Below are 144,179 nucleotides of genomic sequence, written 5' to 3' on the forward strand. Positions count from 1 at the left end.
TCTTTGCCAACTCGACATGAATCTCTCTGTTATCAGCCATGCATATGCATACGTCATTCCCAGGAAATCATTTCTACAATAAGAATAGAAGCTATTAGTTTTATATTCATTAACTATTAACATAATCCATGTGCATATACTCATTTGCATACATACATACACATAGATTATTTCATCATCTCTATATTGATTCACACTGATTAGGTACTCTATTAAAAGAAACTAATTGATTTTCTATAATATATATATTTTACCTTGACACTGCAATTGAAAAGCTAGAGGTTCTTACATTAAATATTTATTTCATATTATCCACCATCCTGGGACGAGCCTTAGTAATGGAAACCTTTTAAATTTAGGAGTGGTTTATTGCCCAGACTTCAAAATCTCCAACATATTTTTTTAAACCCAAACTGCTTGGTGAAATCTGTAATAAGGTGCATTAAAAAAAAATCATACGTTTTTCTATCGTGCCAAGCTGTCCTGCTAGAAAAAAATGTTTTCAAAAATTCAGAAACACCAACCCTCCATCATCAAGAGGGTATCTAATAAATTACAGATAAGTGGGCACCACCTGCTTGTGTTAAGTAGTATATTTATCTCACTCCATCTCTGCAAGAGGTCGACATACTGTTAATTTTGAAACAAGGAAAAGTCCCAAAAGTGTTTGATTCTTATCAGCCTATTTCAGTACTAAATTTTGATGTAAAGATTCTTGCTCGTATACTAGCTAATAGATTATCAAAAACAATTATTAAAATTGTTCATGCAAATCAATATAGTTTTATGCCAAATAAATCATCCAGACTAAATATTATGAGATTATTTGCTAATACCCAGTTTTCTTTGTCAATCTGGGCCATAGAGTGTGTTATCTTTAGATGCCTCCAAGGCCTTTGATAGCGTTGAATTGGAATTTATGTAGCAAATTTTAGAAAACTTATTTGGGCCAAATTTTAGAAAATGGGTAAAAATATTTTATCATACTTCATGAGCAAGAATCAGTTTAAATAGACAGTTCTCCAAATTTTTCCAATTTCAAAAGGAAAACAGAAAGGGCTGTCCTTTATCTCCCCTCCTGTCCTCACTGATAATGGAACCACTCGCTTGTGTTACTCAATCGGATAAATGATAGGTTTTATGTATCCAGAGAGAGCGGAGAAGAATAGTCTACAAGTGGATGATATCTTACTCTCTCTCGTATATAGTCCTTAGAGAAGGTAATGGACCTCATTGATAAATTTGGTTATTTTTCAGTGATAAAAATCAAATGGGATAAATAAATACCTTTTTCTTCCATAGCTCCAATATATTCTTGATAATGAATTGAGGACACTTTTTCAGATTGCTTGAGCAGATAATAAATGATTTGATCTAGAGTGAGAACCACCCAAAATCACACATAAATTTATTAGATTCCCTCTTGATGATGGAATTTTTCCTGTTTTCCCAAACATTACATGATAAAATGGATGGTGTCATTCAAAAATAGTTGTCCTGCACAAAAAAACAAGCCCTCAAACGCTTATGTCATAATAAAAAAATAAAAAAGTTATGGCTCTTGGAAAATCAGGGAAAAACAGAAAATCTCCTTGTTGAGAATGGGTTAACAGATTGGTTGTATTCTACAGTGAATGTGTCTCTACCAGATAGACAATAGCTGGTAAATAATTATTTAGTGCATTAAATGTTGCTACATTTTTATGTTTATCTTTAGTACCTTAAACAGTACAAAACCTGATTTCTATCATATTAAATCACCCCCTTGACATCCCCGCCAACTTCTAAGCCCATCCTGAAACAACAGATTCATCTTTGCAGAAGTATAAATTATCTGAGACAGGGAGTGTTTTAGCAGAGCCCCAGGGGGATTGTGGGGAACTTGTTTTTGTAGTCTGGCTGAAGCGGAAGAGAAAGGTGGTGTGTTATCTGGATCTGACGGAAGGCAAATGAACAGGATTCAGATCAAAAAAGAAACTAAACACAGGTCAGTTAAACTCACCGAACTAACAGTGCAGAGTATTATCGGGCAGGAAGATAAGGATTGGAAGGAATTGTGTCACAGGGATCTTCTCCCTCATCAACCCCCCCCTCCATCTCCATACAGGATAAAGAATGATGTGTGCACTATTGTGTCCTTGTGATGGAAAAACCTGTAGTTGTGTGTGCATAGAAGTGTGCTGCAAAGAAATCAAATCTATGCTGAATTATGCTACTGAAGAGACTGACGTTACTGTGCCTGCTTTAGTACACTGTACTGTTGTGAAGCCTGTTGCTTCAAAGAGTTAAATGGTACTGGTCGTACTTGATTAAACTCCACTGTCCAACTGTTAATGAAGACTCTTGTCAGATGTGTCTGGTCAGCAATTGAATCTATCGTGTGCCTGAGAGAAGCTGCAGCCTATGGTCGCCCTGGGTAACAGTTCCCCCAAGATTCCAACGAATTCATGAAACCCGTCTCGCCCTACCTGAACCTAGCGGCGTGCGTTTAACAACTGCCATTATGTTCACAGCATCACCAGCAGGAGGAGGATGGTGGTAATAAACAGCTGCACTCCTGCAACTGCCGAGATCGGAGAAAATTCTGATCCAGGCAGAGACCGTCTTGTACACGTGATCACCAGCCTCAGTGAAATTACCGGGACTGGCGTCACTATACAGGTAGCATGAGACCAAATAAAAGGCTCTGATCTGTCCCTTGGAAAAGCATTTTTAACATTATTTACTCCACAAAAGTGGTGAAAATACAACAGAAATGTCAGCCAGTCACTGACTGCAGGGCATTTCTTGTGATGGCGCATGGAAGCTGAAAAATGTGGCAAATTCATTAGGAGGCACACGCTGTTTTACACACTGTATTGTGCCTCATGTACATGTGCATGAGGCTGGAGTATGAACCGGTAACATGTCTACGTAGAGTAGCAGTAGCGTGGGCCCTGTGGAATCAATTCCCCCTGTGGGCACTAGGTATTCCAGTCCGACCCTGAGAAGCATTATGTAGGGGCAGAGACCCTGATTCCAGCAGTGTGTCACTTCCTAGACTGTGTTTTTTTACAGTTTCAATAAAATCATTGTTTTATCAGTAGGAAATTATCACTTCAGAGGCCTACGTATGTAATGACTCCTGCTCCAACATAGCCCCCACCTCTGATTAGCAGCTTTCTATCAATATACACTGTGCACAGGAAGCTGCCAATCAGTTGAGTGGGAGGGGTTAAACAGGGTTCAGCATTCCAAGCTCTGCTAGATCTGCAGAAGAGAAAACTGATTCTATCACAACTGGTGCACCACGTAAACTAAGTGATACATCGCTGGAATCAGAGTTTCTGTCCCTACATCATACTGCTGTCAGATTACATAGTAAAAACCTGCTGATGGATTCCCTTTAATGAATTTACTGCATCATACTCCAGTGGACCCTGGATCAAGAATGGCATATAAGATATTAGTCTAGATGAATCTGCCTCTAACTGTATGTGTGCATTCAAGAATCTAGTATGTGTTCTTGATGACAATCTTGTAGGCAGCTCAAATGTATGTGTGTGGTTAGTGTGTGTGTCGTGCCCCGGTGGGCCTGACTGTTTGGGGACAGTATATATCTATCACGGTAGCTGGCCCAGGGCGGACAGTGCACAAAAGGGGTAGCGATTACTAATAAAGTTCGGAGAAATTCGTGACGCCACCTGTGGTGTCTGGTGAAGGTCACCAGCACTGCAGCAGTCCTCTGAGGCAGGTGACAAGGCAGCTAAAGATGGTACAGCTCCACACAGGTGGAGTGGGCCTCAAGGCAGTGTAGATAGATAGATGGTGGGTGCGCTGGGCGTTGTTGTGCAGGTAGAGAACGCAGCAGGAGTAACGGACAGAGACCGGGGGTTTTGCTTCGTTACCTTTACTGGTACAGCTGATAGATACGGTCCAGGGTACTCTAGGCGAAGGGCGCACTTTTGGACTTCTCACCAGGGAGCGGGTATAAGGCCTCCTGATCCGTGTCTGTCTCTGTGTAAGCTTCTGGCCAGCCTGCAACTGTGCCTAGATTATGTGTCTTGCTTTTTCTACTCCACCTGTTGCTCTGAAGTAGGACCTCCGGATGGTAACCACTTTCCCTTGACGTCGGGGCCTTTGTGGTTCCTGTTCCTGTATGTGTCTAGCTTCAGGTTTGCCAGGGGCTTGTAGTCCTCCTGGGATTCTGGTTATCCCTACTGGGTGTAAAGGCTCCCTGTAGGCTCGGACCCGGTGTCCGGTATATATACTGGGGTGAGCCTGGTATGCTCCTCTGCACCCTTTATCACTCCTTTCTTCCACTCGCCTTCGGCCACGATCAGGGCCCTCACTAGGCTTCAGTACTGCTGGAGGCCTAGCGTGCCTCACACAGCAGCCTGCGTGCTCCTCTCTGAACACTCACTGTAAACTAACTGAGCTGCCTGGCTCCACTTTCCCTTTATACATGCCTATCAGGGCTCCCTCTGCTGGTATGAGGTGGAAGGTGGAGGTGTTTGCATGTAGTGAGGGCCTCTTGTGGATAAATCCGTCCGTGCACCTTTCCGGGTTCTGTGGCACCTTGCGCAGCAGGGCGCCACATGTGCATGCCTGTAAGTACTGAGTGTACATATGTTGGTGCATCATGTGTGCATTTGGGTTAAATCTGAGCTATTTCACTCTTAATACAAGGGATGTATGAACTATAAATATAGTCTTGCATACATTGACCATGCAGTACGGTGGCTCAGTGGTTAGCTGGGGTCCTGGATTCAAATCCCACCAAGGACAACATCTGCAAGGAGTTTGTATGTTCTCCCCGTGTTTGTGTGGGTTTCCTCCAGGTTCTCTGGTTTCCTCCCACACTCCAGAAACATACTGATAGGAAATTTAGATTGTGAGCCCCAATGGGGACAGCGATGATAATGTCTGTAAAGCGCTGTGGAATTAATGGCGCTAAATAAGTGAGTAAAATAAATAAATGCTAAAAGCATGCAGTAGCCATAGAATACAGTGCTTGATTAACAGTACCATAAGTCATCCATTCATATAGTATTGACAAATAGTATCTGCATTGTAACAAACAGACATATATTCAACCCCTGCACGCTTTCCACTATGCAGCTATATATATACAGTACTGTAAATACTAAAAAAAAAATGAAGGCTGCTGCACTTCTAAAAGGATGTGATCCTTAGTGTTACAAATATTCTGCTCCAATATTGCAAAAATATTACTAAGGAGGACTCGTACGTGTGATTTCCGTGGCTGTCATTAGTATCTGCTGCATTATAGTATCTATTGAGCATTGCACGCTGTTCGCTTATGATCAGAAATCTGACAATATGGATCTCCCAGACCAATTTTCTTTATTTCCCCAGTGATCATGGATTACACTTATCTCCCCTTGCTCTTTAGAATGAACATGTACAGTATACACAGGTAATGTTTATATATCTAGAGAAATGCACTGGTAAAGTGGCCACATTATAGGCCAACTGTATCGGCATTTCTTTAAAGTTGTCTTATTTAATGCTTTTCTTTAACATAACGCCTGCTAAGTCCTCGAAGATTATTTATGAAATTCATACATTTTCCCACTGTCCAAAAAAATAGACTGGGCATTTTTTCAACTTTTTTTGTACCAAACATCCTCTTTGGCACATAATGAGAATTGTAATAATCACAGTAATATAATATTACTATATAACAAATGAGCAGATTGTGGGGGACAGACACAATAAATCCCAAAACACGCCTGGCGAGGATAGATTGTTCCCAGATCTGATACGTATATCCTTATTCTTGGAGGAAAACCTGCATAAATAGCCGCCTGTCACAATTAGAAACCGTTACATCCAGTAAATAAAAAGAACCAAAATATTCTACATAGCTGATATCCAACATGACTGATGCGTGCTCACTGTCATACCCCGAATTAACCTTCCCTATGTGTCATTACACCGTATGTGGTTATTTTTAGATATTTTCATTTCCAGATACTCGACAAGCCATTCTTAAACCGTGCTGTGTAAAATGATGAGAGGAGAGCAGAGATTGGGGAGAAACGCGGACCACTATTGTCAGTTTACTGTGTTCAGTTGCTACCTAGCAGTTTATGACATGGTTTGTAGTGGGAGGTCTGTAAGACTGAACCCAGGCTCTCTGGAAGAAATGCTATTCCTGGTGAAATCACTATGTAATCTCATTGTGGAGACTGCTCTTTCTGGTGACAGGGAGCTGCTGCCATGTGAGTTTTAATTAAAAACAAAAGTGTATATTTTTTCAGCTTTTCTGGATTCTCATCTGTGAGCTTTTTCCTACAATGTGGTGTTGGAAAGTCAACAAGCTGAGCAAATCTGTAATAGGGAAAGAGGATTCCTATGGCACGGACTGCCTTCAATCCAACAGGGACATGTGAGAGGCATAAAATCCGGCTGGAAATAATCATACTGTACATTTAAAGAGTACGGAAAAGGCAAGGAAAGCACAGGCTGAGATGGAATTCACATTGTACAACTCTTGTAAGTCACTTTCCTAAATGTGTGCACTGTTGTGTTGTTGGTGTGTGTTTCTTGTTCTTTTTATTACTTGTACTGCTTCCATTAATGAACCTTTTCTTCTTATATATGTTAAATAAACATTCTTAATCCCAATTAATTTTAAAAGCCAGCGCAAATCTTTTACGGAGCTGCAAAGTGAGTTACTGGCACCAAGCTACTGTAATGACTACAGTTATTATTGATCAGACGTCAAATATAGAGATTCACCTTAGGATAATTATATTAGCAGGGACATTTTTTTCGACTTCTGGGACGGGTATATTCTCTGGGTGGCACTTACAGATGTATTAGTATTGTGATTGTTTTCCTCAGATTCCTCAGGAGGTGAAGGACTTAAACACTGGGAGAAAGATTACAGTTTAGGATGATTGTCGCTTGCTGAAAACTTCCTAATGCAACATCCGTTCAGACTGGATTAAATGCATTTGTTATCTGATGCCGGAGTATAAAAGGAACCGCAGAAAATTGCTCTCCTGACCTGCAGTTATGCTAAGGAACCTATGGATCTTACAGCACATAGACTTATGGTGGACACCCAAGTGAGCTTCTCAGTAGGATGCTGGACCAACTCTTATAAACCTCTCCATTGTGGATTAAAAGCAGACCAATGCTTGAAAACAGTTACTCCCTTCTGTTCTTTCATATCATTTCTCTGCAAAACTCAGGATTAAATATGGATATTCTTGAAAAGGAGAACTTTCTGAATATCTCCAAGAGCTCTCTCTTCCATCTAAAGTCAGACAAGGTATCTTATGACAGTGAACCCACCACTGGAGGGGATAATACAACTGATATTTTCAACTGGACCTTGAACTCGGAAAACGCAACACGTCTCAATCCAGAAGGAAGTTCTTTTTCTCTAGAAAAGAATTGGCCAGCCCTTCTGACAGTCACAGTCATTGTGTTGACCATTGCTGGGAATATACTAGTGATTCTGGCTGTGTCTCTGGAGAAAAAGCTTCAGAATGCCACTAATTATTTTCTTATGTCCCTTGCCATAGCTGACATGCTTATAGGATTCCTTGTTATGCCCATCTCTATGCTAAATATTCTGTATGGTAAGTACAATATGGCAAACACTATCTGTAATTATAAGTGTTCATGAATGTTTGTGAATAACCAGCAATGTCCTAGATACTATGTAGGAAAGAAGCGTATAAATAGTCAAATACTCAGTTTTTTTTTTATTTAATATGACCTGAATGTGGAATTCTTCATAAATTGGTTTGATACTACTCAAAATGAAACTTGTTGCTGATAAATTAGATGCTGTTTTCTGCTAACTTGACTAAGCTGGTCTCCTTTTGGTCTCTATGGCACTGACGTACCTTTGTTTTGCAGTAAGAAATAGTGTAGTAAATCACTCTTTTCCATATGGTACTCAGTAAAAAAAAAAAATATTTATTTATTTTACAATGGTAGCCTGCTGTTTTAGTAACATATCACAGTATATCCCTATACAATGGGACACGTTGTAGCCTTCGGACAGGAGATCCTCCTGACCCCTACAGTACATACTTGTAGTGTCCACTAAACGTGATGTGAACCTTGCACAAGTAAAATATTTATTACAGACCAAGTTCATAAATTATACATAGCACATCAAGAAGACTATACGGATTAAATGGCTTGCGTGGTGCTCCATTCAAGAGTTTCAGTTAGATATCCACTATATGAATACTAATTGCTAATTAAGACCTGAAGTTGCATCGCAAACATAATATATAGGGTATTTTATTATACAAAATTAAAACGTAGTCTAGTGACAACAGCATCATAATAGTAATGCATTTTATTGAACTGTTGTTTTCCTCTATAAAGCTAGATTAATGGCTAAATATTAGGAAGATCAATTATAGTTTTAATTTAGAAACACATAGCATAGTAACCACATATAGATAATATGTGCCTTCATTTCAGGCAAGCAGCTGTTTGTGTATTGAATTTCTGTAGGACTACATCTCCCCCTGCTGGTGACAAGTAATTTACATTACTACAGGCAACAGAGATGAGTTATAATATTGACATATCATGCATTCTATTTGACAACAATGGAAGCAGTAGGATAGAGACACATACTGTACCTTTAAATCAGCAGCAGAGTCATAAAATGACGAAAATATGTAAAAAAAAAAACAAACTAACAACTCATAATGTAAAATTCTTACCTGAGTAATAAGCACTGAATAACATTTTGTTACTACACGTTTACAAACCCTTACAGTATATCTGAATATATTGGGACCTTACATTTTTACTGAAGGCACATCCAGTACAGGAGACAGATATGAAGATCTAAACACAATAGGGTTATCAGTCTCGGTTGGACACAAGTGTAATATAAGAATGAATCTTCAGACCATATAGTAATTTATTCAATCATAGACAGTAACAGCTCCAGACTTCAATAACATTAGTTTATAGTATTACAAGAAAATGCAAGGAAATAGACATCATTCCGAAAGAATGTGTAAGTGGTTCAAGAGACTGAAAAACAAGCAAGAGTGGTGTTCCAAGTGGTTGTCACTATCCTTCACTGATGTTGTGGACTCACACAAGGGTTTCATATCTGTTCAGTCTCCGTTGACAAGTGGGCTGTTAATGGGGTCCTCAGGAAATTAAATAAATACATTGAAGGAAATGTCATTATGAATAAATACTAATTAATTAGAAAATCAAATTTGTTTGGTCTAGAGAGGTAATCACTATAAACATCAAAATGGCCGCGATTTTGTTACACTGATAGAAACCTGTCCTGGAATGTTAATAGGTTCTGCCCTCTCAATTCATGTGTAGGAAGATGTGGTTCTAATATTTATTCTAATCTAATAGTGGAAATACCAGGGGTGGTGAGGTAACGAGAGGCTGCTCACACTGCTGTCCACCCTGTCTATCTGATCTAATACTGGAGATATCAGGGGTACTGAAATAAGAAGAGGTTGCTCACACTGTTGTCCATAATGCCTATCTGATTTAATTCTGGAGATACCAGCGTTGCTGAGGTAAGAAGAGACTGCTCACACTGCTGTTCACTTTAGCTTATCTAATCATGGAGATACTAGGATTGCAGAGGTAAGAAGGTGCTGCTTCATCTACAACCACTGTGTCTTTCTGGTCTAATGCTGGAGATACCAGAAGACCAGAGGTAAAAAGAGGATGCTCACACTGCTGTCCACCCTATCGGACCTAATACTGGAGATACCAGGGGTGCTGAGGTAAGAAGATGCTGCTCACTCTGCAACGACTCTGTCTTTCTGGTCTAATGCTGGAGATACAAGGGGTGCTGAGGTAAGAAGAAGCTGCTCACTCTGCTGTCCACTTTGTCTTCTGATCTAATACTTGAGGTACCAAGTGTGCAGAAGTAAAAAGCTGCTCACAATGCTGTCCACCTGTTATTCTGAATACTAGATAGCTGCTGTGACCTGGAGATGGGATACAGCACATAATTTAGGTTATCTCCATGTTGCAACTGTGGAGCTTTATATGGCACATGCTCAGAGGCACATGACCTATTAATATTCTAGGACAGGTTTTTGTCAATGTAATAAGACAGCAGCAATTTTGATGTACAAAAGTGGCTAGCACCTTAGACAAAACAAATATGATTTGTGAATTAAAGATTGTAGTATTTCAATCATAATGACATTTTCTTTCCTTTTCTTCTATTCCCAGAAAAATCACTTAACCCCTTAGTGATGCAGCCAATTTTAACCTTAATGACCAGACCAAATTCATGAATTCTGACCAGTGTCACTTCCTGTGGTAATAACTCTGAACCGCTTCAAAGTATCCCAGTGGTTTTGAGATTGCTTTTTCGTGACACATTTGTACTTCATGATAGTGGTAAATTTAGGTCGATATGTTTTGCGTTTGTGAACATATCGGAATTTTGGCAAAAATGTTGACAAATTTGCAATTTTCAAACTTTCAATTTTGATTTCCTTAAACCAGTTAGTTATGCTGTACAAAATAATTAATAAACAACATTTCCCATATGTCAACTTTACATCCGGATCATTTTTCACACGTCATTTTATTTTGTTAGGATGTTAGAGGGGTTAAAAGTTTAGCAGCAATTTATCATTTTTTCAAGAAATTTATACAACTTGTTTCTTTAGGGACCTATTCAAATTTAAGCGGACTATATGTTGGAAACTTCCCAAGAGTGATAGCATGTTAAAAACCGCACCCCTCAAACACTTCAAAATTGCTGTCAGGAAATGTTTTATCCCTTCAGGTGCTACACAGGAATTAATGGAAAGTGGAATGAAAAACAAATTTAAATTTTACCTCTAAAATGTTGCTTTAGCCTCAGTTTTGGACAAATGGCAAGGCTCGGAAGGGAAGGAGCACCATTTGAATTTTGGAACTCAAATTTGACTGAAATAGATTGCCAGCGCTATGTCGCATTTGCAGAGCCACTGATGTGCCTGAACAGCAGAAACCCCCCACAAGTGACCCCATTTTGGAAACTACACCCCTCAAGGAATTTAAACTGTGATGTACTGAGCATTTAACCTACAGGTGATTCATATTTGAAACTTCACTACTTATGGATTTCATCTGGGGGTGTAAGTTGGTATTTTGAACCCACAGGTGCCTCACAGAGGTTTCTAACATTTGGATGTGGAAATATAACTTTAGTGGTTAAAATGTTTTTTTTTTTTGTGTGTGTCAGTTACACAAGGGTTAACCCCACAATTTATTGCACAATTTCTCCTGGACGTGGTGATGTCCTATATGTCATTGAAAACTATTGTTAGGCCAAACGTCAGGGCTGAGAAGGAAGGAGCATTATTGGCTTCTAGAGAACAGATTTTGCTAGAATAGTTTGCAGGCAACATTTGCGGAGCTCGAAGGTTGCCAGAACAGCAGAAAAAAAAACTAAAGTGACCTCATTGTAGAAATTGCACCTCTCAATGAATTCATCTACGGCTGCAGTGACTATTTTGTAATATCCATGCCATGCTTTATTCTGGAGAATTGCAAATATGCCAGTTTATTGCCCATACATTGTGCCCCTATATACATTGCACCCCTATACAGTATAGTGCCCCCATACATTGTGCCTAGCTTGTGCTTCTGGAGAATTGTTATGTGCTCTCTCCCCACTACAATAATGCCAAACATGTGCCCACTTACTGGGGTTTAGGCACAGTGGGGCTCAGAAGCAGAGTGGCATTTGGATTTGGGAGCACAGATTTAACAGGATTTTATTTGAGGGAGCGGGAACCATGTCGCTTTTCTTTGTTCTACCAGTAACATGGGAACCCCCTATATTTCCAGTGACAGATGACTGAACTGAGTGGGGGCTGGTTTTGTGTGGAATAAGGTAGGGTCTTTGTTGGTAACATTTTGGGGTACATAACATTTTTTGATCGAGAATTATGTAATAAGGTAATTTTGATCACAAAATGAACACTGTAAAAATAAAACCCAACAAAAATGGCTGAATCGGGTTTTTTTTTACAATTTTACCAAAAATTACCAACTGAAACTCATTCAACCAAAAAACTGTAATGCTGGTGGTTATGGATCCACGGCGCCACAGGCCAGGCTTACCCTGGAGGGGTGTAAATTCTTGTAGGATGTGGCCGCGCCTACCTATAGCCAGGTGCAGATTCTCTAGGAGCAGAGACAGCAGTGAGCACAAGGAAGCACAGGAAGATGGTCTGATGCTGGGGAAGCAAAGTGGTAAATGTAGTAAGTTAGGCAGAACTGAGAAGGTGTGCGAGATGCCAGCATGACAATACCCCCTTACGCCCCTACCTTTTTAAGCCAGGCCACCAAGGAAACCACTCAGAAATGGTAGGGGTGCAGATGTTTTCGTCAGGCTTGTTCCTGGTGAGCTTATTGTTACTAGCGCATGGTGGACAAGCGGTTACAAAGTCCCGAACATCCTTGGCCAGGTTGGATTCATGTCTCCAGGACAGGATTCTCCTCCTCCTAACTGAAGCAATGGTATTGTCTGGAGGGACATCTTTTACAAGAACAGGAGCCGGTTCAACAATCTTAGCCAGGTTAATGTGATGAGATTCAGCCTCAGGCAAGACCTTGGCAAGGCAGTTGGTAGAACACAATTGAAGCACCTGACCGGTGGACCAGTCAACCAGTGACGCGTGTAAACGAAACCATGGAAGACACAGAAAAAGAGAGTTAACAGAGCTAGTTAGCACATAAAAAGAGATTGTTTCAGAGTGCTGGGTTCCAATTTGTAGGGTGACATGATGTATAGGCTCCGATAGGGGTTGTCCGTCTGATAAGGAATAACTTCTCAGTCTCCCAAGGATGGCAACACAAGCTTTCTCTAGGGATTAAAGAAAGTTTTATTGTAGCCACAAGAGCTCTGATCAATGATAGAACAAAATTGCCTCCATTATGTCGGGGTGCAATTCTTATAGTAAATTACAGAAGGACAAGTAGGAGGGACATAGGGAGGTTTTCAAACAACCAATCATATTACAGTGCAAACAATTAACCAATCATTACTAATCAGGCGGTTACCTATGTATTATGTTAATAAAAAGATGTGATGCGCTTGGTTGTTGTTCAAGGTTCCTACCCCAGACCACACTGACCCTAATGGTTAGCGTGACCAAGATAAATGGCTTCTGCAAATACTGCAGTAGCTTCAGTAAACGGTACTTCTTTACTGAGTAATTATTAATCCTGAAATGATAAGGTTGCTGAGCAGCATGTTTTTTTATTCTGATTTAGTTTCTAAATGGAGTGTTACAGGGATACGAGGTAGATTAGTTAAAGGGATCTGATTGATATATACAGTTGTACTCAAAAGTTTACATACCCCGGCAGAATTTTTCCTTTCTTGGCCTTGTTTCAGAGAATATGAATGATAACAAAAAAACTTTTTCTACACTCATGGTTATTGGTTGGGTGAAGCCATTTAATGTCAAACTACTGTGTTTTCTCTTTTTAAATCTTAATGACAACCATAAACATGGAGAACTAACTTTATGATCCAGAGTCATCTCTCCAACTGTCCAGGGCGCTGGAGGCCTCCAAGCTTCACTGGAAACTGACGAACATAATGTCCCCCACTTCCACAGTACATGCACACGTTGTCACGATACCTTCACTGTTGCTCTTGTACAGAGAGTTTGGCTTGCTCTACCTGCATCGGCTCTACAGCAGGAGGTTGAGCTTGTGGCAGAAATGGGTACTGAAAAAGTTTGAGCCGACCTGGGTGGTTCCACTTGAGCCTGTTCCAGAGCTTGCTCATGGAAATGGGGAGCAATACTAGTAGCGAGGTGTATAAGGGCATCCAGAGAGGATGGTAGCTCTTTGCCTGCAAACTCATCCTTGATATGACCAGATAGGTTCTGCTAGAAGGTTGCCACCAGGGTTTCTTCACGGTATCCTTGTCCTGTCTTAGGGTCAGTAGATACAAGGCAGCCAGGTTCCTCAAATACTGCCTGGAACATCTCCAAGAATCTCCAAACATCGCGAGTCTCGGCACCACCATGCTCCAAAATGAGGTTTGCCCAAGCCAGGGCTCATCAGGACAGCAGAGTGATCATGAATGCAATCTTGGTCTGGTCTGAAGGAAAAAGATGAGCGTGGAGAGTGAAGTGGATCTGGCACTAATTTATAGAACCGCGGCTCTCCTTGGAATCTTCATCAAAGCGGGGCGGAAGTGAAAGCTGACGCTTAACTGCTCCACCAGACGCTGGAACTCTAGGTGGCTAACCTGGATATGATGGCAATGCCTAGGAAGGCGGACCTGTCGTGGTTGAAGCGTGGGACAGGGTGGACACACAAGTGGACAAATCCTGTACCTGAGTTGCGATCACATTAATCAGCTGTTCTTGACGGTCCCATTGAGAACTTACCTCCTCATACAAGTCTTGTACTAGAGACTTGGGGTCACTAGGTCTCGACTTGTCAGCGGGTTCATGGCCAAATCGTAATGTAACGCTGGTGGATTTGGACCCACTGTACCACTGACCGCTCTTACCCTGGAGGGACATGACTAAGTACCAGGTCTTCACTAGGGCCTCTGATGTTGAGGATAGGCTGGGATGCCAGTAGACACCAGGTACCACTCCAGGGCAATCCCCAGGACTGCAGCAGCTGGAGGGTGATGTACAGGAGGGCAGTCATATGGTCCTAGGTAGGCAGCACCGAATCAGAGTACAAAGCTGAGGTCAGGAGCAATGATAAAAGAGCAGGGTCAATAGCAGGAGAAACAGAACAAAAATGCACCCACAGGATCCAGAGACAAGCAACTCAGAACCAACAATTAGGCAAGGGCAAGGAGTGGTGGGAGGACCTGCTTAAACCCACTGCTGCCTAGGTATAGGCTGGGGAACACAAGCCCTGCAGGACACAGCAGGGTAATATTGCAGTAGGATATGTCTGTGCTTCCCTATAGCCAGGTTAGCCAGATGGAGATTCTCTAGGAGCTGAGCTTGCAGTGAGCACAAGGCAGCACAGGAAAATGTTCTGATACTGGAGAAGCAAAATGGTGAACACAGTGAGCGGGGTGGCGCTGAGAAGGTGTGTGAGACGCCATCATAACAAAAATAAGCCCTCATATGGCTCATAAGTTATGGCTCTTGGAAAACAGGTGGAAAAAATGAAAAAAACAAAAATGAAAAATTGCTTGGTTATTAAGGGGTTAAGGAAATGTGAAGGTGCACCCATACACACAGGCGTAACATAATCTTTTTTAAATAAACCATGAAAGAGTACCTTTGCTAAAGAGAACCACTTAGCTCAGAAATATTGTATTTGGATTATAATCTAGTTTAAGTCTTTTTTTGTCATATGATAAATTAAAAAAGTTTGCATGGCAGTTACATAATGTTTTAGTTTACCGAAATTTAACAGCAACCAATTTTACACTGTATCTTAGAGATCAGAGTAGCAATCTACCATAGACTAGCCGCTACATCAGAAATGTCTCTCATTCATCACAAGACTAGGAGTTTTATATCATAACCTCATAACCTATCCAATATACATTGGTGCTGATAATATAGGTTTGATTTATGCCGTTAATAAAACAGCTTTGCCTTGATCATTACCCTTCAGCGAGGCACATGTTCCGTACATTGGAATATATCCACTAAAACCATTCAATCATTCAAGAATTACATTAAAGGATAACGGGCAAAACTGCCCTAATAATGTTTCTTCCAAGAATGGAAACATCATTCACAAATATCTATCAGAGAAAAATACACTTATAGCGGGTGAAATGAGTATTGGACATGTCACCAATTTTCTAAGTAAATATGTTTCTAAAGGTGCTATTGACATTAAATTCTCACCAGATGTTGGTAACAATCAATCCAATCCACTCAGTCAAAGAAATGAAACCATAGATGTCCATAAATTAAGTTATGTGTAATAATGAGAAATTACACAGGGAAAAAGTATTGAACACAGAAAGAGAGGTGCAAAAATCCATGGAAAGTCATGACACCAGCTGAAATCTATCAGCAATTAGAAACTTTCCTGCCAGTTAGTAAAAAATAATATCAGCTGATTCAACTGATGGCCTTTAAAAAGGTATCTCATTATCAAAGTGCAACACAAGAAACATCTTGTGATGAGAAAAAACAGTGAGCTGTCTCAAGACCTTCGCAACCTTATTGTTTTTGTTTCAAAACATACTGATGGCATTAGTTACAGAAGAATTTCTAAACTACTGCAGGTTCCAGTGAACACTGTTGGGGTCATACTCCCGAATTGGAAAGAACATCATTTCACCATAAACCGGCCATGATCGGGTGCTTTCCGCAAGATTTCAGATAGAGGATTGAAAATAATTATCAGAAAAGTTGTCCAAGAACCAAGGACCACCTGTGGAAAGCTACAGAAAGACCTGAAATAAGCAGGTACAATAATTTTAAAGAAAACTACAAGTAATGCACTCAACCTCCATGGCCTGTATGCACGCTCACCATACAAGACTCCATTGCTGAACAAAAAGCATGTTCAAATGTGTTTAAAGTTTGCTCTAAAACATTTAGACAAGCCTCAGATGAGACCAAAATTGAACTCTTTGGATACCATGTTTGGAGGCCAAAAGGTACTGCATATCACCCCAAAAACACCATACCAAAAGTGAAGTTTGGAGGTACAAACATCATGGTGTGGGGCTGTTTTCATCATATGGCACTGACAAACTTCATATAACTGAAGGCAGGATGAATGGACAAATGTACATTCTTGAAAAAAAATTCCCGCCATCTACCAGGATGATAAAGATGAAACAAGGGTGGACATTTCTGCTAGACAATCATCCCAAACACACAGCCAAGGAAACTCTCAATTAGTTTCAGAGAAAAAAAATAAAGCTGCTAGAATGGCCCAGCCAATCAACTAACCTGAATCCAGTAGAACGTTATGGAAAGAACTAAAGCACAGAGTTCATAGAAGGAGCCCATGGGACCTTCAGGATTTGAAGAGAGTTTGTGTGGAAGAATGGGCCAAAATCACACCTGAGCAATGCATGCGACTAGCTTCTCCATATAGGAGGCGTCTTAAAGCTGACATCACCAACAAAGGCTTTTATACAGTTTTAAATACATTTTAGTAAGCGTATTCAATACTTTTTCCTTGTGTCATTTCTCATTATTACACATAACTTAATTTATGGACATCTATAGTTTGATCTCTTTGCCTGTGTGGATTGGATGGGTTGTTACCAACATCTGGTGATAATTTCATGTCAATAGCACCTTTAGAAATATATTTACTTAGAAAATTGGTGACATGTCGAATGCTTATTTTACCCGCTGTATATGGTGTTAATTTGATTCTTATATGCACTATTATCAATCATGTCCACACACAGAAAACCTCTGAGCAAGTGGAATTATATAGGTGAAAAGTCAACATGTTACATACTAATAGCATTACATTTCGTAAATTAAGGGGTAACTAAATATTAACGCTTTTCTGACGTGGTCAGTGATACTGACCGGAAGAATAAAGCTACCTTATCAATTTTACTACACGCGGAACAGCATAACAAAAGAAAAAAAACAATTCCTGAATTGTTGGTTTTTGTTTATTCTGCCTCCTAAAAATCAGAATAGAAAGCAATTAAAAAATGTAACATGCCCGAAAATGGTGCCAAGAAAAATGTCAACTGGTCCTTCAAAAAACAAGCCCTTACATGACTCTCTCGACCGAAATCTGGAAAAATGATTGCAAAAACTAGTCTTTGCAAAAAAAAATGTCTTTTAGTGTGTAACAGCTACCAAACCCGATAAAAACCCGATATGATTCTGGTATTGCTGTAATCGCATCGACCCGAAGAATAAAGTCGTCTAATCACTTATACCGCACGAGGAACGGCGTAAAAAATAAACTCTAGGGTTAGGGTTGTACTAGGGCTAGGGTTTGGGTTATGTTAGGGTTGTGCTAGGGTTAGGGTTGTGCTAGGGTTATGGTTAGGGTTGTGCTAGGGTTAGGGTTAGGGTTGTGCTAGGGTTAGGGTTAGGGTTGTGCTAGGGTTAGGGTTGTGCTATGATTAGGGTTAGGGTTGTGCTAGGTTTAGGGTTGTGCTAGGGTTAGGGTTGTGCTAGGGATAGGGTTGTGATAGGGTTAGGGTTGTGCTAGGGTTAGGGATGGGCTAGGGTTAGGGTTGTGCTAGGGTTAGGATTGTGCTAGGGTGAGGGTTGTACTAGGGTTAGGGTTGTGCTAGGGTTCTGTTAGGGATGGGGTTAGGTCTGTGCTAGGGTTAGGACTGTGCTAGGGTTAGGGTTGTGCTAGGGTTAGGGTTGTGCTAGGATTAGGGATAGGCTAGGGTTAGGGTTGTGCTAGGGTTAGGGTTGTGCTAGGGTGAGGGTTGTGCTAGGGTTAGGGTTGTGCTAGGGTTCTGTTAGGGATGGGGTTGTATTACGGTTGGGGTTAGGGTTGTGTTGGGGTTGGGATTTTTTCAAAAGTAAGAAAAAAAATGATGAAGATATGGCGACTAGTGTTGAGCACAAGTGCTTGCTACTTGAGTTTGCATCGGGTACTCTGGTATGCATCGAGTATCTCAAGTGTTTGAGTAACATGCTCAAGTCTCCACCACATATGTTTCACGAACAAAAAAACCTTGCGGGGATTGCCTGCCATGCACAAGCGATCCCCGCATGTTTTATTGGGGTGTCTAACAAGCGCGAAACATGCAGGGCCAATTTTGCATTCAAAACGTCACACAGTGCTCCTTCTCTTCTGAACCCTGCTGTGCACCCAAACAGTGTATTTTCCCCACAAATGGGGTATCAGCGTACTCAGGAGAAATTGCACAACAGTTTTTGGGGTCCATTTTCTCTTCTTACCTTGTGAAAATAAAAAATTTGGGGCTAAAAGATCATTTTGGTGTAAAAAGTTAGATTTTTTTTATTTTCACAGCTCAATATTATAAACTTCTGTGAAACACCTGGGGGTTCAAGGTGCTCACCACACACCTAGATAAGTTCCCTGATGGGTCTAGTTTCCAAAATGGTGTTACTTGTGGGGGGTTTCCACTGTTTAGGCACATCAGGGGCTCCCCAAACGCAACATGGCGTCCGCTAATTATTCAAGCAAATTTTACATTCATAAAGTCAAATGGCACTCCTTCCTTTCCGAACCCTGCCATGCGCACTAACAGTGGTTTTCCCCCACATATGGGGTATCGGCGTGCTCAGGAGGAATTGCACAACAAATTTTTAATTCTATTTTTTCCTGATACCCTTGCGAAAATAAAAAAAATGGGGTCTAAAGTAACATTTTTGTGAAAAAAGTTAAATGTTCATTTTTTTCTTCCATTCTTCCACATTCCAAAAATTACTGTGAAGCACCTGAAGGGTTAATAAACTTCTTGAATGTGGTTTTGAGCACCTTGAGTGGTGCAGTTTTTAGAATGGTGTCACTTTTGGGTATTTTCTGTCATAAAGGCCCCTCAAAGTCACTTCAAATGTGATGTGGTCCCTAAAAAAATGGTTTTGTAAATTTTGTTGGAAAAATGAGAAATCGCTGGTCAATTTTAAACCCTTATAACTTCCTAACAAAAATAAATGTTGGTTCCAAAATTGTGCTGATGTAAAGTAGACATGTGATAAATGTTATTTATTAAATATTTTGTGTGACATATCTCTCTGATTTAAGGGCATGAACATTCAAATTTTGAAAATTTAAACATTTTCAAAATTTTTGCCAAATTTCCAATTTTTTCACAAATAAATGCAAGACATATCGAATAAATGTTACCACTGTCATGAAGTACGATATGTCATGAAAAAACAGTCTCAGAATCACCAGGATCCGTTGAAGCGTTCCAGAGTTATTCCCTCATAAAGTGACAGTGGTCAAAATTGTAAAAATTGGCCTGGTCATTAACGTGCAAACCACTCTCGGGGGTAAAGAGGTTGTCCACTACTTTATCATTGATGACCTATCCTTAGGATAGGTCAACAATTTCTGATTGGTTGGGGTGTGACACCCCCGCTGATCAGCTGTTCTTGGTGTTGGCGGCTGCCGTCTGGAGATGCTCAATTGCGGAGCAGCTCCGTCTTCTGATAGTGGGCACGGCCATGTACTGCACATTCGCCTGCTATTGATTTGAATAGGAGATGGATGTGCAGTTCTCAGCGGTGGCCACTATCTGAAGATGAAGCTGCAGCTTTGCAATTGAGTATTTCCGGCCGGCAGCCACCGCCGCTGACACTGAGAACAGCTGATCGACGGGCTTGCCAGGTGTCGGACCCCGACTGATCAGATATTGGTGACCTATCCTAGGGATAGGTTATCAATATCAAAGTAGTGGACAACCTCTTTAAGAAGTTTTTTTTATTTTTTATAGACCCTTAAAGCACCTTATAGGAGACATTGCCCTAATGAAAAGTGTGCCTTTCATGTCCATATGAGTTGTTGCATTTGCCAGACATTATACTCTATTCAAATATGTTAATAAGGAGCTCAGTGCTGCCAGTCAAGGAAGAGTGGGTAGTGATAGATGATAAAGTAGCTGGGAAGATGCACCAAATACCTCATTAGCATATTTGAATAAAGAACAATTTCTGGCAAATAGAGCAGTACATTTGGACACTAAAGGTACGATTTGAAAAAGGGCAATAGCCCCTCCAATGTGCTGTGCTTAGTTCGAACAGTCATTTTTTCTGAGAAACTCCTTACAAATGCACTGTAGACTGGTGGAGGACAGGGTCTAGTGATACAACTGCTTGCTCAAACAACCGTGCAGAATCACTTAGCTCTTGCCTGAGCGCTCATATAGCACTTTGTCTGCCAGTGAAGTGAGCGCTTCTCAAGTCTTTTCAGCAACAGTGGTGGCAGATCTCTTAGGCAAGGAATGAAGTTCTTACAAGCCCTTTCCAATCCGTTTTAACCATAACTGCATACATATAGTCATCAGAATATAAGGCAATGGCTCATTTTAATTAAAGAGTTCTTTCCATTGAAATTACGTTTTGAATGTTATGCTTAATTATGAATGGACCATGGCAATTATTTGAAGTATTTTGTTGCAGTTAGATATTTGCCAATTGAAAGTAAAATATTCCAGTGCACATAGCAGTAGCCAGTGTTTTGATGCAATACACGTCCTGAAGTCCTAAGTCAATGATGTCGTTGAACCATTGGATCAAATTGACAGAAATGTTCTGCAGCGCTCATTGGCAATCAGTGTTCCCTCTTTCACCTATAATGAAGAATTTTAACCCCTTCATGACCAGAGCATTTTCCGTTTTTGCATTTTCATTTTTTGCTCCCCTTCTTTCCAGAGCCAGAACTTTTTTATTTTTTGTTCAATATGGCCATTTGAGGGATTATTTTTTGAGGGACGAGTTGTACTTTTAAACGCCTGGTTTCACCATATTGTGTACTGGAAAACGGGAAAAAAATTCCAAGTACGGTGAAATTGCAAAACAAATGCAATTCCACATTTGTTTTTGTTTTTTTACCATGTCCACTGAATGCTAAATCTGACCTGCCATTATTATTCTCCAGGTCATTACGAGTTCGTAGACACCAAACAGGTATAGGTTCTTTTTTATTTAAGTGGTGAAAAAAAATTCCAAAGTTTGCTAAAAAAATGGCACCATTTTCCGAGACCCATAGTGTCTCCATTTTTCAGGATCTGGGGCCGGGTAAGGGCTTATTTTTTGACGTTTTTATTGATACCATTTTGGGGTAGATCCAATGTTTTGATCGTCCATTATTGCATTTTATGGCAATGTTGCGGCGACCAAAAAAACTTAATTTTGGTGTTTGGAATTTTTTTCTCATTACGCCGTTTACCGATTGGATTAATTCTTTTTTTATATTGATAGATCGGGCGATTCTGAACGCGGCGATACCAAATATGTGTATGTGGGGTTTATTTTTTATTATTTAATTTTGAATGGGGCAAAAGGGGGGGTTGATTTAAACTTTTATATTTTTTTAATTTTTTAAATATTTTTAAAAACATTTTTTTACACTTTTTGCATGCTTCAATAGTCTCCGCGCTGAACAGGGGGTGCCGACGTGGTGCGGACTATTACGTACCACGTCGGAAAGGGGTTAAAGGTAAAAGAAGAAAATACAGGCAATCATCAATTGTGTTTCAACAATGAATTATTTTATTGTAATTGATGCCTAAATGCTGACATTGGCTAGCACTCATATATATCACCAGCCAGAAATTACCGGGTGCTCAGAAACTACATAAAACCACTTCTGTTAGGCCACGTTCACAACTTCAGTATTTGGTCAGTATTTTACATCAGTATTTGTGAGCTAAAACCAGGAGTGGGTGATAAATACTGAAGTCGTGACGTGTTTCTATTATACTTTTCCTTTGATTGTTCCACTCCTGATTTTGGCGTACAAATACCGATGTAAAATACTGACCAAATACTGAACGTGTGAACGTGGCCTTAATGTGAGCAAATTAGGAATGAGTATCTCAATGGTTGCGTGTTCACAAAGGAAGGGGAGAAGATAACTTTTGGAATCACAGTGCAGTGCCACTTAATTAGTGATTGTACTGTAATTCTCACTTGTATAATCGCCCTATTATCAGTGGACGCAGTTCACCGGAGAAATATGCTATTGAGGAGCAGCTGGTTGTTCACTTACAGGGCTGTGGCGGTTGGTTTTGGTACAGCGGCCCTGAACACAAATGAAGGCAGCCCGTGTTAATGCGCTTAGCGCTCCTATCCACACCCACAGTTCTTCCATAACAAACCTGTCCGAGCATACTAAAATTTGTACTGTCAGAAGCTGTCAGCATTGCTTCCACTTCTGCTTACAGGTTCTGGCCGGCAAAGATTTAAGCAGCATTTACACTGAAAGAAAAACGTGAATGAGTGCTCACAAGAATGCTAGTTTCAAGATAATCTTTCAGTTTAAACAAACCATTGATCACCTGATGAATGAGCAAGACGCTAGTGCAGTGTAAAGATCATAGTCCTTGGCGGTGCATCGTCCTGTTTAAACATGACTCTTACTGTTGGGAACTATGGAGCACCAAACAATCTATTACAGATCACTCAGTGAGCATAGTTTACTCCTGTCGTTTACTCCTGTTTGTCCATGTAACAGGCTATTAAAAGACCGGCAATCAGTTGTGGTAATGGTTTTTATGCCGCTGGTTAATCCGTGTAAACTTACCCTTAGTGGAATCTTGCTGCATTTGAAAACCATTGTGGCAGGTGCACTGCGCATGACAGAGAGCATACAAAGTGCACACCTGATATGGCCGCAGCACAGGAGACAGAGTCAGACTGTTCCTACTCTTCTTTGTCCTGGCTGTGCCGTATTTGCTGTGTGTAACTGTCATGTGTTTGTTGCACAGCTTCTGGACACCCACACTTGTAGTAGAAACTTCACAGAGCAGATTACATGGGATAACAAGCTTTTACTTCTCAAAACATGAGGTAAAGGAAAAAACGCACAGTCACACAGTACTGCACCAGGAAATAAGAACAAAACAGAAAGTACAAGAGAGACTTTTTTTCTTTTACAATACAGTAAACAAGGAAACTTTATGCATCATCGCCATCTACTGTCAGATCAGCATAAAGTCCTCCTTCACACAAACAAAGAAGTCCACAACTGTTGCATAAACCAACACCATTTCTCAACAGTAAGGACTTATTCAGTCAAACCTAATTTCTTCATTAGTCTCTGATGTTTTTCAGCATTCAATGCCTTTGTGAAAATGTCTGCTGTCATATCTTCAGTTGGACAATATTCTAATTTCAGGATTCCTTGTTCCTGATGGTCCCTCAAGAAATGATACTTCACATCAATGTGCTTGGTTCTTGGGTTAACTCTTTTCATCTGAGCAAGAACAAGACATCCCTGATTTATTTTTGTTGGTTCCAACAGTGCTTGTCCTAGGTCTGTTAGCAATTGTCTTAACCATAGAACTTCTTGACTCGCATGAGCTGCTGCAACATATTCTGCTTCTTTTAACGACAGCGTTACTATTGATTGTTTTTTGCTAGTCCAACTAATTGGTCCACATGAGAGAAAGAAAAGATAGCCACTGGTAGATTTTCTGTCAGTTGGATCTCCAGCCCAATTTGCATCAACGTATCCAGTTAAAATGCATTTATCACTTGTAGGCAGTTTCAGTTTAACATTTCTGGTTCCTTTCAAATAACGTATTACTCGCTTCACAGCATTCCAATTTGCTTTATTTGGCTTGGACACTTTTCTACTCAGAATTCCTACTGCTGCTGCAATGTCTGGCCTTGTAACAGTCGCTAGATACAGTTATTTTCTTATCGCCATTCTGTACTCTTCATTATTTGGTAACACATTTTTCTCACTACTCACCTCTTTAAGATAATTAGTTTCCATTGGAGACTTTGCTGGTTTTGCATCCTTCAATCCAAATGTTTCGGTTATGTCTTGAATCATGTGATTTTGATTAAGTAGGAAACTTCCATCTTCTTCTCTTTCTATCTGTATTCCTAAGTACTGTTTCACATTTCCCAAGTCTTTGATCTCGAAATGTTGATTCAGGATTTTTAGTATGTCTTCTTTATCCCTTTCTTTTTCAAAACAAACAAAAATGTCATCAACATATATGAGTACATTGATCCATCTGTCCATTAGTCCTTTTGTGTACAGGCAAGGACCAGCTTTGCTTCTTTTAAATTTTTAATTTGTGAGCACCTCCGTAATTTTATCATTCCACGCTTTAGCAGCTTGTTTTAAACCGTATATACTTTTCTGTAATTTGCAAACCATGTTTGGGTTACTTTCATCTTTGAATCCTGGAGGTTGTTCCATGTAAATATCTTCTGTTAAACTTCCATTCAAAAAAAAAAATCCATTTACATCCAGATGTTTCAGTTCCATTTGTTTCATTGCTGCAACTGCAAACAAAGTTCTTATCGTAGTATGTTTGACAACTGGAGCAAATATTTCATCATAGTCTTCTCCATATTTTTGAAAATAACCTTTAGCTACGAGTCTTGCTCGGTATCGTTCAGCTGTGCCATCTGTTCGGTACTTTACTTTAAAAACCCATTTACATCCTATAGCTTTTCTTCCTTATGGTAATTCTGTTAGTGTGCATGTTTTTGAGTCATGCATGGATTTTATTTCTATTTCTGTTGCCTCTATCCATTTATTGGCTTCTTCTTCAGGAAGTCGAGATATGTCTTCCCCAGAGGTAGGCTCATAAATTTTACTTGTACTTGCCTTGTATGAAAGGCGTATTGGTGGTTTTCCTTTGTTTTCTCTTATTGAACATCTTGGTTCTGTGTCTGTTTGTAGTTGTATCTCTTCACTTTCAGTATTCTGTTTTTTATTAATTTCAACTTCTTTTTCATCAGATATTCCTTCAGCTATATCATTGCTGTTTTTCTCATTTTTTGTTTCCAGTGAAATCATAGTGTCTTCATTTAGATCCTCAATGAATGTCACAGTGTTACTCACCATAACTCTGTCTATTTTGGGATCTAGGATTCTATATCCTTTGCAATTTTCACTATATACAACAGATATTCCTTCCATGGACCTATTTTGAAGTTTGGAACATTTTTCTGTTGAAATGAATACAAAAACCTTACAACCAAAAACTCTTAAATGATTTACACTTGGTTTCGTACCTAGCCACAATTCATATGTTTTTTTTTCAGTTTTCTAGAAAAAAGTCGGTTCTGTAGATATATAGCTGTCATTGCTGCTTCACCCCAATATTTCTCTGATAGTTTGGAATCTGTCAGCATACACGTTATCATTTCAGTCAGCGTTCTATTTTTCCTTTCTGCTACTCCATTTTGTTCAGGTGTGTATGGAACAGTCTTTTGATGCTCTGCACCATTTTTTCTTAAGTGGTTTTCTATTTGGTGTCCTGTGAATTCACCTCCATTATCACTTCTAATGACAATTGGCTTCCTCTGAAACTTCTTATTCGACTTTGTCACGTAGTCTACTAGTTTATTGAAAACTTTGCTTTTGTTCTTGATCAAGTATGTGACTGTGTATCTTGAATAGTCATCTATAAAAGTCACCATATATCTATTGCCTCCTGATGTAGTCACTTTCATGGGTCCACATACGTCAGTATGCACCAAATCAATGGGTCTTGTGCTTTTCGTTTCACTTTCTTTAGGAATAGATATCCTTGTGGCTTTGGATTTTATATAACATTCACATCTTATGGTAATTGAGCAATCAGATATCAATAGATCCTTTGTCAATTCTTTCCTTTGTAGCTCCATTATACTTTCAGGATGTCTGTGTCCTAGACGTCTATGCCACATGTGAATACAATTCTTGTGATCATGTGTACACAACTTTATCTGTCCCTTTAATGTGTCTAGATGATATAATTGTTCATCTGCCTTGACATTAGTTATTACCTTGTTTCCTGCTAGGATTGTACACTCATCATCTTTGAATTTTACAGTAAGTCCTTTAGCTGTTAGACGTTTTACAATCCTCCTTCTAATCCTGGAACATATAACATATCCTGTACAAGTATTTTTGAATCATGCCCAAGCTTGTTAGAACAGTTTAGCATTCCTTGTTCAACACCTTCTGCAGTTATTTTGCTTCCATCTGCAAGATAAATGGCTTCTTTCTTATTTAAATTAAGTTCAGTAAAGAAATTTTTATTACTTGTCATGTGACTTGTTGCTCCTGAGTCAATAAACCAACCCAATGATGATTTCTTATCAGTCACTTTAAATGTGCCATTCCAATTATTTTCACATGAATCAGAAATTGTGTTATTCATCTTCTGTGTATTCTCTTTATGATGTAATGTCTGTTGTTCTGCTTTCCATATAGTACAGTCTTTCTTTAAATGTCCTTTTTTCTTACATCTGAAACATTCTCTTGTCTCTTTATTATAGGGTCTTTTTGATTCTGTAGCTTTAAGAGCATTCCCATTATCTTTTTCAGTAGAAGAATCATTTGTTTGTTCTTTCCTTCTTTGATATTCATCTATGAGTCTGGTCTTCACAAACTCTAATGTAATGTCTGTTTCAGGTCTTGTCTCTAGTGCATTTATCAAAGCAGTATATGAATCCGGTAAACTGCACAATAATATTGCTGCTACATGGCTTTCCTTAATATCTTCACCAATTGATCTCAGCTGTGATATCACTTCCATAATAGAGAATATATGTTTCTGCATGTCATTGTCTGCACTTAGTCTCATACTGCAAAACTGTCTTAGCAGAAATAACTTGTGATTTAAGCTGGGTCTTTCATGTAGCTTTCTTAGAGCTTCCCACATTCCCTTTGCTGTATCCTCATTCCTTATGTGGATTAATTGAGCATCATCCACTAATAGGCTGATGGTAGCTCTTGCTTGTCTATTTTTCTTATCCCATGTCTGATTATCCTCATCAGGTCTTTCTGTAGTGATTACTTCCCATAAATCATCTTTAGACAATAACATTTCTACTTTGAACTTCCATAACTGATAATCCTCATTATTCAGCTTAGCTACTGTGAGTTTTAGCTCTGTGCTACTTGTCATCTTTAACTTGTCTTACTTGTTTGGAGAGAATTGTACTGAAGAATTCTTCTGCATTCACCAGGGTCTTGCTGAGAGTTCTGGTGTCCTGGGTGTCTGGGGACCTCGGTGCCAGGGGTCCTCGGTGCATGGGCCCATAACCTGTTGCACAGCTTCTGGACACCTACACTTGCGGTAGAAACTTCACAGAGCAGATTACATGGGATAACAAGTTTTTACGTCTCAGAACATGAGTTAAAGGAAAAAACGCACTGTCACACAGTACTGCACCAGGAAATAAGAACAAAACAGAAAGTACAAGAGAGACTTTTTTTTCTTTTACAATACAGTAAACAAGGAAACTTTACACAACATCGCCATCTACTGTCAGATCAGCATAAAGTCCTCCTTCACACAAACAAAGAAGTCCACAACTGTTGCATATACCAACAGTGTTGACTCACTTACACAGACGCAAATACAAATTGCTGGAGAAAAAAATCTAAATAATAATTCAAAACTGTTAACGTAATTATTTATTAAAAAGAAAAACATTAAATCATAAATACTTTTTATTAATAAAAAATGAGACACGTTCCCTTTAAAAAGAAAGAAGGGTAAAAACCCTCTGCAGTTTTCCCAAAAATATTTTTTTTTTTATTTTGAAAAAAGAGTTTAAAAATTACTCAGATTTGGCATTGTCACTTCCATAATAAGCTATGCTATAAAAATATACTATTTGTATCCCACACGGTGAATTGTTGCCACAAAAACAAAAATAAATACGCATAGCTAAAAAAAATTATTTAAAAAGATGTATGTATCCCAAATTAATACCAATAAAAACTATAGCTTGTTATGCAAAAAATAAGCACTCATACTGTTCCGTAAGCGAAAAGGTTCAGGCTCTCGGATGCAAAAATATATATATCAATGCTCCATTTATGATGGGGCAAAAGAACCCAGTTCCCAGAATCTCTCTGGAGCACTGTGGGTCCCAATGGTCAGATCCCCAGCAGACAGCAAGTTATTCCTTATCCTGTTTATGGGGGTAACCTGTTTTTTTGGGAATAACCATTTATACTAAAGAGTGAATGCTTTAAAAAAAAATGATTGCTATGTTCTTTGTTTAATCCACTTCCCAAAAAGTGTAATAAAAAGTGATCAAAAATCGTTGTATGTTCCAGAAAATAGTACTAGTGAAAAATATACTGTATTTTGTCATGTAAAAAAAAAGCTATCATGCAGTTCCGCTGATGGAATAATGTAAAATTTATGGCTCTTAGAATATGCTGACACAAATGCAAGTGATTTTTTTTTAAGTGTATTAATTCTACAAAAGTAATAAAACATAATTAAAACCAATAGATTTGGTATCTCCATAATTGTACTAAACTACAGAATAAATGTAACATGTTGCCATGAGAATAACATAATATTTAAAACGTTAAAAAACAACAGTAGAATTGGTGTTTTTTTCTATTTTTCCCTATAAAGTATTAGGGGATAGTAAGTTACATGTAATTCAAAATGGTGCGATGTACAAATAAAACTTGTCCCGCAAAAAAGCAAATGCTCAAACAGCTACGTTGGCAAGAAACAAAGTTTATGTAACTCCTGGAATGCTATGATGATATGATAATTAAAGAAAGAAAAAAAAAAACAAGGATTAAACGTTTGGACATTTTCGCCCGATTTAAGCCCTATGCCTTAAGGGTTCATATGACCTCCATTAATCATAGAAATATTGTTGATCGTAAAATGTCCGTAAATGTGATATTCAAAAATCGTTGGCCTTGCCCCTTTCTGCACTCAGCTCACAGTTACTTCTAGTTGTATTTCCCAGACATGACTTACACGTGTTGCTCAAATCTAGACCAGCAGCAGTCATACTCTGCCAGTCCGCATTTCAATCTGTGACTTGTTTGTAAGCATGTATTGCAATAAACTTAAAGGGGTTTTCCTACAAAAGAAAGTTCATTTTAATCAACAGATCTTGGAATGATAATAACTTCCACAATTGGATGTGTTTAAATAAAAAGTTCCTGTGCTGAGATAATCTTATAAATGTGCCCCTGCTGTGTACTGTGTAATGGCTGTGTCTGACCGTACAGGGACATGGTCTGATCATACCACAGCTCCTGGGCAGGGGAGGAAGCAAAAGAGTATATAGATATTACAGCATCGGATCACAGCTGATTCTTTTTGTGAGGTAAAACACTCCCCTGCCTGTTTTTAAATAATGTTTTACCTCAAAGAAAGAATCTGCTGCGATTCCCTGCTGTAATGTCTGTATACACTCTTGCTTCCTCCCCTGCCCAGGAGATGTGGTATGATCAGACCATGTTCCGTACACGGTGAGACACAGCCATTACACAGTACACAGCAGGGGCACATTTATAAGATTATCTCAGCACAGGAACATTTTATTTAAATACATTCAACTGTGGATCTTATTATTATTCTAACATCTATTAATTAAAATGAACTTTTGTTTGTGGGAAAACATTTGATCCTGGAAATAAGCACCTATACACATTAGTCTAATGAGGACCAACTCGCTGATATCATTGGCTTCAGCCGACAGTCAATTGACATGTATAATTTCAGAGTGACAATCACATTGTTCTCCTGGAGATAAGCTGATGTGTCAGCCAGTGGCTTTCTCATAGAGAACACAGGAGCACTCAGCCGAGCGAGCTCTCCTGTGTATGGAAGAGTTGGCAAAGATGGCTGTCAGACGAAGGATCGGCTACAGCATTGTTCGGCCGACAACCAAGTAATGTGTATGTGGGGCTTTACTGATCTATGAGAGTCCTGAGAATGGGCTCTGGTTCCCAGGAAGCAGTCAGACTTTGCAAAGCCCAGTTTAGAATAGACTGGAGGTCAATCATTAGACTGACGGAAAAAGCTGAGTATCGTGATGGGTTATTTCTGGTAGTCCCATAGACAATAAATGGAGTGAAGGTCAAGTATGTACACTTCTGATCCATTCAAGAATTGAAGCTGGAGCTTTGAAGCAGCCATTTCTCTGAGGCCATGGGGACCCCTGTGGTCAGACCCTCATCGATCTGTAAGTTATCCTCTATTATTTTATAGATGGGGAATAACTTTGGATTGTGGGAATAACCATTTACGATGAATTTCTTCTTTTTATAGTCTTTTATTTTAAGATCTGAAATTCTGTACTAATTAACTTATATATTTTGTACAGCATAGACATGAAGTGTAACATGCTAGGTGACTGCAGCCTTGAAAAGATGAAGCTTGGCAGCTTACTTCATATAACAAGATACAGTAAGCTTCTGAGATCCCTTTAGTGGTAACTGCAGGCAGTTAGAAAATGATCTTGTAAATCTATGTATATGCAAGTGATTGGTAGGTCTGCATCATGATAACCAAGGATTAATCTAAAAGGGAACCTATCAGCAGGTTTTTGTTATGTAATCTGAGAGCAGCATAATGTAGGGGCTGAGAGCCTCATTCCAGTAATGTGTCACTTACTAGGCTATGTGTGCTTTATCAGCAGGAAGTTATCACTACAGGACTAGGAGTCTTGTGCCTCCTAGTTAACTACCCTGTAACCACGTGCCCACCACTTATTAGCATTCTTCTGTCAATGTACAGTGTACACAGAAAGCTGCCAATCAGTGGTGTGGGTGGAGTTAATCAGGGCTCAGCATTTGGAGCACTGCTAGATCTGCAGCAGAGAAAACAATGATTGTATCAAAATGACAGCATGCAGCCCAGCAAGTGACACATTGTTGGAATCAGGGTCTCAGCACCTACATCATCCTGCTCTTATATTACATAGCAAAAACCTGGTGAAAGATTCTCTTGAATCAGTACAGGATTTTTAACGGGGGAAATTTACTGTAAGGCAAATTGACTGAATCTTTTTAATGTAGTTTGTAGAATTTAGAGAACTGTATGAAGTGACAAAAGATGAGGTCACTTTTCTCCATATTTGCAGCAAAGATGTATATGATATGTTCAAGTATTATATAAAAGAGAATTTCCACCCTAGATCTGAAATTAGAAATATTCCTTAGAGGCGTAATCTCATGTAATTAAGTTAGTTACCATGAAAATAAGCAAGTTTGCAAGTGACTTGCTTTTTTTTCCTGCTGTCATTCTCCTACTGTGAGAGCTTTTATCTTACATAGTGTTAGAGTTTGCAAAGTAGCTACATTCCAGGACAGTAGTTGACTCCTAACATCCCAGCCACCTCTCTCCAGCCCTCTGATTTCTATACAGCAGTTAGCTTCTCACCTCTCTCCCTCTCCTTCTATGCTCCTGAGCTGTATCTGTCCTGAAAAATCACAATACCCCAATTTCCACCCCGAACATCAACAGCTTCCAGAGCAGTTCTCCAAATCACAGCTCTCACTTTCCCGAGCTGTGTGCTTTTTCAAATGCTCTGTTATCTGTATATGGAAATATAGTGATGACAGTCAAAACTGCGTCAAAACTGTCATTCAAGGACGTGTGCCTGCCCCCAAATAGTATCCAAAAAGTAAGGAGACTGCAGAGCTGTGTGCTGCTCAAGTCACAACTTGAGAATACCCCCTTAATAAATAAGAAATTACCTCTTTACTAAAGTTTGGTAATTCCCTTTTATTGTTATAAAAATATCAACATTTTGTAAAATTGAGAACAGTCATACTGGTCGTAACAGCTTATAGTTGATATTTTCGCGCTGATAGTTTTGGCTATTGGAGGGAGTTTGGTCCCATTTGAATGTTAGGATCGTTTTAATGGAAATATCCATCAGATATTCAGCCAAAATCATGGTCCATAAACCATTAGTAAAAAAAACTAAGCTCATTACCTACAACAGATTCTACATTATAAGTTGTACACGGGATCTTACCTAATTTATGTAGTCATGTACTAAAATATTAAGTGTATAGTCATACATTATTTATTGCCTATTATTTAAATAGCCAAAATAGTAAAATGTTTAGCATATATTATATATTATTCATTGTATTTTATTTTTAAAGTCAATATAATAAAATATTCACTATATATTTATATATATTTAATGTTATTTTATTTAGTTAATAGAGTAACATTTCCATGATTTAATCTATATTATTAATTAATCTTAGTACAAGTAATACATTCTATTGTATAAAAGTTTGATTGCAATAAATGTTTATCATTAATCTTTTTTATTATTACTTGCATAAAATAAATAAAACTGGTTGTAAATGTTGCAATACTTTCATAATGTTATTCTAAAAATATTACTGTTTCTTATCTCATAGATTATGAATGGCCGTTACATAGAAAGCTATGTCCTGTCTGGATATATTTGGATGTACTTTTCTCTACTGCTTCTATTATGCACCTCTGTGCAATTTCACTGGATCGGTATATTGCAATACGAAATCCTATCCATCACAGCCGCTTCAACTCAAGAACCAAGGCTTTCACTAAAATAATTGCTGTATGGACTATATCTGTGGGTAAGTGCGGTAATATTTCAGGCATAGGAAGCTAATTATAACGACAAACTAAGACAGAATAATAGCCACCTTACAGATACCAGAGACGTGACAAATAGCTAGTTGTAGAACTTTACTTTTTATTAACATCTATAATACTTCTACTTTATTTTGCCAATAGAAAATGTGGAAAAGAGCCACCGCATCCCAGTTGTAATAGCAAAGTAATAATTCAATAGTAACTCCCGTCATTTGATCAAATAACACCAAAAAAATTATGGGAAAAAGCTATAAAGCAGGCAGTGACCTAGATGGAGTCAACGAGAAAAAGTTTCAAGCAAAGAGTAAAATATTTAGATTTAAGAGTCCTCAGTGGTTGATACCTTTTAATGGCTAACTGAAAAGATGGTAACAAATTGCAAGCTTTCGAGACTACTCAGGTCTCTTCATCAGGGATAGTACTGCAATTTGTTACCATCTTTTCAGTTAGCCATTAAAAGGTATCAACCACTGAGGACTCTCAAATCTAAATATTTTTCTATCTACTGGCTAACACGGTACAAGAATATATATTTTCCTTAAAGCAAATAGTAATGTAATAAAGGGGCTATGTGGGACTAACAAAAAGGTTAATGGTTACGCAGCCCCCTTAAGTGTAATTTCGGGGCTGAGAGCCACTTCAGCAGCCCTTCTGCAGCTTTTTACTTGTGCTTTAGAAAAGGAGTCCTTTAATCTATTGTAGTCTTTGAAATATATTACGTGTAGAGATTGAATCCATGAGAGCAGATGTTGAAGACCATTGCTAAAAGCAATCTGTTGTTTAGACTGAAATGGACAAGGAAGATAAGAACTGTATGTAAGCATTTTTCATCCAGGGACAAACTCCTTGTAGAATAGCTACATTATAACATGTCAGTACATTTGTTAACAATAGGTTTTCTATTTCAATTGTGTAGAATAAAAAACGGTTGTCCAAAGAACAGGATTCAGAGGGTCAAGATAGCAGCATCTGCTTGGAGTCAGAAGTAAAAAGAAGTACTTAGAATGTGCCATGTGCTATCAAACACAAAAAAGGGGTTTGGTACGGTATTAGCCAGTTGAAAAAAGATTGCTCTCATGTGGGAGAAACAGGACAGAAACTGAGGTCTCATCGTCACATGATTACAGATAAAAAAAAAAACATGTACCGGTGGCCAAACATTTCTGTGTGTGTTTCTTCGTATATCTTTTTATACCATGCCTGAGGAAGGGACCTAAGTTGTCTGGAAAGCTTGCCTTGTAACTAGTGTTGAGCCACCCCCGTAGTGTTCGAGTTCGGTTCGGTTCGTCGAACACCCGTGTGTTCGCCGAACTGTTCGTCGAACTGTTCGTCGAACACCTTCGAACACCGTTAAAACCAATGGCAGGCAAACAAAAACACATAGAAACACATAGAAAACACCTTCAAAGGTGTCCAAAAGCTGACAAACTGCTCAGAAGACATAACTAACACATGGAAAAGTGACAAGTACATATAGTCATGCGAAAATAAAAGAGGTGGAGGAGTAAAAGGAGGGGGAGACACAGATATAGGCATGTCATGCCCTTCTAAAATCCAAAAAGTGAGAAGCCGACACGGCCAGTCCGCTCCTGCCCGTGCCACCTCCGTGTCGCCGGGTTTGTGCCAGAGCCGCGGTGAACCCTGATGGCCAGCCCCCCTCTCCCAATACTGGTGCCTGTCCGCTGGTGGGTCGAGAGAGCCCCCCTGTGGTGGAGGCAGCTCTAAGCTTTTTAATTTAAATTGTCCCTCTAATTTGAATGAATACACTTTAAATCCATTTACAAGGATCTATTGGAGGGCAAGTCTCATGCCAGCAGCCGCGTAATTCCAGCTCCAGTAGCGTCCACTAAAGCTGCTGCAGTTAAAAAGCTTTTATAAGGATCGAGCTCGGCTGTCCACCGCAAGGCATCCTAGTGCCAGTCCCAGCCCCTATGCCTTGGGGTGCCTCCTGATGCTCTTCACTAAGTATCCCGTGGTCCCGAAGCATTTCCTTTGAAAAAATTAAGTGTCCAAACTACAGGTGGTGTAGCTTGCTTAACAGCCGGGATAATCCGCTGACTAGCAGACACTGCTACTAGGCACAAAGTATTTCCTGGGCTAGATGCAGTTAAAAATTTGTAAGTAGATACTCTCGTTGGATGCTGAGAAAGCATTCCATAGAGTCTCCTGGCACGCCATATATGATTCTCTTAAAAAGCTTGGGGTAGGGGTCTAGGGGACCCTTTTATAGCCAAAATCACGGCCCTGTATCACAATACGTCACCTAGGCTGAAGATAAATGGAACTGTAGCACCGAGGGCTCGGTTGCTACAGACGTATTGCACCTCACCCAGAGGTGTGATATCTCACTCTCAGATAAGGATGGAGTGTGGATCAGGACCCGACACCTGCATGCATTACACCACATTGCCGTGGGGCAGGGCGACCAATATGCCCCTGAGATGGGCACGACAGTCCCTGTCCCTGGCTGGAGTGGGGGGAGGGAACACTGAGGAAGGGGAACCCTGCAGTGCAGGAGCAGGGAGGAAGCAGTTCCTGGGTGCATTGAGAAGGGAGTATAAAAGGTGGGCACCATCTTAGTTCAGTGCAGAGAAGTCTGAGCAGAAGTGGCAGGGAGCAGGGGCTCTGCATGAGCTCTGCTCTGGAGGCGGGCCTAGTAACAGAGGCCCAGGCCTGCAAGAGGGAGAAGGAAGGAAGAGGAGCGGAGAAGGCTCCAGGAACGAGGAATGAAGGGATCCCAGGGGTGCGGACGGGCGAGTCGCCACCGCACGCCCGAATCCACCTGCGTGGAGGGGTCAGGCCAAAGGGGGAGACCGGTCCCCGAACTAGTGGAGGCAGGAAACGACCCTTAGCTAGAAACCGGAGGCTCTGACATTTTATGTGGCGCAGCCCCTTGCTCCACCCGCTAGGAAGGCACCACATAGGGTCAGGGAAACTGGCGCCAAGTTTACCAAGAGGAGGCCCGAGGCAGCCGGACAGAAGTGTTGGTAAGAAAGGCCAGACAAAGGACACACAAAGGGGGTCCTGTGAAGCGCTCCAAAGTTATCTGGGAGTTGTCTGAGCCCCTCACCTGGTGAGCACAGTACGACGTGGGCAGCCGTTACCTGCAGACGTGGTCTGGATAATAAGAACTGTGAGTAAAGGCCCTGAACTGCATCACTGACTCCGTGTCATTACTGCTGCTGCCCTGCACCATCACCCCCATCCTCCGCATACACTGCCCTGAGGCTATACTCCTCACGTGGGGAGTTATGCTACGCTCTGCTGCACCCACAACACCAGCCTTAGCGGTCTGCCCTGTAGCGGCGGTTCAGTCTGACCGCAATCCACGGGTGGCGTAGTCGGACATTTAAACATCAAAACCACATAAATAGTTCCGCCACTGGTTTGACCGCCCTGAGCCACGGAACCGGATCGCCGCCACGAAGACTACAACCACCAGCATCCACCAAAAAGGGTCCGGCTCCGGGTGTCCCAAGGCCCAGGGGGTGCGTCAGAACATTTTCATCACCTTTCACAATCACCAATGGGACAAGGCAGGGATGTCCTCTGTCCCCTCTCTTATACATCCTAGTGACGGAGCACCTGCTCTCATCAATTCGCCATAACCCCAATATTAGGTGGATTGAGGTGGGAGGCACCGAGTACAAGTGCTCTCTATTTGCTGATGATGTCCTAGTATATATCACTCAATCACATATATCCATCCCTGCTGTTATGGCTGAAATAGATCACTTTGTTACATGGTAAAATTTTAAAATCAATGCAGCGAAGTCTGAGGCCCTCGATGTCTCCCTCCCTAAATCCATATAGGATTCCATCCAGTCCAACTTTCCCTTTGCCTGGCCCTCACAGGGTATCAAATACTTAGGAATTCCTATTCATAGAGACCTCTCCCATCTATGTTATCTTAATTTTGGGCCCTTTATTGAACAATTCCATACAGACCACGGTTGGCAAGTTAGAACTGTAAGATTCACTACGTGAACCACTGGTGTTTTGTGGAAAAGCACATGTACACCACGTTCCAAATTATTATGCAAAAAGTGTTTAGGAGTGATAAGGGAAGAATTTGTTTGTCAGTTAAACTCATTGATGGTGATGTGTGTCAGGGCTCTTTATATCACTGTAAGCAATTGCAGACACCTGTGCTAATTAGTTTGGCAGGTGTGTTCAATGAAAGGCAAGACTACTTAAGAAGGCTCTCTCACATTATTAAGCAGCCTACATTTTCTGCCAAAATGGGAAAGAAAAAGGATGTGTCGGCTGCTGAGAAGCAACAAATTGTGGAGTGTTTAGGTCAAGGCATGACTACAATCAACATTGTGCGATGATCAGGATGAAGTGTCTTGGCAATCAAGAAGTATGTAGCTGATTCACAGTACACACGTGTGCGTGCTGATAAGGGCAAATTGAGGACTCTTTCCTACAGGCAATTACGTCAGGTTGAAACAGCAGCGGCAAAAAAGCCTTGTCATAGCAGCAGACAAGTTTTTGAAGCTGCTTGTGCCTCCAACGTCCCCCGAACAACAAGATGCAGGGTCCTTCAGAGGTTTGCAGCTGTGCATATGCCATCCTGTCGACCTCCTCTATCCACTTCACACAAGCAGAAACGGCTCCAGTGGGCCAAACATTACATGAAGACTGATTTCAAAACTGTTTTGTTCACGGATGAGTGCCGTGCAGCGCTCGATGGTCCAGATGAATGGAGTGGAGGATGGCTGGTTGATGGACACCCCACGCAAACACGGCTACAGCGCCAACAAGGAGGAGGTGGAGTAATGTTTTGGGCTGGAATCATGGGGAGAGAGATTGTCGGCCCCTTTAGGATCCCTGAAGGCGCTAAAGATGAACTCCATAATGTATGTGGATTTTCTCAAACAGCACTTCCTGCCATGGTTCAAGAAGAAGAACCGTGTATTTCACAGCAAGATCATTTTTCTGCATGATAATGCACCATCTCATGCTGCACATAAAACATCTGCATCTCTGGCTGATATGGGCATAAAAGGGGACAAACTTATGGTGTGACCCCCATGCTCCCCTGACCTCTACCCCATTCAGAACCTTTGGAGCATCATTAAAAGGAGTGTCTATGATGGCGGGAGGCAGTTCACATCTAAGCAACAGCTCTGGGAGGGTATTCTGTCCTCATGCAAAACAATTGAAGCAGAAACCATCCAAAACCTGACAAATTCAATGGACGAGAGAGTTCAGAAGCTCCTTTCGAACAAGGGGTCCTATGTGAAAATGTAACATCACCTAGAATAAAGTTTTGAGTTGAAAACTGTTTGATTTCAGTTTCTAACAACCTGCTAATGCTTATAATTTCAAAAATGACCATTTTTTTGGTCTTTATTAAAATGAAAAGGTTGATCGAAAAGTTTGGGGGATCTAAGAGTGTGGCAACCCAGTAGTCATGATTACTTCGAATTCTGACAATATGAGGGTCATGCTGCAGGTAGTGCAGCAAGAAGGCACTTATGTGTCTTGCGCATCTCGGAGCCCCAAAATTATTTTCCGGGCTAGATGCAGCTAAAAATTATTTTTAATTTTAAATCTGGTGAAGCTTATTATAGATGGCCTAATAGGATCAGTGCTGCACACTGCTACAAAGCCCAAATTATTTTCCAGTCAAGATACAGATAAACATGATTAGTAATTTGAAAGCTTAAAACGGTTGGTAGGGTGATTTTAACCAATCATCAAGCTTTTACTCTCCCCAGGATGACACAGGGGTAGAAAAGTCGTTTCGGATCCATGATTTGTTCATCTTTATGAACGTGAGTCTGTCTACATTATCAGTGGAGAGCCGCGTGCGCTTATCTGTCAGCACACCACCAGCAGCGCTGAACACACGTTCAGACAGAACGCTGGCTGCGGGGCATGACAAGATCTCCAAGGCGTAAGTGGCTAGCTCCGGCCATTTATCCAGATTGGAAGCCCAAAAAGAGCAAGGGTCCAGTGACACAGTCGTGGCTTCAATGTTTACTTGGAGATACTCCTGTACCATCGTCTCTAGGCGTTGACTATGTGTCAGACTTCTTGTCTCCTGTGGCCTTGCAAAGGATGGGCTAAAAAAGTGGTGAAATGATTCCGCAAAATTGATGTTACCAGCAGATACTGTGGTTCTGTTACGGTTTGAGTGCTGAACACTTGACGGTCCCACGGTTGGCAAGTTGGAACTGTGAGATTCACTACGTGCACCACTGGTATTTTGTGGAAAAGCACATGTAAGATTCTGCAACAGTCTCTGCTGATACTCCTGCATGCGTGCATCCCTTTCTATGGCAGGAATAATTTCTGCAAATTTACTTTTGTACCGGGGATCTAACAGTGTGGCAACCCAGTAGTCAGGATTATTTCTAATTCTCACAATTCGAGGGTCATGTTGCAGGTAGTGCAGCAAGAAGGCACTCATGTGTGTTGCGCATCCAGGAGCACCAAGTCCCTGTTGTGTTGGTGGCGAGGTAGCAATCATGCTTCCTTCCTCTGTCCTCTCCCCCCAACCTCGCACAACAGAAATGTGATCAAGGTCTCCCTCATCTGATGAGTCTTCCATCAGTTCGTCCTCCACTTCTTCCTGGGCTCCTGCACCTTCCTCACTAGTTTGGCTGCTACCATGCGCCCTGGTAAAATCATCTCCCCCACCCTCACATGCCTGCCGCCTTGGTGCTGCCGACCGTCTGGACCTTGCAGATGTTAGCCCTTCCGCATACAACTCCTCCTCCTCTACTTCCTCCACCTCCTCTTGTGCCACCACCTGACTCCGAATTCTGTTTAACATGTGCTCCAGCATGTAAATCACCGGAATAGTCATGCTGATAATGGCATCGTCAGCACTAAACATCTTCGTCGCCATTTCAAAACTGTGCAGAAGGGTGCATAGGTCCCTGATCTGAGACCACTCCTCCAGCGTGATTTGCCCCACCTCTGAATCTTGTTGGCCCAGGCTATACGTCAGAACGTATTGCACCAGGGCTTGTCGGTGCTGCCACAGTCGCTGCAACATGTGCAGAGTTGAATTCCACCGGGTAGGCACATCGCATTTTAGCCGGTGAAGTGGCAGGCCCAACGACTTCTGTAGAGATGTAAGTCGCTGAGCTGCGGGATGCGAACGGCGGAAGTGAGCACACAGCGACCGTGCCCTCTGCAGAAGGCCATCTAGTCTGGGATAGTGGGCTAAAAATTGCTGGACAACCAGGTTCAACACGTGAGCCATACAAGGCACGTGTGTGACATTGCCCCGGCGAAGGGCCGCACCCAGGTTTGCAGCATTGTCGCACACGGCCTTCCCTGGTTTCAGGTCCAGTGGAGACAACCATTCATGAAATTGGTTCTCCAGAGCTGACCACAACTCCTCAGCTGTGTGACTCACATTTCCCAGACATTTCAATGTAAAAACCGCCTGATGACGTTGAGCCCTACTGCCAGCATAGTAAGGAGGTGTGCAGGATCCCTTCTGCGCAGTTAGAAAGCTTGTGGCATGACCAGACAGGCTTTGGGTGCAGGTGGAAGACCGAGAGGAGGTTGAGGAGGCAGAAGCAGTGGAGGAAAAATGACATAAAGAGGATTGACGCACAACTCGTGGGGACGGCAAGACTTGGACAGCAGCCCCTTGTCCTGCTGTCACCATAGTTACCCAGTGCCCAGTCAGCGACATGTAACGCCCCTGTCCATGCCTACTCGTCCAAGTGTCTGTGGTGAAATGCACCCTGTCACACACAGAGTTTCTCAAAGAAGCGGTGATGTTGTGTGCGACATGCTGGTGGAGCGCAGGCACACCTTTCTTTGAGAAGTAGTGCCGACTGGGCATCTGGTACTGGGGCACTGCGACGGACATAAGGTCTCGAAAATCCTCTGTGTCCACCAGGCGGAAAGGCAGCATTTCTGTAGCCAAGAGCTTGCAGATGGTGAAATTCAACCTCTTAGCTTTCTCATGGCTAGGAGGAAATGGTCTTTTACTTGTCCACATCTGAGGGACCGAGGGCTGGCTATTGTGCTTAGACGGGGTTGATAAGGGTGTCCCCGGCAAACTGCCGGTCTGTGAGGAAGATGCAGGCGGACATGTTAGGTTGCCTTGATCCAAAGGTGGTGCTATCGATGTCGGACAGCGCTCAAGACCAGCTGGTGTTACCACCTCCAAAGAAAATGATGACCTGCCAATCACGCTGGCTGTTGCGGGTAAAGAGGTGGCAGGTCTGCGCCCCAAAACAGGTGTGACTGCTGTCCCCCCAGTCACAGAGGATGAAGAGGCCGCGGATGCACAAGATATGGCAGACGGTGGTTGGCCCGGCCGGCTAGACCGCATTGTAGCACACTGAGCTTCCCACTGCAACTTATGCTTCATGTCCATGTGCCGGTTCATGCATGAAGTACTCAAACTATGTATTTTTTGGCCTCTACTTAGCTTTTGCTGACAAATGTTACAGATAACACGAGTTGGGTCATCTTTATCGATCTGAAAAAATGCCCAGGCTATGCAAGGCTTAGCACCCATGCGACCTGAAGAGCCACCACGACTTGTGGTGAGAGGCAGAGTTGTGTTTGAGGATGCAGTTGTTGACGTGCTTCCAGTACTACGTCTCTGTCCAGGAAGGCGCAACCTGACCTCGTCGTCACTAGCATCTTCCTCCACCTCCTCTGCTGACCTCATCTCTTGGCTGACTGTGGGTTGACAGTAAGTGGGATCTCCGACCTCATCATCATCACCCTGTGCGTTATCACACCCGTCGTCCTCAGAGCCAACCTGTTCCTGCCCTGACAAAAAACTAAAGTTGTCGCTCCAATCAGGTATTTGAGTCTTATCATCGTCTTCCTCATTGTCTCCACCAACAGGAGTTACAGTTTGGGAATGAGGGTCTACATTATGGTCAGAACCTTCTGCGTCTGGTCCTGGATCCGACTCATAAAGATTCTGGGCATCAGTGCAGATCATTTCCTCGTCTGGATTCACAGAAGCGCTGGAGTCGACCTCTGATTCCCAGGCTATAGTATGAGTAAACAGCTCTGCAGACTCAACCATCTGTTCTACCTCATACTCAGACGGGCAGCTGGAGATTTGGGAGCTGTGAGGAAGCAAGTGCGATTTGGGTGACACCTTTGAGGACTGGAGTATTTGTGATGTTGAAGTTGATGTGGAGGAGAGCCCACTTAAAGGAGCACTTGATATCCGTTGAAGCACCTGCTGTTTTTGTGCCTCATCTGGAATTTGTAGCGATTGGCGTGGCCGTAAGAAAGGGATCTTATCACATTGTCCGCTAAAAGAAGTAGACATTTTAGTTTGGCTGGAAGATGGTCTTTCTTCTGCACCTACCCCACGGACACAACCTTTTTTCCCCTTCCCAACACGCCTATTCCCCTTTCCACCAGCAGCAGGCCTTTTTCCACTCATTTTGGTGGTTAACTAATTCACAACTCTGGAGTTGTTTGCACAAAAAAACAATGGATGGTAACCGAGCAGAGCTGAGTGGCCAAACTGTGGTATTAGGCCAAAACTATTGGCTGGGTTAGATGCAGAAAAAAATTATTTTTAATTTGCAACCTGATGGAGGTCAGTATAGATGGACTAATAGACCAAGTCCCACACACCGCTAGAAGCCCAAATATTTTTTCAGAGCTAGATGCAGAAATTTTTTTTATTCAATTTGCAACCTGATGGAGGTCAGTATAGATGGACTAATAGACCAAGTCCCACACACTGCTAGAAGCCCAAATATTTTTTCAGAGCTAGATGCAGAAAAAAATTATTTTTAATTTGCAACCTGATGGAGGTCAGTATAGATGGACTAATAGACCAAGTCCCACACACTGCTAGAAGCCCAAATATTTTTTCAGAGCTAGATGCAGAAAAAAATTATTTTTAATTTGCAACCTGATGGAGGTCAGTATAGATGGACTAATAGACCAAGTCCCACACACCGCTAGAAGCCCAAATATTTTTTCAGAGCTAGATGCAGAAAAAAATTATATTCAATTTGCAACCTGCTGGACGTCAGTATAGAAGGACTAATAGAACAAGTCCCACACACTGCTAGAAGCCCAAATATTTTTTCAGAGCTAAATGAAGAAAAAAATTATTTTTAATTTGCAACCTGATGGAGGTCAGTATAGATGGACTAATAGACCAAGTCCCACACACTGCTAGAAGCCCAAATATTTTTTCAGAGCTAGATGCAGAAAAAAATTATTTTTAATTTGCAACCTGATAGAGGTCAGTATAGATGGACTAATAGACCAAGTCCCACACACCGCTAGAAGCCCAAATATTTTTTCAGAGCTAGATGCAGAAAATTTTTTTATTCAATTTGCAACCTGATGGAGGTCAGTATAGATGGACTAATAGACCAAGTCCCACACACTGCTAGAAGCCCAAATATTTTTTCAGAGCTAGATGCAGAAAAAAATTATTTTTAATTTGCAACCTGATGGAGGTCAGTATAGATGGACTAATAGACCAAGTCCCACACACTGCTAGAAGCCCAAATATTTTTTCAGAGCTAGATGCAGAAAAAAAATATTTTTAATTTGCAACCTGATGGAGGTCAGTATAGATGGACTAATAGAACAAGTCCCACACGCTGCTAGAAGCCCAAATATTTTTTCAGAGATAAATGAAGAAAAAAATTATTTTTAATTTGCAACCTGATGGAGGTCAGTATAGATGGACTAATAGACCAAGTCCCACACACTGCTAGAAGCCCAAATATTTTTTCTGAGCTAGATGCAGAAAAAAATTATTTTTAATTTGCAACCTGATGGAGGTCAGTATAGATGGACTAATAGACCAAGTCCCACACACCGCTAGAAGCCCAAATATTTTTTCAGAGCTAGATGCAGAAAAAAATTATATTCAATTTGCAACCTGCTGGAGGTCAGTATAGAAGGACTAATAGAACAAGTCCCACACACTGCTAGAAGCCCAAATATTTTTTCAGAGCTAAATGAAGAAAAAAATTATTTTTAATTTGCAACCTGATGGAGGTCAGTATAGATGGACTAATAGACCAAGTCCCACACACTGCTAGAAGCCCAAATATTTTTTCAGAGCTAGATGCAGAAAAAAATTATATTCAGTTTGCAACCTGATGGAGGTCAGTATAGATGGACTAATAGAATGATGCTATGCCCAAAAGATTTTACTTCACTAGGTGCAGTAAAAAAATTGGTATTCTATACACAGGTGGTATATCTTGCAACACAGATAGGCTACTCCACTGACTAACACACTCTGCAATAGGCCAAAAAGGATTAGCTTTGCTAGATTCAGCCAAATGCTGTGAAAAAAACTTGCACAGCACTGGCACAGACCTGCCTGGCAAAAACTGATAGGAACTGATGTAACCTAGTCCTGAAAAGGACTCCAATTACAATTAGTCTTTACTCCCACAATCTATCTATTTAAGAGCACAGACCTGCCTGATAAAAGTCGTAGGAAATGCTGTAACCTAGTCCTTAAAAGGACTGCAATCACAACTATTCCCTACTCCCAAGCTATCTGTATATTTGTGCGAAAATTGGCTTGAAATTAACAAGGTATAGCGCACACAGCAACAGCGGTGCCGTCTAACACGCAGCTGCAGCAGTGAGAAAATGGTGGCGACGGGGAAAATGGCTTGGTCTTATAGGGCAAGGACATGTGACATACACTGCCAATCACACATGCCCTTGCTTGTGTGAAAAAAAGCACTTCGCTCCGTGTGTGCGCTGCTGATAGGCTGACAGATTGCACCTCCCCACTGCAAATGCGGGAAAGAGAAAAAAAAATGGAGATCTTCATTGTTCCTGCAGAGATCCATCCCCTGCCCCTCCCCCCGCCCCGCTGTACACTCAAACTGCGTATTAACATTAATTTTCATCATTACTGAGAAAAAATCCAGTTATGATTTTAGTGCACGAACAGTTATCGAACATAACCTCGAACAGCCGAATTTTTCTCAAATTGTTCGTGTTCGCCGACCGGCTCGAACACCGCCCAAAACAGCTCGAATTTGAGATTGGCGAACAGTTCGAGTAGAACAACGGTCATCTCTACTTGTAACATCATTTATTTTATTTTTATTAGCCATTAAAAAGTATCATAACTACAAGATTATCTTGTTTTTCCCGCTGAGAGCAATCTTCTATCATACACACATACATTACGATGTATTAAGAAATAGAGCAGTTCCATATATGATCTTTAGAAGGATGAAGTAAGCGTTGGTGAATCATAACGTGAAAGATAAGAAAGTAAAGAAAACTTGAACTTTAGTGCCATCTATTGGAAGTAGCAATCCTAAAAGTCAATATCGACCTTTTAACGAGTCTTGTCATATGACTTAGTTAGGATAAAGATTCTGGTTTGGCTTTTATCCTAAGTCATATGTCAAGACTCAATAAAGGGTCGATATTGACTTTTAGGATTGCTACTTCCAAAAGGTGGCACTACAGTTCTAGTACTCTTCCTCTCTGAAGAGGCAATTCGCATATTTAATTTCCCAGAGAAGCATTGCAGGGCTTGTAAGCCTCCTCACACTGGCATGTCACTCTCAACAAGGAGAAACGTTACTCTTTAGATCCAAGAAAGCAGAGAGTAATTTTAGCTTATGCAAAAGGCTCAATCATACTGGGAGCCTTGAAATGGTCACAAATTTTAGGCTCATAGGAAAGGAAACATTTAAAGAGGATTGGGCTTTGAATAGGCTACACTAGTGACTGAATCCGATAATATTTGTTATATTATTAATGGCTTTGTCCATATAATCACCAAATCTGGCATACCTAAGGAAATGTTTGTGAAAGATTTCCCTTCTGTCTGCTTATTGGGGTAAACCATGTTATTGGAACAAAATATAGAGCTTATACTCAATGAATCTGGGATGTTTGAGAGCAGCATAAGGTCTTATAGAGTACCAGATGGCTGCGCCTCAGTACATAGTCACCAAGTCACATTTGCCGCTCCGAAGATATTCTCAATGTAAAGGGATTGAAGTGGACTGGTCTTATTCTTTAATAAATTTGAAGCTTTCACTTTGTAGCTTGTCAATCACGATATGTCAAGAGAAATTGAGATTATGGATCATAAACATTATAATATCCTTCCATACCAAACCTGAAAGAAAATAGCAACAGATATTTGCTGAGCCATATAGGCGCAGTTTACAGAGTTTTATCCTTACAGCTCACCTGTAGATTCACGTGACTATCAGAATAAGCTGTCATGCATGTACAAGATTTATAACACTATTTTTGGCTACTACACGACTTGTGTCTTGTATTTTCAATAGGTTTCCCCTATGTAATATCTATCTCTAATTTTACATACTTTCTGAGCTAGTGGGTAGAAACTAGCTAACATGATGTTTCCAATACATAGCTTAAAGGGACATGAGGGATTCCTGCTCCCCTATATATCTCTCTGTATCAAAAGTTTTTATATTTGAATTGATTTATGCAATGTTTATGCTGTAAAATGGCAAAAGTTGCAAAATTTTTGCACAACTTCGCAATGCACAAAAATGTCACAACCTTTCAATGACTTTTATGCCACATTTTTGGCGTAAAAACTTTGAAATGTATGTCAAGTTATCTGCAAACACTAAGGCTTCAATTCATCAAAGACTTTAGAATATTGTTAAAATACATTTACTTGTTCTGAGCTAGAAAAATTTGCTGTGTAGCCATGGGTATAGTACAGAAATAGGTTCTTGTAAAGAATTCAAGTAAATTTCTTCCCTTGAGAACCCCTTTTCAATGGGCAGATAAAAAGCCAGTGATGAGCACCAATCAGTAATATTGCAAGGCCACCAGTGATCATTTTCTTCCATAGCGCAATCATTTGCAACATGTACTGACAAACAATCATTCGTACATTCATTCGTAAGCAACAGGTTTCATTATTGTTTATTCAAGGACGTGCTGCTGACAAAGATTATTTTTATGTCGGCATAGAACATGCAATCAAATAACAAATGTCAGTTGCTCAGAAGACATTTTATTATGGTAAAATGATTAGGAACCAACATTTGTACAATCGATCGGTGGGACAATTTTTGTTCTGTACAATCGACTTCAAATTGATTTTTCACGAATAAGTTTCTTCAGCCTATTTGCTTGCTCTAGAATAAAATAAGAAACTTAACTCACAGATAAGATTTAACCATTTCACCTGTGCTGCAATTTATTGAGATGATTTGTTTGACAAGATTAAAGATCTTTGAAACTGCAATTAGATTTATTGCGGAATTCATAGAACAAAGGCCCAATCTATTTTTCCCTAATATCTATAGTGGATGGACGAAGAATAGGTTTGGTTACATTTTCATTAACGTAGATGACCCACTTAAGAATACATTTTTTTGTCCTTCAAAGATCAGACCTTGTCACTAGAATATGAACCTCCATAACCAGCCCAGAACCTCTACATATAAACACTTTGGCCTTAAGTCATCAAAACTTTTACGCCAGAAAACTGGTGTTAAAAGCTTTGAAAAGTTGCAACATTTTTGCGCAATGTGAGGTTGTGCAAATTTATTTTTTTTTTGATGCTTTCATGACTTTTTTTATCCAGCTACAACAAAATTGGTGGAGCTGGGGAGAAAAGTGGGTGTGATAGGACAAAGCGACCCCTGATTGTCACATTCATGATGAGCACACATTGTGCCTTCACCTGATTCACCAGCACCTCTTAATCAATCAGACACCTCACAGTCCACCCTGCCCCCTCATAAAGACCAGCATGAAAAACACCAGTTTTGATGAATCAGGGTTTTTATCTGCAGGTAGAAGCTCAGTTCACATGTCCAGTAGTTGTTTCCATTTTTGGATCTGTTTTGGAATCATAAAAATGGAAATAAAACCTTGAAGTACAGGAGGCATTCATTAGCCTGGAAACATAAGTGTCAAAAAATGGCTTCTGTTTGCCCCCATTCCAGCTGCTATCCGTTTTTGAGCTGCAACAAAAACAGTAGTCTGTACAACATTTTTGCCTGGCCAGAAAAACAGATACGAAAAAGTATATGGTTTATATATCACTGAAGTCTATAGGAAATGAATCTGTTTCATGATTATCTGTTATGCTATCCATTAATAGATTCAGTTTTTAACATTGCGCATGCTCAGAACACTAGAGGTGTTCAGAGATATCCCTAGTAAAAACGAATCAGATTTAAAAAAAAAATGGATACAAATGAATGGGTAGAAAATAGAGTTTTGACTTTCTAAAGTGATCTTTTTTTATTTTTCAAAAATCGATCCATTGAAAAATGAAAACTTTGATTTCAACTTTGAATCTGTTATAATCCAATTTTTTCTATTACAGTATCCAATACAAGTAAAAGATAACTAGGCATGTGAATAGAGCTTTAGAGTACCCCTGTACATGCCTAGTTGTCTTTAAGGTTCTTAATTTAATTTCATAGAGCCTAAACAACCGAGAAATTAGGCATAAAATGCTACGTATGCATACGTTCAAAATTAGCAGCAGTAATAACATATTCATACAGGGCTGAATTTACTTTTAGGCTATGAAGACCTTTCCCTATATGAGACCCGGGAATAGGGGATTTTCTGAAGTGAAAGCTTTCACATGAATACACCAAGAGAGGTATATTGATATGTAAATTATGATTACGTTATTAAAGGGCTGGTCGGAAGTCTGAAGTAATTTTCCTCCTAAATCCCTATTTATTTAGTGCCATAATCTAAACTATTTTCTAATATACTTACAGTAAAATTTCCCTATCCTTCTCTCACTACACTATCTGCTTTCCTATTTTTTTCTTTTCACTGCCTTTTTGATGACGCTTCCTTTATGAATCCCAGCGCTTGCTGGGATACTCAAACGAAGCATCATCAGCCCCCTCCCTGAAAGCAAGTGTAATCAATGATGGTCGTTTCAGGGGCTGGGCTAGTCCCTGTGTGCTGTGCACTGTGTGATGTGCACAATGACAGCGCACTCTCTGTTGCCAGCTTAGATCAGCAGTAATGAGCTGGCAATGGAGTGTGGTGTCAGAATACTCGGTGTGCAGACACCAGCGCGCAGACGTCACTTGTCTTTGCATGACAGGTATTCTGACACCAGGCTCTGTTGCCAGCTCATTACTGCTGATCTGAGCCAGCAACAGAGAGTGCGCTGTCATTTCGCACATTGCACAGTGCACAGCACTCAGGGACTAGCCCAGCCCCTGAAACGACCATCAATAATTACACTTCCTCTCAGGGAGGGGGCTGATGATGCTTTGTTTGAGTATCCCAGGAACCACTGGGATTCTCAAACAAAGCATCATCAGAAAGGCAGTGAAAAAAAATAGAAAAGCAGTTAGATAGTGTAATGAGGGAAGGTTAGGGAATTTTTAAAGCATGTATATTAGAAAATAGTTTAGATTATGGCACTAAATAGATAGGGATTTAGGCGGAAAATGAGTTTGGACTTCGGACCAGCCCTTTAATAATGTAAGCATAATTTACATATCAATATACCTTGCACAGTGCACAGCACTCAGGGTCTAGCCCAGCCCCTGAAATGGATGTTAATGTTTCAGGGAGGGGGCAGAGGCAGGAGCAGTGACTGCTGCCCGCTGATGACGCTTCGTTTGAGTATCCTAGCATGCACTAGGATTCTCAAATGAAACGTCATCAAAAAGTAAGTGAAAAAAATAAAAAATGATAAGCAGTTAGAACGGTAAGGAATTTTTAATTCAAGTATATTAGAAAATAGACTAGATTATGGCACTAAATAGATAGGGATTTAGGAGGAAAATTACCTTGGCCTGTGGACCACCCCTTTAAGGCGCTCACAATACTGTGGGAGAGATAGGACTAAATGACTTATGCAAAGTCAGAGATTAAGAATAAGACTATAATGTGATCAACATAGCAAATATTACTGCATAAACTGGGCTAAAAAAGTTACAAAAGAAAACTACACTTTTCATGTTGTTTTGCCTTCATTCATGCAGTAAGTACATAACGATCTTTGGAACACTTATGGGAGATTTTCATCTTGGAAACATCATTACTGCCACGGTCCTTTGATCATCAAAATAATCCAGAGCATTAAAATTTCATTCATCACACTTAACGAGTTTTCAAAAAGATCTAAGGGAAATGTATCTTTTCTAAGTAGTTAAGGGCACCATTTTAGCAATGTGTTTAAAAGATAATCTGGTTTAGCGTGCACACCGACACATGCTGGATGGGCCTCATGCTGTGCTACAATAGACATTTAATGCTTGGTACGCGGATAAGAGTCCACAATTGTATTAATAGTCATTTTAGATTTCATTGCCATATGGGTTTATGAGTGGAAAAAATAATATATTCTTTGTACTCTTTTGACAAAGAATCTGTTGTCCAAACTTCTTTTGTAGCAATTTGTAGCTACAAAGATTTATAAAGTTGCTTTCATGTCTAAAGAATAGTAACCCCTTCCAGACCGGGCAATTTTCCATTTTTCTTTGTATTTTCGTTTTTTCCTTCCCTTACTGCCATACATTTTTTAATTTTTTTGTGTATGTATCCATATGAAGGATTGTTTTTTTGTTGCAGTTTTGAATTACACCATTCATTTTACCATTGAAATCACTGAAAATGGGGGAAAAATCCATATGCGGTGAAATTGCACAAAAAATGAAATTTTGCAAGGGTTTTTTTTGGGTTTTGTTTTTACGACCTGGATTCTCCAAGTCTGTATGATTACGAGCATCATACTAAACATTTTTATTTTTTTTTATTTAATGGGTAAATTTGGAGGAAAAAAAATGGTTATTTCGCCATGTTCTGAGACTTGTAACATTTTATATTTTTCAGTCGATGTGGCTATGTGAAGGCTTGTGTTTTGCGTGGCAAGCTAATGTTTTTATCAATACCAATTTAGGATATATAATTGCTTCCTAATTGCTTCTCATTGCATTTTTTTTGCAGTGGTGCGGCAACCAGACAAATGCTGTTCTGACATTTAAATTTTTTTTCCTTTTATTTATCTTTTATCTTTTATTTATTTTACTGATCCCAGTAAATTAATTTTATATTTTGACAAATCAAACTTTTACAGTGGCAGTGATACCAAAAATATATTTATTAAAATATATATATTTATTAATTTATGTTCAATGGATGAAAGGGGAGGTGATTCAAATTTTTCCAGATTTTTTAAAAAAAAAATTTTTAGTCTTTTTACTCCCCTTAGGAGACATGGACCTGCGATTGTCTGATCGCTTGTACAATTGTAGCATATCGTAATAATTATGGGTTCCTATGTACGTCAGTCACAGGCTGGTCTTCAGAGAAGTACCAAAATAGCAGGCACTGGATATTCAGTAGACCACCAGCTGCCATGTCAATTCATTGGCACCGCACAGTCCTATATCGCAGGGAGCCGATAGATGTGTGGAACATCGCTTCATCCAGATTGCGCACATTATATGCTGCAGTCACTGATATACAGTGGCATTTAAAGAGTCAACAGCAGCGGGCGTAGCTCAGCTCCACTTGCTGGCATTAAAGGCAGATGATGGCTGTGTAACACAGCCATGATCTGCTAACAATGATGGAAGCTTAGCTCTTGAGAATGCAAGACATGGATCCAATATATAGTGCATCCAATGTTGGGAAGGGGTTAAAGGTGTTGCTTCCCATTTTTCTCTGATATGCCTTGCTAGTAATAGTGGGCTATAGAGCTTATGTTCAATGATTATTCCCACAACACTTTTCATATTATGCTAGTCATGGTACACCCCATTTTTCATATATACAGCGGGTGAAATATATATTTCAAAAGGAGCTATTATGATATTAACATGAAATTATCATCAGATGTTGGTAACAACTAGTGTTGAACGAGTATGTTCTGTCCGAGTATGCTCGGGCCGAGCTCCGAGTATTTATAGCTGCTCGGTGATATGGTTGAATCGCTCCTGTGTGCATGATTTGCGACTGTCTGACAGCTTTATTACATGTGAGGAATGTGTAAGAAATAGACATTCCTCACATGTAATAAAACTGTCAAACAGTCGCAAATCATGCACACGGGAGCGATTCAACCATATCACCGAGCAGCTGTAAATACTCGGAGCTCGGCCCGAGCATACTCGGCGAAAGGGTTAACAGAACATACTCGCTCAACACTAGTAACAACCCATCCACTCCACACAAAGAAATCAAACTATAGATGTCCATAAATTAAGTTATGAGAAATGACACAGGGAAAAAGTATTAAACACATGAAAAGAGGTTCAAAAAGCTATGGAAAGTCATGACATCAAGTGAAATCTTTCAAGAATTAGAAAGCAATCCTGCCACTTAGTGAAATATAATATCAGCTGGTTACACTGATGGCCTATAAAAAGATGTATCACTATCAAGGTGCCACACAAGAAACATCTCATGATGAGTAAAACCAGTGAGCTGTCTTAAGGCCTTTGCAACCTTATTGTTGCAAAACATACTGATGGCATTGGTTACAGAAAAATTTCTAAACTACTGAAGTGAGCACTGTTAGAGCCATAATCCGGAAGCAAAAAATTACATCTATGGTTTGATTTCTTTTACCTGCATGGATTGGATGGGTTGTTATTGACATCTGGGGAGAATTTAATGTCAATAGCACCTTTAGAGATATATTTACTTAGAAAATTGGTGATGTGTTCAATACTTATTTCACCCGCTGTATATATATTAAAATTGCATTAAAAAGTGGTCACCTAAAGGGTAGTCTTCTCAAAGAAGATAGTCAGTATAGATAACATATAAAAAGCTTGAAAATCTTTCACAGGTGATTTGGCCTGGAAAGGGTGTGGTTTTCTTAAAAAGATGATCTTTTGGAGAGGTTTCACTATATTATTTGTACAACTGCCTTTAGCAGCTCTTGTTACTCAAACTGGATAATCCAATTATGGTGAAGCATGGGTGAAGTGCCTGTTACAGGACCTGCAGGTTCAATAGTCTACTTCTCCCAGGGTTAACCTGTTTCACTCTTTAGAGAGATGAAAAATATTACTCTTTTTTATACCTTGTATCAAAGAGAGTGCACTGTGATGGCTTGTAATGGGAGAGTTTCTGTTCACACTTAAAATACAGCTTTATAGGGTTCGATTTACAGTAGGAAGATAAGCAGTTGCCCCTGCCACAAGCTGACAAAAGATGCTATAGATACATATGAAAAGACTGTAAATGGCCTTGGAAAAGTTCTGAAAAGGTAAAAAATAACGCAGATACTTTTACATTAAGGCTATGTGCCCACGATGCAGAAATGCTCCGGATTTTTCCTGAGCGTTTCTGCATCTCCCTGGCAGAAAAAACGCATGCGGATTGTACATGCGTTTTCCTGCCAGGGACATGCGGAAGTGAAGCCTTCTTCACATGCATTTCCGCATGCGGGTTGACAAGCGCTTTCCAAGTGATTTTTGCATCACTTGGAAAGTGCTTGACAACTTGGTCACACTATATAAATCCATGCAACCGGCATGGATTTATATAGTGTGACCGTAAAAGAATGGTAAAAAATAAATATTATACTTACCTTCTGATGGCCCCCGGTGTCCTTAGCGATCCGTCTTGGCTTGCCGGCAGCTCGCAGTGGACTTATAGGACCTGCCATGACGTCATTTAGTCATGTGACGGGTCACGCGACCGCCGACGTCAGCGGTCGCGTGACCCGTCACATGACTGAATGACGTCATAGCAGGTCCTTTTTAGACCATCGCGAGCTGCCGGCAAGCCAGGACGGATCGCTATGGAGACTGGGGGCCATCAGAAGGTAAGTATAATGTATTTTTTTTATTTTATTCTTTTTTTTACAGGTACTATGGTACCCGGGTCCGGAGGAGAGTCTCCTCTTCTCCAAACCCGGGTACCATCCGCACATTGAACCGCATGGTATCCGCATCTGCAGATGCAGTGATGCGGATGTCATGCGGTCTAATGCAAGTCAATGGCGGTGAAAACGCCGCAATTCCGCAAAATAATTGGTAGTGCTGCGGATTTTTCCACAATGATAATCCGCAGTGGAAATTTCCGCAGCATGTGCACAGCACATGCGGATTATCATTGGGGAACATGGCAGGCCTTCTACCAAGCTTTTTTTAAGTGTTTCTGCAGCGGAATTGCCACTGCGGAAACGCTTAAAAATGCATAGTGGGCACACAGCCTTACAGAGATGCTAAAAAGGGTTGTCCAATACTTTTTGTTAGGTCATTAATATTAAATCAGTGGAGCTCCGACACCAAACACCCCTACTGATCACCTGTTATCAGCTATGGCGCCGGCTGGATGTGTATGATGCCAGAACAGCACTGCTCCATGTAATGTGTAGTAGCCATTCATGGATCTTATAGCTCAGATCATAGTGAAGTGAATAGGAACTTAACTGCAGTAACAATAGTCACAATGGTAAATTGGAAAATGGCTGATAGTTTTGGACAGAAAAGGGAATCTATCAGCAGGTTTTTCCCTTGTAATCTGAGAGCAACATGATGTAGGGGCAAGGACCCTCTTTCCAGCAATGTATTATTTACTGGGCTACTTGCTGCAGTTTTGATAAAATCACAATTTTATCTGTTGAAGTTCTACCAGTTCTCTGAATGCTGAGCTCTATATAAGGCTATGTTCACATGTCCAGTAGTGATCAGTTAGAACGGATCCTGCAGTAATCCGTTGGCAAAAAAGTTGTGCAGAGTCAACTTTTTAGTCCGTTTTTAAATAAAATGGATCCAGCAGAGATCAGTTATTAACACTGAAGTTTAGGAAAAACAAATCCGTTAATCAGACATCCGTTTTTCTTTCATTTGTAACAGGTCCGTTTTTTGTTTACTGGATCTAGTAATGGATCCGTTTTTTCCTTACTGGATCCAGTAAGCAAACTATGGATCCGTTACAAATTAAAGAAAAACAGGTGGCTAATTAACAGATCTGTTTTCCATAGACTTCAATGTTAAAAAAAAACAGATACAGATTAATTTTTGAGAAACAGACTAAACAGTTGTGTCAGCTCAACTTTTTGGCCTACAGGTTTCTGCTGGATCCATTCTAACTGATCACTACTGGACATGTGAACATAGCCTTACCCTGCCCACATCACTGATTGAGCTTTCTGTGTATGCTGTACATGGGTAGAAAACTGCCAATTATTTGTGGGGGCCGGGTGACACAAAGCAGGAGGACTACATGGCACGAGACAACTAGTCCTGTAGTGATAATCTTTTTTCAATAAAACACTAAGTTTAATGAAACAACAACACACAGCCCAGTAAGTAACACATCGCAGTAATCAGGCTCTTTGCCCCAATCTCATGCTGCTCTGAGATTATATAGCAAAAACCTGCTGACGGATTTTCTTCAATTCTTAAACTGCAAAGATTTAAGAGAAATATTAATTCATCAAAGCGGGCAATAAATGCCTTTCTTTTTTTTTTTTATTCATCCGGCTTTAATGCATTACATGAATTAGATGTATACGTGTAATCATGCATTGAAAAATAATAAATTTGCGTTAAAAATAAAAGCAAAAACTATAGAATATAAATCCCTATAAATACTTATGACATTAGACACAGTTTTCAATTCATTCAAAACTCCTGTATTATTATAAAGGTGGCTGCTTAAAAACGGCATTTATGTATCTGGACTATATTCGTGTAGTTCATTCAAGTCCTGTAGAAATACAGCTATTAAGAGTGATTATAGCTCTCCGTGTAACGAGTATTTGAAATAACATTGTATCCTATGGAGAAGCTGTGCACATGAGTGCTTTTTCCATCATCCCCAGACACTGTAACCAGCATTTAAGGCGATGTAATATTGTTGTTCTGCTTCACAGCGGCTCTACATAAAAAGTATCTCCAGCCAAAGGACATAGTTCCACAATTACTTGTTACTTTATCCCCAGTTTACCTGTGCAGCTATTTTACAATTTCATCGTCTTTCACACACAGACAATTGTTTAAAATGTGTTGTATTTTTGGGCTAAAATATGGTTTGTAGGTGCAGTTTTTTTATATTAAGTTTTAAACTATTACACATAGAACAGACGGCGATCCTGCTGAATAACAACTGCAAAAGCAGCAAAAGATCTGTCATTAATATGCCTAGTGGGAATCTGAGCGTTTAAAAAAGTGAGCGACCATTCTTCAGGCATTTTCACACCCTGAAGTCGCTCTATACTGTACAAGTCAATGGGAAAGCTGGATGTCTTTTGGAGAGTCTTTCCAACATATTGCTTATAAAAATGCTAGCAATGTTGAATGGCTTGAAAAAAATGACCTGTAAAGGATAGTAAGATGTCACAAAAAAAACATTGGGAAAATCTTCCAAAAAACTTCTTTAGCCCAAAACCATAGGAAAAAGATTCAAGAACCGTCCAAAAAAAACAACATAAATGAGGTGTCAGAAAAAAACATGAAGTGTTTTCTGCTTAAAGAACTCGGCAGGTTCACCTGAGTTTTAAAGATGTCGTGTGCACTTATCCTTACATCAAAGGGGTTATACTAGAAAAGAAGGTAAGCTGTTTTTTTCCAAGTACAGCCCCCCTGATCTGTCTATAGGCTATTGCTCATCCACATTGTAAAACTACATAATATCTGAACCACCATGTAAATTGGTGTGTAAGAATGTGACTTCCCAAATCAATGAAAATAGGTGAAATCTGCTTTCCAGTGTTAAACATACAGATGCACAGGGAGAATAATAGAGGAGGGAGCTAATGGCTCCCTGTTCCATCATTGCTTTCAACTGTATATGCATCTAGGATTCAGATACAGTTGAAAGTTGTTATGACAGGCAGGGAGGGCCCGGTACCGGCACTTGAGCCCCCGACTCACGGGTCCCATAGCAGCCGCATGGTCTGCCACTATTAGTTGTACGTAAAAGAACAAGAGAGATTATACAATACACTCTAGAGAGGAGAAGTACATGCACATAAAGTAAGTCAGTTAAACACAGCACCATCTGCAGTCAGCTTAACATAGTTCCTCCACAGCATGCATTTCAGTTGTATACTTCAATGTAAATACTTTTATGCCCAAAAATGACAAAAGTATTCTTGGAGTGGTACCACAATATAACTTTGTATTGTTCAGTTGTATACTTCAAAATTAGTTACACATTTTAAATGGTGTGATAAAGTATCATCTGTGTGATCAAATATCATTTATATGTTTGGGTTCCCTTTATACAGTGGTAATCCTGCCTCAAATGATAATGAGATCTTAACTGATACTGATATATACAAAACTGGAAGTGTCAAGAAAATGTTAAAAAAAATCATAAAATTAAAAAATATTTCTAACATGAAGATTTCATTCAAACTATAGATACACCCAATACCTTTTAGGCACTGTATAGCCAACCTTTTGGTCACTTTCTTGATTTTCACACGTACGTGTGAATTGTAAAACACTGTTGTTGGGTATTGTATCATGGAATCAAGGCGCATATTTTGTGGCGCTGTTGTTGGGATAATTTTATTGCGGTTTCTCAGTTAAATGCTTTCTACTGAAAAAAAGGAAATGGACTACTGTGCAATGTTTACCCATTCATCTTTACATACCTTGCTTGGGCTCAAGGTGTTACCCATTAGGAACACATTTAGTGCGTAGTAGAACATTGGTCAATGATGATGTTGCTCTAATAATTCTGTTTCTTCTGATTCTTGTAATCCAAAATAATTATTTTAGGGTTTAAAACTAGAAGCTGTACAGCTACATATGGGTTAAAATAACAAATTTGTCCAAACTCTTTTAAATTCCCCACCGCTCAAATGCCAACATTCCCATTGTTGTAACATCTTTGTACCATATATGACATTCACCTGATGAAGGCTCCAGTTTGGAGCCTAAAACAGATTTTTGTTGTAAATACTAATGTAAAATCAATAAAACAAATTTGAGCTAAATACTATGGCATCTCTTCCTCTATCCACTGATATGCACTTATTCTCTTCTTTATTCATAATTTTGGGAAACAGTCGATCACGGAGGACCAGTGGTCATCACTAATACCTAAATGTACACTTCAACTGCGAGAGACAGAATCTAAAACTAAAACCCATAAAATCACATTGTATGATTTTTAAATAATTAAATTGCATTTTATTGCATGAAATAAGTAATTGATCACATACCAACGAGCAGACGTGTTAGTTTTTCTTTAAGAAGCCCTCCTACTCTGCACTCATTATCTGTATTAATTGCACCTGTTTGATCTTGTTACCTGTATAAAAGAGACCTGTCCACACACTCAATCAATCACACTCCAACCTCTCCACCATGGCCAAGACCAAAAAGCTTTCTAAGGACACCAGGGACAAAATTGTAGACCTGCTCAAGGCTGGGATGGGCTACAGAACAATAGGCAAGCAGCTTGGTTACAACAACTGTTGTTGCAATTATTAGACAATGGAAGAAACACAAGATGACTGTCAATCTTCATCAGTCTGGGGCTCCATGCAATATCTCGCCTCATGGAGTAAGGATGATTCTGAGAAAGGTCAGGAATCAGCCCAGAACTACACGGGAGGACCTGGTCAATGACATGAAGAGAGCTGGAACCACAGTCTCAAACATTACCGTTAGTAAAACACAACGTCGTCATGGATTAAAATCCTGTATTTCATGCAAAGTCCCCTTTCTCATGCCAGCACATGTCCAGGCCCGTTTGAAGTTCGCCAGTGACCATCTGGCTGATGCAGAGGAGGCATGGGAGATGGTCATGTGGTCAGATGAGACCAAAGTAGAACTTTTTGGTATTAACTCCACTTGTCGTGTTTGGAGGAAGAAGAAGGATGAGTACAACCCCAAGAACACCGTCCCAACCGGGAAGAATGGTGAGGGAAACATCATACTTTGGGGGTGCTTTTCTGCTAAGGGGACAGGATGACTGCACCGTTTTGAAGGGAGGATAAATAGGGTCATGTATTGCGAGATTTTGGCCAACAACCTCCTTCCCTCAGTAAGAGCATTGAAGATGGGTCGTGGCTGGGTCTTCCAGCATGACAATGACCCGAAACACACAGCCAGGACAACTAAGGAGTGGCTCCGTAAGAAGCATTTCAAGGTCCTGGAGTGGCCTAGGCAGTCTTCAGAACTGAACCCAATAGAAAATCTTTGGAGGGAGCTGAAACTCAAATGTTGTCCAGTGACAGCCCTGAAACCTGAATGATCTGGAGAAGATCTGCATGGAGGAGTGGGCCAAAATCCAAGCTGCAGTGTGTGCAAACTTGGTCAAGAACTACAAGAAACGTCTGACCTCTGTAATTGCAAACAAAGGTTTCTGTACCAAATATTAAGTTCTGTTTTTCTGTTTTATCAAATACTTATTTCATGCAATAAAATGCAAATTAATTATGTAACAATCATACAATGTGATTTTCTGTTTGCTCTTTTTAGATTCTGTCTCTCACAGGTGAAGTGTACCTACGATAAAAATTACACACCTCTCCATTCTTTGTAGTTGGGAAAATTTGCTAAATCGGCAGTGAATCAAATACTTATTTTCCGCACTGTATAATTCAGCTATTATTAGCTAAAGTAGTTTTTCCTTTCTATTGGATATTCATGGTATACTTCAGTCAGGTCCTGTGATCCCATGGTGACCTGCTGGCATAGGTGTACAGTGGCTTGCAAAAGTATTCACCCACTTCACTTTTTACCTATATTGATACATTACAACCTGTGTTTAAATATTTTTATCAGATTTCTGTGTGATCTATCAGCACTAAATAGTCTAAGTTGGGGAAGTGAAGTGAGAAAAATATAGACAAATTAAATTTATGAGATCAAATAACTAATAATTGGCATGTGCATAAGTATTCACCCCTTTTGCAATGAAGATGAAGCTCCTAAAAATTTCTGGTGCAAGCAATTACCTTCATAAGTCACATGCCTAGTGAAAGGAAGTCCACCTGTGTGCAATCCAAGTATCACATGGTCTGTCAGTATATACCATATTTTGCAGACTATAAGACGCACCGGACCATTAGACGCACCCCAAATTTTGGGGAAGAAAATAGGAAAACATTTTTTTAATAAAATGGTGGTGCGTGTTATAGTCCGATTTTACTGGGGAGGCAGCTGCGGTGAAGTGGGGTCACAGGAGACAGGGTAGCTGTTGCAGGAAGTTGGCAGTGGCCATAGTGGGGCAATGCTGCTGGGCACAGGCTGGGAGGAGGGGGTGTCCTGGCACTGCGAGGCTGTGGGCCCTGGTATGTCCAAAAATGTCGGCATGGAGTGGAGTCCCCGCACTTTCCCATTGATTTCCAAGCAGCAGGCTTCAATCTCTGTAATATTAACGCCGCCTGCCTCCTCGACAAGGAATTATATCTATCACCACTCCTGGGCTGCATATGCATATACAATAGTCCTGCAAAATGCATCTGATGGGAATCACTATCCTGTGCCTCCCACATGTGTTGAATAAATCTAGCTTTCCTTGTATGGGGCAATTGCGCATGTTCACTAAAATAAAATAAAATAGGCTGCACTTAAACTGCGTCTTGCATCTAAATAAGTAACCTATTCCGGACATTTGGTTGACATAATTCAAGATGCCACAATGAAGAAGTCCATACATTTATTTTTTTTGAATCAGATACATTTTTATTAACGAAATTCAAACAAAAAAAACAGAGTCCAGACATTACAATGTCCAACAAAGTCACATATTTTCAATTACAACCCATCCCTTCCCTTATAAAAACATCAACAACAAATACTCAGAAGTACATCCTCCTTTCGGGATCATCGTCTCTTCACTCACGGTGTCCACAATGCATTGAATGTTTTTGCCTTTTTTCTTTTGGCATAAATACCTTTTTCCAGATTTACAATAAAGTCTGATTGTCTAAAAAATTCTTGCATCGTCGGCGGTTCTTTATTTATCCAATGCCTGGCTATTGATTTACATGCAATTTATAACAACCTAGCTATCGCCAATTTGAACTGATTTTGAATCTGGATCTCCTCCACATAACCTAGTATACAAACCACAGGATCCCTCTCAATTCTACAGTCATACACTCCCTCTATAGTGTTAATAACCGCTGTCCAGTATGAGTCCAGTCTGCAGCACTGCCACAACATATGTAAGATCCCGGCCCCATCAGCTTGACAACGAGGGCATTCAGAAGTCTGTCTCAGTCCTGCCCTATATAGTCTTTCAGGGGTCCTGTATACTCTATGGAGCACATATATTTGTGAGAGTCTACTAGCTCACTCAGTGACAATTGGGGTATGTATTCCATAATCGCCTCCCACTTATCCTCTTCTATCGGTCCCAATTCGTCTTCCCATTTTTCTTTAGCCTTAATCGGGTAATTGATTAAAAAGGTGTGCATTAAGTCTTTATAAATACCTGACATAGCTCCTTTTATTCCCCCATCACTACACACATAGTACACCAATATATCTTTTTGGACCCTCATAGAAACCGTCTTACCCTGCACTATGTAAGCGTGACAGAACTGTCTATACTGGAATCTACAGATCTCAAAGTCCATACATTTATAATGTAAACATATACAATTATTACACATATTAAAAAATATTTTTATTATATTAATATATTAAAACATATAAGTATCCCACATGATAGACATGACCCCTTGATGAAGCATTTGTGAAACTCGATCTTTTGCACATACTGTTTTTCATAGTGATTGATGCCTGGGGCTTCCCTGCTGGCTCACCCACCAACATGTCTTTGTATCTATCATGTAGGATACATATATGTTTCTTCATCTATAATTAATAAAAATCATTTTTGATATTTGTATTTACTTTGGTCCTGGCACACTTTTGTTATTTTGGGTTTATTACAGCTGTGCCTTTGGGGCTTCTTACCTTACCTAGGGTTGCAATTTTTGTCTCCATACATTTATAGTTCCTTTTTGCCATTGCTCTGTTTAGTCAGGTCACATTATGTGTTTTATAATTAAATGTGCTTCTTACTATTATATCTTTTAGATTTTTTTCTTTTACAAAACAAGTTAATAGGTTTTCTGTTGGCTTCTTCTGATAGTGAAGTGTCGCTTTCTCTGATATATCAGTTGTTTTTCACAATAAAATTTATTTGTGGTCCCAAAGGGCTATAATAAAAACAGAGGACAAATTATTTGTCACTTTTCTTTCTCTTTTGACAAAATATAGATAACCTTTCCTGACTTTCGGCTCTTTGAACGCCTCTTTTAGTAATTTCAAAAGCACTAGTAATTAGTGTTGAGCCACCCCCGTAGTGTTCGAGTTCGGTTCGGTTCGTCGAACACCCGTGTGTTCGTCGAACTGTTCGTCGAACACCTTCGAACACCGTTAAAACCAATGGCAGGCAAACAAAAACACATAGAAACACATAGAAAACACCTTCAAAGGTGTCCAAAAGCTGACAAACTGCTCAGAAGACATAACTAACACATGGAAAAGTGACAAGTACATATAGTCATGCGAAAATAAAAGAGGTGGAGGAGTAAAAGGAGGGGGAGACACAGATATAGGCATGTCATGCCCTTCTAAAATCCAAAAAGTGAGAAGCCGACACGGCCAGTCCGCTCCTGCCCGTGCCACCTCCGTGTCGCCGGGTTTGTGCCAGAGCCGCGGTGAACCCTGACGGCCAGCCCCCCTCTCCCAATACTGGTGCCTGTCCGCTGGTGGGTCGAGCAAGCCCCCCTGTGGTGGAGGCAGCTCTAAGCTTTTTAATTTAAATTGTCTCTCTAATTTGAATGAATACACTTTAAATCCATTTACAAGGATCTATTGGAGGGCAAGTCTCATGCCAGCAGCCGCGGTAATTCCAGCTCCAGTAGCGTCCACTAAAGCTGCTGCAGTTAAAAAGCTTTTATAAGGATCGAGCTCGGCTGTCCACCGCAAGGCATCCTACTGCCAGTCCCAGCCCCTATGCCTTGGGGTGCCTCCTGATGCTCTTCACTAAGTATCCCATGGTCCCGAAGCATTTCCTTTGAAAAAATTAAGTGTCTAAACTACAGGTGGTGTAGCTTGCTTAACAGCCGGGATAATCCGCTGACTAGCAGACACTGCTACTAGGCACAAAGTATTTCCTGGGCTAGATGCAGTTAAAAATTTGTAATTAGATACTCTCGTTGGATGCTGAGAAAGCATTCCATAGAGTCTCCTGGCACGCCATATATGATTCTCTTAAAAAGCTTGGGGTAGGGGTCTAGGGGACCCTTTTATAGCCAAAATCACGGCCCTGTATCGCAATACGTCACCTAGGCTGAAGATAAATGGAACTGTATTACCCTGAGGGCTCGGTTGCTACAGAGGTATTGCACCTCACCCAGAGGTGTGATATCTCACTCTCAGGTAAGGATGGAGTGTGGATCAGGACCCGACACCTGCATGCATTACACCACATTGCCGTGGGGCAGGGCGACCAATATGCCCCTGAGATGGGCACGACAGTCCCTGTCCCTGGCTGGAGTGGGGGGAGGGAACACTGAGGAAGGGGAACCCTGTAGTGCAGGAGCAGGGAGGAAGCAGTTCCTGGGTGCATTGAGAAGGGAGTATAAAAGGTGGGCACCATCTTAGTTCAGTGCAGAGAAGTCTGAGCAGAAGTGGCAGGGAGCAGGGGCTCTGCATGAGCTCTGCTCCGGAGGCGGGCCTAGTAACAGAGGCCCAGGCCTGCAAGAGGGAGAAGGAAGGAAGAGGAGCGGAGAAGGCTCCAGGAACGAGGAATGAAGGGATCCCAGGGGTGCGGACGGGCGAGTCGCCACCGCACGCCCGAATCCACCTGCGTGGAGGGGTCAGGCCAAAGGGGGAGACCGGTCCCCGAACTAGTGGAGGCAGGAAACGACCCTCAGCTAGAAACCGGAGGCTCTGACATTTTATGTGGCGCAGCCCCTTGCTCCACCCGCTAGGAAGGCACCACATAGGGTCAGGGAAACTGGCGCCAAGTTTACCAAGAGGAGGCCCGAGGCAGCCGGACAGAAGTGTTGGTAAGAAAGGCCAGACAAAGGACACACAAAGGGGGTCCTGTGAAGCGCTCCAAAGTTATCTGGGAGTTGTCTGAGCCCCTCACCTGGTGAGCACAGTACGACGTGGGCAGCCGTTACCTGCAGACGTGGTCTGGATAATAAGAACTATGAGTAAAGGCCCTGAACTGCATCACTGACTCCGTGTCGTTACTGCTGCTGCCCTGCACCATCACCCCCATCCTCCGCATACACTGCCCTGAGGCTATACTCCTCCCGTGGGGAGTTATGCTACGCTCTGCTGCACCCACAACACCAGCCTTAGCGGTCTGCCCTGTAGCAGCGGTTCACTCTGACCGCAATCCACGGGTGGCGTAGTCGGACATTTAAACATCAAAACCACATAAATAGTTCCGCCACTGGTTTGACCGCCCTGAGCCACGGAACCGGATCGCCGCCACGAAGACTACAACCACCAGCATCCACCAAAAAGGGTCCGGCTCCGGGTGTCCCAAGGCCCAGGGGGTGCGTCAGAACATTTTCATCACCTTTCACAATCACCAATGGGACAAGGCAGGGATGTCCTCTGTCCCCTCTCTTATACATCCTAGTGACGGAGCACCTGCTCTCATCAATTCGCCATAACCCCAATATTAGGTGGATTGAGGTGGGAGGCACCGAGTACAAGTGCTCTCTATTTGCTGATGATGTCCTAGTATATATCACTCAATCACATATATCCATCCCTGCTGTTATGGCTGAAATAGATCACTTTGTTACATGGTAAAATTTTAAAATCAATGCAGCGAAGTCTGAGGCCCTCGATGTCTCCCTCCCTAAATCCATATAGGATTCCATCCAGTCCAACTTTCCCTTTGCCTGGCCCTCACAGGGTATCAAATACTTAGGAATTCCTATTCATAGAGACCTCTCCCATCTATGTTATCTTAATTTTGGGCCCTTTATTGAACAATTCCATACAGACCACGGTTGGCAAGTTAGAACTGTAAGATTCACTACGTGAACCACTGGTGTTTTGTGGAAAAGCACATGTACACCGCGTTCCAAATTATTATGCAAAAAGTGTTTAGGAGTGATAAGGGAAGAATTTGTTTGTTTGTCAGTTAAACTCATTGATGGTGATGTGTGTCAGGGCTCTTTATATCACTGTAAGCAATTGCAGACACCTGTGCTAATTAGTTTGGCAGGTGTGTCCAATGAAAGGCAAGACTACTTAAGAAGGCTCTCTCACATTATTAAGCAGCCTACATTTTCTGCCAAAATGGGAAAGAAAAAGGATGTGTCGGCTGCTGAGAAGCAACAAATTGTGGAGTGTTTAGGTCAAGGCATGACTACAATCAACATTGTGCGATGATCAGGATGAAGTGTCTTGGCAATCAAGAAGTATGTAGCTGATTCACAGTACACACGTGTGCGTGCTGATAAGGGCAAATTGAGGACTCTTTCCTACAGGCAATTACGTCAGGTTGAAAGAGCAGCGGCAAAAAAGCCTTGTCATAGCAGCAGACAAGTTTTTGAAGCTGCTTGTGCCTCCAACGTCCCCCGAACAACAAGATGCAGGGTCCTTCAGAGGTTTGCAGCTGTGCATACGCCATCCTGTCGACCTCCTCTATCCACTTCACACAAGCAGAAACGGCTCCAGTGGGCCAAACATTACATGAAGACTGATTTCAAAACTGTTTTGTTCACGGATGAGTGCCGTGCAGCGCTCGATGGTCCAGATGAATGGAGTGGAGGATGGCTGGTTGATGGACACCCCACGCAAACACGGCTACAGCGCCAACAAGGAGGAGGTGGAGTAATGTTTTGGGCTGGAATCATGGGGAGAGAGATTGTCGGCCCCTTTAGGATCCCTGAAGGCGCTAAAGATGAACTCCATAATGTATGTGGATTTTCTCAAACAGCACTTCCTGCCATGGTTCAAGAAGAAGAACCGTGTATTTCACAGCAAGATCATTTTTCTGCATGATAATGCACCATCTCATGCTGCACATAAAACATCTGCATCTCTGGCTGATATGGGCATAAAAGGGGACAAACTTATGGTGTGACCCCCATGCTCCCCTGACCTCTACCCCATTCAGAACCTTTGGAGCATCATTAAAAGGAGTGTCTATGATGGCGGGAGGCAGTTCACATCTAAGCAACAGCTCTGGGAGGGTATTCTGTCCTCATGCAAAACAATTGAAGCAGAAACCATCCAAAACCTGACAAATTCAATGGACGAGAGTTCAGAAGCTCCTTTCGAACAAGGGGTCCTATGTGAAAATGTAACATCACCTAGAATAAAGTTTTGAGTTGAAAACTGTTTGATTTCAGTTTCTAACAACCTGCTAATGCTTATAATTTCAAAAATGACCATTTTTTTGGTCTTTATTAAAATGAAAAGGTTGATCGAAAAGTTTGGGGGATCTAAGAGTGTGGCAACCCAGTAGTCATGATTACTTCGAATTCTGACAATATGAGGGTCATGCTGCAGGTACTGCAGCAAGAAGGCACTTATGTGTCTTGCGCATCTCGGAGCCCCAAAATTATTTTCCGGGCTAGATGCAGCTAAAAATTATTTTTAATTTTAAATCTGGTGAAGCTTATTATAGATGGCCTAATAGGATCAGTGCTGCACACTGCTACAAAGCCCAAATTATTTTCCAGTCAAGATACAGATAAACATGATTAGTAATTTGAAAGCTTAAAACGGTTGGTAGGGTGATTTTAACCAATCATCAAGCTTTTACTCTCCCCAGGATGACACAGGGGTAGAAAAGTCGTTTCGGATCCATGATTTGTTCATCTTTATGAACGTGAGTCTGTCTACATTATCAGTGGAGAGCCGCGTGCGCTTATCTGTCAGCACACCACCAGCAGCGCTGAACACACGTTCAGACAGAACGCTGGCTGCGGGGCATGACAAGATCTCCAAGGCGTAAGTGGCTAGCTCCGGCCATTTATCCAGATTGGAAGCCCAAAAATAGCAAGGGTCCAGTGACACAGTCGTGGCTTCAATGTTTACTTGGAGATACTCCTGTACCATCGTCTCTAGGCGTTGACTATGTGTCAGACTTCTTGTCTCCTGTGGCCTTGCAAAGGATGGGCTAAAAAAGTGGTGAAATGATTCCGCAAAATTGATGTTACCAGCAGATACTGTGGTTCTGTTACGGTTTGAGTGCTGAACACTTGACGGTCCCACGGTTGGCAAGTTGGAACTGTGAGATTCACTACGTGCACCACTGGTATTTTGTGGAAAAGCACATGTAAGATTCTGCAACAGTCTCTGCTGATACTCCTGCATGCGTGCATCCCTTTCTATGGCAGGAATAATTTCTGCAAATTTACTTTTGTACCGGGGATCTAACAGTGTGGCAACCCAGTAGTCAGGATTATTTCTAATTCTCACAATTCGAGGGTCATGTTGCAGGTAGTGCAGCAAGAAGGCACTCATGTGTGTTGCGCATCCAGGAGCACCAAGTCCCTGTTGTGTTGGTGGCGAGGTAACAATCATGCTTCCTTCCTCTGTCCTCTCCCCCCAACCTCGCACAACAGAAATGTGATCAAGGTCTCCCTCATCTGATGAGTCTTCCATCAGTTCGTCCTCCACTTCTTCCTGGGCTCCTGCACCTTCCTCACTAGTTTGGCTGCTACCATGCGCCCTGGTAAAATCATCTCCCCCACCCTCACATGCCTGCCGCCTTGGTGCTGCCGACCGTCTGGACCTTGCAGATGTTAGCCCTTCCGCATACAACTCCTCCTCCTCTACTTCCTCCACCTCCTCTTGTGCCACCACCTGACTCCGAATTCTGTTTAACATGTGCTCCAGCATGTAAATCACCGGAATAGTCATGCTGATAATGGCATCGTCAGCACTAAACATCTTCGTCGCCATTTCAAAACTGTGCAGAAGGGTGCATAGGTCCCTGATCTGAGACCACTCCTCCAGCGTGATTTGCCCCACCTCTGAATCTCGTTGGCCCAGGCTATACGTCAGAACGTATTGCACCAGGGCTTGTCGGTGCTGCCACAGTCGCTGCAACATGTGCAGAGTTGAATTCCACCGGGTAGGCACATCGCATTTTAGCCGGTGAAGTGGCAGGCCCAACGACTTCTGTAGAGATGTAAGTCGCTGAGCTGCGGGATGCGAACGGCGGAAGTGAGCACACAGCGACCGTGCCCTCTGCAGAAGGCCATCTAGTCTGGGATAGTGGGCTAAAAATTGCTGGACAACCAGGTTCAACACGTGAGCCATACAAGGCACGTGTGTGACATTGCCCCGGCGAAGGGCCGCACCCAGGTTTGCAGCATTGTCGCACACGGCCTTCCCTGGTTTCAGGTCCAGTGGAGACAACCATTCATGAAATTGGTTCTCCAGAGCTGACCACAACTCCTCAGCTGTGTGACTCACATTTCCCAGACATTTCAATGTAAAAACCGCCTGATGACGTTGAGCCCTACTGCCAGCATAGTAAGGAGGTGTGCAGGATCCCTTCTGCGCAGTTAGAAAGCTTGTGGCATGACCAGACAGGCTTTGGGTGCAGGTGGAAGACCGAGAGGAGGTTGAGGAGGCAGAAGCAGTGGAGGAACTTTGACATAAAGAGGATTGACGCACAACTCGTGGGGACGGCAAGACTTGGACAGCAGCCCCTTGTCCTGCTGTCACCATAGTTACCCAGTGCCCAGTCAGCGACATGTAACGCCCCTGTCCATGCCTACTCGTCCAAGTGTCTGTGGTGAAATGCACCCTGTCACACACAGAGTTTCTCAAAGAAGCGGTGATGTTGTGTGCGACATGCTGGTGGAGCGCAGGCACACCTTTCTTTGAGAAGTAGTGCCGACTGGGCATCTGGTACTGGGGCACTGCGACGGACATAAGGTCTCGAAAATCCTCTGTGTCCACCAGGCGGAAAGGCAGCATTTCTGTAGCCAAGAGCTTGCAGATGGTAAAATTCAACCTCTTAGCTTTCTCATGGCTAGGAGGAAATGGTCTTTTACTTGTCCACATCTGAGGGACCGAGGGCTGGCTATTGTGCTTAGACGGGGTTGATAAGGGTGTCCCCGGCAAACTGCCGGTCTGTGAGGAAGATGCAGGCGGACATGTTAGGTTGCCTTGATCCAAAGGTGGTGCTATCGATGTCGGACAGCGCTCAAGACCAGCTGGTGTTACCACCTCCAAAGAAAATGATGACCTGCCAATCACGCTGGCTGTTGCGGGTAAAGAGGTGGCAGGTCTGCGCCCCAAAACAGGTGTGACTGCTGTCCCCCCAGTCACAGAGGATGAAGAGGCCGCGGATGCACAAGATATGGCAGACGGTGGTTGGCCCGGCCGGCTAGGCCGCATTGTAGCACACTGAGCTTCCCACTGCAACTTATGCTTCATGTCCATGTGCCGGTTCATGCATGAAGTACTCAAACTATGTATATTTTGGCCTCTACTTAGCTTTTGCTGACAAATGTTACAGATAACACGAGTTGGGTCATCTTTATCGATCTGAAAAAATGCCCAGGCTATGCAAGGCTTAGCACCCATGCGACCTGAAGAGCCACCACGACTTGTGGTGAGAGGCAGAGTTGTGTTTGAGGATGCAGTTGTTGACGTGCTTCCAGTACTACGTCTCTGTCCAGGAAGGCGCAACCTGACCTCGTCGTCACTAGCATCTTCCTCCACCTCCTCTGCTGACCTCATCTCTTGGCTGACTGTGGGTTGACAGTAAGTGGGATCTCCGACCTCATCATCATCACCCTGTGCGTTATCACACCCGTCGTCCTCAGAGCCAACCTGTTCCTGCCCTGACAAAAAACTAAAGTTGTCGCTCCAATCAGGTATTTGAGTCTTATCATCGTCTTCCTCATTGTCTCCACCAACAGGAGTTACAGTTTGGGAATGAGGGTCTACATTATGGTCAGAACCTTCTGCGTCTGGTCCTGGATCCGACTGATAAAGATTCTGGGCATCAGTGCAGATCATTTCCTCGTCTGGATTCACAGAAGCGCTGGAGTCGACCTCTGATTCCCAGGCTATAGTATGAGTAAACAGCTCTGCAGACTCAACCATCTGTTCTACCTCATACTCAGACGGGCAGCTGGAGATTTGGGAGCTGTGAGGAAGCAAGTGCGATTTGGGTGACACCTTTGAGGACTGGAGTATTTGTGATGTTGAAGTTGATGTGGAGGAGAGCCCACTTAAAGGAGCACTTGATATCCGTTGAAGCACCTGCTGTTTTTGTGCCTCATCTGGAATTTGTAGCGATTGGCGTGGCCGTAAGAAAGGGATCTTATCACATTGTCCGCTAAAAGAAGTAGACATTTTAGTTTGGCTGGAAGATGGTCTTTCTTCTGCACCTACCCCACGGACACAACCTTTTTTCCCCTTCCCAACACGCCTATTCCCCTTTCCACCAGCAGCAGGCCTTTTTCCACTCATTTTGGTGGTTAACTAATTCACAACTCTGGAGTTGTTTGCACAAAAAAACAATGGATGGGAACCGAGCAGAGCTGAGTGGCCAAACTGTGGTATTAGGCCAAAACTATTGGCTGGGTTAGATGCAGAAAAAAATTATTTTTAATTTGCAACCTGATGGAGGTCAGTATAGATGGACTAATAGACCAAGTCCCACACACCGCTAGAAGCCCAAATATTTTTTCAGAGCTAGATGCAGAAATTTTTTTTATTCAATTTGCAACCTGATGGAGGTCAGTATAGATGGACTAATAGACCAAGTCCCACACAATGCTAGAAGCCCAAATATTTTTTCAGAGCTAGATGCAGAAAAAAATTATTTTTAATTTGCAACCTGATGGAGGTCAGTATAGATGGACTAATAGACCAAGTCCCACACACCGCTAGAAGCCCAAATATTTTTTCAGAGCTAGATGCAGAAAATTTTTTTATTCAATTTGCAACCTGATGGAGGTCAGTATAGATGGACTAATAGACCAAGTCCCACACACTGCTAGAAGCCCAAATATTTTTTCAGAGCTAGATGCAGAAAAAAATTATTTTTAATTTGCAACCTGATGGAGGTCAGTATAGATGGACTAATAGACCAAGTCCCACACACTGCTAGAAGCCCAAATATTTTTTCAGAGCTAGATGCAGAAAAAAATTATTTTTAATTTGCAACCTGATGGAGGTCAGTATAGATGGACTAATAGACCGAGTCCCACACACCGCTAGAAGCCCAAATATTTTTTCAGAGCTAGATGCAGAAAAAAATTATATTCAATTTGCAACCTGCTGGAGGTCAGTATAGAAGGACTAATAGAACAAGTCCCACACACTGCTAGATGCCCAAATATGTTTTCAGAGCTAAATGAAGAAAAAAATTATTTTTAATTTGCAACCTGATGGAGGTCAGTATAGATGGACTAATAGACCAAGTCCCACACACTGCTAGAAGCCCAAATATTTTTTCAGAGCTAGATGCAGAAAAAAATTATTTTTAATTTGCAACCTGATGGAGGTCAGTATAGATGGACTAATAGAACAAGTCCCACACGCTGCTAGAAGCCCAAATATTTTTTCAGAGATAAATGAAGAAAAAAATTATTTTTAATTTGCAACCTGATGGAGGTCAGTATAGATGGACTAATAGACCAAGTCCCACACACCGCTAGAAGCCCAAATATTTTTTCAGAGCTAGATGCAGAAATTTTTTTTATTCAATTTGCAACCTGATGGAGGTCAGTATAGATGGACTAATAGACCAAGTCCCACACAATGCTAGAAGCCCAAATATTTTTTCAGAGCTAGATGCAGAAAAAAATTATTTTTAATTTGCAACCTGATGGAGGTCAGTATAGATGGACTAATAGACCAAGTCCCACACACCGCTAGAAGCCCAAATATTTTTTCAGAGCTAGATGCAGAAAATTTTTTTATTCAATTTGCAACCTGATGGAGGTCAGTATAGATGGACTAATAGACCAAGTCCCACACACTGCTAGAAGCCCAAATATTTTTTCAGAGCTAGATGCAGAAAAAAATTATTTTTAATTTGCAACCTGATGGAGGTCAGTATAGATGGACTAATAGACCAAGTCCCACACACTGCTAGAAGCCCAAATATTTTTTCAGAGCTAGATGCAGAAAAAAATTATTTTTAATTTGCAACCTGATGGAGGTCAGTATAGATGGACTAATAGACCGAGTCCCACACACCGCTAGAAGCCCAAATATTTTTTCAGAGCTAGATGCAGAAAAAAATTATATTCAATTTGCAACCTGCTGGAGGTCAGTATAGAAGGACTAATAGAACAAGTCCCACACACTGCTAGAAGCCCAAATATGTTTTCAGAGCTAAATGAAGAAAAAAATTATTTTTAATTTGCAACCTGATGGAGGTCAGTATAGATGGACTAATAGACCAAGTCCCACACACTGCTAGAAGCCCAAATATTTTTTCAGAGCTAGATGCAGAAAAAAATTATTTTTAATTTGCAACCTGATGGAGGTCAGTATAGATGGACTAATAGAACAAGTCCCACACGCTGCTAGAAGCCCAAATATTTTTTCAGAGATAAATGAAGAAAAAAATTATTTTTAATTTGCAACCTGATGGAGGTCAGTATAGATGGACTAATAGACCAAGTCCCACACACTGCTAGAAGCCCAAATATTTTTTCAGAGCTAGATGCAGAAAAAAATTATTTTTAATTTGCAGCCTGATGGAGGTCAGTATAGATGGACTAATAGACCAAGTCCCACACACCGCTAGAAGCCCAAATATTTTTTCAGAGGTAGATGCAGAAAAAAATTATATTCAATTTGCAACCTGCTGGAGGTCAGTATAGAAGGACTAATAGAACAAGTCCCACACACTGCTAGAAGCCCAAATATTTTTTCAGAGCTAAATGAAGAAAAAAATTATTTTTAATTTGCAACCTGATGGAGGTCAGTATAGATGGACTAATAGACCAAGTCCCACACACTGCTAGAAGCCCAAATATTTTTTCAGAGCTAGATGCAGAAAAAAATTATATTCAGTTTGCAACCTGATGGAGGTCAGTATAGATGGACTAATAGAATGATGCTATGCCCAAAAGATTTTACTTCACTAGGTGCAGTAAAAAAATTGGTATTCTATACACAGGTGGTATATCTTGCAACACAGATAGGCTACTCCACTGACTAACACACTCTGCAATAGGCCAAAAAGGATTAGCTTTGCTAGATTCAGCCAAATGCTGTGAAAAAAACTTGCACAGCACTGGCACAGACCTGCCTGGCAAAAACTGATAGGAACTGATGTAACCTAGTCCTGAAAAGGACTCCAATTACAATTAGTCTTTACTCCCACAATCTATCTATTTAAGAGCACAGACCTGCTTGATAAAAGTCGTAGGAAATGCTGTAACCTAGTCCTTAAAAGGACTGCAATCACAACTATTCCCTACTCCCAAGCTATCTGTATATTTGTGCGAAAATTGGCTTGAAATTAACAAGGTATAGCGCACACAGCAACAGCGGTGCCGTCTAACACGCAGCTGCAGCAGTGAGAAAATGGTGGCGACGGGGAAAATGGCTTGGTCTTATAGGGCAAGGACATGTGACATACACTGCCAATCACACATGCCCTTGCTTGTGTGAAAAAAAGCACTTCGCTCCGTGTGTGCGCTGCTGATAGGCTGACAGATTGCACCTCCCCACTGCAAATGCGGGAAAGAGAAAAAAAAATGGAGATCTTCATTGTTCCTGCAGAGATCCATCCCCTGCCCCTCCCCCCGCCCCGCTGTACACTCAAACTGCGTATTAACATTAATTTTCATCATTACTGAGAAAAAATCCAGTTATGATTTTGGTGCACGAACAGTTATCGAACATAACCTCGAACAGCCGAATTTTTCTCAAATTGTTCGTGTTCGCCGACCGGCTCGAACACCGCCCAAAACAGCTCGAATTTGAGATTGGCGAACAGTTCGAGTAGAACAACGCTCATCTCTACTAGTAATCTTTCGCTAATAATCTATTACAAGGTTCCTGTGATTGTGCAATAAATGTTGTCACTGCTATTATTTCTGCACACACGTGAAACTGTGCATATGCCAAAGCTTCTTTTACATGATGGGGATCCTAACTATTGTGCTATTGTTTAAAGATTTAATTGTTGTTTGTTTCCACCAACCTCTTGTGTGAATACTGCCATTAATGGACTACCATATCGAGAAAGTCTATTTTATCTCTGCCTATTTGCTGGGAAATCTCATATTCATTTTGCTATCATTTATATATAATGTGAATTCTTCAATTCCCAGTTCTGTCCCACACCACACTTCAAATATATCATCCATATGTTGCAATAGTAATGTTATGTAATGTACAAATAGACTGGCTATGTTGTATGCCATTTCTGTTAGAAAATATGCCCCCAAAAATGTGAAAGTTGGGGCCACTGATATCCCCATTACAGTTCCTGCTGACTGGGTATATCAACAATAAATTTTAAAAAATATGAATTAATACAAAATTGAATGATTTACAAATAAATTCTACATAGGTGGAATCCGTGTCAGTCCTTGTCAATTAATGCCTGACCACCTGCACACCTGCAACTTGAGGAGTGTGGATATACCAGCCTTCAACATCAATAGTAGCCATCTGGCCATTCAAAATCAAAAACTATTTGGAGAAACTGTCCTGTATCCTGCAAATAAGAGGATATATTAGTAACTAAGTCAAAATATAACCAATCCAAAGAGGGGCTCAGTAACTGAACCCTCCCCTGCAACGTTTGGAATAAAATACCAGTGAGAAACTCCACTATTAATTTTTTACAAACTTATTTGAAAATACTCTTCTTTTTATTCTGCTTCATCTTCATAACAGTGATTGTAACAGTTCCTTAACTGAATAGATGAGATTAGATTTTAGAACTCCATAAATTTCAGCGTCGCCCAATTGTCGAATTGGTATTGATAATAATATATTGTAATAATCAAGGGAAATAACCAAAATGCAACATTGTCTTGTCTGCCCCGACTCATCATTCTTACTATTCCAATAAAGAGACGGTTTTTCTCCTACACTTAGGTTTGGTTCTGCTTCAGGATAAATGAAAGCTTAAAGGGAACTTGTCACCAAGTTTTCCCCAAATAAAGTACGGCCACCATCGTTAAGCCCTCTGTTACAGCATTCTGGCATGCTGTCTATATGTCCCCAGTCCACTACGCAAGCCATAAAAAAAAAAGACCTTTCATTATACTCACAGACCGATAGGCGCCTATGATCTTGATTCGTCGCCTCCTCTTCTCTTACGATCACCATCCTCCGTCCCTGCATCATGTGAATGACGCATCTTACATCGTCCAAACAGTGTCTTCCATCACGCTTCTGCATGGGTGTAGTTCTCTCTATCCTGCTGAGGGCAGAGCTAAGTACTATATTGCGCATGCGCGGAGAAAGGCCAAAGAGCGTTAATGACCCGTATGTAAAGCCGGCGCATGTGCACTACAGGGCTTTGTTCTTTCCTCGACAGGGAAGACAGAAGTGCACCTGTGCAGGAGCACGATGGGTGGCACTGTGTGAATGACGAAGCAGGGAAGAAGGATAATGATCAAAACAGAGGAGATGCTAGATCAAGACCAGAGATGCCGATTGGACCGGACCACACTGTCTGTGAGAATAAAAAGTCTTTTTTGTGCCTTGCATATGGAATTGGGGACATACATACAGCATACTAGTATGCTGTGGAAGAGGGCTTAAAAGTGCTGGCCCTACGTTATATTGGGAAAACCTGGTGACAGGTTCCCTTTAAACTTCTTTTAATAATTGTTGAGAAAATAAATCAAGAGCTGAACCGGCCGACAAGGGCAAATTCACTGTAGATGGCGCTACATTGGTGAAGTTATTGTGCTTCTAAATTGCTCAGTCCTCATTAGAGACATCAACTAATGCACATGGTCAACTTCTATCCTTGGTTGCAAAATGAGGGCTAACACTAAATCCCAAGGGATTGATAATTATTGTTATTTATCCTATTACTTTATCTCTATCAGTCTGCTTTGCCTGACCTGCATATAAGCGATGTCAATTAATCCTACATATAGCCTTTTACAAGTCAATTTCAAAATCACAAAATCTAAAACCATTAGTCATGCAAAAATTAAGCCCCTTAGATAATACTGATACACAATCAACTGATAGGTGAATGTTAGGGAAATATAAATCAGTGACGGTACACAACATTAATTGGTACGCAAACTTTACTGTATTGTCTATCCTTACCGGGATCTCCTATCATTTCTAAGACACTTGCTTGTTCTTGACAATGATTTTGTTGCTGTTTCTGTTTTTGTCGACCACTTCTAATGCAGTGCCTTTGGGTTTCGCCAACATCCGTCACCTGGGTATTAGGAGTGTCCATCATATATTGTTGTTGTAGTGAATTTTCTCCATAACGAGAGTCAAATCCCTAGTTTGTTGTCTGGTATTCTGTATTCGTTTGATTCCTAAACTTGCAAATCTGTTTATTCTTCTTGCTACTCCACTATTTCCCATTATCGAAATCTTGTTTATAGCTTAGGAACTTATTTATCCTTCTTTCTCTTTTATCTCTGCCTGAAAAGAAATTACCTTTTTCTCAATTCTTTTCAATATATTCCAGAATCGATTTTCTAGTTTTTAGCTCCAATTTGACTCTCAATAGTTCTTCTGTATCAATTGAATGTTGCTTTTTCAATAAGTTTTTGTACAGAACGAGTCACATATTCATAGAATGTTCTACATGAAGCCGCTTCCATTCAGCAGAGAATTCCTAGCCTTCCTAGCCTAGCGTTACGTCTTTGTGGACCCTCAGCGCATGTGGTGAATGATTGCATTTGCTGCATTATAGAAATGAATTTGCAGTCCAAAGCTATTTAACTTCTTTCTCTGTTTATAAAAGGCAATTTTCCAGTTTTGTGTTTTGTTTTTTTCCTCTCCTTCTCCTAAGAGCCAAAATGTATTATTTTTTAGTCATTATAGCCATATGAGGGCTAGTTATTTGTGGGACAAGATGTGATTTTAAGTGGCAACATTCTTTTTTATGGTGTGATGTACTGGAAAGCGATAAAATAAAAATCCACGTGAAATTGTTAAAAAAAGCCCAAATCCGCAATTGTAGTTGTTGTTTTTTTAATTATAGGGTTCATTATATGGCAAAGATTACCTGCCAATGTGATTCTCCAGGCCAGTACGATCACAGGGATACAAAACATGCATAGGTATTGGGTTTTTCTTAAGTGATGGAAAAAAATTAAAAAAGATTACTTGTGTCACCACATTCCGAGACTTGTAATGTTGATGTGTGAGGGCTTCTTTCTCACATGACATTTATACTGATACAATTTTGGGGTAAGAGAAGATGTTTTGATCACCTCTTATTGCATTTTTTGTGGTGTTATTCAAGCTGAAAACTGCAAATCTACTGTTTTGATTTTATTGTCATTACAGAGTTTACAGATCAGGTTGATTAATTTCATATTTTGATAGCTCTGACTTTTATGGAAATAATGATACCAAATATGTGTATTTTTTTATAATTATTTTTAATTGGAGAGAAGGAGGTGATTTGAACTTTTATATATTTTTTATTTTTTTCATACTTTTAAAAACATTTTTTTTCACTGTATTTGTTAGTCCCCTTAGGAAACTTGAACCTGTGATCGTCTGAATTCTTCTACTATACACTGCAATACTACAGTACTGCTGTGTATAGCACAAATCACCAGCCAGAATAGCAGACTTTAAATTCTACAGTGAAGAATTAAGAATTGCGGCACTCACCAGTTTACAAAGGAGCTTCTTTAATCCCTTAAAGACTGGGTAATTTTTTGTTTTTGCGCCTTTTTCCTATTTTTCCACTGACATAGCCACATGAAGTCTTGTGTATTGCGGGACGAGTTGTACTTTTGAATGACACCGTCCATTTTGCCATGCGATGTACTGGAAAACAGGAAAAAAAAATGCTAGCGCAGTAAAACTGAAAATACCACGATAATGCATTTGCACTTGTTTTTTTGCGTTTTGTTTTTAAGGTGTTCATTGTGTGGTCAAAATGACCAGGCAACATGATTCTCCAGATCAATACAGTTACAGCGATTCCAAACTTGCATATTTAAGTGCTTTTTTCCATCAGTAGAGCTGTGTGAAAGCTTGTTTTTTACCTGGCAAGCTAATGTTTTTTTTTATTTTTTTTTATTGGGATAGATACAACATTTCGATCGCTTCTTATTTAATTGTTTTTGCAGAGTTGGAATGACGGAAAGACCACAGTTCTACCGATTTGATTTTTTTTTTCTCTTTACAGTTTTTATCAGGTTAATTAATTTTATATTTAGATAGATTGAACTTTTACGGACATGGCAGTACCATATATGTTTCTTTATTTTTAATGGGGTGGAAAAGAGGGTGGTTTCAAATTTTATGTTTTCTCATCTTTTTTACAAAATTTTTCTTTTAGTCCCCTTATGGGACTTGAACCTATGATTGTCTGATTGCCTATACTACCACTGTATTGCAGTATATAGGACAAATCATTGTCTCCTCTTCATAGGCAGGCACAGGGGCCTTCAGTTGACCCCCAACAGCTGTTGCAACCCATCAACACCCCACAAACATGTGGTAGGGAGACTGAGTGGTACATGGAACAGTGCACCTTGAGTGTTGTAAGTGCCACTGTCAGAGATTGACAGCTATATTGAACAGGTTAACAGCAGCGTACAGAGTGTTAGGTGTTGGTCTGGATTTGAAATGGGTCCAGGACCTTCTGTGGTCTCCCATTTCAGTCCAGCTGTGGCCGATGCTGCTCAGCGTCGCTGTCAGCCCCAACGCCTAGCTGGTCCGCAAGCCCTGTTTGTCTCCCAGGTAGTTCTGCCTAGCAATGTTAAGCCTGGGTTGCAAAGTGAGACTGGGCTTGTGGAATCTAAGTCCAGGTTTTGGCGCACTGAGCATGTCCGTGACCTGGCGGCTCATGATTGGTGGGTTGGCACCCACCTGACCCGGTGACCTGGCACCGCCTGATTGGTTCACGGGTAACGTCACCAATAGCTCGTCGGTGGGCAGGGCTTAGTCTTTAAAAGGCCCGCCCACAAAGATGGCGACACGCTCAGATCATTTGAGCTGGTTGTTTGTGGTGTGCACGCTGAAACTCTTGGGCTCCTCTAAGAGTCATAGCTTTATGCAGGCAGGTAGCCATATAGAGCGGGTCTGCTCAGTCCGGTAGCATGCCGGCTGAGTGCACGAATACCCGGCGGGTATCACACCCACATACTAGCGCCGACTGCTATAGCGTAGCGCCTGTACCGAAGACAGGGTTACTGCTCCTAGTCCGGTCACACGTCTCCCTGTGGTTCTTGGAGATTGTGTGAACCGCTTTAGCGCCAATCCCCATAGCGTAGCGCCTGTATCAAAGACAGGGCTACTGCTGTTCCCACGGTCACACGTCTCCCTGCGGTTCTTGGAGATTGTGCGAACCGTCTTACCCTTCCGTGTGCCTTAACACGAAGGGTTAAGATAATTGTTAGGTGCGTCGCCGGTCGCTCTCTACTCCGTGCAGTTAACGGAGATAGAGCATACCGCTTTACCCGGTCCGGTGTGCTGTTAACACAGACGGGTTATCTGTTTAGTTGTCGCTTTTCCTTTCCACCCGGAAAGTGTTCGGCAGCAGTCCATTAGGCTGCATTGCGGACCCCGGGGTCGGTTGCGTTCCATTTAATTAAAGTTGTCTGCAACCGCCCTCCTAACACAGAGCTTGTTAGGTCTCATTCACACTTGAGTATTTGGGTTAGATATTGGATTAGTATTTGTGAGCCAAAACTAGGATTACTACAGAGAGAAAAAGCTGGAAGAGTTTGTAAAACTACTGAGTTTTACAAATGCTGATGCAAAATACTGATTTGCAGTTTTTTAAGACCATTGTTTATTCCATAAATTCTTTATAGATGAATTAATAGATTAGAATTGTCAAAATGTTCTTTGATCAATAAATTCTGTAGCTGTTTATTTTCTTTCCTAATATGTAAAAGGATTATGTTACCAATACATCATACATGCAGAGTGCAATAATAAACACAAGCCTCATGAATGGCACAATGCAGGATTTTCACATACTGAAAAAAACTGGGGGGAAAAAAGGAAGACGTGATAAACGCTGATGTTTGCTTTATATAATTGTCTTTGAAATATGAAATTGTGTTGAAAGAAGCATCAGATGTATTACACATATATAAACACATATTTCCTAGTAAGAACAAACTTATAATAATGATGCAAAATTGGATAAATAGGTTCTTGCTGTGATGGAAAACACAAATGAAAGCAAATGTGTTAATGAGAAAATGTTCGAGGTCTACAAATAATTCTCACATGATCACCGTTTCTTCCATATTTCCAGCGATGGGCATTAAATACACCATTAGGAGCAATAGTAGTGTTTTAATAAACCTTACTGCAGAGGTGGGAAATTAATTTTCCTGAGGGGCCACATGAGAAACCGTGACTGTTGCGGGCGTCCTAACCAATAAATTGAAATGAATTCTGTTCATTGTTAACATTAACATATTATCATATATTAATATTAATTTTATTGATTTTTATTGAGCTAATCAAAACCATATAATTTACTGATTTTTATAAAATTTATAAAATGCAGTAAATCATACTGCTCCTGTTATTCAGCAACCTCTCCTAAAACTGTATGATATCCCCACAGCCCCCAATACACAGTATGATATCCCCACAGCCCTTACACATAGAATGATGGTCCTACAGCTCCCACACAGTATACTGGACCCCACAGCCGTCATACACAGTGTGATACCCCTATAGCCTCCCCAACACAGTAAGATAGCCTTACAGCCATACACACAGTCTTCTAAAAGGTATGATACCACAAAGTATGAATGCCCACACAGTCCCTCACACAGTATGACCTTCCCACCACAGTCTAATCCCCGGCAGCTCTCCAACACAGTATGATGGCTCCCATAGCTCACCATACAGTATGATGGCCCTGACAGCCCCCAAAAAGTATGATCCCACAAACAGAATTATGACACCCATGTAGTATAATCCCCTACAGCTCCCTGTATGTAGAATAATGACCATCACAATTTGATTCCCTATAGCGCCCAATACGTTATGATGGCCACTATAGACCCCAAACAGTATGAAGTCCCCCACAGCCTCCTATACAGTATGATGGCCCCGTATGGTCCCACCTTACAGTATGATCTCCTACAGCCCCCAAACACAGAATGATGACCCCCAAAGTCCCCAAAACACAGAATGATGCCCCCCTACAGTATGATCCACCAAAGCCACCCAACACAGAATGAGGACCCAATAGTATGATCCTCCACAGCCCCCCAATATATTATGATAGCCCCTATACAGTATGATCCCCTAAAGCTCCTCAACACAAAATGAGGACCCCCAAAGCTCCCAACAAGATGTCCCCCACAGTAACCAAACACATAATGCTGGTCCCACATATTCCCACTACTAGTGAATGACAATAAAAATAAAAAAACACTACTGACCTCGCCCCCAGTCTCCTGGGCATGCTGCTCCTCTCCCTGCTCTGGAGACTTGGCAGGTAGAATCTAATGACCTCATCACGCTTGCTGTGGTGAGACACTATGGCTCTCTCCTCTACCATTTTATTCACCGGTACTGCACCCCAAGGACACAAATACCGGTGATTTTGAGACGTCGGAATGAGGTGGAGAGGGTGGTCACAGTGTGCAGCCCACGAGCCACTGCTTCCAGCCCGTTTGCTGTCCCGATCTGTTTGAGGTGAATTACGTGTATTGAATATTACAAAAAAAAAGCGCATTTTCCTGAATCCAATTTTTTTTTATTGCATTCGAATTCAGCAAGATGGCGGTCGACCGTTATTTTGCTGATTCGTACAGCAAAGTAACTTCACTGGCAGGATTATTTTGCCTACTCATCTTCACACTCTACAGGTGCATGTCACAAAATTAGAATATCAACAAAAAGTTAATTTATTCAGTTCTTCGATACAAAAAGTGAAACTCATATATTATATAGAGTCATTACAAACAGTGATCTATTTCAAGTGTTTATTTCTGTTAATCTTGATGATTATGGCTTACAGCCAATGAAAACACAAAAGTCATTTTCGCAGTAAATTAGAATGCTTTATAACAGCTTGAAACATGTTTTTAAAATCCAAAATGTTGGCCTACTGAAATGTATGTTCGGTAAATGCACTCAACACTTGGTCCGGGCTCCTTTTTCATCAATTAATGCATCAATGCGGCGTGGCATGGAGGCGATCAGCCTGTGGCCCTGCTGAGGTGTTATGGAAGCCCAGGTTGCTTTGATAGTAGCCTTCAGCTCTTCTGCATTGTTGAGTCTGGTGTCTCTCGTCTTCCTCTTGACAATACCCCATAGATTCTCTATGGGGTTATGGTCAGGCGAGTTTTCTGGCCAATCAAGCACAGTGCTACTGTTGTTTTCAAACCAGGTATTGGTACTTTTGGCAGTGTGGACAGGTGCCAAGTCCTCCTGGAGAATGACATTTCCATCTCCAAAAAGCTTGTCGGCAGAGGGAAGCATGAAGTGCTCTAAAATTTCCTGGTAAACGGCTGCGCTGACTTTGGTCTTGATACACAGTGGACCTACACCAGCAGATAACATGGCTCCCCAAACCATCACTGATTGTGGAAACTTCACGCTAGACCTCAAGCAGCTTGGATTGTGTGCCTCTCCACTCTTCCTCCAGACTCTGGGACCTTGATTTCCAAATGAAAATTGGAACTCTGGAACCTTGTGGAGTGTGTCAATGACTGCCTTTGGGACATCTGTCAAGTCAGCAGTCTTCCCTATGATTGTGGAGCCTACTGAAACAGACTAAAGGACTTTTTTAAACGCTTAGGAAGCCTTTGCTGGTGGTTTTTGTTAATTATTTTAATTTACTGAGATAATGACTTTTGTGTTTTCATTGGCTGTAAGCCATAATCATCAACATTAACAGAAATAAACACTTGAAATAGATCACTGTGTTTGTTATGACTCTATATAACATGAGTTTCACTTTTTGGATTGAAGAAGTGAAATAAATTAACTTTTAGATGATATTCTAATTTAGTGAGATGCACCTGTACATTTCCCCGCTGCTGTTCTCTGTCCATACCAAATATCACTTTAATTAACCAGTTGTTTAGAAAACTGCAGCCTATATTTTGTACGATCTGTCTATGTGAACAGCAAAGAATGTGAAGCTGTTCATAGCTTTCTGATATTATTATAGAATCTGAGATAACATATTAAGGAATTGTTTATAATTAAAGTCGTTTTGAATTTATTCACATGTTCAGTTCCATCAGTCACAACAGTGGCGTGAGGTCGCTAGACGGAAGAAGGAGTATCACCACTTACTGTCACCACAGGTCTTCATTTGATTATGTTGCCTGGTGCGATATAACATGTGCATCCACCCACAATGATGACATCGTACCAGGATGGCTAATCAAAATAATATCCTGGCAAGAAGCAGTTCTTCCTCTCCTGTCCAGTGGCCACAGACCACTGCCATGGCTGATGGATTGGGTTGTTCAAATCAATTCGTACCAATTCTATATGAAATAGAATCCCCTACCATAATGTATCATGGATGTCATAGAGGGGAATAGGTTCTCACTACATTCTTCAATGAGCTAGAATTTCCGTTCTGCAGACTCAAGCCATCCATACATAGATGACTATTCTTCTGAACAAACACCACGCAGTGCTATATTTTTCTGGTATTGGCCATTGCAGGGAAAATATCTAGCTGCCCAAGACTTCCACAAGTAAAATTAGCTGTTAAACATTTGTGCCGGAAGCCATAAGAATGGAGATCAGCAGCTCAGATATTTAGGTGGATTACATTTTATCCTATGCAACCAGAGTGGAATACCATGCAGTTTCACAATAAATAATATTACTTCAACACTTGAAATATAACATATTTAAGGGTTATGTACAACTTCATCCAGAAATTGTTATTATTTATTTCCAAAATGTAAAGTTAGAAAATTTTGTAAATAGTCTTCATAAAAAAATGCTAGTAATTTATTGCAGCAGTGTCTGTAAGTCCTTTATTGAGCTGAGTGCTTTTGGAAAAATGTTCCAAATCTCTCATCCCTTCTGTCTGTGTTAGAGGTAGCAGCAGGGAAGGGGAGGAGCTGTACACAGATCTGCGCAGCATGGACAGGTTAGAAAAAAATCTCAATGAGAGCAAGGAATAAAAATCCATAAAAAGGAGGAAAGGGCACACAAAGGATATCACAGGACAACAAAGGAAGGATAGAAGCTATGATGATATTCTAGCCACTAAAAATTTCACCACCCTGGATACACACACATCTCACATTCAGCTTATATTACATAGTGAAACATTCCAACAGTAGATATTGTAAATCTAAAATTTGAATCAGCCTGAAAACTGCATAACAGGGTCTGAAAATTAATAAAAGAATGAAGATTGCAGACTGAAACTTAGTGCAATTTTATTTTTTGGAGGCAACTACTAACATACAGTATGTAAAATTCAGACATATTGTGAATGCACAGCTGAGATGGAGGAACTTAACTGGAGATGTCAAAAACTTGTACAGAGACACTGATATCTCTTTCACAACCTGTCTTTGAATAGCAGACACAGATGTCAGACTTTCGGCAATGGTTGGATCTTACCTTCCACTGATCTAGTGGTATAAGAAAAGCCAAAGGAGACTACAATAGTGAAGCGCCACTATCCCAATGAGGCAAAATGCCCCAAAGAATTTATTGAACTCACAAGATTCCAATGAACAAACGTAGTTAAAAACAATTTCTAAAATTCAGTCCTGACAAATTTGTGTTGCACACGTGCCCATCTCAAGTTTCACCTACTTGGCTTTGTTTGGGGTATCTCTACTGATGAAGCAGAGTAAGCGAAACTCGAGTTCGGCAAGTGTGCAGTGCACAAATTCTCTTGATTGAATTTTAGACAATTTTTTTACTGCATTTATTCATTGGAATCATGTTCAATAAATGCTTTGAGATGTTATTCCTTATTGGAATAGTGGTTCTTCACTATTGTAGTCTCCATTGACTTTTCCTACACCACAAGATCAATGGAAGGTGAGATCCAACCATTGCCAAAGGTCTAATGTCCATGTCTGCTATTCAAAGCCTGATTGTGGGAAAAGGGGATTTCTGTGTCTCCATGCAGGCTTTTGTCATATGAATGTTTGACTTTAGGTGTCGACCTACGCCTTTTTACACCTGTTGCGCTATTTTATTAGCTTGTGACTGTTTTTTACTTTCAAAATTTTTATTTATTGAATTAGATATGTAAAAATATTTTTTTCATGTCAACGTTATCCATAGCCTTTAACCCCTTAAGCCCCGAGGGTGGTTTGCACGTTAATGACCAGGCCAATTTTTACAATTCTGACCACTGTCACTTTATGAGGTAATTACTCTGGAACGCTTCAACGGATCCCCCTGATTCTGAGATTGTTTTTTCGTGACATATTGTACTTCATGATTGTGGTAAAATTTCTTCGATATCACTTGCGTTTATTTGTGAAAAAAATGGAAATTTGGCAAAAATTTTGAAAATTTTGCAATTTTCAAAATTTGAATTTTTATGCCCTTAAATCAGAGAGATATGTCACACAAAAGAGTTAATAAATAACATTTCCCACATGTCTACTTTACATCAGCACAACTTTGGAACCAAATTTTTTTTTGTTAGGGAGCTATAAGGGTTAAAAGTTGACAAGCGATTTCTCATTTTTCCAAAAAAATTTACAAAACCATTTTTTTAGGGACCACATCATATTTGAAGTCACTTTGAGAGGTCTTTATGACAGAAAATACCCAAAAGTGACACCATTCTAAAAACTGCACCCCTCAAGGTGGTCAAAACCACATTCAAGAACTTTATTAACCCTTCAGGTGCTTCACAGGAATTTTTGGAATGTGGAAGAAAAAAATGAACATTTAAATTTTTTCACAAAAATGTTACTTTAGACCCAATTTTTTTTATTTTCACAGGGGTAACAAGAAAAAATGGACCCCAAAATTTGTTGTGCAATTTCCCCTGGGCACGCAGATACCCAATATTTGGGGAAAAAACACTGTTTGGGCGCACGGCAGGGCTCGGAAGGGAAGGAGCGCCATTTGACTTTTTGATTGTAAAATTTGCTTGAATAATTAGCGGACGCCATGTTGTGTTTGGAGAGCCCCTGTGTGCCCAAACATTGGAGCTCCCCCACAAGTGACCCCATTTTGGAAACTAGACCCCCCAGGCACCTATCTAGATGCATAGTGAGCACTTGGAACCCCCAGGTGCTTCACAAATTGATTCATAAAAATGAAAAAGTGTTTTTTTTTCACTTTTTCATTTTTATGAATCAATTTGTGAAGCACCTGGGGGTTTCAAGTGCTCACTATGCATCTAGATAGGTGCCTTGGGGGGTCTAGTTTCCAAAATGGGGTCACTTGTGGGGGAGCTCCAATGTTTGGGCACACAGGGGCTCTCCAAATGCAACATGGTGTCCGCTAACAATTTGAGCCGACAATTTGTTAGCGGACGCCATGTTGCATTTAAAGAGTCCCTGTGTGCCCAAACATTGGAGCTCCCCCACAAGTGACCCCATTTTGGAAACTAGACCCCCCAAGGCACCTATCTAGATGCATAGTGAGCACTTGGAACCCCCAGGTGCTTCACAAATTGATTCGTAAAAATGAAAAAGTGAAAAAAAAAACACTTTTTCATTTTTATGAATCAATTTGTGAAGCACCTGGAGTTCCAAGTGCTCACTATGCATCTAGATAGGTGCCTTGGGGGGTCTAGTTTCCAAAATGGGGTCACTTGTGGGGGAGCTCCAATGTTTGGGCACACAGGGACTCTCCAAACACAACATGGCGTCCGCTAACAATTTGAGACGATTTTCCATTCAATTTGTTAGCGGACACCATGTCGAGTTTGGAGAGCCCGTGATGTTCCTAAACAGTGGAGCTCCCCCACAAGTGACCCCATTTTGGAAACTATACCCCCCAAGGATTTTATTAAGGTGTATAGTGAACATTTTGAACCCAGAGGCACGACACAGAATTTGTTTACATTAGGTCATCATATTGAATAAGTTGTCATTAGTCTTGAGCGCAAGTGCTCGCTACTTGAGTTTGCATCGGGTACTCAGGTATGCACCATGTACAGCGTGTGCTCGAGTGACATGCTCGAGTCCCTGCTCCGCATGTTTCACGGTTATTAGACACCCAAAAAAAAACATGCGGGGATCGCTCGTGCATGGCAGGCAATCCCTGTAAAGTTTTTTTGGCCGCGAAGCATATGGGGCAGAGACTCGAGCATGTCACTCAAATACCCACGATACTCAATGCATACCATAGAATCATAGAATCATAGAATGGTAGAGTTGGAAGGGACCTCCTGGGTCATCTGGTCCAACCCCCTGCTCAAAGCAGGATTCACTAGATCATCTCAGACAGATGTCTGTCCAGCCTCTGTTTGAAGACGTCCATTGAAGGGGAACTCACCACCTCTCGTGGCAGCCTGTTCCACTCATTAATCACCCTAACTGTCAAAAAGTTTTTTCTAATATCTAATCTGTGTCTCCTCCCATTTAGTTTCATCCCATTGCTTCTAGTCTTTCCTTGTGCAAATGAGAATAAAGATGATCCTTCTACAATGTGACAGCCCTTGACATATTTGTAGACAGCTATTAAGTCTCCTCTCAGTCTTTTTTTTTGCAAGCTAAACATTCCCAAATCCTGCAACCGTTCCTCATAGGACATGGTTTGCAGACCAGTCACCATTCTCGTCGCTCTTCTCTGAACTTGCTCCAGTTTGTCTATGTCTTTTTTAAAATGTGGTGCCCAAAACTGTACACAGTATTCCAGATGAGGTCTGACCAAAGAGGAGTAAAGACCGATAATGACTTCACGTGATCTAGACTGTATGCTTCTGTTAATACATCCCAGAATTGTATTTGCCTTTTTTGCTGCTGCATCACACTGTTGACTCATGTTCAGTCTATGATCTATTAGTATACCTAAGTCTTTTTCACATGTACTGTTGCTTAGCTCTATTCCTCCCATTCTGTATATGCTTTTTTCATTTTTATTGCCCAGATGTAGTACTTTGCATTTTTCCCTGTTAAAAACCATTCTGTTGGTTGCTGCCCACTGCTCCAGTTTATTTAGGTCTTTTTGAATCCTCTCTCTCTCTTCTCTAGTATTAGCTATCCCTCCTAGCTTTGTGTCATCAGCAAATTTAATCAGTTTACCCTCAATTCCTTCATCTAAATCATTGATAAAGATGTTGAACAATACAGGTCCCAGGACGGAGCCCTGTGGTACCCCACTTGAGACATTCATCCAGCTGGATGTGAAGCCATTTACAACCACCCTTTGAGTCCGATCACTAAGCCAGTTATGAATCCACCTAACAGTTGCCTGGTCCATTGCATACTTGGTCATTTTTTCAATAAGGATGGTGTGAGATACTTTGTCAAATGCTTTGCTGAAGTCAAGATATACTATATCTACAGCATTTCCCTGATCCACCCAGTCAGTAATTCTGTCATAGAAGGAAATTAAGGTAGTCTGACATGACTTGTTAGTTACAAACCCATGCTGACTCTGGTTAATCACTTCATTCTTATCCATGTACTTACATACATGTTGTTTAATAATTTGTTCAAAGATCTTTCCTGGTATAGAAGTCAGACTCACCGGCCTATAGTTCCCTGGGTCCACCTTCTTCCCCTTTTTGAAGATAGGAACAACATTTGCTCTTCTCCAGTCTTCTGGGACTTCTCCTGTTCTCCAAGAATTTTCAAAGATTATGGAGAGTGGTTCTAAAATTTCTTCTACGATCTCCTTCAGTACTCTGGGGTGTAATTCATCTGGACCTGGAGACTTGAACTCATTTATGTTAGCTAAATATTCCCTCACAATCTTTCTGTTTACAGATAACTTGGATTCCTCTATTCCTTTAAAAGGACAGTGAAGATCAGTTGATGTTACATTTTCTTTCTGAGAGAAAACAGATGCAAAATAGGAATTAAAAAGTTCGGCCTTCTCAACATCCTCTCTTACCATTTCTCCATTTTCATCCTGTAAAAATCCTATAGCTTCTTTGACTTTTCTTTTACTTTTGACATACCCCCAAAATCCTTTTTTATTGCTTTTGACATCTCTTGCAAGCCTTAATTCATTGTCAGCTTTAGCTAACCTGATACGTGCCCTACAGGATCTGCAGACTGCATTATAATCTTCTTTAGATATGCCTCCCTCTTTCCATTTAATAAACATTTATTTCTTTCTTTTTAGCATGTGTTTAAGTTCTGTGTTCATCCATCCTGGTTTCCTTAAATGCTTCCCATTCTTCCTACTTTTCGGGATTGTTAACGATTGTGCTTTGAGAATCTCATTTTTAAAAATTTCCCATCCTTCCTGGACATTTTTGTCCTTAAGGACATCCAGCCATTGGATCCCTCCTATTCTCTTTCTGAGTCTCTTAAAATCTGCCTTTCTAAAATCTAACCTTGAAGTTTGAGTCTTCACATGTCTTCCTCCTCTAGTTATCCAAAATTCTATAATAGCATGATCGCTGCCTCCTAGGGTCCCAGCCACCTTTACCTCCTCAACCATTTCCTCCCTGTTTATAAGGATTAGATCCAAAGTAGCAGATCCCCTTGTTTTCTCCCCTACCTTTTGGAAGATAAAGTTGTCAGCAAGAGAGGATAAGAATTTGCTTGACCTGTTAGTTTTACTTGAGAGAGATTCCCAACAAATGTCTGGATAGTTGAAATCTCCCATGACCACTACGTCATATTTTTTGGAGAACTTGGTTATTTGATACATAAAGAGTTCATCCATATCTTCAGCTTGCCCAGGTGGCCTGTAGTAAATGCCTACAATGGTGTCCTTTCCGTTGTTCTCTCCTTGTATTCTTACCCAAACAGTTTCCACAGAACTCCCAGTCTCTGAAGCTTCAATCTCTGTGCAGATATACGCTTTTCTAACATACAATGCAACACCTCCTCCTCGTTTATCAAGTCTGTTTCTTGCAAATAAGTTGTATCCTTTTAGCCTTTTATTCCAATCATGTGTATCGTCCCACCAAGTTTCAGTGATTCCAATGACATCATATTCCTTTTCCTGCATTAGTAGTTCCAATTCTCCTTGTTTGTTGCCCATGCTTTGTGCATTTGTATAAAAACATTTTAGTTTGTGATTGGTTTCTCTTCCTCCCATATTTTTATTATTTAGATTTTTTTGTCTTTGTTCTTCTTTTCCACTTCCAGTAGCAGAGATCTCAATAATATTTGTCAGCTGTATGGCTTTTTCTGGCCTTTTGCTTCCCTTCCCACATTGTTCTAGTTTAAAGCTCTTCTGATGAGTGTAGCAAGGCGACTTCCAAATACATGTTTTCCAGTCTTCGTAAGGTGCACCCCATCTCTAGCAAGTAGTCCATCGTATAGGTAATTCATTCCGTGATCCAGAAATCCAAATCCTTGTTGACGGCACCATCGACGTAGCCAGTTGTTCACCTGTAGAATCTTATTCCACCTCATTGTTCCATGGCCATCCACTGGGAGGATGGATGAAAAGACCACCTGCGCTCCCAATTCTTTCACTTTCTTGCCTAAGTCTTCAAAGTCACTGCAGATGGTTTCCAGGTCCTTTCTTGCGGTGTCATTTGTCCCCACATGTATTATCAGGAATGGGTAGTGATCTGTAGGTCTGAAGAGTCTTGATATCCTGTCAGACACATCTTTAATTTTTGCTCCTGGAAGACAGCACATTTCTCGTGAGGTTATGTCTGGTCTGCAGATAGCGGCCTCTGTTCCTCTTAGCAGGGAATCCCCCATGACCACCACTCTCCGTTTTTTCTTCACAACATTCTTCTTTCTCCATCCAGGAGGATTCTGAGGGCTTACAAGGTTATTCATTACTGGCAAAGTCTTATTTTGCTGTATTTCTTCATGGTTCTCCTGCGTGAGAGCCTGGTACTGGTTCCTGAGCAGTATGGGTGCTGACTGCCTCTCGATCCTCCTGCTTCTGTGGGTCACATGCTTCCATTCCTCTGTTTCATCAGGTGCAGTTCGAATTTCTTCTCTTTCTGAATCATGAAGAGATAATTCTGCTCTGTCTAAGAACTCTTCACCTTCCTTAATGATTTTCAAGGTAGTTAACCTCTCTTCTAGATTTCGCAACTTTTCCTCCAACAGGGACACAAGCTTGCATTTCTGGCATGTGAAGTTTGGCTTTTCCACTGGCAAGTCTGTGAACATGTAGCAGGATATGCAGCTCACCAAATGGCTCCTGGACTCTTCCATGTTCTTACTGTTAATGTTCTGAAAACAGTGAAAAAAGCTTCAAAATGCGGCGCGCGGTTTACCGATGTCCTCTTTTCAGCTCCAACAGCCAAAATCCAGTGTTCTTTGAGCTCGCGGAGACTCTTCACTTACCCCAAAATGCAGTGGGAATATGCAAATTATCTCCTCAGGACTCCTCCCCTGGTTTACCGATGTCCTCTTTTCAGCTCCAACAGGCAAAATCCAGTGTTCTTTGAGCTCGCGGAGACTCTTCACTTACCCCAAAATGCAGTGGGAATATGCAAATTATCTCCTCAGGACTCCTCCCCTGGTTTGCTCAGCATCCGAGCATCCAGAGCATCCGATGCAAACTCAAGTAGCGAGCACTTGCGCTCAACACTAGTCGCCATATCGTCATCTTTTTTTCTTACTTTTGAAAAAAATCCCAACCCCATCACAACCCTAACCCCAACCCTAACCCCAACCCTAGCCCTAACCCTAGCACAACCCTAACCGCAGCACAACCCTAACCCTAGCACAACCCTAGCCCTAGCACAACCCTAGCCCCAAACCCACCCTTAACCCTAGCCCAATCCTAACCCAAGAGTTTATTTTTGATGCCGTTCCTTGTGCGGTATAAGTGATTAGACGACTTTATTCTTCGGGTCGGTGCGATTACAGCAATACCAGAATCATATGGGGTTTTTATGACTGACAGCTGTCACACACAAAAAGACGCATTTTTTGTAAAATCTAGTTTTTGCATCGCCATATTTTGAGAGCTATAATTTTTCCAGATTTTGGCAGACAGTCATGTGACGGCTCGTTTTTTGCGGGATGACTTGACGTTATTGGTGCCATTTTCAGGCACGTGACATTTTTTGATCGCTTTCTATTCCGATTTTTGGGAGGCAGAATAAACAAAAACCAACAATTCAGGAATTGTTTTTTTTTGTTTTTTTTTAATTCTGTTCCGCGTGTGGTAAAATTGATAAGGTAGCTTTATTCTTTGGGTCAGTACGTTTACAGCGGTACCACATTTATATCGTTTTTCTATGTTTTGCACTTTTACATAATAAAAGCAATTTTATAGAAAAAAATATTTTTTAGCATCGCTTTATTCTGAGAGCTATAACTTTTTTATTTTTCGGATGATGGAGCTGTATGGCGGCTTGTTTTTTGCGGGACGAGATGACTTTTTCAGCGGTACCATTTTTATTTATATTTGTCTTTTTGATCGCGTGTTATTCCATTTTTTGTTTGGCGGTATGGTGATAAAGCATTGTTTTTTGCTTGTTTTTTTTTTTTTGTTTTTTTTACCGTGTTCACTGAAGGGGTTAACTAGTGGGACAGTTTTATAGGTCAGGTTGTTCCGGACGCGGCGATACCAAATATGTGTACTTTTATTGTTTTTTTTGTTTTTTTTTATAATAATATTTATTGATGGGTACATTATATTTTTATTTTTGGTGGATTATTTTATTTTTTTTTTTATATTTTTGCAATTTATTTATTTATTTTTTTTCACTTTCTGGAAGCTTATATAGTTTATTACTTTGTCCCACTCTGGGACTTTCACTTTTTTTTCTCTGATCGCCTGCATGGCACAGGAATGCAGCACCATCCCTGTGCCATGCAGGCTGTCAGCGCCGGACAGGGAGAAGATTGTTTGGAGATGCACTGCGCATGTCCAAACATGTCCAAACAATCTTCCTGCTGTCTGGTGACCCGGATGTTGTCATGACGACATCGGGTCGTCATGGCAACACCCGGGAAGCCTTTGCAGACAGCGCTGGAAGCCGGAAGAGGAGGTGAGTATCTGCGATCACCTCCCCTTGCCCCCGCAATGCTGCGATCGACTTCGATCGACTTCGATCGCAGCATCGCGGGGGTTAATGTGCTGGGAGCGGTGCAGGACCGCTCCCTGCACATAGTATCGGGTGTCAGCTGTGACAATCAGCTGACACCCGGCAGCGATCGCGCCCGCACAGCCTGTGTGCGCGCGCGACCGCCATGACGTACTAATACGGGTCTGGCTCTTAAGTCCCAGGGCACAGACGCGCATTAGTACGTCAGATGTTGTTAAGGGGTTAAGGAGGACCTGTAATCAATTTTTTTTTTCAATAGCATTTGACTTACGGTTCTCTTGTTTCTAAATGTAGTTAGAGTCACGATATATACAGGGCCTTCCAAAAATAAGATGTTACTTTGGATCTTTTTTGAAATATTTGAATAAATGTTGATTTTTTTTTTTACCAATAAATGTGGATTGTTGTTCATGGAAAAAAATAAGACATCCATGCCTAAGACACAATAGACCTAGAATATTATTGTAATGCACACGCCCGGGCTGAGTGGCGTGTGCATGTATATGTAGTGATTCCACTGGACCGTGCCTGGAGGGGCATAACTAAGTATCCACCCGATCCGATCAGGGTCGCACGACGGCATACGACGCCAGTGCACCAAGGAGGAACCAAGCAGAGGGACCAGGTGCTACTCCAGGACAGACCCCAGGCACGGCTGTTGACCCACACAGGGGAATACAGGAACAGGCAGGTTAGGCTGGCACACAGACTGCTGGGTATAGGCAGACACGGCTGGTATGCAGACTGGCGGATGCTGGTAAGCACGACTGGTATGCAGGCAGGGAGGTACTGGCAGGTACGACAGGTTGGAGCACCGAGTGGATAGGACCCAGTACAGACTGGGACTCAGGAACAGTACCGCAGATGCGGTGGACAAACAGCAGAGTGAGGCCGCCCAGAGCGGCGATCAAGAGCAGAACAAGACGAGACCCCCTGGAGCGGTGAGCGAGAGAAGAGCAGGACAAGGCCGCCTGGAGCGGTGAGCGAGAGAGGAGCAGGACGAGACTGCCGAAGCAGCGAAAAAAGGGTCAGAGCAGAGCGAGACTGCCGGAGCAGCGAGCAAAGGGTCAGAGCAGAGCGAGACTGCCGGAGCAGCGAGCAAAGGGTCAGAGCAGAGCGAGACTGCCAGAGCAGCGAGCAAAGGGTCAGAGCAGAGCGAGACTGCCGGAGCAGCGAGCAAAAGGGTCAGAGCAGAGCGAGACTGCCGGAGCAGCGAGCAAAGGGTCAGAGCAGAGCGAGACTGCCGGAGCAGCGAGCAAAGGGTCAGAGCAGAGCGAGACTGCCGGAGCAGCGAGCAAAGGGTCAGAGCAGAGCGAGACTGCCGGAGCAGCGAGCAAAGGGTCAGAGCAGAGCGAGACTGCCGGAGCAGCGAGCAAAGGGTCAGAGCAGAGCGAGACTGCCGGAGCAGCGAGCAAAGGGTCAGAGCAGAGCGAGACTGCCGGAGCAGCGAGCAAAGGGTCAGAGCAGAGCGAGACTGCCGGAGCAGCGAGCAGGGGGTCAGAGCAGAGCGAGACTGCCGGAGGAGCGAGCAAAGGGTCAGAGCAGAGCGAGACTGCCGGAGCAGCGAGCAAAGGGTCAGAGCAGAGCGAGACTGCCAGGGCAGCGAGCAAAGGGTCAGAGCAGAGCGAGACTGCCGGAGCAGCGAGCAAAGGGTCAGAGCAGAGCGAGACTGCCGGAGCAGCGAGCAAAGGGTCAGAGCAGAGCGAGACTGCCGGAGGAGCGAGTAAAGGGTCAGAGCAGAGCGAGACTGCCGGAGCAGCGAGCAAAGGGTCAGAGCAGAGCGAGACTGCCGGAGCAGCGAGCAAAGGGTCAGAGCAGAGCGAGACTGCCGGAGCAGCGAGCAAAGGGTCAGAGCAGAGCTAGACTGCCGGAGCAGCGAGCAAAGGGTCAGAGCAGAGCGAGACTGCCGGAGCAGCGAGCAAAGGGTCAGAGCAGAGGGGACAGGGCTCTGTTCACACGGAACAGACTGGAAGGGAAAGGCAGAACCAGGTACACACAGGATACTTGCAATGAAGTAGCGAGTGGACTCTAAACTCACAAACGGGAGTACAGGGACAACTTGTAGGAGTAGGTACGGTATCAGATTCTGCAGGAAAAGGGAAGGTACGGACATAGAGAAAAACAGGTAACAGGCTAGGAGAGTATTCAGACAAGAACAGACACAGCAGCAAGATACAGGAGTGGGTCTAGGTATGCGGCCCCTAGAAGGTGGAACGAAAGGGCTAGGAGCGTGCTCAGACAGGAACAGGCAAGATACAGGAACGGGTCTAGGTATGCGGCCCCTAGAAGGCGGAAAGAACAGGCTAGGAGCGTGTTCACACTGGCCTGGAAATAGAGCCTCCAGGATAGGCAGAAGACAACAGGCTAGAAGATAGTTCAGACAGGACACAGTTCAGACACGGGAACTGATACCGCAAGGCAGGAAGCATAGACAGGACCTGGCACATCAGTGACCGGAAGCCAACTGACAGAACACAATGCTCAGGCATGGATTCCAGGGAGGAGCTGGGTTAAATACCAGGTGACAGACAGCAATAGGCTGAGGACGCACAAGGGGTGTGCCTGCAGCAGCTACAAGAAGCAGGAAGTGATCGGGCGCTGCCATTAAGCAGCAGAAACAGAGGCAAGCAGAAAGCATGGAGGGAAGCCAGGCTAGCAGACTGGACTGGAGATCAAGTGCGCGCTCTTGCACAGTGGGAGATGGACCACCATGCAAGGACGCCGCCAGGTATGTTACAATTATTATTATTTATTATTATAGCGCCATTTATTCCATGGCGCTTTACATGTGAAAAGCGGTATACACAGCAAAAACAATTACAATAGAATACAATATGTTTGCGTTTATTTGCACAAAATCACTATTAATAATTATATATAAGATATTAAACAATAAGCACATTATTACAGAATTATGACATTTACAAGATAGGCTGAATATAATACATCAGAAGTGTATACGTTTTATTTTTCATCCATTTTTTAGGAAGCTCCTGTTACATAATATCAATGCATGACAGATGACAAGTCTAGCTTAAACAAATTATTTTATTCCCTGTTGCATTTTGCATCATTGTGAAGGATGAATGTATCCAAATATTGCCATTCTAAGTAGGACTCATGAAGCACTAATGCTGTACACTGCATGGGGCTTTCACATTGCGATTTACTCCGGATGACCTAAATCTTTTGCTTTCCGCAGCCCCCCTTCTCCACTTCGTGACTCATACCTTAGTGTGATGCCGCATGAAAGGAAAACTTATAAAGATAGCAAAGAAGGAAAGATTGATTTGATAGAGATAAACACAGAGTGAGAAGTTTCTTTTGTGGATTATTTTGTGATGTTGAGCATGAAGATAAAGCTAAGGAATGCACATCCCACCGTAGAAAAGTAAAGTATATATCTGGGAAGTGCATGTACGGAATTCCCTGAAGGGCGCAGTCAGACGGCCTTATAAATCGTATTCAAGACTATGGGTATGGCCCATATGGGTCATCTATATTGACAATGATTTTTTACAGATGCATTGACATTGTTAACATGAAAAAAATTGTATTTGATCTTCTAAATTTTAATAACTGCTGACGTATAAAAATGAACGCCATACGGATGACAATACAGAATAAAAATCGTCCATTTTTTTGGGGGGGAAATGGGACGATTGTATAAAAAAAGCATGTGAACTTGTGGGAACGTCTGGTTAAAGTACAGAAAATTATAGTTTAGGACATTGTGTCTTAATCCCTGACCCCTTGCATTAGAGGGAGACCAGTCATGGCTAGTTCCGCTCCCCTTCCCTTGGAGTGACACACTTACTAATTCAGAGACATGTTGAGGCCATAATATGGCTGCCCAATTCTTCCTTGCACACTCCTACTACTATATGTAATAAGATAAATCTTATTAAAAAAAATAGTTAAAAGGTTGGTATTAACAGTGATTAGAAATACAAAAAATGTTGCAAATTACAGCTTATTAAATTTTTCAGCTATCAACACTTTTCTTTACAGCTTGACATCTTGGAGACAGACAACGGCTGCTAGACAGCAGAACATGTGCAGCGCTTACAAGCTTTTTCTATTGCACTTGTAAGCACTATTTTGCAGCTGGACTGGATCACAGTAGTGCACTTGTATCTCCTAATCCTGACCGCCTTCAGTGTACAAGCCAGATAACAGGGGTGGTCGGTCTCCTAGGAAACGAGATGCAAACAAAAGAAAAGTGTTAAATCCTCGAACGGCTGCAAATTTTATTAAGCAGTAAATTGTAAAAGTGCTTGTTTGTTCAAACATCATGTGCCAATATTCATCTATAAAGATGGCAGTAACCCTTTATATGGAAAATTCCGTTATTTGTCAGCATCCTTACATCACTAATATGTTTTCACAGACGATCCTACGCTTTCTATTCACTACCATCTATCTGCAGACTCCTGCTTGGTTGTGATCTTTACGTCTTGACGTCTGCTGTTTTTTCTCTTACTTTGTAATAATCACAAAAGTAAAACAGTCTGAGCTTTCACAATATCAGCAACATGTTCTCCTGATGCTTTAGATGAATGAGTATATGGTTGACACTGCAGGCTAGTATCTGTTATAACCTAAAAGCACAATAAAATAGAATGTGTATAACAACCATATACAGTGCCTACAAGTAGTATTCAACCCCCTGCAGATTTAGCTGGTTGACACATGCGGAATTAACTTGGCATTGTGACATTTGTACTGTAGATCAGCCTGGAAGTGGGAAATGCACTGCAGCAAATTTTGTTTTTGCTTTTTTTTTTTTAAAACGTTAAAAGTTAATTCAGAGTGTCATTTATTATTGAACCCCTCAAACCACAAGAATTCTGTTTGGTACCCCTAAAGTATTAAGAAGTAGTTCAGGCACCAAGAATAATGAGCTTCACATGTGTGGATTAAAGATCTCTTTTGCCAGCCTTTTCTGACTATTTAAGACCCTCCCCAAACTTGTGAACAGCACTCAGACATGGTCAACATGGGAAAGACAAAGTAGCATTCCAAGGCCATCAGAGACAAGATCGTGGAGGGTCACAAGGCTGGCAAGGGGTACAAAACCCTTTCCAAGGAGTTGGGCCTACCTGTCTCCACTGTTGGGAGCATCATCCGTAAGTGGAAGGCTAATGGAACTACTGTTAGCCTTCCACGGCCTGGACAGCCTTTGAAAGTGTCCTCCCGTGCCGAGGCTAGGCTTGTCCAAAGAGTCAAGGCTAACCCAAGGACAACAAGGAGGAAGCTCCGGGAAGATCTCATGGCAGTGGGGACATTGGTTTCAGTCAATACCATAAGTAACGTACTCCACCGCAATGGTCTCCGTTCCAGTTGAGCCCGTAAGGTACCTTTACTTTCAAAGCGTCCTGTCAAGGCTCGTCTACAGTTTGCTCATGATCACTTGGAGGACTCTGAGACAGACTGGTTCAAGGTTCTATGGTCTGATGAGACCAAGATCGAGATCTTTGGTGCCAACCACACACGTGACGTTTGGAGACTGGATGGCACTGCATACGACCCCAAGAATACCATCCCTACAGTCAAGCATGGTGGTGGCAGCATCATGCTGTGGGGCTGTTTCTCGGCCAAGGGGCCTGGCCATCTGGTCCGCATCCATGGGAAGATGGATAGCACGGCCTACCTGGAGATTTTGGCCAAGAACCTCCGCTCCTCCATCAAGGATCTTAAGATAGGTCGTAATTTCATCTTCCAACAAGACAACGACCCAAAGCACACAGCCAAGAAAACCAATGCCTGGTTCAAGAGGGAAAAAGTCAAGGTGTTGGAGTGGCCTAGTCAGTCTCCTGACCTTAACCCAATTGAAAACTTGTGGAAGGAGCTCAAGAATAAAGTCCACATGAGACACCCAAGAACCTAGATAACTTGGAGAAGATCTGCATGGAGGAGTGGGCCAAGATAACTCCACAGACCTGTGCCGGCCTGATCAGGTCTTATAAAAGACGATTATTAGCTGTAATTGCAAACAAGGGTTATTCCACAAAATATTAAACATAGGGGTTGAATAATAATTGACCCACACTTTTATGTTTAAAAATTAATAAAATTCAACTGAGCAACATAACTTTTTGGTTTGTAAGATTTATGCTTCTGTTCATAAAACCTACTCTCGTTTGCAGTTTGAAGGCTCTAACTTATTTGCATCTTATCAAACCAGCTAAATCTGCAGGGGGTTGAATACTACTTGTAGGCACTGTATATAAAAAACAAAGGTGGTAGATATATAGAGAGGCGACACGCTGACTTTTCGCATGGAAGTGTTTTGACTAGTATATACAGTAATCACTTGCAGTACAACCCAATGCAGTGGGGTCATTGTAACATGTCCGCATGTGATCGTGACCATTCTGCCTTGCTTGATGCCCGGCGTATGAAGTCAGCTCTAGCTTTGCTGAGTGGGAAGTCACCCAAGGATGAGTGGTCACAATTGCCTCTCTGCTAGATGATGGTTGAAGAGCAAGCGGTGTTATAAAGCAACCATAATACTGTTATAAATCACTCCATAATACTGAAAAGTGACAGTGCATTTGTCATGGGTGGTCATCATAACCGGTGCCCTCCGAATGCCTCCAGCTTACTCTGCTGAGGCCGGTGTTCATCTTGTATCCAAGATGGCTAACCCAGTGGAAAAAGAGCTAGGCTAAGTCTAAAGCATGTCCTAGCAGCAGAGTAAAGGCAGGAGAGACGTGGTTCAGAATTACCACTGCCGGTCTCTGCAATGGCGGCAATGTGAGGCAACCGAAGGGGACCAGGTAGTGTGACTATACATCATATGTGTCTGGTTGGAGGGTCTCCTCCAACCAGACACACGTTCAGTATTTGGTGAGTATTTTACATCAGTATTTATAAGCCAAAATCAGGAGTGAGTGATAAATACAGACGTGGTGACGTATTTCTATTATACTTTTCCTGATTGAAAGCCAAAACCAGGAGTGGAACAAATACTGATGTAAAATACTGACCAAATACTGAACGTGTGAACGTGGCCGTAGCCTTATATTAAGCCTCCAGAACTTCCAATATTTACCACTTTTCTTGTGTTTTGTTCAGGTATCTCCATGCCAGTGCCTGTGTTCGGACTCCAGGACGACAGCAAAGTATTCAACCAAGAAAACTGTTCTTTATCAGACGAGCACTTCATCATTGTTGGTTCCTTTGTTGCTTTTTTCATTCCTCTAATCATAATGGTGGTCACATACTTTTTAACTATAAAATCACTCCAGAAAGAAGCTGACCTGTGTTTCAATAACCTGGGGGCAAAGAGCAAGCTCGCTTTGTTCAGTTTCCTCCCGCAAACATCTCTTTCATCTGAGAAACTATTCCAGCGTTCTTTGCCAAAAGAATTTGCTCCTTATGGAAGGAAAACTATGCAGTCCATCAGCAATGAGCAGAAAGCCTCCAAGGTCCTGGGGATTGTGTTTTTCCTCTTTGTGATTATGTGGTGTCCATTTTTCATCACTAATGTGATGGCTGTGTTCTGCAAGGACTTATGCAACCAGCATGTTATGGGAGAATTGTTGAAAGTATTTGTTTGGATTGGTTACCTATCATCAGCAGTAAATCCACTGGTATATACACTTTTCAACAAAACCTACCGCTCTGCATTCTCACGCTATATCCAGTGTCGGTACAGGGAGGAAAAGAAGCCTTTACAATTAATTTTAGTGAACACCATCCCAGCACTGGCATACAACTCAAGCCAACTGCAGCTAGCACAAATGAAAAACCTGAAGAAGGAATCCAAAACCAAAACAAATGACTATTCTTTGGTGACTATAGGATTGCCCCCATTAGATAAACCATCTGTTAATGAAAATGTTAGCTGTCTGTGAATGTGGTCATGTTAGAAGAGTCAACGTGTTGTATAACCGACTGACGGCGATAAGACTAAACTATGGAAATCAAAGACCTCCTTCAAGATTTTATGATGGAAACCAGGGTGGGATATTCTATCCGGACAATATAGAAGTATCCGTTATACAAATATTTATTTTTCATTGTAAGAAAAGGAAATAAAAGAGTAAAAAGTAACAAACGATTTTACATGAGGAATGCCTCATCCATCTTACTGTACCTCAAATCACTCCATATATCTGAGATTGAACTCTTAGTAATGCACATTCTGGTATGGAGCAGCCTTCAATCAAGAGGATTTCAAGAGATACCGTGAAACACTTCAGATATACTGTACTTCAAGAGTTTTTCCACTTCTAACAACATTCACAGATGAATCTACATAATAACTTTATACATTCTTTTCCTTAGTGTTATTGTACCTATTTTGAGTTATTACTGGTCTTTTAAACATCATATTTATCTGCTTTGAAGCACCTCCTGTTTGTCCGTGGAGAGCAGTTTAAAGAGGTTGTCCACTACTTTTGGCCTATCCTTAGGATAGGTCATCAATGTCTGATTGGCCTGGGTCCAACACCCGGCACTCCCGCCGATCATCTGGTATTGGCGGCCGCTAACCAGATGTACTCAATTGCGGAGCTGGCCGTCTATTTGTAGTGGCTGCCGCAGGGTACTACACATCTGCATCCTATTGATTTGAATGGACACTTCCGGCCATTCCGGGCGCCACCGCCACCAATAACAGACAGCTGATCGGCGGGGGTGCCCAGTGTCAGACCCTGGCCGATCAGACATTGATGACCTATCCTAAGGATAGACCGTCAATATAAAAGTTGTGGACAACCTCTTTAAGTTCCACTCCAGTAACAGATGTGAGTAAAAGGGGAAAAAATTATTTACTTAAATGCATTTCTTTGGGGCTAAAAAATAATTTTTGCAATAGAGTTTCATTGAACATTTTGCAACGTTTGACTTTTACAGGCTCTTTAAGTCCCTGCACGTTCTACATTCATGAGGTCAGTGGTCATAATTCATCTGAAAACAGCTTAGAAAAAGATAAAAAAGTTACAAACTCCCTGTAAAAATGTCATGGCTGGCAGACTAATGGATATCCGTTCAATTCATTCTGCAGGCAGCAATAGCCAGTGCAACACATAGACTACAGAAGGCAAACAGTGCAAAATTAGCCACCAATTCCCTGTAGTGAAGTAAGAAAAATATATATCCTCAAAAATTTGACAACCCTTTTAAAGAGAGTATCTCAAAATGCGGCCAGGGCGTGGATAAACTTATCACTCTGGCTTCTACTCCCTGGACCCCCAGCATGTTGACGCATGCATGGTTGTTCTTGTAATCTGATGTTTGTTCTGGCTCATATGCCTCTATGATGTCCATGAGTCGACCTTACTCGCTTTTTCTAATTTATTTTTTAAAGAGCTGTTCCACTACTTTTATACAAGGATAGGTCATCAAAATCTGTCGGACACCCAAGACCTCTACCGATCAGTATTTCTTAGTGTTGGCGAAGCCAAACAGCACTAAGTTTTTACTGTGGCCGCTGTCGAGTACTGCACATCCACAGCTAGCCATCTGAATAAGGGCAGATTTCAAGTACACGGCAGCAGCCACTACAATAAAATCAGTTTTGATACAAAAATAGACATCTCATTCCATTCACAACTCATTTTAACTGGAAATATCTAACTAAGTAATTAACAATTGATCTCCCACAATGCACTGCTTTCTGTTAGTAGGTATTTATGTAAATGTAGATGTGAATGGAGAAGAATATATAACGTAATTCAAAATTGGTATAAGATAAAGAAAAGTATAGTTACTGAAGAACATATGCAGATTTTAATTTGAATGTTATAAAATTACACATAGTTGCACCACAACCATCTAAAATTATCCAATCAAAATCTATAAAAATGCAGTAAAAGGGTATTCCTCCTTTCCTGCATGACCATGTGGAATTTGTTTGACAGGGTCACCTCAGGCCACACATCTAATAGGCACCATTAATCATCACGGGTCACCAGTAATGTTTTCCCTAGTTAAGAGGTTTGCCAGATTAAAGGGGTTCTCCACCTTGGACAATCTCTACTTGCCAGAAGGGAAATCTGTCAGTAACTGTCCAAATTCTCTGCAGCACCTCCACAGGAGAAATTAAGAATTACACAAGATCAATTCAAAATAATGAGCTGTCTGCAGAACTCAGGATAGAACAGGTCCTCCAGAGCGAGAGTTGCTATGTGTAACTGTGCTGTCTTCTGGCCCAGAGATGAGGAACCCTTCTGTTCTTTAACAGTTAAACTTGTAATGATTAGCCAGAAGTGAATCCAACCCCTCAGTCATGTCACTCATGAAACCCACCAAGGCTTTTCAGGTACGCCTCATTCACACGTCTGATTTTTGCATCCAAGTGCTATCCATGATTTTCATGGATAGCACTCATACCTGTGATAGTCTATAGAGCAATTGACATAGTCTATGGGGCCATTCTGAGAGATCTGCGGAAAATCGCAGACACACGTCAGATTTTGATCCAAAGGTCGGATCAAAATCGGCAATGCAAGTCGATGGGTCCATGAAAAAATCAGACTGAAGTGTGGTCCAAATTTCACGGACTATCAGAATGCAGAGGGTGGAAAAAAAATGCAAAAAAATTTCTCCACGTATGAGAAAATCGAACGACACTCGCCCCACACTCTGAACAAAGTCTGATGAAAGTCTAATCAGAGAATGATTAGAATAATCAGTCAGTTTTTATCATACATGAAAAAATAAGACGTGTGAATGAGGCGTTAAAGGGTATTCGCATCTCCAAGATCCTATTCCAATATATAGCAGGTGTAATAATAATATTAGCAAACACGTCCAATTAGAAATGTAGTATAGTTCTTCTGATTTGCTATGTCTCTTTCCTCATGTGCAGGCATTGCAGGACCTTAGGTATCCATGGTTACGACCACTAGCAACTGGCTGTCACTATATCAGTGGTCGTAACCATGGATACCTAAGGTTCTGCAATGCCCTGCACATGAGGAAAGAGACATAGTGAATCAGAAAAACTATACTACATTTCTAATTGGAGGTATTTGCTAATATCATTATTATCATCACACCTATTATATATTGGGATAGGATCTTGGAGATGGGAATACCCCTTTAAGCCATGTTCACAAGTTCAGTATTTAGTTAGCATTTTACATCATTAATTGTAAGCCAAAACCAGGAGTGGGTGAAAAATACAGAAGTGAACGTTTTTTATTATACTTTTCCACTGATTGTTCCACTCCTTGATTTTGACTTACAAAAACTGATGTAAAATACTGACCAAATACTGAACGTGTGAAGGTGGCCGAAGACAGATTGTTTCTTGTTTCTCAGGAGATTGTTGCAGAGTATGAGGTTCACTTCTGAACCCGTGATCAGCACTTCAGCAGGCCATTTAATTGATGCAATTATTTCCACCAATTTATCTTGAAGGCTGAGATCTTCAAAGGTTTCTGTTATTCAAGTAATTGTAGTACATTTCATTAAGTGGTTAGTTTATTTAAAAGTCATAGCTCCCTTTCAACACAATTTTACAGTTTATAAAAGGATAGAAACAGTTTATTGCTTTACGAGTCCTACACTGATTCTTAGTTACAGTTTATATTAAAGCTCAGAGCAGCATTCACAATTCTGTTGGCTGCTATTAACAGACACATTTCTTACAATAATGTAGTACGTATTTCCTACAATGATCTGAGTGTAGATAACAGAATTCACATCAACAGCGAAATCTCTGATCAGATCCTGAGCCTGCAAACAATGATCAGAGTTGTCAACTTTATACATGCAGAATTGTGAATATACATGTAGAATGTGGGACCAGTACAAAGTGTGAAACACAATAGCTCCGATTCATCATTTGCATTTTTTAAGTCACTTTTTTGTGTCTTGTGGTATTCGTTGCCAATTTTTCACCAAACTCTTCCAAATAGCTTCATCAATTTTGTACAAAAGCATTTTTTTTCTTTGACCCGTTCTGCAACTTTTTAGCACAAAAAGTCAAACTCACTGGCATACATAAAATCACTGCTGGGGGGAAATTAAAGTACATTTGTGCCAAATTTTGCAATATTTTAAAAAGTTGCAACTGATGAATCAGTCTAAAACATCTGGAAAATCAACACAACATAAAATCTGAAAACTAACTAAGCAACAAAAATAACTTTAAAAAGGTACAAATTGTTTGAGGAATTTATCGCAAATCGAAAAGTCACTAATTGAGAGGTAATCATGCCAAAAAACTGGGGAACATGAAATGATGAATCAGGCCCAATGTATTTGTAAAGTCCACTTTACTAGTGGGTTTATTAGATCAATGAAGCCTGATTTCATATAACTACAAGCTGAAATTTGTGCTTATTCTTGCTCTGCTGGGTTTTCAGTGCTTCTAACTGTTCTTAGACCTAAGAGACCCATGTTCCTTTCTGAAATTCAGATTGGAATAATCTCAAAATCAGAAAATAAAACTAAATTAAACTAATATAATAAAAGTTTAGAAACTAATTACAGAAGAAACCATCAACCCAGCACAACTATTTACCTGGCTTGCTCTTACGTCCTGGATGTACCAGTTCTAGAATTGTGGCTCTAGAGAAAGTTATTGAAGTGGGTGATTTTGGAGGATAGATACCACTTCAATTTTTGCAGTCATGTTACTTTGGTATTTATATTGTAACAAATATTTATATGGGTTTCTGAATACATTTTTGCTACATCTCTTGACCGTACTTTGGAAATGCCACATGAAGATGTCACTGGATTGTGGATTTTTTGTATATTTTAACTTAAGCTAATAATCATAAAAAATTAAATAAATTGAATGTACCTGTGGCATTTGTACCCATTATCTGCATATTTTACAGTGATTTCCATGTGTTATTTAATATATTAATGTTTTTAATTCAGATGGTTCATTTTTGTGAAGATGCATTGTATATTTTTGAGCAATATTATAAATTAAATCAATGCAGTTATTTTTAATACTGTGTTCTGTTGAGGTCACTTGGACATATCTGAGACACACATATTTTAAACACCTTTCCAAAATTGAAATTAATTAAAATATATATATATATATATATTTTTTATTTTACTCACTAATATAGCGCCAGTAATTCCACAGCTCTTTACAAACATCATGAGCACTGTCCCCATTGGGGTTCACAAACTAAATTCCCTATCTGTAGGTCTTTGGAGTGTGGGAGGAAATTGGAGAACCCGGAGGAAACCCACACAAACAAGGGGGAGAACATACAAACTCCTTGTAGATGTTGTCCTTGGTGGGATTTGAACCCAGGACCCCAGCACTACAAGGCTGCAGTGCTAACCACTGAGCTGCCCATGATCCTTTATATTGCATGACCCACATTAAAGAAGCACTCCCATGAAGTTTTTTTCACTAAACGTGTATATAAGTGCATGCAGTTTAGTGTGACTGTATTAATATATTAACCTACCGCTGTCTTCTCAGGGATCCAGCGCCGTTCTGCTCCTCTTCTCAGTGATGTCACCGCTCTGCAGACTATGACTGTGTTAGAGTTTGAGTCGAGTGTCATCTGAGTGTGATCCGATTCTCTTGCATGAGAATTGAGAACTTAATTTGTGAGCGAGTCCTTAGTCTGAAGAATGTTGACATCATTCAGAAGAGGAGCGGAACAGCGCTGGATACCGAAGAAGATCCCGGTAGGTGAGTATATTAACACACTGACACTACAATACATATATACAGGTTTAGTGAGAAAAAAAAGTGTAATGAGAGTTCTTCTTTAATAATAATTGCTTAGATAAAGTAGGGTGGGTTTGTAGCAATGCGGCGCTATACAACGTCTGTGTGGAGTTGTATGTTGTTTCCATGAATTTTCTTCATGTTCTTACATTTTCTCCCACATTACAAAAATAGATTTGGTTTCAAATTAAGTGAGATTTTGAAAGTTAGAGGAGTTATTCCTGATGAAAAAAAAAGGTTATCCCTTTTCTAAAAACAGCACCACACAAAAAAATGATGGCCCTAGGAAGAAAAGCAAAATAAAAGGAAAATACAAAAATTAGCTGTGGTGGGGTGGAGTTAATATTAGCCAACTAAAAACGTCCTTATAGGGGTTATTTTCCTTTTTTTCTAATCAACTGGATAATCACTTAAAATATTAAAGGGAGTCTATCAGCAGGTTTTTGCTATCTCATATGAGAGCAGCATAATGTAGGAAGAGAGACCCTGATTCCAGAGATGTATCACTTAGATTACTGGGTTTAGCAGTTGTAACACAATCAGAGTATTTAGATGTAGCAGAGCTTAGAAAGCTAACCCCGCCCCCACCACAGCTTTCATTGTCTATTGGCAGTAAGCTGCTAATCAGTTGTGGAAGTGGAGTTGGACCAGGATGTGTAAATCTTATGTTGATAAAGCACTCATTGTATTGAAACAACAGCACACAGCCTAATAAGTGACACAATGAAATCAGTGTCTCAGCCCCTTCCTTATTCTGCACACTGATTAAATAGCAAAAATCTGCTGACAGATTCCCTTTAACCCCTTTCTGGCCCTTTCTGGCCCTTTCTGGCCCAGGGCATACTAACACGTATCTGTGCCCTGGGCCTTATGGGCCTGATACGTATTAGTACGCCCTGGCGATTTCGCCCCACACAAGCGGTGCGGGCGAGATCGCCACCGGGTGTCAGTTGATTGTTACAGCTGACACCCAGTGCTATGTGCAGGGAGCAGTCCCGCACCGCTCCCGGCACATTAACCCCCGAAATGCTGCGATAGAAATCGATCGCAGCATTCCGGTGGCAAGAGGAGGTAAGCGCTATACTTACCTTCTCTGCCGACGTCCCGCGGCGTCTGAGTCCGGTCCCAGATGTTGCCATGATGACCCGATATAATCATGATAACATTCGGGTCACCAGGAGGCAGGAAGTTGCTTTGGTCATGCGCAGTGCACGACCAAAGTAACTTATCCCTGTGCAGCGCTGACAGGCTGCATGGCATAGGGATGGTTCTGCATTCCTGTGCTATACAGCCGATCAGGCTGCAAAAAGTGAGTCCCATAGTGGGACAAAGTGTAAAAGTAATAAAAATGTCAGAAAGTAAAAAAAAAAAAATTAAAAAAATAAATAAAAATATATTGTACCCATAAATAAATAATCTTCTGAAAAAAAATAAACCAATAAGAGTACACATATTTGGTATCACCACGTCCGGAACGACCTGACCTATAAAACTGTCCTGCTAGTTAACCCCTTTAGTGAACATGGTTAAAAAATAAATAAAATACGAAACATAAAACGATGTTTTATCATTATACCGCTAAACAAAAAATGGAATAAAACATGATCAAAAAGACGAAGGTAAATAAAAATGGTACCGCTCGCTGAAAACATCATCTTGTCCCGCAATAAACAAGCCACCATACAGCTCCAACAACCGAAAAATAAAAAAGTTATAGCTCTCAGAATAAAGCAATGCAAAAACAATTCTTTTTTCTATAAAATAGTTTTTATTGTGTAAAAGCGCCAAAATATAAAAAAATATACAAATGCGGTACCGCTGTAAACGTACTGACCCAAAGAATAACGCTGTCTTATCAATTTTACAACACGCAGAACGGCATAAAAAAACAGCAAAAAAACAATTCCTGAATTGTTGTTTTTTGTTTATTCTGCCTTCTAAAAATCAGAATAGAAAACGATCAAAAAATTCACGTGCCCGAAAATGGTACCAATAAAAACGTCAACTTGTCCTGCAAAAAACAAGCCATCACACGACTCTGTTGGCCGAAATATGGAAAAATTATAGTTCTCAAAATATGGCGATGCAAAAACTAGTCTTTGCAAAAAAATGTGTCTTTTAGTGTGTGACAGCTGTCAGTCATAAAAACCCAATATGAATCTGGCATCGCTGTAATTGCACCAACCCGAAGAATAAAGACGTCTAATCACTTATACCGCACGAGGAACGGCGTAAAAAATAAACTTTAGGGCTAGGATTGTGCTAGGGTTAGAGTTAGGGTTCTGCTAGGTTTAGGGTTGGGCTAGGGTTAGGGTTGGGCTAGGCTAAGGTTAGGTTTAGGGTTAGAGTTGGGCATGGGTTGGGCTAGGGTTAGGGTTGGGCTAAGGTTAGGGTTGGGATTTTTTCAGAAGTAAAGAAAAAAAATGACGATGATATGGCGACTAATGTTGAGCGCAAGTGCTCGCTACTTGAGTTTGCATCGGGCGCTTGGGTATGCACCGAGTATAGCGGGTGCTCGAGTGACATGTTATACAGCCAAAAAAAACTTGCGGGGATTGCCTGCCATGCACGAGCGATCCCCGAATGTTTTTTTTGGGTGTCTAATAACCGTGAAACATGCGGGGCATGTCACTTGAGCACCCGCGATACTTGGTGCATACCCGAGCTCCCGTTGCAAACTCAAATAGCAAGCACTTGCACTCGAGATTAATGACAACTTATTCAATATGATGACCTAATGTTATCAAATTTTGTGTCGTACCTCTGGGTTCAAAATGTTCCCTATACCCCTTGATAAAATCCTGGAGGGGTTTTCCCCAACATATGGGGTATCAGCTTACTCAGGAGAAATTGCACAACAAACTGCATGGTGCAATTTCTCCTGTTACCCTTGTGAAAATGCAAAATTGGGGGCTGAAAAACATTTTTGTTGAAAAAATGTGAAAATTTTATTTTTACGGTTCAATGTTATAAACTTCTGTGAAGCACCTGGGGGTTCAGGCTGCTCACTACACATCTAGATAAGTTCCCTGGGGGGTCTAGTTTCCAAAATGGTGTCACTTGTGGAGGGTTTCCACTGTTTAGACACATCAGGGGCTCCCCAAACGCAACTTGGTGTCCGCTAAATATTCAAGCAAATTTTACATTCAAAAAGTCAAATGGCGCTCCTTCCCTTCTGAGCCCTGCCGTGCGCCCAAGCAGTGTTTTTTCCTCACATATGGGGTATCTGCGTGCTCAGGGGAAATTGCACAGCAAATTTTGGGGTCCATTTTTTCCTATTACACCTGCGAAAATAAAAAAATGGGTCTAAACTAACATTTTTGTGAAAAAAGTTAAATGTTCATTTTTTTCTTCCACATTCCAAAAATTCCTGTGAAGCACCTGAAGGGTTAATAAACTTCTTGAATGTGGTTTTGAGCACCTTAAGGGGTGCAGTTTTTAGAATGGTGCCACTTTTGGGTATTTTCTGTCATAAAGGCCCCTCAAAGTCACGTCAAATGTGATGTGGTCTCTAGAAAAATGGTTTTGTAAATTTTGTTGTAAAAATGAGAAATTGCTGGTCAACTTTAAACCCTTATAGCTCCCTACTAAAAAAAAATGTTGGTTCCAAAATTGTGCTGATGTAAAGTAGACATGTGGGAACTGTTATTTATTAACTATTTTGTGTAACATCTCTCTCTGATTTAAGAGCATAAAAATTAAAATTTTGTAAATTGCGAAATTTTCAAAATTTTTGCCAAATTTACGTTTTTTTCACAAATAAACGCAAGTGATATTGAAGAAATTTTACCACTATCATGAAGTACAATATGTCACGAAAAAACAATCTCAGAATCAGCGGGATCCGTTAAAGCGTTCCAGAGTAATTACCTCATAAAGTGACAGTGATCAGAATTGTAAAAATTGGCCTGGTCATTAACGTGCAAACCACACTCGGGGGTAAACTGAATGCACCTTTGTTTAGATCAAACTAACAATGACAAACTGTGTTACTTTATATATTTCAGAGGTTAAAGGGGTTATCTCATCATAGAAATTGGTGACACTCTCTGTCTGCTAGCAACTCTACTTTGCTCTTTCCAGGTGGCTGCATAAAAGCCACTAAGTGCAGCCGATATCAGAAAAAATTCCTAGCTGCTTCGGTCCTTTGTTTTAGCAATCCATGGGGCCACCATGTTGAGATCTTGGCAGTATAGCGGTAATGCCTCTTTTGAGCTAACCCATTGAAAGTGACACTTGAAATAAAATTATCTCCAATATAAAATATTAATTTACACCAAATGTGTTTGCATATTATGGCCTATGAAATTCATTAGATGTTCTTTTGTAATATATATTTTCTATGCACCAAAAGTAGGTCATATATAATGATTGAAAACATGTGACAGTAAATTGTATTTTAGCTCATATTTTATCAATTATGTATAGTCTTCTGTATGCATATAAAAATGAAAATTATATATATATATATAATTATCAGAATAGATTGAAAATTAACTATTAATATTAAATTACTAAAATTAAGAGACAAATTGTGAGATCTAAATACTCAAAGTGCAATGTGCAAAAATTCTATAAAATGTTGATATTCAAATATGTCATCAGAATCCTAGAGCCCAACTTTGCTCCTTTATATCTCAAATGAATGGATGCAGGGGCACATATTGCATATCAACATTTTATACCATTTGTGTCCAATTTTTGCACATTGCACTTTGGGTATTTAGATCTCACAATTTGTTTCTAGATTTTAGCAATTTATTATTAAAAGTTAATTTTTTAACCTATTCTGCTATATATCAATTAATTTTGGGTTACCACATAATTCAGATACAGAAAAATGAAAATTAGTAGGTTTAAATTAAAGAGAAATAAATGGGTGACCCTTAGATATCAACCATGTAGTACAATATTGTATCATAATGCCTGTAAAATACAGTATATAATGGCATGTATTCTATGTGAAGTCATATCTACACTCCAGATAAATACCATAGCCAGCTGCAATATCACTACACACCTATCAAAGGTAAAATAATCAATTTATTGCAAAAACTAAATTCCCTGTAGATGATCTACATATGGCAATCAATCATAATTATTATTTATTGTTATAGCGTCATTTATTCCATGGTGCTTTACATGTGAAAAAGGGGTATACATACAAAAACAATTAGAATAATCTTGAACAAAACGTTACGGCGACTGGTACAGGTGGAGCGAGGACCCTGCCCGCGAGGGCCCACAATCTACAGGGGATGGGTGAGGATACAGTAAGCGAGGGTAGAGGTGGTCGTGCACCAGTATGGAGGGGCGAGGGTTGCTGCAGGTTGTAGGCTTGTCGGAACAGGTTCCTTTTGAAGGTTTCCACGGAAGGCGAGAGTCTGATATGTTGGGGAAGAGAGTTCCATAGTAAGGGTGATGCATGGGAGAAATCTTGTATGCAATTGTGGGAAGAGGAGAGAGAGGGAAGTAGAGTAGGAGATCTTGTGAGGATCAGAGGTTGCGTGCAGGTATGTATCGGGAGACTAGGTCACAGATATATGGAGGAGACAGGTTGTGGATGGCTTTGTATGCCGTGGTTAGAGTTTTGAACTGGAGTCTCTGGGCAATGGGGAGCCAGTGAAGAGATTGACCGAGAGGAGAGGTGGGGAAATAGCGAGGGGGACAGGTGGATTAGTCGGGCAGCAGAGTTTAGGATAGATTGGAGGGGTGCGGGAGTGTCAGAAGGGAGGACACAGAGCAGGAGGTTACAGTAGTCGAGGCAGGAGATGATGAGGGCATGCACTAGTGTTTTTGCAGATTTGTGGTTGAGGAATGTGCGGATCCGGGAGATATTTTTGAGTTGGAGTCGGCAGGAAGTGGAAAGGGCTGGGATATGTAGTTTGAAGGAGAGATCAGAGTCCAGGGTTACCCCAAGGCAGCGAGCTGGCGGGACTGGGGAGAGTGAACAGTTGATAGATAGGTCAGGTGGGGGGGATGAATGAGATGGTGGAAAGATGATGAATTCAGTTTTATCCATGTTAAATTTTAGAAATCTAGCAGAGAAGAAGGATGAAATAGTGGACAGACATTATGGGATTTTGGTTAGTAGGGGGTAGATATCGGATCCGGAGAGGTAGATCTGTATGTCATCAGCATAGAGGTGATACTGAAAGCCGTGAGACTCTATGAGCTGTCCCCGGCCAAAGGTGTAGATGGAGAAGAGCAGGGGTCCTAGAACTGAACTTTGGGGGGCACCAACAGATAGGGGGTGAGATGAGGAGGTGGTGTGTAAGTGGAAGACACTGAATGTCCTGTCTGTTAGGTATGAAGAGATCCAAGATAGGGCCAAGTCTGTGATGCCGAGAGATGAGAGAGTCTGGAGAGTTAGGAGGAGGAGGACAGAGTAATGTCGCTTGGATTTGGCGGTTAGTAGGTCGTTGGTGACTTTAGTCGGGGCAGTTTCAGTAGAATGGTGCAGTTGGAAGCCAGATTGGAGGCGGTCAAAGAGAGAGCAGGAGGAAAGGTGGGAGGACAGTTCAAAGTGGACATGTTGTTCCAGTAATTTTGAGGCATAGGGGAGAAGTGATATGGGGCGGTAGCTTGTCAGAGATGATGGGTCAAGGAAGGGCTTTTTGAGGATGGGTGTGCTCGAGGCATGTTTGAAGAATGAGGGGAAGACTCCAGTTGTGACAGGTTGAAAAGGTGGGTTAGAGTTGGGATGAAGATAGTGGTAAGGTTGGGGATGAGGTGGGACGGGATTGGGTCAAGTTCACAGGTGGTAAGGTGTGATTTGGAGAGTAAATAGGAAAGTTGATCATCCATAATGGTGGAGAAGCTGGTTTTGGAGGATTGAGTAGGTGAGAGGAGGAACTGGGGGGACTTTAGGCAAAAACTTTGTCTGATGGTGTCAATCTTCTGCTTGAAGAATGAGGCAAAGTCTTCCGCTGGGATGAGGGGAGAGGGAGGAGGTGCTGGGGGATGGAGGAGAGAATTGAAAGTGTTGAATAGCTGTTTAGGGTTGTGAGACAGGGAGGATATGAGAGATGAGAAGTATGTTTGTTTTCCTGCAGGTAGTGTGGACTTGAAGGTAGTGAGGGACTGTTTTAATGCGATGAAGTGCTCATTGGAGTGGGACTTTTTCCATCTACGTTCAGCAACCCTGGAGGCCTGTCGCAGTTCTTTGGTTAGGAAGGTGTGCCAGGGTAGCCTGTTGATTGTGCGAGCTTTTGTATGTGTGAGGGAGGTGACCGAATTGAGAGCTTCAGCTGTTGTGGCATTATATAAAGCAGCAGCAACATCTGCGTCATGTAAGGAACTGATGTCTGTAAGAGGGAGGAGGGATTCAGAGAGTGAGTGTAGGTCAAGGTGTTTGAGGTTTCTGCGAGAGTATGCAAGTTTGTTGAGTGGGAATTGTTGCCCTGGAGAGGAGAGGGTAGAGAATGTAAGTAGGTTGTGGTCAGAAAGAGGGAGGGGTGAGTTAGAGAGGTTAGACAGGGAACAGAGGCAGATGAAGATGAGGTCCAGAGTGTGGCTATCTTTATGATTGGCTGCGGAAGACCATTGGGAAAGGCTGAAGGAGGAAGTGAGGGATAGAAGCATAGAGGCAGCTGAGAGAGAAGTGTCAATGGGGATGTTGAAGTCGCCCATGATGATAGTGGGGATGTCAGTGGCAGGGCCGGCTCCAGGTTTTTCTGGGCCCCGGGCGAAAGAGTCTCAGTGGGCCCCTTTAACACATACCACGATTCATGATGCAGAGATACGGCGGAGAAATATATATATATATATATATATATATATATAGTACAATGCAAAGATTTCACTTCTTACATTACATGAGTGATATCTATTGTAAATTCCACAATAGCTCAGAAACCGGTGAATCGCTCCACACAGAATACTGGCCCCCATATAAGGCTCCATACGGAATACTGGCCCCCATATAATGCTTCATACGGAATACTGGCCCCCATATAAGGCTCCATACGGAATACTGGCCCCCATATAAGGCTCCATACGGAATACTGGCCCCCATATAAGGCTCCATACGGAATACTGGCCCCCATATAAGGCTCCATACGGAATACTGGCCCCCATATAAGGCTCCTTACGAAATACTGGCCCCCATATAAGGCTCCATACGGAATACTGGCCCCCATATAAGGCTCCTTACGGAATACTGGCCCCCATATAAGGCCCCATACGGAATACTGGCCCCCATATAAGGCTCCATACGGAATACTGGCCCCCATATAAGGCTCCATACGGAATACTGGCCCCCATATAACGCTCCATACAGGATACTGGTCCCCTTATAAAGCTCCATACAGGATACTGGCCCCCATATAATGCTCCATACAGGATACTGGTCCCCTTATAAAACTCCATACAGGATACTGGCCCCCATATAACTCTCCATACAGGATACCGGTCCCCTTATAACGCTCCATACAGGATACTGGCCCCCATATAATGCTGCATGCAGGCTGTTACCCCCCACGTAAAGCCCCATACAGGCTGTCCCCCCCTTATAATGCTCCATGCAGGCTGTTACCCCCCACATAATGCCCCATACAGGCCCCCCCCCTTTTAATGCTCCATGCAGGCTGTTACCCCCCACATAATGCCCCATACAGGCTGCCCCCCCCCTTATAATGCTCCATGCAGGCTGTTCCCCACATTATAATGCCCCATGCAGGATGTCACCCCCCCCCTCTCTTTATAATGCTCCATGGAGGATGCCACCCCCCCCCTTCTCTTTATACTGCCCCATGCCTCCATACATTAAAAAAAAAATCAAATACTCACCTCCCTTCTCCTCACCTGCTACCTGCTGCCGCTGCTCTGGTCTGGACTCCAGCGACGCCGGTATCTTCCCGCTCTGCGCTCCCTGTGACGGCTCAGGGGAGGGCGCGGTGTAAAGACGTCACCGCGCCCTCTGACCTGAGACGTCACAGGGAGCGCAGAGCAGGAAGACAGCTGATCTGCGGAGGCACGGGGAGAGGTAAGTATCCAGCTGCCGGGGCCCTGAGCAAGCGGCGGAGAAGGGCGGGCGCTGACACCGCTCTCCTCCGACCCATAGCCCAGCGGGGTGCGCGACCGCCAGTGGGCCCCTCTGCCTGCTCAGGGCCCCGGCATTTGCCCGGGTGCACCGGGTGCTGACGCCGGCCCTGGTCAGCGGAAAGGAAATGAAGTAGCCAGGTGGTAAAATGGTCTAGGAAGGTGGTGGCTGTTCCTGGGCCGGTAAATGACAGCCAGTTGGAGGTTGGAGGGGGAGTAGATGCACACACAATGCACTTCAAAAGAGGGGAAAGTAACGGAGGGTGGCAGTGGGATTCGGAGCAGTTATCTGGCAAGAGAAAACCCACTCCTCCACCATGCTTGCCAATGGGATGCGGGGTGTGGGAAAGGTGGAATCCACCATATGAAAGTGCTGCTGGAGAGGCAGTGTCAGAGGGGGTGAGTCAGGTTTCGGTGATGCTGAGGAAGGAAAATTTGTTAGTGAAGAAAAGATCATGGATGTAGGAAAGTTTGTTGCAGAAAGAGCGAGCGTTCCATAGAGCTCCTGTTAGTGGGACTGGGGAAGCGGGGCTGGGCATGAGGTTAGAAGGGTTGTGAGAGTTTGTGATAGATCGTGGATAGGAGGTGGAAGTGACTGTGGGGATGTGGTGAGGAAGGCCACGATTTGGGGAGATATCGCCAGCAGTGAGGAGGAGCAGAGAAAGTATTAGCATGTGGGAGCAGGAGAGAGCATAAGGTGTGCTTAGAGACACAGGATTGAATGTTGAGGAATAGTTCTGAGAAGGAGGTGAGATGAATGGGGAGGATGGAGGAAGAAATGAAGAGTACATTACTAGGTGTAGGGATTAGGGGTGGTTGTAAAAAGTGAAGGATTAAAGGGTGAGAGTGAAAACAAACACAAACATTGTTTACAGTGTCCAAGTATGCAGTTACCTTCTGTTCCCTTCAGGTATAATTCATATTTCTCACACTTAACCAATGCACTTAAGGCAGTGCACTGCAGACACGTCTATAGCCGACTCCTTGCTCACAATATATGTGCTACAGAATGCGTTCAAGTGTGAACCAGAGGGGAGTGGTCTGTGTTCATCTTGAACAGCTGATCAAGGCTAAGCCAGATGCAAGATATTCAAAGGCCAAGTAAACAAGGTCATAAATAAGAGTGGGGGGTAGTAGTAGTTAGTTGAAAAACATACCATGTGTATGTAGGAGCAGAGGAAGGAAGAAATCAGCATGGGAAAGTTGGGTCATGTACCATGTGTATGTAGGAGCAGAGAAAGGATGAAATCAGCATGGGAAAGTTGGGTCACGTACCATGTGCATGTAGGAGCAGAGGAAGGAATAAATCAGCATGGGAAAGTTAGGTCACGTACCTGTAGGAGGAATGGATAAACAGAAATGCTGATTATAGTGCGATGGTGGCAGATGACAAGGTACAGTCTGTATGCATCATATTAATCAGGTATAATTTATATTTCTCACACTTAAGCAATACACTTAAGCCAATGCACTGCAGACATAATGCAATGAAAATATGTAACTTCTTCCATTATTAGGAAATACAAGTTGCAGAATAGGCAGATTCACTGTATAACAGACTCTTCATGCCTCACAATCACATTAGACTTACAGGACTGCCAGTCAGAGAAATGTAGGTTATTCTACCAAAATCCACAACTACAGCTGGACCATGAGATGACATTTCAAGTGTCAATTCGTCATAGCATCTTGAATTGGGGCTGAAGTCCCTGAAAATATTATTCTGATGCAAGCTTGACAAGCAGATGATGTGAGAAATGGTCCAAAAATAACAGCATTGTAACAATGTGGTCCTGTTCTCCCTCTCTGAGATGTAGATTGGGAACTCTAAATACCGCATATGTGGGTACATGGATGGCTGTGTTACTACCTCATGTATATGCAACTGCAGACCGCACACTGCCGATATAGCTGGCAAGCCAATTCTCATTTGCACAAAGATAGACTAGAAGCATTCTGTGCAAATTAGGGGTGTGGCATCCCCCTTGTTGAGCTGGTTAGTATATATGTAGCTTACCACAGGCTTAGGTGGTCTGATATTGGGACCCGGTTCTATTTGTCTACCCTTTTATATGCATTACTTCAACTTTGATATACAGTAAGGTTTTTAATATAGACAGTGTAGGACCATCCCAATTTAGGGTCACCTTGTCGCTGGTGGGACGGCTTGTATACTTTTTTTGATCAAAAATAGTTCACTAAGTACCCTATATTTCATATGCAACTTTGCTTTACATTTATATATAATGATGGTAGGGTATGAGATATATTTTTGGTCTTTTGTAGGTTTTGCATCTTTTTGCTAGTGTGAACATGCTCCTATTTCTTGCATGTGTACCATCTTAGACCTCAGTTCACATTGCTTGGTTTTTTATCATATTAATCAGGTATAATTTATATTTCTCACACTTAAGCAATACACTTAAGCCAATGCACTGCAGACATAATGCAATGAAAATATGTAACTTCTTCCATTTTTAGGAAATACAAGTTGCAGAATAGGCAGATTCACTGTATAACAGACTCTTCATGCCTCACAATCACATTAGACTTACAGGACTGCCAGTCAGAGAAATGTAGGTTATTCTACCAAAATCCACAACTACAGCTGGACCATGAGATGACATTTCAAGTGTCTATTTGTCATAGCATCTTGAATTGGGGCTGAAGTCCCTGAAAATATTATTCTGATGCAAGCTTGACAAGCAGATGATGTGAGAAATGGTCCAAAAATAACAGCATTGTAACAATGTGGTCCTGTTCTCCCTCTCTGAGATGTAGATTGGGAACTCTAAATACCGCATATGTGGGTACATGGATGGCTGTGTTACTACCTCATGTATATGCAACTGCAGACCGCACACTGCCGATATAGCTGGCAAGCCAATTCTCATTTGCACAAAGATAGACTAGAAGCAATGGGATGAAACTAAATGGGAGGAGACACAGATTAGATATTAGTAAAACTTTTTGACAGTGAGGGTGATCAATGAGTGGAACAGGCTGCCACGAAAGGGGGTGAGTTCCCCTTCAATGGACGTCTTCAAACAGAGGCTGGACAGATATCTGTCTGAGATGGTTTAGTGAATCCTGCATTGAGCAAGGGGTTGGACCAGATGACCCTGGAGGTCCCCTCCAACACTAACATTTTATGATTCTATGCACAGAGGTCTAATCTTGACAATTATAAGTGGTGGCACATAGCTTGTGAAGGAAATAACATTGCACAGCAAGTTTCCCTGGGCGCTTCCATCCTGTCAGTATAAGAAGTTACATGCGTCAATGTGTGTCACTGTGACTTCCCATACACAGTCTTATGTTCTACGTAAATAAGGGCTGCTTTCCCAGCTGCTATTCCTTATATGAATGTGTCCCAGCCTGGTCAGTCCTATATTCCTTCACTAAGACCTCCAGGTCTGGCATACACTAAGACTTTCTTTACTAATTTCCTCTCTATAGGTGCCGACTTGCCTGCTGTAGGAAGGAACTTCTGCCATTCTCTAGTTGGTTGTCTTCAGGATTTGCTACCTGAGTATTCCGGAATGCTCTCTCTCTTCTATACACAACCCAGAACTGTGCTGTCTGCAATTTGGAGGTTACTTCTCCTTCAGAACTCTTACTAACTGCCTAGAAACAAGAACTCAGTTACTAATGCCCACTTAACTCCTCCCAAATCATGGGCTGTCCCTATATTTAACCCTCTTGTTATGCACACGCCCGGGCTGAGCGGCGTGTGCGTGTGATTGTAGTGATTCCACTGGACCATGAACCGGAGAGTGCCTGGAGGGGCGTGACTAAGTATCTGGCCGATCCGACCAAGATGGCACGACGGCATACGACGCCAGTGCACCAGGGAGAAACCGGGCAGAGGGACCAGGTGCTACTCCAGGTCAAACTCCGGACACGGGGGTTGACCCACACAGGGATTACTGGATCAGGCTGGTTAGGCTGGCGCACAGACTGGAGGGTATAGGCAGGCACGACTGGTATGCAGGCAGGCGGGTAAAGGCAAGCGCAGCTAGAGTGCAGACAGGGAGGCACTAGCAGGTAGGAACACAGGCGGGATAGGACCCAGTACACACTGGGACTCAGGAACAGGCAGGTTAGGCTGGCACAGACTGGTGGATATAAGCAAACACGGCAGGTATGCAGATGGGTGGATACAGGCGAGTATGCAGGCAGGGAGGTACTGGCCGAAAGGACGGGCTGGAGCACAGAAAGGTTAAGACCCAGTACAGACTGGGTCACAGAACCGCAGATGCGGTAGACAACCACAGCAGAGAGGGAACGCCCGAAGCGGTGGGCAAGAACAGAGCAGGACGGGGCTGCAGGAGCAGCGAGCACAAGCAGGGCAGGACAGGACTGCCGGAGCAGCGGGCAGAAGCAGGGCAGGACAGGACTGCCGGAGCAGCGGGCAGAAGCAGGGCAGGACAGGACTGCCGGAGCAGCGGGCAGAAGCAGGGCAGGACAGGACTGCCGGAGCAGCGGGCAGAAGCAGGGCAGGACAGGACTGCCGGAGCAGCGGGCAGAAGCAGGGCAGGACAGGACTGCCGGAGCAGCGGGCAGAAGCAGGGCAGGACAGGACTGCCGGAGCAGCGGGCAGAACAGGACTGCCGGAGCAGCGGGCATAAGCAGGGCAGGACAGGACTGCCGGAGCAGCGGGCAGAAGCAGGGCAGGACAGGACTGCCGGAGCAGCGGGCAGAAGCAGGGCAGGACAGGACTGCCGGAGCAGCGGGCAGAACAGGACTGCCGGAGCAGCGGGCAGAAGCAGGGCAGGACAGGACTGCCGGAGCAGTGAGCAAGGAGTCAGAGCAGGCTAGGCTGAGTAGGGGGGACAGGGCTCTGTTCACACGAAACAGACAGGAAGGGAAAGGCAGAGCCAGACACCCACAGGGTACTTGCAGTGAAGTAGCGAGTGGACCACAAACTCACAAACGGGAGTACAGAGACAGCAAGCAGGAGTTAGGTACGAGTTCAGACTCTGCAGAAAAAGGAAGGGAACGGACATAGAGGCAAAACAGGTAAAGGATAGGAGAGAGTTCAGACTGGAACTGAGTGTACGGAGGAGACCGACACTGCAGCGGGATACAGGAGCGGGTCTGGGAATACGGCCCCCAGAAAGGCAGGACGAACAGGCAAGGAGCGAGTTCAGACAGGACAGACAAGATACAGGAGCGGGTCTAGGTAATCAGCCCCTAGAAGGCGAGAGGAACAGGCTAGGAGCGTGTTCAGACAGGTCAGACAAGATACAGGAACAGGTCTAGGTAATCGGCCCCTAGAAGGCAGGAGGAACAGGCTAGGAGCGTGTTCAGACAGGTCAGACAAGATACAGGAACAGGTCTAGGTAATCGGCCCCTAGAAGGCAGGAGGAACAGGCTAGGAGCGTGTTCAGACAGGCCTGGAAATACAGCCTCCAGGATAGGCAGACAAGAGAACACAGAACGGGACCTGGCACCTTCAGAGTGCAAGCACACACTGAATGAAAACACTATGCTCAGGCAGGAATAGATGGGAGCAGCTGAGCTATATACCAGGTGACAGACAGCAATAGGCTGAGGACGCACAAGAGGTGTGACCCACAGCAGGTACAAAAAGCAGGAAGTGATCGGGCGCCGCCCTTAAGCAGCAGAAACAGACACAAACAGACAGCATGGAGGGAAGCCAGAGAGACATTCTGGACAGGAGATCAAGTGCGCGCTCTTGCACAGTGGGAGATGGACCACTATGCAAGGACGCCGCCAGGTATGTTACAGTACCCCCCCCCTTACGCCCCCTCTTCTTCAGGCCTGCCAGAATCTTCCGCAGGGAATTCGAGGGCCAATTCTTCACTTCGAAGAGATCACTTCCACTGTCCACCGGAAAAACTGGTCTCCTCTGGGTAGCTAGGATGCTACCTCCCATCCAGCCACCCTTAGCAACAGACGAAACGGGTGGAGTACCAGGAACAGCACACAGGGAAGTCTCTCTCCACATATTTTCAGGTGGCACCCCAGAGGGTACAGGAGACAACTGGAAGTCCTCCACCGGGTTGGAGGGGGACAGAGACTTGGGGGAAATCTCTGCTTCGAGGTACATCTTGTCAAGCTCACAGGAAGAAATAGACGGGTTATCAGGTACATAATGAGGAAAAGTCACTGTCTCTTTGTTTTCTGGTGGTACCCCGGAGGATTCAGGAAACAACTGGAGGTCCTCCGCCGGGTCAGAAGAGTGCAGAGGCTCAGAGAAAACATCTGCTTCAGAGTACACTAGGTCGGACTCACTGGACGAAGCAGGCGAGGTATCGGGTACCGAGTATAGGAAAGTCTCTGTCCATTCTCCACCAGGTGGCACCCCGAAGGGTTCTGGAGACAACTGGCGGTCCTCCGCCTGGTCAGAGGGGTGTAGAGACTCACGGGTAACCTCTGCTTCAGAGTACACTAGGTCGGACTCACTGGACGAAGCAAGCGAGGTATCAGATCCAGGATATAGGAAAGTCTCTGTCCATTTACCACCAGGTGGCACCCCGAAGGGTTCTGGAGACAACTGGAGGTCTTCCGCCTGGTCAGAGGAGTGTAGAGACTCGGGAGTAACCACTGCTTCAGAGTACACTAGGTTGGACTCACTGGACGAAGCGAGCGAGGTATCAGGTACAGAGTATAGGAGAGTCTCTGTCCTTTCGCTACCAGGTAGCACCCCGAAGGGTTCAGGAGACAACTGGAGGTCCTCCGCCTGGTCGGAGGGGTGTAGAGACTCGGGAGTAACTACCACTTTGGGGTACCCATTGTCAGGCTCACAGGACGAAGCGGACAAAGTATCGAGTACCGGGTGTAGAGAATTCTCTCTCCATTTGTCATCGAGTGGTATCCCGGAGGATTCAGGAGGCAACAGGGGGTCCTCCGCCAGGTAGTAGAGGTGCACAGACTCTGAGGTAACCACAGCTTTGGAGCATCCTTGGACATGCACACCGGTTAAAGTGGGTGAAGCATCTGATGCCGGGTGCAGGAAGTTCTCCTGTGTGGAGTCTGGATGGGCAGAAGTCTCTTCGGGCAGGAGAACTGGTGCACTACCCACGCACATTACCCGTTGGGGCTTCTCCGGGATACAGGGAGATGAAGCTTCAGTAGGGACTTCAAGGTTGGGGTCAGGAGGTCTCAGGGAGGACAGACCCTGGCGTGACGGCTTGCCTCTACGTCTAGCACGTCTGGACTGCCTCTTGAGGTTGGGAGAAGTATTCCGGAAAGCGTAGTCACCCTGTGAGGATTCTGGGTGGGCAGTAGTCTCATTGGGCTGGAGGACTATTGCGCTACCCACACACATTACCCATTGGGGCTGCTCCGGGATATTGGGAAGTGAAGCTTCAGCAGGAGCCTCCGGGTTAGGATCATCGAAGACCATTAGAAAGGCCACCAGGAAGGCCATTAGGTCCAGGAGGATCGGATCCTGTGTTTCATATAGGGGGTTGATCCATTCCAAGGCATCACCCGCCAGGTAAGACATAATGAATGCCACCTTAACCCGATCGGTGGGAAAACATAGAGGGTAGAACTTGAAGTGTAGCATGCATTGCTCCACAAATGCACGACTTTGTCTAGGATCCCCATAATAACGTAGCGGATCCGCGGGAACGAGAGCAGATAGATCCATCTGGACGGGTGCGTAATTCGCCTGGAACTCAGCTAAAGGAAAAAAAAAAAAAAATTTATTTATTTATTTTAATGCATGTATTCGCTGGAAAACTTCTCAGAGAGCGAAGGCCGTGGGGCTCAACGGGAACCATGGCCTGAGCATGCTGTTATGCACACGCCCGGGCTGAGCGGCGTGTGCGTGTGATTGTAGTGATTCCACTGGACCATGAACCGGAGAGTGCCTGGAGGGGCGTGACTAAGTATCTGGCCGATCCGACCAAGATGGCACGACGGCATACGACGCCAGTGCACCAGGGAGAAACCGGGCAGAGGGACCAGGTGCTACTCCAGGTCAAACTCCGGACACGGGGGTTGACCCACACAGGGATTACTGGATCAGGCTGGTTAGGCTGGCGCACAGACTGGAGGGTATAGGCAGGCACGACTGGTATGCAGGCAGGCGGGTAAAGGCAAGCGCAGCTAGAGTGCAGACAGGGAGGCACTAGCAGGTAGGAACACAGGCGGGATAGGACCCAGTACACACTGGGACTCAGGAACAGGCAGGTTAGGCTGGCACAGACTGGTGGATATAAGCAAACACGGCAGGTATGCAGATGGGTGGATACAGGCGAGTATGCAGGCAGGGAGGTACTGGCCGAAAGGACGGGCTGGAGCACAGAAAGGTTAAGACCCAGTACAGACTGGGTCACAGAACCGCAGATGTGGTAGACAACCACAGCAGAGAGGGAACGCCCGAAGCGGTGGGCAAGAACAGAGCAGGACGGGGCTGCAGGAGCAGCGAGCACAAGCAGGGCAGGACAGGACTGCCGGAGCAGCGGGCAGAAGCAGGGCAGGACAGGACTGCCGGAGCAGCGGGCAGAAGCAGGGCAGGACAGGACTGCCGGAGCAGCGGGCAGAAGCAGGGCAGGACAGGACTGCCGGAGCAGCGGGCAGAAGCAGGGCAGGACAGGACTGCCGGAGCAGCGGGCAGAAGCAGGGCAGGACAGGACTGCCGGAGCAGCGGGCAGAAGCAGGGCAGGACAGGACTGCCGGAGCAGCGGGCAGAACAGGACTGCCGGAGCAGCGGGCAGAAGCAGGGCAGGACAGGACTGCCGGAGCAGCGGGCAGAAGCAGGGCAGGACAGGACTGCCGGAGCAGCGGGCAGAAGCAGGGCAGGACAGGACTGCCGGAGCAGCGGGCAGAACAGGACTGCCGGAGCAGCGGGCAGAAGCAGGGCAGGACAGGACTGCCGGAGCAGTGAGCAAGGAGTCAGAGCAGGCTAGGCTGAGTAGGGGGGACAGGGCTCTGTTCACACGAAACAGACAGGAAGGGAAAGGCAGAGCCAGACACCCACAGGGTACTTGCAGTGAAGTAGCGAGTGGACCACAAACTCACAAACGGGAGTACAGAGACAGCAAGCAGGAGTTAGGTACGAGTTCAGACTCTGCAGAAAAAGGAAGGGAACGGACATAGAGGCAAAACAGGTAAAGGATAGGAGAGAGTTCAGACTGGAACTGAGTGTACGGAGGAGACCGACACTGCAGCGGGATACAGGAGCGGGTCTGGGAATACGGCCCCCAGAAAGGCAGGACGAACAGGCAAGGAGCGAGTTCAGACAGGACAGACAAGATACAGGAGCGGGTCTAGGTAATCAGCCCCTAGAAGGCGAGAGGAACAGGCTAGGAGCGTGTTCAGACAGGTCAGACAAGATACAGGAACAGGTCTAGGTAATCGGCCCCTAGAAGGCAGGAGGAACAGGCTAGGAGCGTGTTCAGACAGGTCAGACAAGATACAGGAACAGGTCTAGGTAATCGGCCCCTAGAAGGCAGGAGGAACAGGCTAGGAGCGTGTTCAGACAGGCCTGGAAATACAGCCTCCAGGATAGGCAGACAAGAGAACACAGAACGGGACCTGGCACCTTCAGAGTGCAAGCACACACTGAATGAAAACACTATGCTCAGGCAGGAATAGATGGGAGCAGCTGAGCTATATACCAGGTGACAGACAGCAATAGGCTGAGGACGCACAAGAGGTGTGACCCACAGCAGGTACAAAAAGCAGGAAGTGATCGGGCGCCGCCCTTAAGCAGCAGAAACAGACACAAACAGACAGCATGGAGGGAAGCCAGAGAGACATTCTGGACAGGAGATCAAGTGCGCGCTCTTGCACAGTGGGAGATGGACCACTATGCAAGGACGCCGCCAGGTATGTTACACCTCTCACCTCGAAATCACAGGCAAGTGTAGCCTACATGAAAATAAGCACATAACAACAACAGGTCACATTATACATGACATCAGGAGTTTTCAGAGAGGGTGTTTAGACATCTTCTATACCTTTACAGTCCTATCAAAGAATATTAAAGGGAACCTGTCAGCAGGTTTTACTGCCAAAAACCAAACACATCTATGTTAGGTCACTGTGATCCACAATCAATACACACCTTTCTTTTTGTACTTCATCTTTGCGTTCCTAAGTAATCTTCTATTCAAATTTTATGCTAGTGAGCCAAAAGTGCAGATGGCATTCCAATTTCCCCTGCCCACCGCCGTCCTTTGCTCCCTGATTGACAGGTCATGCTTATCTGAGTGTCCAGACTCTCCACCCAAGCATTATCACTCCCTGCGCAGGTCGTCTTTTCAGAGGTGGATTCATAAAAAATGTAATAGAGGATTAATGTGGAATGCAAAAAAAGGATTGCAAAAACAAAGGTATGGTTTGATTCTGGATTACAATGACCTAACATGTTTGCTTTGTGGTAGTAAAATCTACTGATAGGTTCCATGTAACCCACTACAGACATATTACAGACAGTTGCGTCATATGTCGGCTCGGTCACAGGCTGAGTCCACATTTTTGCCGACAAATGATGGCTGTGTTCTTCAATCATCATGTGCCTCTTAACAACCATTAGTAGAGTACTGGTGGTGTATTGTTCTAACTGCACAACTGCCCTCAATCGTGTTTCGGTGGCGCTGATTGGTGGCTATTAAAGCTGTGAGTCTGCTGAAAACCCTAGTGCCGGGTTTTCTGTGGAACCGTGATTTTTCCTCTATACAGCAATAAAATACTTTATATTGCATAAGCAATTGGATGATCACAGATTCATGTCCCCAAGGGGGCTACAAAATACAGTAAAAAGTAGATTAAAAAAAAATACAAAAGTTTAGATCACTACTCTTTTCCTCCATTAAAAATACACAATTGTGGTATTTCCACATCCATAAAAGTCTGAGCTATTAAAATATAAAATTGATCAACCCAATTGGTAACTGCTATAATGAGAGAAAAAAAATGTAAGAATTGCATTTTTTCAGAAGCCGAAACAGCTCAAAAAATGCAACAAGAGGCAATCAAACATTGTTTATACCCCAAAATGGTATCAATAAGAATTTTGACTCATGGGGCAAAAAATAAGCCCTCACAAAGTTCCATCATTTGAAAATTAAAAACATTACGAGTCTTGGAAAATGACGACACAAGCGAAACATTTTTTTTTCACCACTTAAATAAAAAAATATATACCGTATTTTGCGGATTATAAGACGCACCGCACCATAAGACACACCCCAAATTTTGGTAAGAAAAATAGGAAAAAAATGTTTTAAGAAAATGGTGGTGCGTCTTATAGTCCGATTTTACAATAGCTTACTGGGAGGGCGGCTGTGGTGGAGCGGGGTCACAGGAGGCAGGGTCGCTGCTGCAGGAGGATGGCGGCGGCAGGAATGGGGCGAGGCTGCGGGCCCCGTGATGGAAGGAGGGGGTGTCCCGGCGTTGTGAGGCTGTGGGCCCTGGGCTTTCATAAAATGTTGGCAGCAATGAGCGGTGTCCCCTTCCCATTTCCCTCAGGTGAACTTCAAGAAAATGGCCACCAGAGGCGGCGCAAGCGCAGATTGAGATCTTGGGAGTCTTATAATCTGAAAAATATGGTATGTGCCAGTTTGTTACTGCATGAATCATACTAATGTGGTGAATCATATTGACAGATCATCTTTATCAAATAATGAACGTTGCAAATGAAATAAAAAATAACAATTGCAGAATTGCGCTTTTTTCACTATTTCACCACACTTGGATTTCTTCACTTGTATTCCAGTAAATCACATGATGAAATAGATGGTGTCATTCAAAACTATAACTTGTTCCGCAAAAAAACAAGATAGCATAAGTTTATGTCAAACAAAAAATAAAACAGTTATGGCTATTGGAAAAAGGGGAGGAAAAAACAAAAGTGCAAAAGTGAAAAATCACCCAGTTAAGGGGTTAAGATGCCATACACATAAAATTTATGTCAGATTAACTCACCTGCTTAGCTAATGTATATTTGCCAACTTCCTCAGAAAAAATAAAGTTAAGGTTGGTAAATTTCAACATGTCCAACCCTTTTGTTCTTGAAGAATAGCTAAACTTTCTGAGTTTTACATTGTGCATACACTTGAATAGTCTGCAGATCAGTTGCGATGAGGTACCTGAGACCTCCACCAATTACAGAATAGACCCTGAGAATTGCACAACTCAGCAGACAGGAGAGCACAACTCATGTCTGACAGTGCACACAGACCGAAGTATGGATTCAATAGAAATGCATAGAAGCTATGCTCTCCTGTCTGCTGAAGTGCGGATTTCTCGAGTGTCTATTCTTCTGAAACTACCACCGATTTGCAGGCACTTCAAGTGCCCGCTAAATATGAAAAATCAGCTGGAAAGTCTAGTTACTCTTTAAGTGAAATAATCCTACATTTGAGGTGCCTGGTAGTCGTTAGTTTATTTATTTTACTTACTTATATAGCGCCATTAATTCTACATTGCTTTATAGATGTTATCGCCATTGTCCTCATTGGGGCTCACAATCTACAGTCACCAGTCAGTATGGCTTAAAAGTGTTATTTGATTGAACATATGCATGGGCGTAACGACCGTGGGCGCAGAGGTCACGATTGGACCCGTGCAGGTAGGGGACCGCTGACGTCAGCCCAAACTTCAACTGGATGTGTGTCCTCGGATGCACATTCAGTTGAAGTGTATTGCGGCGCAGAGACCAGTCAAGTTCGTGAACCGCAATACACGCTGCCTGCCAATCAGAGGCCAACAGGTGACGTCGTTGTGCACATGACTGGGGGCGCGTGGTAGTGACGTCATGCACTCCTGTTGCTTGTACACTGAAGTCAGCTGCCGGTTTCAGAAGAGAACGCTGCATGGTGGGGGAGTAAAGGGAAGGTGAGTATAATTGTTTATTTATTTCTAAATGATAAAATATTAGTACATACCTCCAATTAGAAATGCAGTATGATTCACTCTGTCACTTGCCTCATGTGCAGTAGCTTAGGTATCCTTGGTTTCGACCACTAATATAGTGCCAATTAGTTAGTTAGTTACTCTGTTAGTGGTCATAACCATGGATGCCTAAGCTACTGTAATGCCCTACATGGGGTAAGCGACATAGCTAATCAGAAGAACTATACTACATTTCTAATTGGAGGTATTTGCTAATATTATTATTATACCTACTGCATATTCTGATAGGATCTTGGAAATGGGAATATCCCTTTAACTATGATTGGAGTAAACGACCACCAATTGATTCTAAGGTACATAATAGGCGGTCATTTAACAGTCTAGATTGGCCAGAGTAGTTGTACCAGTACCAGCAGCTACTGAGCTGCTTTTATCAAAACTGCAGAAAGCAGCCCAGTGGTTGATACAGTGGGTACGGAAAGTATTCAGACCCCTTTAAATTTTTCACTCTTTGTTTCATTGCAGCCATTTGGTAAATTCTAAAAAGTTCATTTTTTCAATAATGCACACTCTGCACCTCATCTTGACTGAAAAAAAAACAAATATAGAAATTTTTGCAAATGTATTAAAAAAGAAAAATTGAAATATCACATGGTCTTAAGTATTCAGACCCTTTGCTCAGACACTCATATTTAAGTCACATGCTGTCCATTTCCTTGTGATCCTCTTGAGATGGTTCTACTCCTTTATTGGAGTCCAGCTGTGTTTAATTAAACTGATAGGACTTAATTTGGAAAGGCACACACCTGTCTATATAAGACCTCACAGCTCACAGTGCATGTCAGACCAAATGAGAATCATGAGCTCAAAAGGAACTGCCCAAGGAGCTCAGAGAAAGAATTGTGGCAAGGCACAGATCTGGCCAATGATACAAAAGAATTTCTGCATTACTCAAGGTTCCTAAGAGCACAGTGGCCTCCATAGTTCTTAAATGGAAGAAGTTTGGGACCACCAGAAGTCTTCCTAGACCTGGCCGTCCAGCCAAACTGAGCAATCGTGGGAGAAGAGCCTTGGTGAGAAAGGAAAGGAAGAACCCCAAGATCACTGTGGCTGAGCTCCAGAGATGCAGTAGAGAGATGTGAGAAAGTTCCACAAAGTCAGCTATCACTGCAGCCCTCCACCAGTCGGGTCTTTGTGACAGAGTGGCCCAACGGAAGCCTCTCCTCAGTGCAAGAGTTTGCTCAAACACACATGAAGGACTCCCGGACTATGAGAAATAAGATTCTCTGGTCTGATGAGACGAAGATAGAACTTTTTGGTGATAGTTCTAAGTGGTATGTGTGGAGAAAACTAGGAACTGCTCATCACCTGCCCAATACAATCTCAACAGTGAAACATGGTGGTGGCTGCATCATGCTATGGGGGTGTTTTTCAGCTGAAGGGACAGGACGACTGGTTGCTATTGAAGGAAACATGAATGCGGCAAAGTACAGAGATATCTTGGATGAAAACCTCTTCCAGAGTGCTCTGGACCTCAGACTTGGCCGAAGGTTCACCTTCCAACAAGACAATGACCCTAAGCACACAATTAAAATAACAAAGGCGTGGCTTCAGAACAACTCTGTGACCATTCTTGACTGGCCCAGCCAGAGCCCTGACCTAAACCCAATTGAGCATCTCTGGAGAGACCTGAAAATGGCTGTCCACCAACGTTCACCATCCAACCTGACGGAACTGGAGAGGATCTGCAAGGAAGAATGGCAGAGGATCCCCAAATCCAGGTGTGAAAACTTGTTGCATCATTGCCAAGAAGACTCATGGCTGTACTAGCTCAAAAGGGTGCTTCTACTCAATACTGAGCAAAGGGTCTGAATACTTATGACCATGTGATATTTCAGTTTTTCTTTTTTAATAAATTTGCAAAAATTTCTACATTCCTGTTTTTTTCCAGTCAAGATGGGGTGCAGAGTGTACATTAGTGAGAAAAAAATGAACTTTTTAGAATTTACCAAATGGCTACAATGAAAAAAGAGTGAAAAATTTAAAGGGGTCTGAATACTTTCCATACCCACTGTACATCACTGGATTCTGGGTCTCTGCCCCTACATTATGCTGCTCTCAGATGGGGTGGCAAAAACCTGGTGACAGATTCTTTTTAAAGATGTTTTTTGCCACTATTAATAGGACACTCTAAAAGATGAGGGGAAGGTCCAACCGATGAGACCCCTGCCAATTCAAAGAACGAGGTTGCCAGCTCCCCAGTCCCCACTCATGAGTATGCGACATAAAGAATTGGTAAAGTGACCATAAATCCTTCTAATTGGGGTGTCCACATAATTATGGCCTAGCTACATATGTGTTCTGATAATTTGGGAAAGTGGGGATAATTAATCAGTTGCCTTTTAACTGTAATAACATAGCTAAAGGTGTATGCACAATGCAAAATAAATACAAATTTACCATATAGTGAAACATATCTATGCAAAAAGCAATATACCGCTTTTTGTGCTTTTTTACAATGTTTACTGAGAAATGCAGGAAAAAAAATTTACAATTCAGGTCCATTCTTTGAGAAAAATGCAAAATCGTCTTGGAAGGTTCTAACATTTGGAGGCTACCCATTTTTTTCAGGCCTATTTGTACTGACCCGGTAATTACTGTAATATAATACAAATATAATACATGAAAGCCGGAACTATTTCAATAAAAGCATTAGACGGCCAGACTATAATCATTTATGTGTTGCTGATGTATTGAAAGAAGAATTGGAACCTACAGAAAAGTAATTCATTTTTAGAGCTGCCAATGGCTCCATTTATTGATAATGACTAGGAACAGCAGGGCACTATGGAAGACTTGGAGGAATGCTTTATAGACACAATATATAGCATGATTCTTTGTTTCCGACAAATAGGTGACAATGAAGTGGCTGGGACTGATGGGTTTTGTCATTACGTCTGTGAATGGGAGAAGATGAGCAAATTGAAGTGGAGAGTAAAGGATGTTTGTGTAAATGTGTAGTGGCAGCTCAATTAGACGTGTGACATTTTTACCTTTTCAAGATTACTTCTACAGCACGTAGAGTTTTCAAGTAAGTAGCGGAGTATTGTGGTTTCCATGGATAAATCTCTGCACAAATATAGATAGTGAAGTACTAAGAAAACACACATCTAGGTAAATACCACGAACCTACGAAAATCCTGCGTAATGTCCAGTATCGGTCTGGAGCCAACCATACACAGGAGGCCTTCTCCCTCGAAACACACAGACCCCGTGCCAAACAACAGCCTCCATTTTATAGGCTGTTAACCGCTTTCCGACCGCCCACTGTAGATAAACGTCCAGGCTGCCTGGGCTCTGTGCAGCGCAGACGTTTAAAAACGGTGGGTGGTCCCGCAGCGCTCAGGACCCCCAGGGTCCTGCAAGCGCTGCAGGAGCGGTGCAGAGCGATAGCTCTGACAGGGAACATCATCGGGACCTGATTGGATCAGGTCCCAGTGATGTTAACCCTTTGCTGTCTTCTATATGCCGCGATCTATAGTGATCGCGGCATATAGAAGACAGCAGGAGGAGAGGGGGTCGTCCACTTACCGATCCGACGACCCCTGATACCTTCCAGGACCTTGGGTTGCTATGGCAGCTGGAGGTTACATGACCGCCTCCAGCTCTGCCATATATGGTGTCCTGCCTGGCTCAGCCTGCAGCTGAAGCCTGGCAGGAGACTCTGACTGTGAAAGTCAGTGAAGATCTCATGTAATGTAATATATGTCTATTACATTACACGAGATCAGGGATCAGAAAAATAAAAATTAATGTCCCATACAGGGACTAAGTAAAAATGTAAAAAAAAAGTAAAAAAAAATGTTTTGAAACTGTTAAAAAAAAAAAAAAAAATTAATTAAAATAAATAAATAAAATATTAAACCGATAAATCCGTATATTTATGCAAAAATAAAAAAAGTACACATATTTGGTATTGCCGCGTCTGAAACAACCCGAGCTATAAAACTGTCACACTAATTAACTCCTTCTGTGCACACCGTAATAAAAATAAATAAAAAACGGAGCAAAAAACTATGCATTTTCCTCATATCGCCAAACAAAAAGTGGAAAAAAATGCGATCAAAAAGCAAAATGGAAATAAAAATGGTACCGCTGAAAACTTCATCTTGTTCCGCAAAAAAAAAGCTGCCATACAGCTCCATCAGCCGAAAAATAAAAAAGTTATAGCGCTCAGAATAAAGCAATGCAAAAAAAATATTTTTTCTATAAAATTGTTTTATTGTGTAAAAGCGCCAAAACATAAAAAAATATACAGTAAGAGTAGTATCGCTGTAAACGTACTGACCCAAAGAATAACGCTGCCTGATCACTTTTACCACACGCAGAACGGCATAAAAAAAAAAACTCAAAAAACAATTCCTGAATTGTTGGTTTTTGTTAATTTTACCTCCCAAAAAACGGAATAGAAAGCGATCAAAAAATGTCCCGTACCCAAAAATGGTACCAATAAAAATGTCAACTCGTCCCGCAAAAAACAAGCCGTCACATGACTCTGTTGGCCGAAATATGGAAAAATTATAGCTCTCAAAATATGGCGATGCAAAAACTAGATTTTGCAAAAAAAAGCATCTTAGTGTGTGACAGCTGTCAGTCATAAAAACCCGATATAAATCTGGTATCTCTGTAATCGCACCGACCCGAAGAATAAAGTAATCTAATCAGTTATATCACACTAGGAACGGCGTAAAAAAATAAATGAAACCAATTCTTCACCTACTACTGATTTGTTTATTATGTCTCCCAAAGATCGCAGTATGGCTCGGCACACATTTATCCTGCGCTCTGCGCTGAGCACTTACGCCAGAGTTTCCGTGTAAATCTCTGAAATATGTGATTCAGCCGGAACCCATGACGGAAGATTCCCTGTAATGAGGCAGATATAGGCCACTGTGGATGCCGTCTGGCCTGTGATCCCACGGTGTCATTTGTTTTAGGCGTGCATAAAAGTGCGGTTGGCCACAGTTTTGTGCACTTCTGAAAAAAAGGACACCACTAAACAGAGGCCAGATGGAGTGCAGAGTAACCCGCAGGGGTTTCATCTTAATTACATCACTTGGAAATTTAGATGGAAACCCCGATGTAAGTGCTCAGCCTAGAGCGCCGGATAAATGTTACGTAAAATGTTCCCAATAAAAGCTTCAACTCAGTCCTCAAAAAAAGCTAGTCCCCACTCAGGTCCGTCATCTGTTAAAAATATAAGGGACTTCCAAGTTACTGGTAGCATAAAGGCTCTGGAAAAGCAAAATGGCCCTTGCCCCCCAAAAGAAATTCAGAAAATTTTTTGCTCCCAAATCCAAATGCCTACTCTACAATAATTTGTTCTCCAATTGTCAAATAGCACTCCGTCCCCCCCAGATCTCGCCGTATGGCTGAGTGGTACGATACAGCCACATATGGGGTATTGCCACTTTTAGAAGAAATTGTGTGACACATTTTGGCACCATTTTTACCCATTGCCCTGTGTGAAAATGTAAAATCTGAGGGTAAAACATTTTTTTGTGGTAAAAATATAATTATGCTTTTTTCACTGCCCAATGGTATAAATTTAAAAATTAAAAAATACTCACTACTTCCCTAGATGAATTCCTTGAGAGGTGTAGTTTACAAAATGGGGTCATTTGTGGGGGTTTCAGCTGTTTCGGCATGTCAGCGACTCTTCAAATGTGACATGGTGTCTGCTGCCTATCCCAGCCAACATAGCGCTCCTTTCTCTTCCGAACCCTGCGTACACCAAAGCAATGGTTTTCCCCCACATATGGGGTATCAGCGTACTCAGGAGAAATTGTACAATAAATTTCATGGTGCAATTTATCCTGTTACCCTTATGATAATGCAAAATTAGGGAATGAAAAACATTTTTTGTGGGAAAACTGTGAAAATTTTATTTTTATGGCTCAATATTATAAACTTCTGTGAAGCAGCTGGGGTGCAAGGTGCTCACCACACATCTAGATAAGTTCCCTAAGGGGTCTAGTTTCCAAAATGGTGTCACTTGTGGGGGGTTTCCACTGTTTAGGCACATCAGGGGCTCCCCAAATGCAACATGGCGTCCGCTAATTATTCAAACAAATTTTACATTCAAAAAGTCAAATGGCGCTCATTCTCTTTCAAACCCTGCCGTGCGCCCAAACAGTGGTTTGCCTCCACATATGGGGTATCTGCGTGTTCAGGAGAAGTTGCACAACAAATTTCATGGTGCAATTTATCCTGTTACCCTTATAATAATGCAAAATTAAGGGATGAAAAACGTTTTTGTGGGAAAAATGTGAAAATTTTATTTTTACAGCTGATTATTATAAACTTCTGTGAAGCACCTTGGGGTTCAAGGTGCTCACCGCACATCTAGATAAGGTCCCTAAGGGGTCTAGTTTCCAAAATGGTGTCACTTGTGGGGGGTTTCCACTGTTTAGGCACATCAGGGGCTCCCCAAATGCAACATGGCGTCCGCTAATTATTCAAACAAATTTTACATTCAAAAAGTCAAATGGCGCTCCTTCCCTTCCAAACCCTGCCGTGCACCCAAACAGTGGTTTGCCTCCACATATGGGGTATCGGCGTGTTCAGGAGAAACTGCACAACAAATTTCATGGTGCAATTTATCCTATTACCCTTATGATAATGCAAAATTAAGGAATGAAAAACGTTTTTGTGGGAAAAATGTGAAAATTGTATTTTTACAGCTCAATATTATAAACTTCTGTGAAGCACCTTGGGGTTCAAGGTGCTCACCACACATCTAGATATGTTCCCTAAGGGGTCTAGTTTCCAAAATGGTGTCACTTGTGGGGGGTTTCCACTGTTTAGGAACATCAGGGGCTCTCCAAACGCAACATGGCGTCTGCTAATTATTCAGACAAATTTTACATTCAAAAAGTCTAATGGCGCTCCTTCCCTTCCGAGCCCTGCTGTGCGCCCAAACAGTGGTTTTCCCTCACATATGGGGTATCAGCGCGCTCAAGAGAAATTGCACAAAAAAATTTGGGGTCCATTTTTTCCTGTTACCCCTGTGAAAATAAAAAAAAATGGGTCTAAACTAACATTGTTGTGAAAAAAGTTAAAATGTTAATTTTTTTCTTCCACATTCCAAAAATTCCTGTGAAGCACCTGAAGGGTTAATAAAGTTCTTGAATGTGGTTTTGAGCACCTTGAGGGGTGCAGTTTTTAGAATGGTGTCACTTTTGGGTATTTTCTGTCATAAAGACCCCTCAAAGTGACTTCAAATATGATATGGTCCTTAAAAAAATGTTTTTGTAAATTTTGTTGGAAAAATGAGAAATCGCTGGTCAACTTTTAATCCCTATAGTTCCCTAACAAAAAAAAATTTTGGTTCCAAAATTGTGCTGATGTAGACATGTGGGAAATGTTATTTATTAACTATTTTGTGTGACATATCTCTCTGATTTAAGGGCATGAAAATTCAAAGTTTGAAAATTTCAAAATTTTCTAAATTTTTGCCAAATTTCTGATTTTTTCACAAATAAACGCAAGTGATATCGAAGAAATTTTACCACTATCATGAAGTACAATATGTCACGAAAAAACAATCTTAGAATCAGGGGAATCAGTTGAAGCGTTCCAGAGTAATTACTTCATAAAGTGACAGTGGTCAGAATTGAAAAAATTGGCCCGGTCACGAAGGCAAAAACAGGCTCTGGTGCGAAGTGGTTAACCACACCCAGAGGTGAGGTATGTGGGTAGCTGGACCCGCCCATTCTCTCCTAGCTACCCGTAACCCGGCTCCCAGGTGCACCAAACGATCCTCTTAGTGCTTATGTGCACTAGAGAAACACTCTGAGTTACATCACAGAGACCAGCCATCTCTGTGACACATGTCTCCCATCGACTATGCGACCATTAGCCACCGAACACCCTGAAAACTATATTTGTACGACAATATATTGTATAGTAGTACCTAACTCCAAGGAAGATTGCTTTTTGTACATGTTTTCTGTTTAGCTGTACTCTTCTCTGCTGCTTCTATATTGATGAGGTTGCTTCTAACAGGCAGATGTCTCCTAGTAGATGAGACATTAGTCTACCCTGCACACATGGCACAGCATGGAAGAGTTGCATAAATAGATCGAACATATGGAATAATAACATGCTATAGATACACCTCTCAATATTGAAATTGCAGCACCAAGGTGAAAAATTGAGGAATTATGGAAATCACAGGATGGATAGACATGGTAATAATATGCAAATAATGAAAAAATGGAAACAACATTTTTAAAACATCTCGATTCATTCAGAATTAAGTATGAAAGCCAAGCGTAGAAATCATGCACTTACACACCTCGGCTGCTATCAGTGAGGTTGTTAATGGTTGTCTAAGGAGTGTTGTGCCATGCTGAATGCACTTGGGCACATAAATCATCAAGATCCATTGCTGGCAGCTCCCTTTACAATTGCCGACCAATGATATTCAAGGTGTGATAGATGGGAGACACATTCGGAGAGACAACTGCAGGACATTTTAGCACGTTCAGGCTACGCAGGCTGCTCACAGTGGCACGAGCTACATGTGTACTGGTGTTGTCATGTTGAAAAACAGCTACAGGAATACTCTGGAGAAATGGCCGTACCACTGGTTCCATTCTGTACTGCAAGTGAAATTGGACATCACATACAAGGCCTAAGACATCAAACAATATCTACACAAACCATGAGAAGGCGTTTGCACGATATTGGACTTGGAGATACATGAACAGCTACAGGTGTTTCATTAACCTCATGCCACCACTCTCAAAGGCTATCATAATGCTAGGTAAGATAGCAATGAAGAAGGGATTGAAGGTGTATCCTCTTCAGCAATAAGTTCTACTTTGGTCTTGAATGCCATGTTAGCAGGAGAGTGGTCTTGAGGCTATGTGGCAACGCCATGAAGAGGCCTTCATAAAAGAACATCACACTGCTTCTACTTCCAGCATTATGGTGTAGGGTGGCATAATTTAAAGCATCCAGACCCTTCTAGTCTTCACTCCAGGTACACTAATGGGTACAGTGTTATATTAATTTGGCCATGGAACCAATGGCAAGGCCATTTCTCTAAAGTGTCTTGGCAGCTTTTTCTGTTATTTGTGCTACTCTGGGCAGCCTGTGTGGCCTAACAGTGCTACCATGGCCCACATGGCATCTCCACACTTGTCTCTCATTTACCATATTTAAGACATCATTGGTCGGCAACTGCAAAGAGTGATGCCAGCAGCGGATCTTGATGATTTGCATTTCCAAATGCATTCAGCATGGCAGAACATTCCTCAGGCAGCCATTAATAACTTCACTGATAGCATGACAAGGGATGGAAGTGTGCGCATTTCTGCACATGGCGCTCATACTCAATACTGAATAAACCAAGATGTTTGAAAAATTTGTTTTCAATCTTCATCATTTCCATATCATTAACATGTCTATCCTGTAATTTCCATAATTCCACGACATTTCCTTTATGATGTTGCAATTTTCATGTTGAGGAGTGTGTATACTATATATTGACAAAAGTATCAGGACACCTCTTAATCCCTGAATTCAGGTTTTTTTTTTCAGTCTTACTGCCAAAAGAGTATAAAATCCAACCCCTAGCCATGCAATCTGTTCTAAAAAGATCATTGAATCCATATGTTGTACTGTAAAAGGATGCTACCATTATAAGTAATTTTGTGAAACTTCTTTACTCCTAAATATTTGACAATCAACCGTAAGTCGGTGAGTCATTTGATTGAAAAGTGGAAGCACTTAGGAACCACAGTAACTCAGCCACAAAGTGGAGACCATCTAAAGTTCTCTGTTCCAGCATGACTGTGCCCCAGAGCACAAAGAAAAAGTCAAAGGCATTGTTGGGTGAGTTTGATAGTGGAGTACTTGGCTTGCCCACATAAACTCCTGACCTTACATAGTTACATAGTACAGTAGAAAAAAGATATCGGTTGTGGAGACACGAGGGTCAGTGGGTGTCCTTGTCCGCTTGCCTGGCTGTCTTTAGAAAGACCACATGAGCCAGGGCTCAACCCACTGAACGCCCGTATTCCTTCCCCGTGGGCAGAATACTACTCAGAAAACACAGGGTGAGGGTAAAACACTGCAGTAATACTTTATTGGATCACCAACAGTCAACAACATAGAGTGCAGTCCCAGCAAAGACACAAGATGGTGCAAATGGTGTCACCCTTCCGCTGGCTCCCCGCGGATTAGAACACCTGCAACTTCAGGGCATCCAGGCCCAAGTATCCCAACCAGTAGTATCCCTCTTTTGGTGGGCACCCACAGAGAGGAGGTATCGGCAAGCTTTGGAAGCTGACCGAGTACAGTGAGGCATGTAACCAGGTGATCTGATTTGAGAATCCAGGTTGGGACAAATGTCTTCGTGGGTTTAGTGATGGGCAGTGGAGCATATCTGTATTCCACCAGTTGGTGCCATGGTTCATTGGCTGCTGTCCTGTAGAGTTTCACTGGAGAGGGAGAGAGGTCCCTTTTATACCCATAGCTGTCATTCAGGTCATTATCCCACAAGATTGGCGAAAGTTGGGGGGAGGTAATACCTCATTGTTCAATTAATCTGTATATTGCTAGAGCACGATCATGTCCCAGTGGGCAGCAGCAGAGTGGGCAGCCCGACCATCGAGCCAGCGGTTGTAGTGCTGTCGGAGTTGACTGCCAAATTCTACATAGGAGGACTCCTAGAGAGACAAAGTCCGAAACTTGGTGAATTATCTCTCAGGGGTGATGGTAAAAAGGGCCAACAGGGTGTCCTTAATAGTCCAATAATCCAGGCTGTCCCGAGGCCCAAGCGACCGAATAGCGTCCAGTGGTCGACTAGTCAAACTAGTCCACAGGTATTTGGCCCTCTCAGCTGTGGGCACCATTTTCTCCTGTTACCCTTGTGAAAACTTGTTAAAATGAAAAAATTGGGGCAAAGCAACATTTTTGTGGGAAAAAATAAATTTTTTATTTTTTCCTTCCACATTGTTTTAATTCCTGTGATGCACCTAAATATACTTCTTGAATGTGGCTTTAATTACCATGAGGGGTGCAGTTTTTACAGTGGTGTCACTTTTGGGTATTTTTTTGTCATATAGTTACTTCAAATGTGATGTGGTCCCTTATAAAATAGGTTTTGTAAATGTTGTTGGAAAATTGCTGATAAACTTTTAAATCCTTGAAATAATAACAAAATGATGTTTCAAAATTGTGCTAATGTAAATTAGACATGGAAAATGGTATTTATTAACTATTTTGTGTGGTATAACAATCTGATTTAAGGGCATAAAAAATCAAAGTTTGAAAATTGGTAAATTTTCAGTTTTTTTGTCAAATTTTCATAAATAAATGCAAATTATATTGACCAAATTTTACCACTTAAATGAAGTACAACATGTCACGAAAAAACAATTTCAGAATCATTGGGATCCGTTGCAGCGTTCCAGAGTTATTACCTCATAAAGTGACAGTGGTCAGATTTTAAAAATGAGGCTCTGCCATTAATGTACAAAGTGGCTTGGTCCTTAAAGGGAATCGGTCACCATATTTGACCTATCTAAACTATTAATATGGGCATACAGGTTATAGACTGCAGAAAAAGTCATCCCAGTATGTCTTATATCAGATGTCTTGTGGATAAATCATCTTTTATCACTTTATATAAATGACCTCTTCCAGGCTCTGCGGAGGACACTGCCGGGAAGATAACTCTGCCTCCAGAGATTATTTTACATGAAGGGGGAGTTACCAGTGAGACGAGTAACTAACACAAAACAGGAGAAATGACATTTGTCTTTTTGCAAACACATTTGCTGCAGCTCTCACAGCTCTGCAGTATTGCAACAATATTGTAACCCTGTCTGCCTGTGAGATGGAGGTTGAAGCTGAGAGGAACCTGCAGATGTGTCAGGTATAATCACACACAGCTCTGCAGTGAGATCAGAAAAGCAGAGAGCGGCCATCACATATCACACTGGTAACTCCCCCTTCATGTATAAATAAGTCCAGAGGAAGAGTTATCTTCCAGGCAGCGTCCTCCCCAGAGCCTGAAGAGGTAATTTACATATAGAGATAAAAGATGATTTACCAACAAGACATCTGATGTGAGGCATACAGGTATCGCTCTCCTCAGCTGTCTATAACCTGCAGGCCCATACTAATAGTTTAGATCTGGTGACAGATTCCCTTTAAAGGGTTAATCATCATAGGTCTTTGTCTAGGTTTCCCTGTCCAGGCAGTGCAGGCATTAACCCACTGGTACCACCTTTGACTGAAGACTGCAGGCAGACTTCAGAGACTCAAGGACTGGGAGCTGCAGGCAAACAGGAGGCGACTTGGAAACAGCAGACAGGCAGCAGACCAAACTCCGAAGTAATGTAGGGGGGCTGCTGAATGATGAAGACGTCGGGTCAAGAAGGCGTTGTTAAGTGTTTTATATTTGTTATATGTTTATGTGGTTATGATAAAGTGTTTGCTGTGAAATCACTGTAGCCATTTATTGTATGCCGTTTCCCCTATAGGCTTTGCCTAAGGCTGTCCTTGGGATGCGGGAGGTCTGCCCAGAAGTGGGAACTATACAGTAGAGATAGGGATTCAGTACACTACACTGCTTAGACACTAGGTAGTTAATAGAGGGGTTACATCATCAGCTGGGAGAAGTTACAGCCTTAGAGCAGTTTTTATAAAAAATCATTTCCTGGTTACAGACAGTCTAGTGAGGAGAAAGTGAGTAGTAAGGAGCATTAGGCAGAGTATGCCTGGCGTTAGGGGAGACCTGTGTCAGGCCACCTTATCCCTGGGTTCAAGACCCGATTTCACAGAACCGATGTAGGTTCTGTCCCATGTACAGAGAGAGACGGAGTAGACAGGAAAACAGACTCCAACAGCAGTAGCAGCAGTGAAAAAGTGTTTTACTAGTGCAAGTGATCAGAACAGAATGAGGACACATTTGAGATGGAAACTGGATGCTAGCACAGTCCTAGGCTAACGGCCTGTCAAAGGTGCTCAAGGCGAGGCCTCTATATCCCCAGAGGGGAGATTCTCAGCTGAGTTGCAGAAGAAGTGTGTAACGGATCCTGGTGGTGGAACCTCTGTGCTGCGGTGCAGAGAGGGACCCAGAGGGGCGTAACTAAGTATCCACTCGGACCGACCCAGGTCGTACGGCGGCTAACGACTCCGTGACCAGGGAGGGACCGAGCAGAGGGACCAGGTGCTACTCTGGGGACGACCTTGTAAGAGAGCAGGTGACTTCCACGGGTCAGATGGCTGAGACTGACCGATACTGCAGATGGGCACAGCAGGCAGGCTGACGAGAGATCTGGGTTGATGAACTGGCAGAGACAGCAGGCGAAAGGCGGGAGCCTCTAGGTAGGCTGTCAGGTGGTCACGGCAAGTGACGGGCAGGAGCGTCCGGGTAGGCAGACAGGTGGTCACGGCAAGTGACAGGCGGGAGCCTCTAGGTAGGCTGTCAGGTGGTCAGGGCAAGTGACGGGCAGGAGCCTCCGGGTAGGCAGACAGGTGGTCACGGCAAGTGACAGGCAGGAGCCTCTAGGTAGGCTGTCAGGTGGTCACGGCAAGTGACGGGCAGGAGCCTCCGGTAGGCAGACAGGTGGTCACGGCAAGAGACAGGCGGGAGCCTCCAGGTAGGCTGACAGGTAACAGGCAGGTGCTCCCAGGTAAGCAGGCGGGCGAAGCCCATAGACAGACTGGCGGACTGAATGGAAGACAGATTGTCAGGCTGGAGAGTAGTCAGGCTGGCGGACTGGACTGATAGTCAGGCTGGCGGGCAGGATTAGTAGTCAGGCTAGCAGCGGGACCTGAGGGCTGAAGCAGAGGTAAGTACACTGTGCATCAACTATTGCTCGGGCACCTCCATTTTGGAGGAGGTGCCTTATATATGGCAGGACCTCCGGCAATTGGCCGGGGACTCCTTAGAACGGCGTGCGCGGCCCCTTTAACAGGAAGGGAGCGCGCGCACACGCCCTAAGCACAGTGCCCGGGAAGCTGCGCACTCCGGCAGCAGAAGCAAGAAGAGGAACGCTGGAGGACGCCGGGCAGGGAGCGCGGCGGTGAGATGGACGGCGTCTCTGCCTGCCAGAGGGCAGAGACGCCGATGCTACAAAGTGGATAATGTTGGGTCTCAGGAAGGGATGAGAGCAAACACTGGAAAGGCACATTACCTAGGGGCTTTCACTAACCAAAGAACTTGTCTTGATCTGTATACTGCAACTGTGTATGGAAGAATTGCACAGTAAAAGTGAGTCTGTTAACCCGGATCTACGATCTCTTGTGTTGCTTGAAGTTGGTGTCGGTTCCATGAACGGTGTAACAGTGAGTACAGCAAATCCTCCAATGCAGCACGCACTCCGGTCTCAGTCCTTAATAGTAGAGGGGGCATTGGGCGAAGAAAAGATAGAAACGGCACAAATCGTGATGGTAGCGGCCCGTGCGCTCCCCTCTACAGTAACAAGAAAGTCTAAGTTGTTAGAACTCTCCTGTTAGGTTTTTTCTATTTTGCTGGTCACATGACCTTTTTTGCCTATTTAATCCTGCTCCGCCCTTCTGGCCATGCTGGACTTCATTGTAATTTCTACTCTTAAGCTAGCCAGGTGCTTTGTAACCTTTCTCAGTCAGTTTAGCTAGGTCTTTTGACCTCTATGTTCTATGTTGTTAGTTTGTCTTTTTACTGCTACAATTTCTGCTAGGAGGTGTCCATCTTTCTCCCAGTCACTAGTTCTTGTAGGGATCCCTCCCTCACATCTATAGGTCTTCGTTCAGACTAGCTGAGGACTTTAGCGGGTCTGATCGCAGGATCAGGTTCCCCATTACATCGTAGGGATCTAGCTTAGTCCTATTGTAGGGACAGATCTCCTGTCTTTCCTTAGTGCTTGTAGCCTATCATAACAGTAAGTCCAGCCCAAAAATATCTCTAAGGAAAGACCTCCAGTTTCCATCATGGTGTCGGTTCAGGATTTGGCTCAACGCCTGCAGGGACTCTCTCTGGAGGTGGCCGAGCTCCAACAACACGTGAGTAGCTGTTCTGGAGCGCATTTTGTGGAGCCAAAGGTACGATTGCCTGATTTATTTTTTGGTGAACAACAAGATTTTTTTTCCTTTAAAAATGCTTGTTTATTGTATTTTCGTTTGAGACCCAGATCCTCTGGTGATGAATCACAGCGCATAGGGTTCATAATGTCACTTTTGCGCAAAGAACCTCAGGGATGGGCCTTTTCTCTCCAACCTAGTGATCCGTGCTTTAGATCAGTGGATAGTTTTTTTTCTGCTTTGGGGTTGTTGTATGATGATCCTGATCGTGTCTCATCAGCTGAGACGGAATTGAGACTTTTGAGGCAGGGATCAGGTAATGTGGAAAATTATTGTACTCACTTCCATCGGTGGTCTGCTCAGGTGGGGTGGAACTATTCAGCTCTGAAAAGTTTGTTTCTTGCTGGGCTAGGTGAAAGGGTTAAGGATCTGCTTATTGCTTATCCTACACCTGGAAACTTGCAGGAGGCAATGCAATTAGCT

The 144,179-nt window shown here is 42.2% G+C and overlaps 1 protein-coding gene across 1 annotated transcript; it reads left to right on the forward strand.

The window, feature by feature from the left end:
* Positions 1-5,871: 5,871 nt before the first annotated feature.
* HTR2A (5-hydroxytryptamine receptor 2A) lies at positions 5,872-103,822 on the forward strand. The gene is made up of 4 exons (XM_073663836.1): positions 5,872-6,501; positions 6,853-7,598; positions 32,746-32,946; positions 100,142-103,822. The coding sequence occupies exons 2-4, from the start codon at positions 7,148-7,150 to the stop codon at positions 100,921-100,923; spliced, it is 1,434 nt and encodes a 477-aa protein (XP_073519937.1). The 5' UTR covers positions 5,872-6,501; positions 6,853-7,147; the 3' UTR covers positions 100,924-103,822.
* Positions 103,823-144,179: the final 40,357 nt, after the last annotated feature.

The sequence above is a fragment of the Phyllobates terribilis genome, unplaced genomic scaffold, assembly GCF_046119375.1.
Source record: "Phyllobates terribilis strain yellow unplaced genomic scaffold, ASM4611937v1 Scaffold_2__4_contigs__length_985480577, whole genome shotgun sequence".
Taxonomy (NCBI): domain Eukaryota; kingdom Metazoa; phylum Chordata; class Amphibia; order Anura; family Dendrobatidae; genus Phyllobates; species Phyllobates terribilis.

Excerpts from the sequence above, each read along its gene's own strand:
- HTR2A (XM_073663836.1), top strand. The coding sequence starts at position 7,148 with ATGCTTGAAAACAGTTACTCCCTTCTGTTCTTTCATATCATTTCTCTG. Across the intron at positions 7,599-32,745 it reads TATGCTAAATATTCTGTATG|ATTATGAATGGCCGTTACAT; the intron begins GTAAGTACAATA and ends CTTATCTCATAG. Across the intron at positions 32,947-100,141 it reads TGTATGGACTATATCTGTGG|GTATCTCCATGCCAGTGCCT; the intron begins GTAAGTGCGGTA and ends TGTTTTGTTCAG.